The sequence below is a fragment of the Molossus molossus genome, unplaced genomic scaffold (genome assembly GCF_014108415.1).
Source record: "Molossus molossus isolate mMolMol1 unplaced genomic scaffold, mMolMol1.p scaffold_m16_p_11, whole genome shotgun sequence".
Lineage (NCBI taxonomy): Eukaryota > Metazoa > Chordata > Mammalia > Chiroptera > Molossidae > Molossus > Molossus molossus.
The window spans coordinates 46,082,497-46,226,675 of NW_023425346.1; the positions used below are offsets into that span (position 1 = coordinate 46,082,497).

General features: G+C 37.9%; 1 protein-coding gene and 2 non-coding genes across 3 annotated transcripts; 2 read left to right on the forward strand and 1 right to left on the reverse strand.

The window, feature by feature from the left end:
• Positions 1-15,703: 15,703 nt before the first annotated feature.
• COBLL1 (cordon-bleu WH2 repeat protein like 1) lies at positions 15,704-87,513 on the reverse strand. The gene is made up of 15 exons (XM_036253330.1): positions 87,437-87,513; positions 79,370-79,558; positions 65,194-65,395; positions 62,780-63,008; positions 61,924-61,962; positions 57,646-57,743; positions 57,296-57,532; positions 37,944-38,097; positions 37,445-37,519; positions 36,153-36,272; positions 31,998-32,229; positions 30,094-30,188; positions 24,650-26,184; positions 22,236-22,412; positions 15,704-15,946 (listed from the first exon to the last, which is right to left on the reverse strand). The coding sequence occupies exons 1-15, from the start codon at positions 87,511-87,513 to the stop codon at positions 15,860-15,862; spliced, it is 3,546 nt and encodes a 1,181-aa protein (XP_036109223.1). The 3' UTR covers positions 15,704-15,859.
• LOC118625890 lies at positions 75,527-75,633 on the forward strand. The gene has a single exon (XR_004958749.1). It is a non-coding gene; the product is annotated as a U6 spliceosomal RNA (small nuclear RNA).
• On the forward strand, positions 84,219-84,325 carry LOC118625979. Its single transcript, XR_004958812.1, has one exon. It is a non-coding gene; the product is annotated as a U6 spliceosomal RNA (small nuclear RNA).
• Positions 87,514-144,179: the final 56,666 nt, after the last annotated feature.

A 144,179-nucleotide genomic window follows, 5' to 3' on the forward strand; every position in this document is an offset into this window, starting at 1 on the left:
CTTTGATAATATGTTGCACGTTGAGATAGTGTTTGCTAAATCCATGGTCCTTGCTGTGAAGTGCAAAGCAGAGTTTCATTTAAACAGTAGGTCTTATTTATAAAACAAACAGTTGGACTCATGTTATTACCATCACTAGAACCACAATCCACAGACTTGCTAATTATTCTCTCCTCTGTGGTCTCTGGAAAGGGGATGGTAATCAATTCTGTGACCGATCTCTAAGGCTCTCATCATCTCTGACGTTTCTGTCAATTTATTATTCTATATATCTGTCAACATGGAGATTAAACAGAGAAGAGTGTGGACTTACACGGCTTTCAGAACTTTCTGAGGATGAGGAATTTAGACAATGGAATATGTTACTGAAGCACGTTATAAAGATTTTTTTCCCCCAAGAGGCTGAGCTGTCATTTGCCTGGAATGGTTTAGGACAGTTCTGCCTGGAGGCAGGACTATGGACTCATTAACCCCCTAGCCCTGTGACTCTGTCAATCTCAATTCTCTCCACGGTTTCAATCACATACAGCTGCCTCTAGCTTCATTCCGGTTGGTTTAGTGGGGTTGTGCGCTCTTGCAATTTTCCGTACTGAAGGAAGGAAAAACATCTTCAATATATGTCTGTGGCTGTGCACAGGGCAGTGTGCATAGTGGATCTTTCCTCCCCGAAAGGCTCAGCATAAAATGCATTGATAGATGAGCACACTGGTATAGAGAAAAGTGCCAATGTGCCAAATATAGACAATTCTTATTATTTCTGTTTGCATATAGATAAGTACACAGCTGTGGTGTTCCCAGGAGGCCTGGAAGTCGACGTGGTCCAAAGAAATGACGGTGCTATTTTTGCACTTTCCCTCACATTATTTCTCAAGGTTTGAGGGAATTTAAATGTGACTTACTTGGCAATGACAAGTCTCTGTCCCCTTGGTGCCTCCCAGATGAGATCATTTACACAAACCGCTTCACCACAGTTCATTCTGCTTCTCCACAGACAAACAGTATCACGTCGCTGGAATCTAGATTTCCAGAAAGGAAAGGATTTTGTTTTTTGGTTTATATTTTTGGCTCTTAAAAATGGCTACTTGAAACATGTTACTATTCAATTCACAGTATTGATGTGATGACCCATTAAAGTATGTGTTTTCTAGAGAGACGTGGGTCATTTAACAGGAGCTTAGTATTACTGATGAAGAAATTGAGGCTCTGAGAAATTAAGTGACAGCATCTCCGGGTAAATTGGTGGCATTATCAGCACTACGACCCAGCTCTCTGCAGGCCTCACTGCCTTCCTGCAGAGCCTGGCTACTCCCGAGCGAAGCTGATTCTAACAAAAGCAATAACATCTCTCCTCAGTTAGTTACTTCATTTTTATCATAGAACAGAATTTTGGAACAAGCAAATGTACGTATTAGTAATATATCTATGATTCTTAGAGAATTTTATTATTTATGAAACAGTGACATTTGTACCCTTATGGAAATCTATTAAAATAGAGAAAAGTGATAATCAACCAAAGCTCAAAATACATGATGAACACAAATTCAAAGGAAGTGGCCATTCAGAGTTACTTTCCTCTATAGAAGGAATAATAAAATGCCTTGAGGAGAAGGGAGTAATTGGTTACAAGCCATAGTACTTTCGCAAGTGGACATTTAATGAATGTTTTTTAAACTGATAAATGAATTTATAGAAATTTCTAAATTTATAAGCCAATTTTATAAGTACTATGAAAGAGTTCCTTGTTTTCTAATATGTTTATGTGTATTTATGGCAGAATATGTTTAAATAAAGGTAAAAATAACTTTGAGCAAATTTAATGTAGATGACCTTTGATATCTCTTTACAAAGTGAGGAAATTCTGCAATAGTTGTATCAAATTGAAGCTTGACCATTGTCACATTATTATGGTATCAATACTGTTGACTAACACTATTTTCTTACAATCCTAGAGAGGTGGATCAATATTTCTAATGAGGAAGTAGAAGAAAAATTTAAATAATGTATTTTTCACTTAGCCAGCCCCCCCCAAAAAAAGAAAAAGTAATTTGCTTAATTGCTTATTCTTTCTTTCAACAAATATTTATATTGCACACCTAATCTGACAGGCAATATTGAAGAATGAGGACTCTGAATTCAGAGTATCTGGGTTTCTATTCTGGTTTTCTATTTACTAGACATGAGATCTTAGGTAATTTGTTCCTTAGTTTCCTCATTTGTAAGAGTGAGGTAATAACAATACCTATTATTGTTATAGATTAAGTGATTAATATCAATAAAGCATGAAGAAGAGCATATGGTAAGGGCGAACGAGATGTTAGATGATATTATTGTTATGTATTATGGCCTATGGTTGGAGGATAATCAAGACAGATATGGTTCTGTTCTCATGAAGAATAACAGTTAGAAGGGAGAAATAGTCATTAAATAACTAACTGGCCAAATAACTTTTAAACTACAATTATGTAAAGTGCTAAGGGAAGTATAGTGTCAATAATATAACAGGGATGTAACATCTCTCTAAATGTTCACATGTCATTTTCTTCTGCTCTTGCAACCAAGTGAAACCATGCTTCACTTTGCTATTTCACACCCTGGTGACCGAGTCTCGAAATCTTTGGTATTTCTAGGGTAAATCTTACCGTTTAAAGTGAGTAGCAAGTGGAATTTCACAACAGGAACATTGTGTTGGGCCGATACCCTTGGGATAATTTATTTTCACATTTTTCTTCTCATGTATTTATGACCACTTCAAGTTTCAAGAAAGCAATCCTAACTTTGTTTTGTTACATTCCTTAAAACAAAAATCTCTGTGATGTTCCGGAGACGTTTGTCCTGATAAAACAAGTACTCTGGGAAGAAATGAAAAGACCAACAGCCAATGTTTGTTGAAGAGGAACTCAGTTGTTCCTCACATTATGCAACAGATGGCATTGACAGGCTGACGGCAAAGGAGGAGGAAACATACATTCCCATGCACCCAGCCACTGTTATCTTCCACTGTTATCTTCCTCCACAGCACATCGTAATTATGTAGTCATTTCTTTCTTCTTCTGATCCCATTTCTCAGCCTTCTAGAAATGAGTGGATTTGAATTATCTGCAAAAATATTAACTAGATATCCGTAAACACACTTGGCATTTTGGCCCCTACTTGAGTAGCAAAGATGTTTGAAGCAGATTTTAAATTCATATTTAAGTGAATGTCAGCTTGTTCCACAAACAGCTCATCTAGACAAGAATTTTAAAAAGAAAAGAAAGCTGTCAAAGTATCTTCAAGAAGTCAAGTTTATTTGTCTGTTTTTTGTTTTTTACTTAAAAAATAAAACAAAACAATTTTCACATTAGGATTCCCCAAATCAAGACTGGACAGAGTGTCAGGCCAGAGTCCCAGGTTACTACACTGATTTACTTTATCTTTAGCATTTGTATTAAATGTCTTATCCCATTTTTAGACAAGATTTTTGATGTCTCTTTTAAAATACAGGGATAATCAAAATATTTTAATGTTGACTTCCGGTCACGATGGTGGTGTAGGTAAACGCAGTATCAGGTCTTCCCACAACCACATCAAAGTTACAACTAAACCACAGAACAACCATCATTCAAAACTGCCTGACATCAAGCTGAATGGAAGTCCTACAACTATGGAATTAAAGAAGCAGCCACATTGGGACTGGTAGGAGGGGTGGAGGCAGATGGGCTGGTCCCACACCCATGTGTAGTAGATAAAAATTAGGAGGATACCTCAGCTAGGAAGGTCATCCCTGAGGACTGAGGGGTCCCCATCCCACACCAGGCACCCCACTCAGGGTTCCAGTGCCATGAAGAGAAGTCCCCATAACTTCTGGCTGTAAAACCAGTGGGAACTGAGGCTCAGGGAGGCTGAAGCAGCTGGAGCCCCAGGCAGCTCCTCTTAAAGGGCCTGCGCATGGACTTACTCGGACTCACACCCTCTAGGCTCTAGCGTGGTGGAGGCAGCTTGAAAGGCACCAGAGACATATGGGGAAGAACTGAGTTCTTGGCATTGGAACGAGGGCTGAAGAAGCAACTTTCTCCTGGACAGACATATTGTCAGAGGCCTTTGTTCCTTTGATGAGCCCTTCCCTGGGGTGGCAGACAGTCGCCATATCTGGGACTCCAGCAATCTGGCTCACACTGGTTGCCCCGCCCTGGTGATTCCCTGAGGCCCCGCCCCACCCAACTTTCAGGCCCACCCAAGCTGTTGCCAGTTGCTTAACCATAGATTTGGCCTGTCTTGGATCCTGCTTCAGGTTTTCCTAAATTCTTTCAAACAAGCAGCATCTGGTCTCAGATAGCCCCATACCTCTCGTTAAGTAATACACAGAAACAAACACAGGGAGGCAGCCAAAATGAGGAGACAAAGAAACAGGTCCCAAATGAAAGAACAGAACAAAACCCCAATAAAAGAACTAAGCGAAATGGAGATAAGCAACCTAACAAATGTTGAGCTCAAAACACTACTTATAAAGATGCTCAATGGACTTAGTGAGAACCTCAGTGAACTTAGTGAGGGCCTCAAGAGCATAAAAAAGGACCAGTCAGAAATGAAGGATGCACAGTCAGAAATGAAGGAGGCACTAACTGAAATAAAGAATAATTTACACAGATTCAATAGTAGAGTAGGTAAAGCCAAAAAGCAAACAATCGATTTGGAATATAAGGAAGAAAAAACACCCAATCAGAACAGCAAAAAGAAAAAAAAATTCAAAAAAATGAGGATAGTATAAGGAGCCTCTGGGACAACTTCAAGCACACCAACATTCACATCTTGGGGGTGCCAGAAGAAGAGAGAGAAAAAGAAATCGAAAACCTATTTGAAACAATAATGGCAGAAAACTTCCATAACTTGGTGAAGAAAACAGACATACTAGTCTAGGAAGCACAGAGTCCCACACAAGATGAACCCCAAGAGGCCCACACCAAGACACATCTTCTCAAAATGCAAAAGGTTCAAGACAAAGAGAGAAACTTAAAAGCAGCAAGAGAAAAGCAGTTAGTTACCTACAAGAGAGTCCCCATAAGACTGTCAGCTGATTTCTCAAAAGAAACTTTGCAGGCCAGAAGGGAGTGGCAAGAAATATTCAGAGTGATGAAAAGCAAGAACCTACAACCAAGATTACTCTATCCTGCAAGGCTGTCATTTAGACTCGATGGCATATAAAGAATTTCCCAGTCAAGGAAAAACTAAAGGAGTTCATCACCACCAAACCATTATTATATGAAATGTTGAAGGGTCTTCTTGCAGAAAAAGATAAAAAAATATGAACAAATAAAATGGCAATGAATATCCATCGACAATTGAATCTACAAACAAAATAAACAGGCAGAACAGAAACATTCTCATAGATACAGAGAAATTTTGTTGGTTGCCAGACGGGAGGGGGGTTGGTGGAATGGGTGAAAAGGTGAAGGGATTAAGAAGTACAAATTGGTTTTTAGACTGTCAAACCTCAAAGGGAAGGAGGTTTGGGGGGTGGGAAGAAATAAACCAAAGAACTTATATGTATATATGCATAACCAATGGACACAGACAACAGTGTGGGGAAAGGCAGGAGGGGGGCGGGAATGGGGAGGAGAGGGTCAATGGGGGAAAATGAGGAACATCTGTAATACATTCAACAATAATGTAAAAATATTTTGTCCATTTTTGTCTTCTTGTAATAACATGGGGATTCTTCATGATATGTGAATAGAAAATTTAAACTCACCCTTTAAATTGGAAGATACAGATAACATAAGCACATGCCACCTGCTCAAGGGGAGGTGCAGTCCAGGGCTGCCGTGGTTATACAGAGAGGTGTTACAGCATTTCCGATGTGTGGTACTTGAGTGCACTAAAAATAGGCAACCCTGAACTGTACTGCAGTTGAAGGACAAGATAAAAATAGGAAATAAACTTGAAAAATAATTGCATAGAGTACTAGGACTAACAACTCAACCCACAGGATTGAATTCACTAATAAGATTGGTTATTTTTATTGAATTCAGGAAGTAGGGTACCATTTTAAATATTTCAGAGAAATGTTTGGTTATAAAAGTATATTCTAAATTTAAGAATGATTAACATTCAAGCAGTGACAATTTACACTCTAATTTGAAATAGGGCTTCTCTCACCATTTCAGCTAGATGACCAGTTATATTTTTTAATGGTACTCTTCTCATTATAAAAACAAACAAAAAGTACATTAAAAAGGAACAAAATAATACCAAATTTGGACAGTTTTTATCAGCTAGATACAACTGATCTAGCAGGTGTAGCTAAAGCCCAACCATGACTTGGAGTGTCACAGTTTTGCTTTTGTATTCGATTCCCAGTAAAGAGTAAGGACTGGGAAGAGCCCAAGAAATGAAAATATTCAGTATCATTTAATATAAATTTAGTCACTATGGAGATAGTGGCAAATGGTTCAAAATTCTTCACATATCCTTAAACGACTGTGTTTAAAATTATAATTTTAAAAGTTCTGTTTTGGAAAATCTGTCACGGATTATTTAACTCTTGGCCTCATATGTCAGTTCGCTCATCTTTGCCTTTTGAGTTTCTGCATAGATGCTATCAATTCTTAGCCCTGCTTCCGGTTCCTTCCAGTCCTCTGCCAGCGTCGCTGCCACACTCTGGGCCAGGACTCCATCAGTTCACACTTGGACTTGGTAAAGGATTTTCTGCTTTTGCCTACTTTGGGTGGATTAATTTAAAAAATTCAGATGATTTAGAGTTTAAATTCATAACCTGGAATTCTAGACCTTCTAAACCTGTTTTATATTTTTATTTTTTAACATTAATCAATTATACATTTGTTTTTATTTAACTGATTTATTCACTTTAACCCCTGAATCCACCATATAATTTATAACATAGAATAATAAAATATTACCAATAATCTGTGAGCCTTGCCTACCTAATCCTATGCTTCTTCTTTGCTCTCAGAGGTATGTCCAAAATTTGGTGTTTATTATGCTTCACTTTTTACAAATTGTAGCAAATATATGTATATATAAATAATAGATATTTATTTTAATAAAAAGGTTATATTTTGCCTTCTGTGGCTTGCATCAAAATATTTTTTTTAACATCTGATTATTAAGATTCATCTATATTGTTGCATGTGGTTATACTTTCCACTTTTGTATAATATCATGTTGGACAAATATATCACAATTGGCTTTTGGGTTGTTTCTTTGCTGTTTTTCGTTTGTTTGTTTTGCTTACCAGGGTGTGCAAAGCATACTGCGAACATTCTTGAACGTGTCTCCTGGGAAGCCTTCCTGCTGTGGTTTCTCTTGGGTATGTGCCTAAGAGTAAAATTGTTGAGTTTTAGGTTGTACCATTAAGGGTCCCAGCAGGAACAAGGTCAAATTGTGTAATTGAGGAAAGCTTAATAAAGGAAAAGTGACAGGGTAACGAAGCACACTGAGATGGCAAGGGCGATCCCCACAGAGAAGGGAGCAGTTACTGGAGCCCGAAGGGGGCAGCTACACGTGGAGGAGAGGAGTAACCAACAGAACTCCAGCTTTCAGGGGGACTCAGTCAACAGCCTGCAGAGAGGGAGCTCTCTCACCAACACCCTGATTTCACTCTTAACCATTCTCTCCAGTGTTTTGCCAGGGTCATTCTCATTGGCTGAGACTAACCATAAGCCAGAATTCAAGGAAAACCACTGGTGGTCTATAAAAGTAGGCTTCCAAGAACACAGAGCAAGGTGAAGAAGGTTGAAGACTGGATCTAGAAAGAGAAAAGAATACATGCAAAAGTTAAAAGTTACATAATTCCATCCTGTTTTCCAAAGTATTTGTACTGATTTATACTCCCACCAGCAGTGTATGACATTCTGTTGGTACATATTCTCTCCAAAACGTAGCATTATTAAGCTTCTGAGTTTTCAAAAGGTATCTTCTTCTGGTCTTGATTTGCATTGCCTTGATTGCTGATGAAGCTGAGCTATTCTTCATGCTTCTTAGCCAGAAACATGATCTTGTCTGTAAAATTCTAATACATGTGTTGTGGAACTTAACACATTTATTTTACAATCTATATAGAAAAGTATAGAGCCCAGAATAGCCAAAACATCTCAAAAGGAGAAGGAAAAGGAATGATTTCAGTTCAATATATAAAGACTTATTATAAAGTTATATTAATGAAAACAGTGTGGTGTTGGTGTGGGAATATACATCTTAACTGATAGAACAGAAAAAAAGAGCCCTCAAATACTTATTAATTTAGGGGACTTCAAATATGGTGGAGATGAAGTAACGTGTTAGGTCACTGGGAAAAGGCATGGCTTATAACCTTTTTTTTTTTCTTTAAATATGTTTTTATTGTGTGTGTGTGTGTGTTTAAAAGAGAGAAGAAGGGACAAGGAGAGAGGGAGAGGTAGAAACATTGATGTGAGAGGAAAACATCAATTGGCTGCCTCCTGCACTCCCCTTACTGGGGATTAAGCCTGCAATCCAGGCATGTGCCCTGACCAGGAATCAAATTGGGACCTTTCAGTCCATGGGACAATATTCAGTCCACTGAGCCATACAGGCCAGACTATTATAATCTTTTTGAGGGCAGGGGCCCTCCTCTTCTAAAACACCTAACAGCTCTTTGAGGTGCCCAATTAATATTGACTGGGGATGTGTCATGACACCTAGTAGAAATTAACATCCTTTATGTTTCAAAATGGAAGAGTAACTGGTGTCAGAGAAGTATCAGTCACTTACTTTGATTTTTCCCAAGTTCAGGCCATTGAGATCAGGTTTACAAAGGCTAGGGATGCGCTCTCTAAAAGATCCTCATTGCAAAAAGTAAACAAAAACAAAAACACATGTTTTTCTGAAGACTGATTGATAAAGTACATATTTAAGACTGGGACGTGGAAGCAAAACACAGTGGAAAAAATGAGGGCCATGGTACAAAAATCTGTCTTTAACCTCAGCACCACTCTAGGTGAGTTCCTTAGCTTCTCTGAGCCTCATGTGTAAAATGGGATGATACAACTGACCTCAGATGCCACATAGTGGAGTAAATGGTGCATAGGTCATACTTTTCTTTTTCTTACTTCACTCCACTCTTACAAATAGTGCTGTGTTTAATCCACTTTTAGAGTGTATTATTTTTAGTTAAGGCTGAGACATAAAACCTTTCAATAAACTTTGCTATAGCAAGTTGCTTTTGCAAATTAATACTTGTATCACATCATCTCTCCTGATGCATAAAATTCTTAATTGGTGGAAGGGAAAAAAATGACCACAACTTAAATCTCTCTCCCCATGTGTATAATGCAGCTGGTTGCTATTATAGGGGTTTCTCAATAATTTATCCCCCACTTTATTATAAATAATTTCAAAAATCAGAAAAGTTAAAAAATGTACAGTTATAATCCAGATACTTGTCATCTAAATTTAAAAATTGTTACAATTATCATAATAAGGCAGAGGTTTATAAGGCCAGTTGCAGAATTTCTAAAGAGTGTTATTTCCCAGTGACATGTATGTATCTAAAACCCAAAAGCAGAAGTCATCCAAAGGGTTTCTTCACTGTGAACTCTCCAATGAACCTTTCTCCATTCATTACATGAGGGCTTTCCTGATGATGAACCACCAACAAAACCCAAGGTTGAACGACTCTTTTCCATATGCCACATGGTGTCTTGGTTTAGCTGGACCTGGACCTGCTTTATTTTTCCACACATGGTGGGTGCTTCTTCTTCCTTCAGTTTACTCCTTTCTAGATTTTCAGTGAAATAGTGGAATTTCCAGATTTAGCAAAGAAAAAAATATAGGACATGTAGTTAAATTTTAATTTCAGATACATGATTAATTTTTTAGTATACGTATGTCCAAATGTTACATGGGATATGCTTATACTAAAAAGTAATCCACTGTTTATTTGAAATTCAAATTTAAGTGGGAATCCTATATTTTATATGGCAACTATATAAAACAGAGTCCAAAGAGCTTCTGAGGGTCTGCGCACCTCTTTACTATCTGAGCTCTTATGCTCCCAAGTTTGAAAATAATACGCGAGAGAAGGCTAGAGTAAGGGAGAAATTATTTCTGCACCACAAGTAACAAAGGGATTATTGTTAGAATAGCTTTGAGCTAGTTGGGAGCTAGACAGAATGTCTGCGGTGTATTTGTGTTGGATTTAACAACTAGTCTGTGGGACTCGAGGGGGGGAAATAGGGTATGTGAATCTGAGCACATTGATTGCCTTTGTGATTGGGGCGGAGTCACATGTGTTCAAGTTTAACGGGGTGTACTGTATCTATTGCCACACTAAGGTTGTATAATAATAAGCATTTATTGCTCCCACATTGGAGTCATCTAGGGGGTGGCTTTGTGGGCCTGCTGATCTTGGCTGGTCTTGCCCCTGTCTGAGGGTCTGACTGTTGAATGCTCTAGGCGGGCCTCAGAGGGGAGCTCTGCTCCATGCATCTCTCATCCTCTTCTAAGAACTATTCATTCAGCTCACCCAAAGATGTCTTTCTCACAGCATTTCAGGCACAGGGAGAACAAGCAAACACACGCAGACCTTTGAGGCCTAGTCTAAGAACTGGCCTGATGTCACTTGCCCCTCATTCTATTAGTCACAAAACCTTCTATGGGCGAGGAAATTGTCTCTTTAGTGAAAGTGCAAAGTCACATGGCAAAAGGCATGCATGCAGGTGAGGCACACAATCTGGGCCAGCATTATAACCCAGCATAAGGAGTGGGGAGGAATAAAGGAATGCATTGTGAAGTAAAAAAGTTGCTTAAAAACTATAAATTCGTTTGCAATTGTAGCACTCTTTCTTCTCCAAGATGAATAATTTGCAAGACTTCCAAATGAATTTCTTCAGTTTGTGAAGCAGAAATGCCAACAGTTCTACACAAATTACCAGAATGTTTCACAATTCTTCTCGAAATACCTGTCAGAAAAGTTCTTTTGAGGGAGCACATGGTGGCATTTTTTCTTGCCATCAACAAAACATATCTATCCATATGAAGAGTCTGAGGTGTTAAGGATGAAAACTTGCAGGAAAGCAGTAACATTTAAAAGAGAAAGAAAACCAACTGAAGATCCAGACTAAGTAGGTTACTATTTTGGTGTCCCTTGAAATCCAGCACCATCTTCACCATTCGCAGAACTTGGCCACTGGGAAGAGCCGCCTAGAAGTCAGCTTTGGGCTTCTGCCGTTGATCTGGTTGTTTGACCTTTGTAAAGTAGCAATCTCTTTGCACACTTTGTTGTTCTATATGTGGATCAAATAAAGACTGTGTAAACTCTAAAGCACCCAATAAATGTGAGCGATATGTACATCAAAAATAATCTCAGGGGAAAAAAGAAACCTCTGTCTATGGAAATCTTCACCGTGACCTCTAATTGCAAGTCACCTTTTATTTCAGTCATTTATGAAGGGCAATGGAGTGTAAAAATGATGAGTCTGATTCTTCGCTCTTTTTGTATTTGTCCCTACTGGTAGTAGGCAGAAAATGAGCCAGCACTAGACAGATAATTGTATCAACCCGGACTTTGCTTCAAGTACAGTTAAGCCCTGAATGCATGGGTTTGAACTGTAAGAGACTTTTTTCAGTAAATACATACAGTACTAAAAATGTATTTTCTCATCCTTATGGTTTTTATAGCAATTTTATTTTCTCTAATTTACTTTTTTGTAAGAATATGGCACATAATACATGTAACATGCAAACTGTGTGTTAATCAACTATTTATGTTATCAGTAAGGTGTTTGGTCAACAGTAAGCTACTAGTAGTTAAGTTTTGGGGGAGTAAGAGATACAGGTGGATTTTTTACTGTGTGGGAATGGGGGTCATGTCTGATCGTGCATTGTTCAAGGGTGGACTGTACAAGCAACTTTAGGTCTCAGGGAAAAGACTGGTCTCATCTAGGGACTTGGATCTGGTGGCTAAGTGTGGATTTTGTTGTCATCTGTGGTGGCCAAGGCCAGATATGGCCTTAAAATGAAAGGGAAGGTCACTCTTCAGAAGGATGGGGAGTATATTAAATAATACCTCTTCATTAATAGTAGTATTAAAAATAGATTTTAAAAATTCTGTTTGCCAAACTCTTTTGAAATTAATGTAGTCCTACAACTGCCCTCAAGGCAGGTATACTATTAATTCAAACTTCTATTAATTCAACCTTTGAGAGGTGAAAATAAGGCACAGAAATTAAGTAATTTTCCCAAGATCCCTGACTTATATAAGTGGCAGACCTGTGATTTGAACCCAGCTATTTGGACTCTTGACCAGAACCGTGTATCACAACAAGAAACAAATAATAGAAGAACGGCAAACTGAAATATTATAGAGTAGATCTGTTTGTGCAAAAAGAGAGGTTTTTCTAGAACACTGCTGGTGGAAAGGCAACTTGCTAAATAGTATTAAAGTGTGACTTTCTAATATTAAAAACAAGTTATAATAATAACAAAACAAAAAGCATAGGCACCCAAAGCAAACTTATAGATAAGCATTGGATATAAATATGTCCATATAATAATATATATTAAAATATTAACAGTGGTTACTTCTGGAGAGGGGAGTGAGGTGCTGGAGACAAAAATAGGGTATTCCATTTCATATCCTATAATTTATATTGAACCTGGATACTTTTTAAATATTATAATAAATAACCTGATTGGGGGGAAAAAGGAAAAGTAAAATGCCTAGATACCAGACATTTAATATGAAAATTGAAAGTTGGTTCTTGATCATTCCTGTATCCACTTGAGGCTATGGTGCAAACTACTTGTCTCAAATTTCTTTCCTAACTAAGTAGAAAGGGCAGCATATTTTTCCTCTTGAAATAGTGTAGGTAAGGCAACCTTTTCAGAATGCACGTATATTGTCAGGTTGGCCGAGCGGTCTAAGGCACTGCGTTCAGAATGCATGTATATTAATGGTCATGTACATATCCCCCTTAGTCCTATGTAATCTTTTAAAAATATTTTAATTATGAACTATTTCAAATATGCTAAAATCTAGAGGAAAACAAGTATTTGTTTTCAAAAAGAAGTTTATAAAATATTACAAACACAACTGATGCTTCCTGTAAATCTCCCCAATCCAATATTCATTTTTTGGTTTGTACCAGCAAAACTTTGTATTTTATTTTTTGTAAGAACACAGACATAATATATAGTATCATTTACATATTTTATACTTATATAAACAGCTATAAGAAAACATGCATTGTTTCACAACTTGCTTTTCTTATTATTTTTGAGATGTATCTAGGTTGACAGGTCTAAGTCTAGTTTGGTCATTTTAACTGTTGTACAGAATTCCATTATATGAATATACTCCCAGTGCTGAGTGATGGTTAGGACTCCTTTCTGCTGCATGCACAAGGCTGCCATGACCATGTTTGCATATGCGTCCTTACGCACATGCGTGCATACTTCTTTAAGGTAACATGGTAAGAGACTTCTCATTTTACCAGATGCTGCAAATTTGATGGTTGTACCTGTGTATTTTCCCACCAACTTAAATAGTTCCCACTGCTTCATTGTCCTTAAAAACATTATTTTTTGCTAACTTGATGGGTGTAATATGGTATCATGTGTTTTAAATTTCTATTTCCTTGATTATTAGTGAAGAGTATATTGTCCATGTTTACAGGCCTTTCAGATGTTTTCTTGTAAGAAGTACTTTTGTTTTTTCAGTGTGTTTATATTTCTAGTGGGTAGTTTCTTGGTTTTTATGAGTTTTTGGAATTTCTACATTTTTTATGAATTATCCCTTATATGTTAAAAACACTTTGTAGCTTATTTTTTTCACTTTTATAGTACTTAATGTAAATATAACTTTTAACTTTTCATATATTTAAATTTATCAGCTTTTATGACTATGCTTCTTTTGATTGAAATAATTTTTTTCCGTGCCGAGGACTAAAAATGTTGAATTTATTCATCTAGGTTTAATATTACTTTTAAAAGTTGTCTTTAATCCAACTCAAATACATTTGCTTATGATTTGAGATAGGAATACAAATTCTTTTTTCCTCCAAGTGTAAAATCAAATATATAAATACAATTTTTTTTTTTATCCTCACCTGAGGACTTTTTTTTGTCTTTTTGCACTTATCTTCAGATAGAGTGGGAGAGAGAAGGGGGTAAGAGAGAGAGAAACACTGATGTGAGAGAGACAAATCGAGTGGTTGCCACCCACACGACCCCAACAGGGGCCGGGGACAAACTGCAACCGAGGTACATGTCTTCAGCGGAAACTGAACCCAGGACTCTCTGGTCCATGGGCTGACACTCTAACCGCTGGGCCAAACCAGCCAGGGCTATAAACACAATTTTTCACAAAGTCACTCCTGTCCCTACTGGTTTATAATGACGTAACTTAAGTTTTCATATATGATGGTCTCTCCAAGTGTGATGAAAAGAAATAGCAGCATTTAACACTTAATTGTACTTGCCAGGTGCCGGGAACTATGCTAAGCATTTTACATGCTTTGAGCTTGCGTTTTAGAGTTATAATGCCTGGGCTTACATGTAGACTAGGAAACCCTAATAAGTGGTAGGGGTTACTTTACTTGTTTGTTTTACTGGCTAACAGAGAGGTGTTCATCTGGTGAAGTACATAATAGGCTGGTTGACACAAACTACATTAAAAAATAAGCACCCCAAATATATAACTTGCTTTTATTAAACAGAGGGAAAAAAATCAACACATTTTCCAAAGAGGCAGGTATCTCAGTAGCTTTAGTGAAAACCAACTTAACATCAGCTTGACAAAACTTTTAGAATAAGTGAACAATTAAATTCTTAAAGTAAGAATCAAATATTAACAGGCTCTAGACTCCAGAACACTTGTAAGCCAACAAACTAGGCACTGTTTCGCTTAACAGTTTTAGCTTTAATGTAAATATATATTATTATTTAGAATATTAGCATCTGAACTACATAATGACTTTTTATTTAAATCATTTTACTTTAATTACAACCAAGATTTCTGGAATCTCCAAGTAGTCTTTAAAGTTTTCCAATATGGACATAAACTAACCCCTATTCCTCTCTACATATTAAATGTGAAAAAATTGTCACAATATATCAACATTTTCACAGGAAGATTTTTAAGGCTTCTGGTACATAAAATGTATAATATCTGTGGGACAATAGTATCATAATTATATACAGAAAATATTTAAAATTTACCTTGTGTAATTTAAGTCCTAAAGATTAAAAAACCAAGTGTTTCATATTGGTAAAATATTAAAATATAATGTGCTTCCCTTAAATTTGACACTGATTGTATAATTATAAAAAGAACACAAAAGAATTGCACAGTAAATGATTCATCACCGAAATTAACTGTTGAACTAAATATACTTATTTGATATCATTAGTTTTCTAGGTTATACTTTCTGCACAAAACAGGCTTTAGTATAACTTGCAAGCATTTGTAATTAAACCGTGACATTGAGGCAGCCAATGTCAGATCTAGTTTTCCCTAGTTATTCCTGAATCATTCAAATATGTCTATGACTCTTAATTTATTCCTTTGTCTAAGTCACATTGCAGAGAATGTGTCAATAAGTGAAATAAAAAAATGACTATTTCTCATTTGAAAAAAATGAAAGTCATTAACACCTTGTCTTAAAGTTCTAACGTAGCATATTCAGCTCTTAAGGCAAAAAAGAAAAGAAAAAGATAAAAATATTATTATAAATTATAAATTCTGGTAATTCTCTTTTGGCATGAAAAGCCACAGCACAAAGTCTTACACTTTAATAGATAATATATTAGTGTACATCTGAATATACATTTGCCAACATTCTCCACTAGCGTGAAGTTGTTCTGGGAAGTGGAGGAGGTGAGGCGCTGTATGTCAGGGCAACATTCAATGGCCGTCCTGGGCATCAAGGGACACAGAATGACGAAGTCGTGACTTTCCATTCATAGATATTGTATTTGATGGAACAGTAACCTAAGAGAAAGAAACACACTTTGCACCCGTCAATTTAAAATGGGACAGCTGTCTAATTTTTCAACAATTACTACATTTAACTTCTGTTTAATTGTAAATGCTAGCATTTAGTATTTATTATGCAATAAATTACAAATAATCAGGAATAAATGTTCCCTCTACCATGAAATTAAAAATGAAAGAGTTGTTATTTCCACAACAAACAAGTTAAATAATCCATTAACACATCTTAGTCTTTACAAAATTGCCAAATCAACTCAAAGGACAAGAGCACAAACAGACTGCAGACCAAGCTGTTAAATAGCATTTTTAGCTAGATTAATTCTGGCTCCTCAAAAGTGCCTTGGATCCCGGCTGGCGTGGCTCAGTAAATTGAGTGTCATCCATGGACTGAGAGGTCCTGGTTTGACTCCCAGACAGGGTACATGCCTGGGTTGCAGGCTCATCCCCAGTGTGGGGCATGCTGGAGGCAGCCAACTGATGTTTCTCTTTCACACTAATGTTTCTATCTCTCTTCCTTCCTCTCTCTCTAAAAAAATCAATAAAAACATGCATATTTTTTTAAAGTGTCTTGAAAAATGTAGAAAAATACAGTGAATTCCACAAAACAATACATTTTACAATATTTGTTTTGATGGTATATATTAATTTGATGTTTCCCTCACAAGTAGCCATTGCTTATAAGGGAAAAAAGGAGCTTTGATTTTCTTATAAAGGGCTAAGAATGTCAAATGTATGACTTATACCAAAACAACTGCAGAATATAAAGGTTTTTTGTTTTGTTTTGTTTTCCCAGTAAATAAACTCATAAATTCTAAAATTGTATGGCAAAGTTTTCTATTTATAAAGTGTAAATGAATGAAGAACATTATAACAAAAATTTACTAAATAGTTTGTAATTTCAACATTTAGAAAAATGGAAAAAAAATCATCTGGATTTTAAATAGTAAATAGGTATAATATTTTTCACATCAAACATGACAGTATTTTAAGAAGCACAGTTTATTGGCTACGCATATGCATGTATGCGTAACCAATGGACATAGATAACAATGCTTTCCTGGTGGGGTTGGGGGAGCAGAATAGGGAAGAGGGTGTCTGGGGGGAAAAGGAGAAACATCTGTAATAAAAATAAATATATTAAGAAAATAAATAATAAAAAATATTTTACACCAAACAAAGTAAACTCACAATCCAATCAAAGATGACCAAACATTCAAAGTGGCAGAAAAATATGATCCATAATGAAGATAAACATGTTATATTAAAAAAAAAAAACACACACAGTTTATCTCTAGATTATAATTTGACTGGTTTAGATTCATAACCAAACATTGTCGTCTTTTCATGAGAAGAGACTTGAAGTACAAAAGGCCACTGATTCTGCCTAGCAACAAAATAAGTAGTGAAAGGTAAAATGAAATTGGCAAATTTGGTTTGAATTTGGTTTCCTTGTACTTCATTTGTTGCCTTTTACTAAGTGAAGATTGGTCATCTAAACTAGTCAGTTTTCTGGACTCTCTTATGAATCCAGGGTGGGGTAGAAAGGTTGCCATAATCCACCTGAAATAAAATGGCTAAGAAGAGAAGTTGCCACTAGGGGAAGAGAAACTCATCTGCACCCTGTTTAGTCCTCACATAGGGTTTCTTTGCAAGTATAGCCAACAAACCACACACAGGTAAGCTGTCATTACGTAACCTTGTTCCAAAAAGTCTCTGTGTGTAAAAGCTATCCTTGTAATTTTTGCCAAAATTGCAGTTCACATAATTCTTTATAAAGTGAGAGAGAAAATTTGTTTTAAGCATTTATAAAACATACTGATGGCTCCAAATGTCTACAAGTAAAAGATGTTCATTGTCACACTATTTTTAGTGAAAAACTAACCAATAAGGAGCAAGTAAGTTTATATACATTGGCAAATAGTATCTATTCTTAAAAGAATAGCATACACACACACACACACACACACACACACACACACGTATGTAATAAGATGGAGAGCTTCAGAGATGTGTTTATGAATGTTTTATAGAAGATTCTATTTTTATTACAAAAATCAAATATGTTTACATACTACAAAAATGGTCTGGAAGATCACACTGTAATCTATCTAGAGCAGTTACTTTGGGGAAGGAAACTGTATTTTGTTTGTTATTTAAAAATGTGTTTACTGAGCTGTCAGACATGAGAAGACATCATTAAAATTCTGTTCTATGGATTCTGTGGGTCAGAGACCTTTTCTGCCACTTTGTACTCATATTCGTTTCAGTACCTGGCACAGGGGACACTAATAAATCTTTCTTGAATGGAATATGGTAACTTTTACAAGCATGTATAAAGTAAAAAAATATTGTTTAATTTTTGAGCAATGAACATTTGACATTTATAAATAAAGATATTTTTTAAAAGAAACATTTAAAAATTTAATGATACGAGCATGGTCTAGTTGACTGTTTACCCTTGGAGTTTAAAAGACTTTCAGGAATATTCACATAGCTTTATTTCCATAAAGAGCATTAACTATGAAACTATCATTTACTTTTACTTTGAAAAATGTATGGAAAGAACTGCCCACCAGAAACCCCTGATAGTTGAAATTCAAACTAAGAAAATATGAAAATATGAAAAAAAAACACAATTAAATAAACAAAACAGGCCAGCAGGATTCTGGGTGACTTTCCCAGTTTTTTCTTCCCTCCAGATTTCTATCTAGCCAAAGATAAGTTTTACTTACATTCCGAGGAAAGACTTAATAACAAGTACTAAGTATCATTCATCAGTTTATTTTCAGACTTCATTTTTACAAACCTATATTCTACTTGTAACATGTAACAGCCTTCAGTAATTCAAGCACCATTAGGAACTGCAAGCTGCCAAAGAAACTCTTACGTCAACTCAACAATAAGGAATTACTTAATGTCTTATTCTCTGAAAACAATTTGCTGACTCATATATCAATCTTAGTATCAGACACATTTTATAAAATGCCAAGCTAGAATTATGAATGCTTCATCTGAAGACAAATTTCTGTGACTACATGGGGGCCGAATGAGAGTAAGGTATGGGAAAAAACCTTAAGAAACAAGGAAAAAACACAGCATGACTACGTTTACACGAGAGCAATCAACTAGATCATTGTTCTAATGGGAACCGACTATTATAATGAAGGTTAACTGCTCTGTAGGAACCAGAGCCATGAGGCAGGTTGGTACCTGGAGTTAAACTGAACATTTAGGTGCCAGAATAAAGGCGAGCCCTGAGCCAACTTTCTGATGAACAACTTAAACCTACTGTCAAAATCACTAGAGATTTTGTTTGGCAGTGTAACTGTTGTTCTATTTAAAAAATGTTAGGATTTCAAACAAACCAGGAGAAATGTTTCATACAGGACAGAAATGTAGGACTTAAGCAAATATCACAAGAAATTAGAGCCTTCTAGTGCCCGATTTTACCACCTTGGGCAACTTTTCGAAATATAATACTTTCACAGAAAAGTGCACTGAATTTAAACAGCCTAATGAAAAGAAACACAAACATGTACATAACCCACCGCCTCCCCGCTGACCTTGTCTTTGTTTAACTTTTTGACATTTTATTCATCATGGATTTTGCATTAATTTGGACATTTAAAAAATATTGCTTTAAGGTAATATTTACCTTGACGATTTAGTGTTTTTGGTTCCCTCTTAAATTGTGTGCCTGTCCTGCTCCGATAAGCCCCTAACAACCACTTGGCTTCCCCTCTGAAAGAAAACCACTATCTGGATTTTTATAATTACTTCCTTGCTTTGGAAAATAATTGCCATCTACCATGTATCACTAAACAACATAATTTAGTTTTGCCGTGCTGTCAAACTTTACACATGTTTCTTTTATATGTATCTATATTGTTGCAATTAGCTCTATTTTGTTCAATTTATTGCTATATGATAGTTTTGAATATTGCTATATGATGTTTTGAATATACTATTTATTCTACTATTTTTGGATATTTTGGTTATATTTCTTGGAAGCTTTACAAACAATATTGAATAGTCTATACATGAGTCTGGTGCACATGTTTCTGGTGTATATAACTACAAGTGATCGTGAAGCAGAAGCTGACCACGAAGTGTGGATACTATGAACTTTATTAGGCCCTGTGTCCATCCTTAGTAGAACACAATGAATTTTTAAAAGAATTTTCATTAAACACAATTTAGGAGCTGGCACTATGCAGACTCAGAGCTGTCCATAACCTCCTACTGAGACAGATAAAATTCAGACTCAAAAGAACCTGAGGTAATGAGTTATAAACAGCACACAATTATAGGATCATCCTTTTTGGGGCCTGTCTTCTGTGTTGATTCACATCCAGCTCATTCTGGAAGCAATGCAAGTTTTATCTGTGAAGAGGCTGCCAAATCAGGGCCCGAAAAACACCAAGCATACAGCTGCTTGCCTGTACAATTCTGTCGGCCTAAGAGGCATTTCCAACTCAATGCACTGTTTTCTACAGTTAGTTCATTGAAATGGATTAATACATCCACGGGCTTAGTAGGAAGACACTGCAACTATTTCCTGTGTAGTTACTTGGTTCTTCTGTGGGCCTGATGCGTCACTGTTTCTCAGTCCCAGGCAGTGAACCCCTGAAGGCAGAGGCTTCATTTTACTCATTCTTGTCTCCTTAATATCTAGTACAATGTTTGATACTCATGTGCTTAAAAAATGCTTGTGAGATTTATTGAAGTGAGAAAGCTTTAGATTGGAAGTGATATATTTGACATACATCCTTAACTTACAAGATAAAAAAATTTTTTTTCATAAATGAGAATGTTTGATTTAACAGGAGCATATTTCTCCACAAAAATATAAATGTCACCCGGCTGGTGTGGTTAAGTGGACTGAGCATGTCACATGCACCAGGAGGTCACCGGTTCCATTCCCAGTCAGGGCACATGCCCAGGTTGTGGGCTCGATCCCCAGTAGGGGGCATGCAGGAGGCAGCCAATCGATGTTTCTCTCTCACATTGATGTTTCTCTCTCTCTCTATTTGTATACACACACACACACACACACACACACATATACATATATATAGAGAGAGTAAATATCATAGCCTGTGAAGTATCAATTTTAATATGCAAAGTTCTACCAAATTTTTTGCTGCCTGGCACCAAACTTCAGGCTACAAATACTCTATAAAAACTTTAATCTCAAGTCCCTAAAGTATCCCTTCACATATCCTCCACTCGTGACACACACACAGCATTTTGCCTTGTCTCCCTGTGCCCAGCCGGGAGCGCCAAGCCCGGGTCAGAGCGGCTGTCACTCCGCATGAGACTGCCGGAGGAGCAGGCCAGCCACGGACAGCGCCCGGGATCCTGCCCTTCTTCCCATGGTCGCAGCATTCCTGTCGCTTCACAGATTTCATTTCTGTTGAGCTCAGTGTTTTACTGAACAAGTCTCTTACTCTTCTCTAAATAGCTTCTAAAATGATTACAGAAGGAATTCACAAAATGAAATGCCTAGGGAGTCAGTGGGACAATGAGCATTTTACTTGTTTTGGGTGTTGAGGAACTTGCCACCAAGAGGACCGAGGGGAGAACCAGAAAGACATTTGGGGAGACAACGGGCCCTGGGACGTCCGCGTGATGCCAGGCTTCAGGCTCCTCCATGCCCCCTTTCAGCGGATGAGGGCGGCAGCGGGAGGACATCACCTACAATACTTCCCTGTGACAGCTGTTTGGTGTCTGCTCCTGAAGCTCCCCACACCTCGGGGCAGAGGCGCTAAAGGACTCTAGTTGGGCATTATTAGAACTTGGATTTCTACAACTGGTCTTATCTCAGTTCTCCAGGTTTTCTCTACATCTTTTGGTTTGCCCTCCCCCTCTCCACCCCCACCTAATCCCATATGTGGTAGTAACCTGATTACCTTAGTAACCATGACAGAAAACGTGCAGGTTACCATCATTAGTGCAGCTTCTCTGGAACAGGGAGGGATTTTCTTTCCAAAAGAATCTTTCTTGTTGGGCTTTCTATAGTCCAGGTACTTTCTATATATAGGTATTCAATGAGCATAAGACATGTTCTGCACCTGGCCCATGTGTGGAAACAGACCTGAGATGTTTTTAAATATGTGTAAGATTCTGGACTCTCTGATACTTAAAAAATGACCCCTGACATAAAGGAGTAACTTCTGAATCTTCCCTATTTAAGTTTAAATGCCACAAAACAATTTCCCCTAAGTATTAGTTTGACGATGTTGAAAATAAACCCACTGTCGCCCATCTGATACAGAAAACTTACCCTTTTCAATTTGGCAGCAGCCTCTCCGGAACGAATTGCAGTCAGTAAACTCTGCCGGATCTCTTCTGGGTCAGAGCTTTGGAATGTTAAAGAACTTTGCCTCTTTAGGGAGAATGCTGGGCATTCGGTTGGAGATGGTATTTGGGAATTCTGCTCATTATGTGCAGAGTTATTTTCCTAAAACAATAAATGCAAAATATTTATATGAATACCAACTGAAGAATGGGCTATTTTTCAATATTTTCCTTCATCAGTAGTTCTTTAAGAATCACCATTTGCCCAGCCAGTGTGGTTCAGTGGATTGAACGTCACCCCATGCACCAAGAGGTCACTGGTTCGATTTCTGGTCAGGGCACATGCCCATGTTGTGGGCTCAATCAACAGTGGGGGTCGTGCAGGAGGCAGCCAATCAATGTTCTCTTTCACATTGATGTTTCTATCTTTCTCTCCCTTCCTCTCTATCTAAATATGAATAAAAAATGTTTAAAAAAGAAAAAGAATCACCATTTGTGCATTAGTTTTCTAGACATAGCTTTATTTCCTCACCCACTGAACTATCTTGGTTGCCAGAGCTCAGTTGGAAAGAGGGTGTTAATTTCCCTTCTCTTGAATTGGAAGGATGCTAAAGAAGGAAAGTGGTACCTCTCTGTTTCATGAACACAAGGGTAATTTTACTGTCCTTGAGACAAATAAGTCTGATTTCTCCAATGGAGTTGGTTAAGAGAGCCAAATGAATTAAGAAAAAGATTCCGCAGACTAAAAAATAACCCATTTTTACAGTTCCAACATTATTATGTTGTGAAGTTGTTATTTTTGATGGTACAAAATAGACAAATATTGGTTGAACCTAACCACATATCATCTAATGAAACATTAATGATTATGCTACATGTAACCATTTGTGTTTCTGGAGGTCACAGGGACTAAGTGATGACAATGTTTTCTTTATTTTTCCCCATGAAAGCTAAAACAAAATATTAGGAATTTCCAATGTAACAATTAAACATTTAATTAAACTTCTTAGGAATGAATATTTAGTAACAAATTTAACTGGCAGCTTTCATCAAAATATTTTAAATATGTCTCTTTCAAACTGCCAGATAAATAGCTTTACAAATGATGAGCTAAACAGAGCTCAGACAGTGGCTCGAAGACTGTGTTATCTAAATCAAGCTTCTGTGGGTTAGGAAAGGTATCCCATTCTAAGGAAAAAACACAGGCTTTGTTCCCAAGTGAAGAATTAATCTCATATCATATATCTCTTCCTGACATTATGTCAAAGTAATAAACATGAATGTGAAACACATGAAGAAATATTCTTCAAGATAAATATTGCGTTTACATTATGGAAAAATCTTGACTTGGCAATATGGTTAATGTCTGTTAGCCTTGGAATGTTTGAAAAAGTTGTATAAATACATCTGGAGCTGTCGCACGGATATGGAAGTATTCTTTAAACACTATCAGAGTAAAAGTACACAAAGTATTTTTTAAAGATTGCTTGGGGATTAGCATAATTCATCCTGCAAGTTTCATCCTCGCCTTTGACTATCTGAACCTGGCAAATTGTAAATTGAGCCAATGCGAAGTCAACAAATACCTGCTTTTTTGTAAATTATTAAGGTTATAGAGAGATTGAATGATATTTTGGTCAACATATGGATAAGTGGGAAAGCTGACACAATTAACAAAGTGAGAAATTAAGAAAATTACATATTTAAACTCTGGTTTTAATTTATTTATATGTAAAAATGTTTGATAAGCTGAGGTTAAGTGTATATGACAGAAAATGCATAGCTGAGAGACACAGCCATTTTATCTAGGCTTTGATACTGTTTATATTTCTATATAATTAAAATTATTTTGCAATTATGTAGAATTGGAGAAAAACAAATAAACCAGAACATCCAGAAAGTCACAAATTGAGATAAGCAAAACAGGAAAATATAGTCAGAATTATATGCTACACAAACGTATGAGCAAAGAAACGAAATCATTTGCTGATGAGATAATTATACGGTGGCTTTATAGTAATGCCCAATCAGATTATATGGATTATAATAACTCTGAGAGTAAACTATCAGATTCTATGTATGATACAGTCGTTTTTCCAAAACCGCGATAGAGTGAAACCGCGCAAGTCCAAGCGCGAAGTGGGGCGGGATGAGTGTAAATAAAGAAAGAATCCAACTTTGCGGAAACTCATTTATCGCGGTAGAGTCTGGTACCGAGGAACCGCGATAAAGGAGGGCCGACTGTACTCTTTCTACAGTGGGCAGTTCGATGTTAGATCACTGGAGGGAATTCAGACAAATAATACACAAGCATAGGGACATGTCTGTTAATCTCCACTTAAACCATGCTGTGTAAGAACCCCTTATTTTTAAAAAGGTAACATTTACCTTATTACTCACCCCTAGGTGTGGGTTGCCCTCAAGTTTATTTGCAGAAGGAGCCCTCCCTTCCTCTGTGCCACCCGGAGATCGCGGAGATGCACCCTCAGGGCACGACTCGGTGCGCACTTTGCTGAACGACTGGGACCGCTTCACTACAGCCAGGGCAAAGGGCGAAGGCGCGGAGCTCGAGTAGGGTCGTGGGGCACCAAAGGTTTTCAGAGTCCTCAGGTTGAGTGCTGCTGACCGACTGGTGGGAAGAGAAACAGGTTTCGGAGCTACGGGAGGCGGAGAGGTTTCCGGAGGCCTCGGACTGCGGACATCCTCCCTGTCTTTAACTTGGGGCTGCGCTGGAGAGGGAGTCGTTTCACTTGGGGGAGGAAGTGCTTGCTCTGGAGGAGGTATCACGTCCCTTTCCACCTCTTTCTTGACCAGCTCCTTCGGAGTGGCATTAGGGGTAGTGTGGACACTCTTGGCGGCTGCGGACGTCACATAGTGACCTGAAACTCTTTTTTGCATTTGCAAGAAAAAAGAACTTGGTTTGGTCTGGGAATTTGAAACTCGAGATTTAAGTTTTGACTCCAAAATATTGTTTATATCTTCCAAATTTGGCACAAAAGGAGCTGTGCCAGTGTCCCTCATCACTCTGGGGGTGGGTTTCAGAGGATCTGCCGTGGTGCCGTGGGGCGCACTCTCCACACGGGGTGCCCGATGCTCCGGTGTCAGGGTAGGCTTGGGTTTAAGATTTATCTGGGGCTCCTTCTGACTTTCAGAAATAACAAAATCTTCTGTTTGGATTGCCGTCTCTTTCACATTCTCATGAATGTGCTTTTTCCCTAAAGTATGTATATCCTGATCATCTTCATACCCTAAGGTTTCTGATTCCCAATCTTTTAAAAGTTCCAGGGATTTGGGAGGCACTATTTTATAAGTAGTCATCCCAATTTTGGGTATATATTCTCTTGTAATTTCATTTGAAGGTTTGGGCTTGGGATTGTAGTCTTGTCTGTAAAGTGGATAATTCTTCATATAAGAAGCAGTTGAATTTTTACTAATCCCATCTACAGGAGGCAAAAGAGCATCATTACCATGTGTATAAATTGGATCTTTTATGGTGAGCTGACCTTCTGAATGTGCAGTTAGGGGGCCCTGGAATTCTCTGGAGGTATCTATGGAATTTTGTGGACTTAAAGATGAATGTTGAGTCAATATGTTGTTACTTGCAGTTTGCACACATTCATCAACTTTGGAGTCAGACAAATGACGTCGGTGATCCCCATCAAAACGATCACAGGAAGCAGTTGTCTGAATTGCCGCATCTTGCATTTTTGTCTTTTCTGCAATGGCTTGATTCGGTTTTTGGCCTGGCACTGGTAAAGCAGCTAGATGATTTTCCTTGTCACTTCCAGCAGTTTCAGTTTTATGTGCCTGAAGTCTGTCAACTTCCACGTCCGCATTATTTTTGGCAACACCTCCTACATTGATTTCTGTTCTCCCCACTCCATTTTTCATATTATCTTCCGTTTTCCTTGAAATGACAATTATTTCATTTTGATCTACTGAGAAAGAAAAAAAAATAGTCATCAAGTGAAGTATATGAATAAAAAAGTAGAAAAACCTTAGTTTGCAGTGCTTGCCTCCCCCACAGTGAAATAGGTTGGTTTGACTTCTACAGAAAATTTTTCAGCTCACTAATGATACGAAACCTGGTCATGGCATTTAGAGAAAACAGCATAGGCTTTGGTATTATGGAGACCTGAGTCTGGACTTTACTAATTATAATCTCTGTGACCACAACTTATTATTTAACCCTTTGAGCCTCAGTTTGCTCAGATGTAAAAAGGTGAAAATATGTATTACAGTTGACCCTTGAAGGATGTGGTGGGTAAGGGTACTGACCTCTACACAACTGAAAATCCAGATATAACTTTTGACTCCCCCAAAACTTTACTAATAGCCTACTGCTGACTAGAAGCCTAACCAGTAACATAAACAGCCTGTGGACCAAAGGGTTGCAGGTTTGATTCCCAGTCAAGGACATGTGCCTGGGTTGCAGGTTCAATCCCTGGCCCCAGTTGGGGTCATGCGGGAAGCAACAGATCAATGTGTGCTTTCTCAGCGATGTTTCTCTCTCTCTCCCCCTCCCTCCTTCCACTCTATCTAAAAAAGTGAATGGACAAATATCCTTGGGTGAGGATTAACAACAACAAAAAGAGTTAAAATAAAAACAGAATCTAAGTTGACTGTCTTGTTAATTAAGTGTCCTCACTAAAGAGGACTGTGTCCTTAGTCATAATACTGCTGATTTCAATTAAATAAAAACAATCAGTGGTGTTTTTTTTTTTTTTTTCTCTTTGGGAAAAGATATTCTATTCTTCTCATGTCAGAATTCAAGTAGAGAAAACAACCTCCCTCTCCCCAGTGCTACTTTTCCTCTTAATTCTAATTCAGACTTCCTGAAAACAAAAATCATTGTTTTAACCTGGTGTCCAGGTTAACAAAGACACAGTTGCCAGCCAAAACCATGATGGCAAAGAATTGGAAGGAGGCTTCTGAAAGGAAACATGGCTTATGAGTTTGCACCATGTGTCTAGTACTGAACAAGTGATTGATTTGTATTCTGTGCTTCTCTAGTCAAATGCCCAGAAGAATCGTTTCTCATGAATGACCAACTAGCCCTTATCTTCAAAATCCTCAGAGACCTCCTCTTTTTTTTTTTTTTAATCCTCATCTGAGGACATTTTTCCATTTTTTGTACAGACAGAGTGGGAGGGAGAGAGAGGAACAAAGAGAGAGAAACATCGATGTGAAAGGGACACATCGAGTGGCTGCCACCCGCATGACCAACCAGGGCCGGGGACAAACTGCAACCGAGGTACGTGCCCTTAGCGGGAACCGAACCCGGGTCTCTCTGGACCGCAGGTGGACGCTCTAACCGCTGAGCCAAACCGGCCAGGGCGAGAGACCTCCTCTTTCAACATGTACAAGTGAAATGTGGGCCTTGGGAGCCAAACTGTGAAAGGATGTCAAGTATTTCTCTATAGTTTTATCATCACTTTCATGTATAAGGTAAACATCAATTTCACTGCCTAAAATGTTGTGATATATTTAAAGTAGTTCCTCTGTTTAAAAAAAAAAAAAAGACAAGTAAAAAAGAAATATATGTATGCAAAAAGATCACACTGCCAGGTAAATATGTATGCAAACAATTTTTTAAAATATCTTCATATTTTTGAAGACTGCCTAATTGTAAAATTTATTGGTCATAGTAGTTTTATATTATGTTGTAAGGTTCCTATACTAAATATACAATTTCCATTTTTATTCTCCCCAAATAAAATGCAACTGATTATAAGAATATGTATTATCTATATGAGTGACTTTTCTCAGTGACAAATAACCATTAAATTTTATGATTTATAAAACCAAGGATACGTGATTAGAAACCATGGAAGAGACCTATATCTGCCTATGTTCTTGTTTACTTGGTTCATAAGTATTTTTAATATCAGTATGAAAAGTACTACTGTACCGTCAACACTGCCTTGAGCACAGAAGTATAGAAGAAATGGTCCCTGACTCTAGGAAATGCACCTAAATGTATTTCTTCTCTCTTCTTTCTCATTTTCCACTGAATATAAGTATCTTCCAGATACAAAATAGAAACATTTTCCAAAAGAAAGAACATCAATGCAAAAATATATTTTAAATTAAATACCCTATAACAAACTCTAATTTATTGGCTTAGAAATGCAAATTTCTATTTTTCACATTTTTGTGGTTGGTTATACCTACTTTATCATTGTCTAAATCTAAATATCTCATCAAAATTTCATAATTATTCCAAATGATTGTCAGGCCTGGACACCTAGAATCATTACTGAATGTCAAACACACCTGATAATGATGCTAACCAAGTGTCAATGATTGGTTAGACCATTTTTTTCAAGAAAAGTCAGTAGAGGGAGAAGGTATATATTTTGTATTATCCTATCCTTTCTCTACTCAAAACTGACACCAATGTCTATGACCTGATGAAAAGACGATTTAGATAAGCATAAGGGGTAGGTAGAAAAAAAGAGGAAAACAAAATAAAACTACTCTAAGGATAACAAATTATTTGAAAAAGCACCTAGAGTTGACAAAGGTCATTGAAAATCAAGTGCAAATGCAAATAAGAATTATCACAGAAGTGCACTTGTAATCCTACCACTACCTTGATGCCAAAATTTTAGCAAAAAATATTTATTCTGATTATGATTCTAAAAAAGAAGGAAGCAGCTTTAAAATCATGATGTCTCAATAGAAATGCTATTGCCATCATAGAACATGTTATGAAAAACTGAATCAAGAGTAAAAGAATGGGGAAATTATACACTTTTAGATTCTTTCAATGTTGTACCTCAGGATGGTATAGACCATGAGAAAAATGAATCAGAGACATATATATTTAAATTAACCATCCCTGATATGGATATATATATGTGTGTGTGTGTGTGTGTGTGTATGTGTGTGTGTGTGTGTGTATATACATATATATATCTCCATCCCTATGTTTGCTAAGAATCTTAACCTAGTTCTAAATGTTAACATAATAGATTGAACTATGAGAATTCATAAACTACTTCCTTATATCCCCTTTGCATTCCTTGCATGTTCTACACACTACTTTTCTAAAATTCAATCTGAGCTATATATTTTAACAGTATCTCAGTATTCTTGTGGGTGTTATGAGGAATTCAAACAAAGTATCATATGTAATTTCTCTGATCCAAGACTGTCCAATCTTGTTGAGGAGTCAAGACTTGAGAACTACAAGGAACAAAATAAGCGAAGTGGCAGGATTTGAATAGTAGTTCAATGGGTCAAGATAGGTTGAAAATTATTTTCCATGCAAAGACAAAAATGCACATAAGCCTAAAGATAGAATTGAGAGAAAAATATCATAAGGAAGAGAAGAACTGTCTTGATTTGGGGGTGGATAGTGGGAAATACTGGTAAGTAACATTATATAATTAGAAGTAAGCCAGACACACAAGTCCACCCAAGGTATAGCAACTTGAGTGTGAAGTAAAACAGGCTAGGACTAAAGAGTCAGTAGAAGGAAAAAAGAGAAATAGATCACAAGTAGATGCATAAACTATACATCTTTAAGGTCTAGGCCAGATAACCTCTGACATTTAACAGAGACAAAAGGGGTACACATGGTAGTTAAAAGCACACTCGGAAGTAATATTGCCTGAGTCCAAATGTGAGGCTCACCACTTAATAACTGTGGTACTTAGGTAAGTTACATAATATCTTTGTGGTTTAATCATCTATAAAATTGGACTAAAGATAATAATGCCTATAAATGAGTTAATATACACAATTAAATGGATTAATATATATAAAGTGTTAAGAATGGCCCTTGGCATATAGTAAGTGCTATGCAAGTGTTGGCTATTAGTGTTTATAGAACTCACCATTCTCTTGGTTTGGGCCCAATGACTTCAAGTTTCTTATATTGCCGACTATCCTCTCTTCATTGCTTGCATTACATACCATCAAGTGTGATCCCCTGCAAAATATAATACTGTGTGTTATATACTGAGATTATTCAAACACACACACACACACACACACACACACACACACACACAATGAGAAAACAGGCAATAATTTCCAAAGACAGATGGACAGAAGTAATAATTTTTTTCTGCCAAATACTGAAAATGTAATAGCAAAGAAAAAAAATGCAACGGAGGGGAAATGCTGCTATGAAACATTAGCTTTCATATGAGGGTCCTATTACAAAGAAAGATGTAAAAAGCTTCTCAAATGGACACTTTCCCGTAAACAATGTCTTTTTGTTATTACTATGTGTCTTTTAAAGAAAGGGGATATAAATGAAACATTTTAGTCTTATTTCTGGCATGGTCAACTGTTCTATTAAATTTTGTTTTTCAATTATGGCTTATATTCAATATTATTTGTACCACTTTAAGGTGTATGGCATACTGCTTAGACAATCATATACTTTACAAAGTGTTCCCCTCAATATTGTAATATATGTAGTTATTACAATATTATTGACTATGTTCCCTACACTGTACTTTTACATCCCCATGAACTATTTTGTAATTTCCCTTCTGTATTTCTCAATCCCTTCGCCTTTTTTTTTTTTTTTTATCCTCACCCGAGGACACTTTTTCATTCTTTGTTCAGATAGAGCAGGAGGGAGAGAGAGAGAGAGAAACATCGATGTGAAAGGGACACATTGAGTGGCTGCCACCCGCACGACCAACCAGGGCCCGGGACAAACTGCAACCGAGGTACGTGCCCTTAGCGGAAACCGAACCCGGGTCTCTCCGGACCGCAGGCTGACGCTCTAACCGCGGAGCCAAACCGGCCAGGGCCCCTTTGCCTTTTTCATTGTTCCCCATCCCCATTTCCTCTGGAAATCATCAGTCTGTTCTTTGTATCTATGAGTCTATTTCTGCTTTGCTTGTTCATTTATTTTGTTCTTTAGATTCCACATGAGAGGAATTATATGGCATCTGTCTTTCCCTGACTGGCTTACTTCATTGAGCTTAATGTGGCAATGGTTAACTTCTAGCAAGTCAGGATGTGACTGACCTCACTGGAGTTTATTGGTGATAGAAGATGTTAATTGGAGACAATCCTATGAAAATTATAGCAAAGCTTTGATGAAGATGGTTTCTTTTGCCTAATCGATTTCATCTTTGTTCATGGTGTGGCATTTTAAACATGATACAAGTGTCCTGTACTATGGTTTTCAATTCCTAGGGTCAAGTGGAAAGTATTCTCTGTATCATAAAGTTGACTGTAAAAATATTAGTAATTGAATATCATACTTCAATATGCAGAATTGTTTTATATATCAGTCAGGGAAAATCTTTGAGGAGCATTTGTTGAAACTGAAAATTAAATGTGTCATTTAGATCAAATAGGTAATAGGTAAAATATATACAATACAAATAAAACTTTTATATGAGTCATATAAATTAACTACATGTTACGGTTTATCTGACAGAGAGATACTGGAACTGCTGAACTTGATTTCATTTAAAAACAATTATATGTAAATAGATACTTTTATTAAACATTTTTATAATGATGGTAAAAGAGAGTCTAAACTAAAGGGACGACTATATTTGCATTTAAAATATTAGACCTAGCCCTGGCTGGTTTGGCCTAGCGGTTGGAGCATCGGCCTGTGGACCAGAGAGTCCTAGGTTCGGTTCCCGCTAGGGGCAAGTACCAAAATAAGTAAGTAAATAAAATAAAATAAAATATCAGATCTATATTTCAGAAGACTAGTATTAAACACACCGCCACCAACATTTCTGGCACACAGACTACTTACTGTGCATCTGTGTTTCTAGTTTCTTGTTTTTCTTTGGAGTTTTGTGAGGACTCTCCAGGATCATTGCCAAGGGCTGACTCAGGATCATTTTTCAGTGTATTTATTATATCAGTGGATCTGACCGCAATATCTTGTGACTTCCCAGAAATATTTCCAGCCTCTTCTTTAGGCACCTCACTCAGTTCTTCCTTTTCATCTATCTCTTCAAGACTATAATCAGAGCTTATTCCAGCTATAAAGAAATGAAGATATAATCCTAAATGTTAATTTGCCTCATTCATGCCATATGATCTTGGCATAGAATAATTAGCTGGACTCTTAAATTCTGGTTAAAAACTAATAGTAAAATACTTCTCTAATGGTGCATAATTTTGTTAACATACAATCAGACACATATAATTCTAAAAATAATATGCTATCACTCTAGGTTTTATTCATGGTAAAAAAGGCATTATTTAAACTCAAACTTCAAGTTATATAGTATTTCATTTAGGAATACAGCTTTCAATTTCAATGATTTTTACATTCATGTAATAATTTGAAATGAAAATGAAAAGAACAACTTTTTTATATTGTCTCTAAGTGCATTTGTAAAATAACTCAGTAGTTATCACACTAACCATAATTGAGAATTATCTGGGCCCCTTTAAAAATACTTATGCTGACACTCTACTCCACACCAGTTAACTCAGAATCTTGAAAGGGTGGGACCAAGAATTTTTAAGGCTTTGCAGGTGATTCTATATGCAACCAGGATTAATAGCCACTGTTTAGATGCTTAATATAATTTAAAAAAAATAGAATTAGTATTAAACAATGAAAATTTTTATTCCCACCCAGTTTAATTCTGAGGCAAACTTTCTTTAACAGGATTTTCCTATATATTATCTTTAACAGGATTTTCCTATATATTATCAGAAAGTATAATGAGCATATATAAGCAGATATGCATACTCACATGCTTCTGTTTTTGTTGTTGTTGGTTTAATATAATTGGAAGCATATTATACATGACGTTTTTCACCTAACATGTTTTTCTTCACTTACTGTATCTTAAAGGTTTCCCCAATATCAATGTTATGTGTGTACATGTATGTGTGCTGCTTTTCAGTAGCTGTGGTGAATATTTCATCGTATAAAAATGTGTTTATCACTATTCCTTAGTACCAACAAGAAATGGCCCACAGGCCATTTAGTTTAATTTAAACTAAAAAATGAGGCTCTGGATCTTTGCTTATTTAAATATAATTCAACACTTTTACTTGCACAATAGCAGCTAAACAGAGTTTAATTTTTTCTACAAATGAGGAGGAAAAGGTGGTGACGCACTGAACTATAGTGATCAGCACATACACAAAACTTAATTAAAACCTTTACATATTTGAAGAATATGTAAAGTACTTAAAATGTATTTCTTTAATTTTAGCTTTAGGCAAACAGAAAAATGTTCTATTTGCACTCTAATAAACAAATATCAAGAATTGTATTGATATTTTTACTGCATATTAAAAAATAGATTATTCAACAGAAAAAAATATTTTAAAAACTTAAGTAAATCTTTAAATATATATCTATATATATACAAATCTTGTTTTATTATATCATGTTAAATAATCATAATGATGCCATTCTGTCTACAAGATTATGTCTATGATAGCATGCTATATCTATGTAAAATATTTTATTCAATTTTCTTTTATTTTTATTGATTTTAGAGAGAGAGAAAGTCTTGGAGAGGGAGGGAGAGATAGAAACATCAATGAGAGAGAACATCGATTGGTTGCCTCCTGCATGCCCCCCACTGGGGATCAGGCCTACAACCTGGCCATGTGCCCTGACCAGGAATTGAACCGGCCACCTCCTGGTACATGGGTTGATGCTGAACCACTGAGCCACACCGGCCGGGCTGTATTAAGAGTATGTTAATATAACTTGAAAACTGTATATTGAGAAAATGATGGCCATTTTGGTATAGAGGCAAACATGTTTTATAAATGGGTTTTCAGTGTATATTAAGCTCTTTCTGAAATTGGATTAACTGAAGTAACATTGAACAAACTACTGATTGTTCATTCCTATTTCTTTCTTGCCCATCACACGTGTCAGAAATACACCACTTTTTATTAAGTATGGTGCCCTCACTGAGAAAAAGATCTCAACTCATTAAAGTATGAAGAATGAGTTATATGTTTCAAAAATATGCTAACATTATTTTTCTGGGATTTTATAACTTAGTAGTTACAAGATTTATTTATAGGCTTGTTTAAATACATACTACTAGCCTGGAAAATATTCCTGTTATTAAATGTCATAGAAAAGGCTATGATTCCTTTTAAAAATTCTAATCCAAGGGAGCTTTCACAGTTGGTTATCTGGCTAGTACAAATTTCTCCAAGCTTTGAAAAATATTAAATCAAGTTTGTTTTGTATGGGTTAATAGACTTATATGATGGCTAAATTTTAGGACTACAGTAGAAAAAATTGGAGTGAGGAGTGTGAAAAGTGAATACTTTTCATAAACGCTATACCACAACTATAGTATTTCAGCTTCAAAGGTATAAAGAAAGAATATTCACTTTGAAAGAACAGTGTTCAAATTCTTAGTGAAGTTTTAAGATTTAACAACTTCCAAAATATAAATGCTGAAAAATTACAAGGATACAAGTTACAAGTGTAATTATTGAAATGTCTTTTACATTTAGCTTTATATAATTTGAATACTTTTTAAGTTTTTCAATCCCTCTAAAGATAACAAAATTGAAACAGAAAATCAAATAAAAAATTATTTAAAATTCACAAAATGAACATGCAAATGAAATTTAAATATTAATTTTCAGAAGATATTTTTATAAGTTTGCAGCATTTTCTTTGTAAGTTATTAAAGCTTAAAATTTCACAGAGACTTTTAGGATACCTTGTATGTTTTTCCTGGACATAATCAAAATGGGAAAATTATTTGACAAATACCCCTTTTTGATAAAATAAAATTTATTACATTAAATCCAGTCTGGTGAATTATTTTTTTTAAATAACTCATTCAAAAAAAAATGTTGACTATGTCAGACATTATTATTGTAGTTGCTACATAGGCAGGGCTGTTTTTTGTTTGTTTGTTTTCATTTTTAAATTGAGGTACAATTTACAATTCGTAAAATTCATCATTTTTGGAATTCATGTTGGAATTTCTAGTTTTGACAAAGGTATATAGTTTCATGACCACCAGCACACTCAAGATATACAACAATTTCATCAACCTCCAAAATTCCCCATGCCCCTTAGAGCCCTTAGTAATCATTATCCCCAGTTTTGCCTTTACGAGACTGATCAATCAAATCAGATAGCATCTAGCCATTTAAGTTTGGCTTCCTTCATTTAACATAATATATCTGAGATTCAGCTACATTGTTGCATGAATTAGTTCTTCGTTCTTTTTTATAGGTAGGTGGTAGTATTCCAAAGTATGGATCAACTAGTTCTTTTTATTCATTCTTCAGTTTAGGGACACTGGATTGTTTCCCATGTTTGGCAATTATGAATAAAAATTCTGTAATATTTCACATGGAAGTTTGTGTTTGCACCTAGGTTTTCATTTTTATTGAGAAAATACCTAGGAGTGGGATTGCTAGATCACACAGAAAACAAATACTTAAATTTTATTATTTTTTAAACACTTGCCAAACTATTTCCTAAACTGGGCACACAGTTTTACATTCCAATAAGCAGTGTCTGATAATATACTAATTTTAAATAACCTGTTTGAGGTGATAAGGGCTTTTTCTGAGTCACTGAAAACTTGAGCAAAATATTCATGATAACATTCAAGTATTACCTAACTATAAAATTTGATATCTGGAAATAGAATAATTCCAACAATTTAAAAATAAAAATCTCCATCAAAAACAGTACTATAGAAAATAAGCCATGCCTCCTAGGTAACAACAGAGAACTTCAAGAAAGAAAAACAATGTGTGTGTATATGTGTACATATATATATATGATTGTATATAGTTACATATGGTTATATAGTTACACACTGAAAATAATAAAGTTCAAATAGTTTGCCAAAAAAGAAGAAAGCTGAATAGATGAGAAACTGGAATTCTTCCGAGCCACGGTTTTACGCATCTTACATCTCGAGAAAGACCAGTCACCTACATGTCAGGGATGCCACGGCTGCGTCGGGAGTTCCAGGGCACTCGGACAGACAGACTTCGTCTGCCAGTTTGGACACAGCGCACTGCTCGGGACTGGGGAGCCCGGGGCCAAGTGAGGCTTCTGCCAAAGAAGTAAAATCTGTGGAAATGGCACTCAAACAACAGAGTTAAGGCAGGCAGAGACCAAGAAGTATTTCAGAAGGAACCAGATTGTTAGCTCATAATTATCCATGCACTAAACAAAAAGAGGTAAAAGGTAAAAAAAAAAGGAAGAGAAAGAGAAACAAGTATCAAGCAAAGGAACAGGAGTGACAGTTTTTTCTAATACTTCAGAATCGTCTTATTTCACTTATATAATTGGATATAATTTAATAAATTTCCTTTTGAAACAAATGGTATTGTTAATATCATTTTGGGTAAAAGTAAAAAAAAAATCATTACTACTTATCTAATGATAACATTTTTAATTACAGAGAAAAGGAGAATTTTTTGTGTAAGATGTGTCCAAATCCCAAATTCCTAAATATCACTTAAATGTAAGAGATTTAGGAGCATTTGGGCGCTTCTGATTTCTTCCTGCATTTGTGAATATGAATTCTAAAAATTAGCTAAGGTTATATTAAGCAATTTTTATACCTATCAAATTATCCTACTGGTATAACAATATTCTATTTTTAATTAGACATCATTAGCCTGTCATAATCATTTATATCTAACTTTAAATTCAGTCTAAGAATTAAGAAACTTTATCATGCTCATTCTTACAATAGCTACTAATAACTATTATTTTAAAATATTAGGCAGTATTAGATTAAATTGTTGTAGTTTAGTGGAATTTCATTTATTAGGAGGGAATCCAAAATGAGAACATATAATAGAAAATATGTCATAATAACACATTTTTACCATTAGATTCGAACCCTTTGTAAGTTAAATTCATACCTAGGACAATTACGAGAAGGATAGTACTTTATACCTTCATGTAAGTTTTCTTTTAAACACCACCAAGATGTCTCATTACCCTTCAGAAGGAGATGAATATCTGATAATCTGACATTACACAGAAATAAACAGGAGACCTGGTAGGGAAAGGACTCAAGGTACCAGAACTAAAATGTTGAGTGTGCCCGCTTCATATTCTAAACCCTGGAGGACATGCTAAAATTTGGGAAATAGAGTCAAAGCATCTGTATCCCCTTCGTATACAGAACATTATAACTACAGTCATTCCTCAACTGTCAAGAAAGATCTTTCTCCGGGATTCCATGACGTGGACAGAGGTGTCATACATACCTGGGCTGGGCAGCCCCTCAGGAGAGCTGGCTTCTGAAACACTGTCTGTGGGAACTGCGTGTACCGACTGCAGGGCTAGAACAGAGAAGCAGCACAACTGAGACACACGCCACAACGCACAAAAGAAACAGCTCTTGGGTGCTTTCACTTATTTTTATATAATTCCCAAAGAGACAGCCATTTCGCTAACCTACCTAGATTTCCATTCCTACACGTAGTCAGTCCTGGAATGGCTGGGTCCTTCCGAACAGATTTACAAACCATGGTTTTCTCACATCCGGATAACGGAGCCAGTGATTTTTTCATTTTATTTTGTCATGTTGCTGATTTTTCAAAAGGTACTTAAGTGAGCATAATTAGCGACTAAGTGCTATTATTAAAATCAATCAATGGAAAGCCTCAGTTTAAGTATCATTGTTTTATAAGCTATATCATTTCTGCTGTCTTGATGAAACAAAACACAGCACAAATGTAGTGTTAATGGGAAGAGGACCATTACCAGTCACATGGCTACTCTCATCACTTTGATGCAGTGGCATTTTGGAGGGTGGAGAAGGTGCCTTTCGCTTTGTCCTTTTCAAAGACGAATTCCCAGTGGATGTGCTACTGAGCTTCAGAGAGCCTGTCCTCGTTACGTCCACGCCACAGGAACTCTATGGAAGACAAAATGACCAAACACAATCTCTATTTGGAAATGAATAGCAAACTTTAGGAAGACCAACTTGACCTCAAACACATCACATGGCACTACGGAACATAAAAGTCATGCATTCAAAAAACGTGTGTGGTGCGTCTGCCAAGTGCCAGGAGCTGGGCTGTGAGATGAATAGGTAAAGAAAAAATAAAATATGATTCTTTTCAAGAAACTTAGGCCAGGATGGGAGACTTACATGCAAAGAAATAATTATAATGTAGGAGTCCTAAATAATACAGTTAAAAACTAATTTTCAAAGAAAAATCTGGGGGAATCATTGGACATAAAATAAGAGGTAAAAAAGGGAAGAATATCTGTACATTAAGAAAGCTGAGCCCTGGCCGGTTTGGCTCAGTGGTTGGAGTGTTGGCCTGTGGTCCAGAGAGACCCCGGTTTGATTCCCTCTAGGGGCACGTATCTCAGTTGCAGTCTGTCCCCGGCCCTCATTGGTTGTGTGGGTGGCAACCACTCAATGTGTCCCTTTCCCATTGATGCTTCTCTCTCTCTCTCTACCTCCCACTCTATCTGAACAAAAATGGAAAGATGTCCTCAGGTGAGGATTAAAAAAGAAAGAAAGAAAGAAAGAAAGCTGAGTTGATTAATCTTTCTCTTTTCAGCACTAATGTTATCAATAGCAAACATTTCAAAAACCTGTATGTCTACCCTAGGCAAGGTCATCTGAGGTCACCGACCCTATGCACGACCCTATGAGTGACGCTCACACTCATAGGAGGTGGCTGTCAGCAGACACGACGACAGTCCTGCTCACCAGGCTGGCAGAGCCGTGCCATCCTGCTCCTTTACAACAGGCCTGCTTCAAAGGATTATTCATGGTTTTTGTCTCCAATTTCTCATTTCCCACTTACACCCTTCCAATCAGATTGCCCCAACCTTTGATCCATTAAAACGATTTCTATCAAGGTCATCAATGACCTCCACGACAATTAAATCAGTGGTTACTTCTTAGAACTAATTTATCTGACCTATTAGCAGCATTCAGCAGCGTTGACTACTCTCTTAGAATCCTCCTCTTTTACCTCCTGGTTACCACAGTCCTCACTCTCACAGATCCGATCTCTGTTTTCTGTTGGTTGCTTTCCATCTCAGGTCTTGGACATGCGTATTCTCTTTAGGAACTCCTGTGTTCACTCTCTTGGTAATCTCCTCTGTCCCCCTGGTTTTATGTATTATATATATAAATATGTTGATGAATTGCACTTAGGCCTCCACCCCGGGCCTCTGTCTGATCTCTACTTAATGAGTAAAACCATTTCAAACTTGGCAGGTCTAAACTGAGATCCTGATAACTCCTGCTCTCCCCTCTCCTGTCAAAACTAATCCTGTTCTCATAGTTTTCTGTTCCCATAAAGAGCAAGTCATTCTTCCATTTGTTCAGGCCAGTGACTCTGGGGGTCACTGTCGTGTCCTTTCTCACGCGTCACATTAAGAACATCCTCCTGGCTCATCCAGCTCCACGGCTACCATGGAGCCCAAATCATCGTCAAGGACTTGCTGACTGGACTCTGTGTTCTCATCGCTTCCTCACAGTTCCTTCTCAACATAAAAGGATCCTGTTAACATGGAAGTCAGATTAGGTCACTTTGCTCAAAACCTGCCAATGGTCTCCCAGCTGGCAGAGAACAGCCCAAGTCCTTGCAATGACTCCTAAGGCAATGGACAGCCTGGCCCCTGGCTTCCTCGCCACCTCGTCCCAGGATGAAGCCTTACCGCACCGGCCCCCACGCAGCGCCTCCGTGGTGCCAGGGGTCTCCTGCCCCGGGAGGGTTGCCCTGCTGCTCTCTGCACCTGCAATTCTCTCCAACAACTTAATGTCTCACTCCCTCCTCTTCCTCAGGCCATGTTTCAAATGCCACCTTTTCAATGAGTCCCTCATCGAACCCCAACACTTCCTGTCCCTCTTCTCAGCTGGATCTTTATGAACAGCATTTACTATTCTCTAACAGACCGTATACTTGGCTTCTTTTCCTTGTTTATTGTCTGCTTCCACTGGGGTTGACGAGGAGGGCCGGGGTTTCCCCCTCCTATTTCGCTCACTGCTCTATCTCCAGAACAATGTCTGGCTCATAGAAGTTTCTCAAAATATATTTGTTGAATGAATGCCACGATGAATGAATACTGCCTTCTTCATTTGTAAATAAAAGGACCTGATCAACTTAGACTAGCAGAGGACCCGAGGCTTGGGTCATTTCAATATTTATGAGACAAGGCAAGTATACCTCCAGGAACCAAACTAGTTCACAGGATTTTCTCAGTCTTTGCGCCTTGCTACACACCAAGAAAAATGTAGCCAACATCGCTATTTTGTAATTTTGTAATATTTCTGCTGGAGAGTAAAGGAAGCCTGACCCCCAAAGAGAAAAATGCGAGTTAGTTGTCATCATTGCCAACTGTGTTAGGTCATCTCACAGGAGAAGCAGCAGAGCAAACCACAACTCTCAGTAAAGGCAACTCCTCTTAACAAAGGAGGAAGACCAGGGGGGCTCCGGCTGACCTTATGTGAAGTCTAACCATTAAACTTCGTCCACACCAACAGGCAAAGAGCTGCAGCCACCAACCTCCTCTCCCCTCATTACTCCTGTCCCACCTCCAGAGCGCTTCAGACCTCTCCATAATAAAGCAAGAACAGAGTTCAAGCCTGCCACCCAAACCCAGATTTTGATTCAGAGTCACAACAGCTAATTCCAACTGAATCTGAGGGTCACCTCCACCCACAGTGGGCCTGGGGGGGGGACCTCAATTACTGCTTTGGCTTTTAAAATAATTAGGAGAAGGACCCTCGGCAATACATTAGCTGAGAAAGAAATGTAGTAATGAATGGACATTATTTAAATATCATTTTGAGTAGAATATAAAGTTTAAATAAAAACCTTCTTAATGATATGTCCCTGTGTTCTGAAACTTTCACCTGCTATTTATAAAAGTAACAAATTTAGCAATCATTAGAGAAAAGACCAAAAATACTCCTAAAACAATGTGGCACTTTACTTTTTAAAATCTAATCTAAACATCAAAAGCAATAGATGTCATTTTCTTTCTTGATGCATTTGCTTATGTAAAACCCTATTAAATCATGCCTCATTCCTATCACAGAAGTGTCTCAGTAAGAACAGAGTAGGTGACCAATAAATAATTGTATGAAGTAATGGCAGAATTTGATTTTCTTCCTAATTCTATGCTGAAAACCTGTTTCCCCCTTTAGGTCAGATTTCCAATCACTGCCATTTATTGTTCTTTTCTATTACCTGAGCAAAGCACTCACAACACGAATTTCCCAGATAATAGTATCTGTTCAGGAATTAGAGTTTCCAAATTTTGGTTATGATATAAAAAAAAGCAGACAGCATAGAAATAAAAAAGATACATTTTTGTATACAAAGACTCACAAGGTTATATAAATCTATCCACAACTCAAAGACAGAATAAAATAGGCTCATATATTTCATTTATCACCCTAGAGGTTTTCAAGTAAGCTAACTTGTTGTACAGGATATGTATATTTCTGTGGATTTTATAACTTGATTCCGTGAGATTGATTCCCTTTCCCGCGGTGCGTGTGTATCACGGAAGTCAATGGGCATGTGTTTCTAGAGCTGCAAATGGATCCAGGAGACTGAGAGCAAAGACACTGGGGGAAGAGAACATGCGTGTCTGAGTGATGCCAGGCAGACTCTCACTGTAGAGCCCATGCTGTAATTAATGCTCACAACTTCTAAGCTTATGACAAAAACGTAAATGTAACAATTGGGCCCAAGGCAGGGTTTTCAAGGAATCAGAGTGGCGAGTTTAGATAATCAGAGAAATAATTAGTGACAGGAATATTGCTTTTGTTCTCAGATAGGAGTGATATCAGTGTTAGCATTCAAGGAAATAGCTTAATATAGAGTATGTCTCATTGTCCCCTAAGACAGAGAGGCAACCATTGTGTTTGGTTAACGAGACTGTTAGAAAATAATTTCAATCCGCAAAGCCGCAGCCAAGGAAAGTTAAGGTAATCGAAATCAAAGGTGGAGTTATTTTGTGTTAACTCAAAAATGTCACTAAAAAGTGGACGAATCCCTGGGCCTTGAGAAGGGGATGTTCTATATCTGTGGCAAACATATCTTTCTTGGGAAAAAGCCTGAAGGAAAAGAAAGAAAATCTCAGAAGATCTAAAAGTTTCTAAATCCATTGTAGGCAAGAAAATGTCTGTGTACTGAGGGCTACGCGAATACACTTGTCTAGCATACAACATTGGAGAGGGTCCTAACCCAAGAACAACTACTGTTAGAAAGCAAACGTGCTAAACTACCACAGTTACTTCAATGAATACATCATGAGTTCTTATATAAAATGTTAAAAGCAGAAAGAGAAAAGGCAAGGAAGGCCACCAATGCCTAACCGGCAGCATTCTTTAAAAAAAAATTTTTTTTCCTTAATTGGTTTTAGAGAGGAAGGGAAAGGGAGAGAGAGACAGAAACATCGATGAGAAAGAACACTGACTACCTCCTTCATGTCTCCCACTGGGGATCAGGCCCACAACCTGGGCATGTGCCCTGCGTGGGTCGATGCTCAACCACTGATCCATACCAGCCAGGCACCAGCAGCATTCTTAAATCCCCTTTTTTTTCTGTATACTTTAGAAGTACACGCCTAATAGTCTCCAAACAGTTCCACCCTTGCAATACTGAGGGTTGACCTGCCCAGTAAATCCGAGCGTGCATCTGTCTAACTGGAGAGGCTTCCAGAGGGTTTGCAAGTTGGAAGGCAGCCCAGGGTAATCGTTACCAAACAAATGAGCTTTGGAGACAATGCCCGGGAGGGCGCGCGGCATTCGCTGTGGCTGAAACCTTCAGCCTCCTCACCTAAGGCAGAAAAGTAAGAGTGCCTACCTCCAAGGGGAGGGAAGTTTCAGTGAAATAGCACAGGGCCTAGTATACAGTAGCAATCCACAAATATTACCTAATATGTTGCACACGATTGGTCTATTTTAAAGTATGTGAAAGTGATCTGTAAGTAAAATAAGCAAATTATAGTTATAGAGTAAAAAATATGCATAAAGGAGGTGTTTATTCTATAATTGTGCTTTTTATTTTTTTATTTTTAGGGACTTCGAATATATATATATACACACACACACACACACACACACACACACACATGTATATATATATTTGCATTTATCTTCAGATAGAGCAGTAGGGAGAGAGAGAGGGAGAAAGAAACATCGATGTGAGAGAGAGACACATCAAGTGGCTGCCACCCACATGACCCCAACCTGGGCCATGGACAAACTGCAACCGAGGTACGTGCCCTTAGCGGGAACTGAACCTGGGACTCTGGTCCACGGGCCAGCGCTCTAACCGCTGAGCCAAACTGGCCAGGGCATTTGTGCTTTTTCTTTAGTGATGAGTCCTATTAGAGTTAGTCTCGGGTATAATAAACCTTAAAACCCGACAGCATCCAACATTCGGGAACTGGAGATTAAGTCACTGCATACACATTCTGTATAATTCACTTGAGTAAAAACTACCCTTTAAGTCACCTCAGGCAGCTTCCTCATACCTTAAAGAAACTGCCCCGCCGGTGTGGCTGAGTGGTTGAGCACTGAGCCATGCACAAAGAGGTCACGGTTTTGACTCCCGGTCAGGGCACATGCCCAGGTTATGGGCCAAATCCCTAGTGGGGGGCATGCAGGAGGCGGCCAATCAATGTTCTATCATTGAGGTTTCTCTCTCTCCTTCTCCCTCTCCCTTCCTTTCTCTCTAAAATCAATAAAGAAAAAAAAAAAGAAAAGAAAAAGAAATTAAATAAAACCTAATATTTAACATCAGTTGGTTAAATTTTAGTGAAGGGTACATGGTATACAAATTTGAAATGTTTCATTAACTTAATGTGAAAAACTGAAATGAAAGAATTGCTTAGAATGGTCTTTGGCTTTTCCCACCAAGCTACATTTCCTTTGGTCAGATTTTAAAATTTTGAAATTTTATAAAAGGAGTCGAGATTAAATTATTTTTAATTTATTTTTAAAAAGGAGTCGAGATTAAATTATTTTTAAGTCCAAAGGGTTTACAAACCAAGAAAACAGCAAGGCGTCTGCTTACTATGGGGAAAACTCTTTGGTTAATAATTTGAGATAGTCAATATTTACTCTAGTTAGAGTCACTAAATCTGCTTGCCACTAGCAAAAACTGCACCTCTAACAGGAATGCTTATCATGAAATTTTATGGTCTGTGAAAGGAAAATACTATGCAGATAAAAAAGAATACTCTAGTGTAAACGGCAAGGTCAAGTTGCAAACCATGCCAGAGAGTTAATCCCTGAGAATTCACAACCAGATCAGAATTCACTGGTTCAAAATGGAACAAAATTTAGCTGAAGAAAATAGAATTGAATGGCATTCAACAGATTTACTGAGTATGAGCTCTGTACTAGTTATTAGATCACTTATTAATCACAGTTGAATTGTAAGATGTGGGTCATTTAAACCAATATATTCCAGATAAAAGAGTTAAATGAAAGAATACAAATAGAAAAATAAAAAAATAATTTGAATGAAAGGATGAAAATACAATGGCCCAATTTCAATAATACTGTTAAATGTTTCTATTAGAAGCTTTTGGCTTTTTATTTCTGTTTATAATATGATTTCCATGTGTGGAAAGGGGGGGGGGTTAAAGGAAAGAACCTAAGCAATCCCTTAAAATTGTCTGAAAATTCATATATATCTTTTTCTTCTTAAGGGACAGACTCACATTACCATTCTCCAACCTTGACATTCTCAATAAATGCTACAAAATATTATTAAATATTTTATAATTGGCATTAGCTATATCTAATTTAGTAGGAATTATATCCCTATGACTGAAACTTTTGTATCACTGAAGGTCTTTGTATATAATTCTCTTAACTCTTGATGGAAGAATTCTAGCATATTTTTACAACTTAGACAAGTTGATTTTCTTCCACTTCAAAAATAAATTTATTATAATAAATGTGGTATAGAAGTATGAGGTATTATTTTAAAATTGCAAAATTGGTACAGCTGTGAAAGCAAGATTTTTGTCACAACAAAATCATTTTTATTATTAGTTTGACCATAAAATTAGGATGATATCACATGAGATACAAACAATGCACACGTTAATGAGGAAAAACAGAAAGAAAAAAAAATCACTGTAAATCCAACTCAGGTTGCCTCACAGGCATTTGAGTGTCCCACCTTTTACGTATCTTTTATACCTCTTTATACACACACATGCACGCATGTGTATTCTGGTTTGTGATAGATAAAAGCATACATGCCAGTTTCTTTGTTTGTTCATGATTATCTTTAAAATAAAATGCTATCTTTTGATGGGGCCAGGGCAATTTATTTTGCTGCTCTGATTCTCCTTGTTCTATACCCTTTCTCTTTTTAGTAGTACTTCCTTCTAGCTCCCCTCAAAACTAGAATTTATGTATTCTATTTTTTTGTTCTCTAATACTAACCTGTTTTAAGATTTTTCATGGATAGCACGGAAAGTCTTAGCCTCCTAAGGTCACCTTAGATTAAGAAAAATCATATCATATGAAAGTGAAGGGGTTTAAGAAGTAGGGGTGACAGTTCAGGTACCAGTTGACTGTAATTACAGAAAGGAAAATGGGCCCAGAGCTCCTAAACCCACACTATGTAAGCATTCACCTATGGTGCCATTTTTAAGGGTGTTCCCTTAATCTACCAAAATGAATGCTATGAAAGGCAGCAATGAGATCAGAGCTGGATTCATTTATTGATGTCTACACACCACCACCACTTGTACTTTGTGCCTTTTGGGGGTACCATCTAAAATCAAACTCCTTCATAAGAATCTGAAGTGATTGAGCTTGCCACCAGATTTCTCTCAAAATCATCTAATTTTGAACTCATCATTAGCCATTGATAACATCTGTATCCTCTGGTTAACAAACTCATTCACCTGTGCATATATCGTTCTCAAACGTTCTATCTTCTACCTCTCTTTCCAAATTACTTTGGTTGACTTTTGTGTTATAGCCAGGAGTTGAGGTAGAAGACTGTCAATGTTCATGGGTTTAAAAATTCTCAGAAGAGTAATACCAGGACTGTCTGATCAACACTGATCAAACCACAGGTCTATGCAACAAAGTACTTTCATTTCTTAAAGGGCAACTTTAAAAGACAACAAAAGAATAAAATAATTTTATATAATATTAGAGTTCAAAGAGACTTTTTGAAATTTAGTTACAAAGCCTTACTCCACAGAGGAGAAATCCAAGCCATAAAGAAGTTCAATGGCTCGTTCAGGTAGAAGATGAAAAAGACAACGAGAAAAATGACAACGACAAACAAGAATTTAATAGACCTATTAGGAGAATCCAAAACTCTCTCTCCAGCCAGGCTAGGGCTTCTTCTGCCACAATAGACAGCCTTCTCCATTCACATTTTAAAAAAGAGCCCCGAAACGTCACAACCTGCATTATACCCTTGCAAGATTTTTACATTTCTCTTCCTGAAGCAATTTGTGCTTTCATTTCACCAACCCCACACTACTTTGAGATAGCATATAACCAAGTCTTATTAGCAATAATCCCTTAAACCATGTTTTTAAATGCCCAAAGATGAAGGTCTAACTCAGTAGTACATCTTGATTAGAAAAAAAAAGACAAGATGAGTCAGGAGTAAGCAGAGCTCAGGATCAAGTTAAAAGGACAGAGGGTGGTGGTGACCGTGGTTTTCTGTGGTCACAGTGGTCAAGATAGAGGTGTCTAGGGGCAGGGTAGGAAAATGCTGAAGATCCACAGGTTAGCTGAGTTTAGAGCCTCAACCAGAGTCAAGTAGCAATCACAGAACAAGCTGGGACCAACTCAGTTCATCCCAGAAAGGAAGCCAAAGCTGTTTATGGCAGGTATTATCCTAATGATCCACAGTTTTATTATCGTGGCTCCAAAATCAGGCCTGCTTCTCTCTGCTTTGGCCTCTGCTAATATATGCGGCTGGTTACCAGTGAAAGGCAAGCCTTCCCCATGAGATCCCAAGTGTTACAGGGTAGAAAGACTAAATCCACTTCATACTATGAGAGCTTGTAAAGAAAGACTCCTAACATTGATTATTTTCAGTGATATTTTAACTCAGTATGCTCTTTGGAGAGGCACATCTTTTGTGTACCAATATAAGGAAGAGAAATCCATACCCATTTCAAAATCAGCCTATTGTTTCTTTAAAAGTACTGTTCTTTAATATTTAATGACTTTATAACGAACATAGTCCTTTACATTAAGGTCAAAGGTAAAGCTGGCAGAAACCTACAAAGTAAAGGCTCAGAGGATTGTTGTGAGCATTAAATAAGCATTGTGCTCAGAACCTTGTCAGAAACACTAGTAAGCGCTACTACGTAAGTACTAATCATTATTTTCACTACTGTGGTTATGAATCTTTGAAAATCTGATGAAAAATACAGTGACAAAGTTTACCTTATATTTGGGAAAGCTTAAAAGAGGAAGCAGATTGAATGTTGTACAGTGTTGATGCATTTCTCTACTGAATGAAACAAGTCATATTTCTGGAAGTATAGACAGCTGTATCCCATATATCAAACTGAAAATGCCATGACAACTACTGTTCCTAGGCAACTGTAGAATTATGTGTGTGGTCCACTTTCTATATAATAAATATAAGTGGAAAGCGGAAGGGAAATCAAATGTTATGTGGAGACAAAACTAAAAGGAGGTATATTACTTAAAGATTACAAATATATGCTCTATTACGACAACCTTAATGACTGTGTAAAACTAGGATTAAACTCATTAAGGGAAACTAAGATCAAATATATACTAGCACCTTTCATAAACATATGACAATCTATCACCAGCTTGTAAACCATGTGAAATATTAAAAGATAGAATTGGGTAAAAGATGAATGACGTCAAACATTTTTTAAAAACAATGAAATCAGTTGTCAAAAAAGTAACACAAGTATTAAATTTCACTTGCATAATACTAGATGGCAAAGTATTTCAATTTCTCAATATTTGAGTGTTTGTCTGCAAAACAAGACCAAATGAAAGCCCAAACAAGATAATCCCTTACTGTGTTTTTACCCAAAGAGAACATCCTGAAGAAAATGAGGTACAGCCCAGCTGGTGTGGCTCAGTGGTTGAGCATCGACGCTTGCACCAAGAGGTTGCTGGTTTGATTCCCTGTTAGGGCATATGGCCAGGTTGTGGGCCCAATCCCCAGTGAGGGGCATGCAGGAGAAGGGCAATCAATGTTCTCGCTCATCAATGTTTCTCTCTCTCTATCCTTTCCTCTCTCTCTAAAATCAATAAAGAAAAAAAAAATTTTTACTAAGAAAATTAGTTACCATGCTAGTCACCTGGGCAAAGCTGCTCCCTGTTACACAGACACATAATTCCAAGCGGTAAAGCCACACCAAATGTGCAAAAGGAAAGAATTCCCTCAAAGGTTCTGGGAATTCTATGGGTCAAGATTACGCACAACTTTTATTCAACTTTCTTCCCGTTCTTCAAATGTAAAATAGGGTTAAAAGGCTAATTTGTCACTAATACCAGGACATCCTTTGGACACTACTTTTATTAAAAGCGCTTTTCACACATACTTGGTTGCAGATACAATGCAGAAACTGGACTTCTGAACTAAATTTCAATCCCAGAATTCTAGGTCATTTTCAATACTAGTCAATGTCATTGTGTCTGTCTCTGTCATGTGTGAAATAAATAACAATCTTATGTAAATAACTATATGCATATAATCTTATTGTACATAATTATATACATTTCATGCAATACGCTTCATGCACATAACAGCAGAAGCCAACTAGGATGTAGGCTGTGACACAGGAGGCATTTCAAATCTTTAGGCAGAATTACAGTCACATAATGCTCAAGAAGTACCAAGAAAAACTGCCAGGAAATTTCAAACTGGCTAGTTTTCTTCTCCAAGTGAACATTTCTATAGAAGACAGTACAGACCCCTTTGTAAGGAAAAAGGCTATCATGTATAAGGAAATCATGTGAAAGAGAACGCAGAGAAATTTAGGGTGCCAAAAGGACACTGTGGCAAAAACAGAAAACTGGGTGGTCTTTGAAACATGCTTTAGGTGGAGAAATCGTGTTAGATGCAGTAATGTTTCAGAAAACAAGGTTCGGATATATTATTTTACTAACTTGGATCTTCAACGAAACCCTCTTTGGAAACCGCACAATTGGTTGCCAAATTTAGCTGAAAAAATCAACAGCCTTTCATGTGAATAGTTTCAGTTTCTTTATTTTCAGTTGAAGCTCCAAGATCACTTTCTGAGTACCTTAATTTGCCAGTACTGAGAAATGTCTCAGAAGAATGAGGTAAATTATTAAATACACACATCCAAAAGTAGAAAATAGATGTTGTTGACAGAATTTTTTCCAAGCTACAGATAGAATGACTTGTCCCTAAATCTGTCTAAGGCAAACATAATACCAATGACTACTTAAAAGAACACTGAAATGAAATAAAAGCTCAAAATGAATACAGTTGTGCTAATTATAAATCATTTTGTTATGCATTCCTGTTATTTATCTCTTTAACTCTATTTTTTTGGCATTTCACCCACAAGAGATAAACATTTTCTATTTCTAATATAATGTAACTATTCCAATATTTTCTTTCTGCTTTATTAAAGGATGCTTGCTGTGGGGGGTGGAGGGAGGATTAGAAAAATCAGAATGCTGTAGTTCTGTTAAACAGCGCACCCTTGTGGTTTACTTCCTAAACTAAAAATTACAGGATAATGTATCCAATATTCTCCATGGACTTGGAAATGATTTTTTCACTTTTTTCCAGTTGTTTTTCCTAGCTTGCCAAAATTTTCTATTATTAAAAATAATGTCTTTTAAAAGTTTTTAATTAAAAACTAAATTGTTAAAATAGATATAAAATGTCTACAGTGATAACGACTATCTTTGATTTTAAATTAAAAACAAACAAGCAGTAAAATTCACCCATAAACTTACAGTTCTAAATTTCCTGAATATTTGCATCTGGCTATATAAACAACTTCAGTTCAGAGGTCAAATTTATTTCTGTGCATTATGTCATATTCACTACATTTTAGTTATTTGTCCTTAATCTTTCAATGCATCCTTGCCAAAATTATATCTTTTTTGCAAAAGCTTAAGAAAAATATTGCTGTTGGCACGTCAATGGGAGGGATTTATACAGGCTGATCAGCTGCAAGGACTGGCTGTGCCCACTGCCCACTGGCCTCTGACTACCTTGCAGGATCGGCTGTGCAGGGCCCACCACACAGAGCAGGACTGACTTCATCAGGGCTCCGGTACCCACTGAGTCCACTCCCTGAGTGTGCTGCTTGTGGAGGTGGTCGGGTGGTGGTGCTTCGATGTAGACTGAAGCTGTCCCCTGGGAGTGCTGCTGTGGGGCAAGGGCGGCCACTGCCTGTGTTCTACCTGGGGCCACCAGGTATTAGCTACATAGTGATCTGCTGATGGCTGCTTCTTGTGCTGGGTTTAGAGGTGCCCAGGCAAAGCCAAGCTGTGAACCAACGCTGGCTATTTCTGGTGCGCAGCCTGGGGACACCTAGTGAGAGGTAGGGGGCTCGCTGAAGTCAGATGCTGCTTGTTTGAGAGAATTTAAGAAAGTGTGAAGCATGAGCCAAGACAAGCCATTCCTATGGTAAAGCCACTGGAAACAGCTTGGGTGGGCCGGAAAGTTGGGTGGGGCAGGGCCTCAGGGAATCACCAAGGTGGGGCAAACAGGATGAGCCAGGTTGCTGGAGTCCCAAATATGACACCCTTCTGCCTGCCCCGAGGGGGAAGGGCTCACCAAAGGAACAACCAACGGCCTCCACCATCATGTCTGTCCAGGAGAAAGCTGCCTCTCCAGCTCTCGCCCCAATGCCAAACAACTCAGTTCTTCCCTGTAGGTCTCTGGTGCCTTTCAAGCTGCCTTCCCCATGCTGGAACATAAAGGGAGTGAGTCTGAGTAAATATGTGTTTGGGCCCTTTAAGAGAAACTGCCTGGGACTCCAGAAACCTCAGCCTCCCTCAGCCTCAATCTCCACTGGTTTTCAAAGCCAGAATTTATGGGGATTCTCTTCCTGACAATGGAACCCTGAGCTGGGGTGCCTGATACGGGGTGGAGACTCCTTGCTACTCAGGGAGGACTTTCCTAGCCGAAGTATCCCTCCTGATTTTCTATCCATCACATGTGGATGTGGGACCAGCCATTCCACACCTCCACCCCTCCTACCAGTCTCAATGTGGCTTCTCCTTTAATTTCGTAGGTATAGGACTTCCAATCAGCTCCATTTCAGGCAGTTCTGAATGATGGTCCACATGAGGGGTACACCTCGAGGGCCCAGCTGGGGTGACCAGGAAGTCTGTGCCACTGGACCCCAAAGGAGGCCTTCTTACAATAGGCCACCCTATAAAGCCTAGAAGACACAGAAACTCTACCTAATACATAGAAACAAACACAGGGAGGCAGCTAAAATGAGGAGACCAAGAAACATGTCCCAAATGAAAGAACAGAACAAAATGCCAGCAAAGAACTAAATGAAACAGATAAGCAATCTAACAGATTCAGAATTCCAGACACTGGTTAAAAGGATGCTCAAGGAACCTAGTGAGAATTTCAAGGAACTTAGTGAGGACTTCAATGGCATTAAAAAGGACCAGTCAGAAAGGAAGGATGCACTAACTGAAATAAAGAATAATTTACAAAGAATCAATAGTAGAGTAAGTGAAGCCAAGAAGCAAATCATTGATTTGGAATATAAGGAAGGAAAAACACCCAATCAGAACAAAGAATCCAAAAAAATGAGGATAGTGTAAGGAGCCTCTGGGAAAATTTCAATTGTAGGAACATTCGCATCACGGGGGTGCCCGAAGGAGAAGAGAGAGAGCAAGAAACTGAAAACCTATTTGAAACAATAATGACAGAAAGCTTCCCTAACTTGATGAAGGAAACAGACATACAAGTCCAGGAAGCAAAGAGAGTCCCAAACAAGATGAACCCCAAGAGGTCCACACCAAGACATGTCATCATCAAAACGCAAAAGGTTAAAGACTAAGAGAGAATCTTAAAAGCAGCAAGAGAAAAGCAGTTACCTACAAAGGAGCTCCCATAAGACTGTCAGCCAATTTCTCAAAAGAAATTTGTAGGCCAGAAAGAGATATTCAAAGTGAGGGATAACAACGACCTACAACCAAGATTACTTCATCCTGCAAAGCTAAAATTTAGAATCGATGGACATATAAAGAGTTTCTGGAAAAGAAAAAGCTAAAGGAGTTCATCACCACCAAAACAGTATTATATGAAATGTTGAAGGGTCTTCTTGAAGAAGAAGAAGATAAAAAATATGAACAATAAAATGGCAGGAAATACACATCTATCAACAATTGAATCTACAAACAAAATGAATAAGCAGAACAGAAACAGACTCATAGATACAGAAAATTTTTTGTTGGATGACAGATAGGTTGGGAGGATGGGTGAAAAAGGTAAAGGAATTAGGAAGTACAAATTGGTTGTTAGACTGACAAACCTCAAAAGGAAGAGGGGAGGGAAGAGATAAACCAAAGAATTTCTAAGCAAACATGCATAACCAATGGACACAGATGAGAGTGTGAGGAAGGCAGGAGGGGTGGAGGAGTGGGGAAAGGGGGTAATGGTGAAAAAGGGGGGGGCACCTGTAATTCATTCAATAATAAAGATAAGTTTAAAAGGAAGAAAAAATTATTTTTAAAGAACATAAGAGATAAGTGTTGGCAAGGATGTGGGGAAAAAGGGAACCCTCGTGATTACTGGGAAATGTACACTGGTACCGTCATTATAGAAAACAGTATGGAGGTTCCTCAAATAATTAAAACTACGATATGATCCAGCAACCCCACTTCTGGGTATGTATCCAAAGGAAATGAAAACAGGATATTGACGAGATCCCTTCATTTACATGTTTAATGCAGCATTCTTCACAATAGAGAAGACAGGGGAAATAACCTAAGTGTCTATGTATGGATGAATGCATAAAGAAGATGTGATACATACATATATGTATGTATGTGTGTGTGTGTGTGTATGCATGAATACATACACAATAGAATATTATTCAGCCATGAGAAAGAAGGAAATTCTGCCATTTGTGACAACATGGATCATGGATGGAGCTTAAGGACAATGCAAAATTAAATAAGCCAGACAGAGACAGACAAATACTGCATGGTATCACTTATATGTGGAATCTAAAAAAGTCAAACTCATAGCAAAAGTCAAACAGAGAGCAGAAAAGGTTGCCGGGGGTGGGAGTGGCGAGGTGGGGGGAAGAAATAGGAAGAGTGTGGTAAAATAGGACTAACTTTAGCTGTAAGATGAATAAGGTCTGAGGACCTAATGTAAAACATGGTGACTTTAGTGGATAACAGTTACATAATTGAAATTTGCTAAAAGAGAACTTAAATACTCTTACAGAGAGAGAGATATGTGAGGTGATAGATATGTTAATTAACTAGATGGTGGGAATTCTTTCACAATGTACACGTATTTCAAATCACCACATTGTACGTTTATTTATGAAAAAAATTTTTTTTTCTGCCCTGGCCGGTTTGGCTCGGCAGTTAGAACGTCGGCCTGTGGTCCAGAGAGACCCGGGTTCAGTTCCTGCTAAGGGCGTGTACCTCGGTTGCAGTTTGTCCCTGGCCCTGGTTGGTTGTGCGGGTGGCAGCCAGTCAATGTGTCCCCTTTACGTCGATGTTTCTCTCTCTCTCTCTCTCTCTCTCTCTCTCTCTCTCTCTCTCTCTTCCTCTCTCTCCCTCCCACTGAATCTGAACAAAAAATGGAAGAATGTCCTCGGGTGAGGATTAAAAAAAAAAAAATTTTTTTCTTTATTGATTTTTAAAGAGAGAGAAAGGGAGAGAGATAGAAACATCAATGAGAGAGAACATCGATTGGCTGCCTCCCACATGCCCCACACTGGGGATCAAGCCCACAACCTGGGCATGTGCCCTGACCAGAAATTGAACTGGTGACCTCTTGGTGCATAGGTCAATGCTTAACCACTGAGCCACATTGGCTGGGCTCACAATGTACTTTTTAAATATCTTACAATTTTGTCAATTATTCCTCAATAGAGTTTAAAAGAAAGAAGAATGAGAGAGAAAGAAAAAATAAAGGAAAAAACAAAGACAGAAAGAGTAGAACCCCCACCCCCACCCCCGCAATACTGTGATCTCACCTCTAGATCCTTAACTTGATTACATCTACAAAAATCTATTCCTAAATAAAGTCACATTCACAGGGTGCTGGGAGTTAGGATTGGGATATAGCTTTTGGGGGGACACTATTCAAGCCATTAGTTAATAGCTCAACAAAGAACAGATGTCTCTAAAAGAGCACAGTAAATATAGGCTAACACCATGGATTCAAGTACTTCCAAATTTAGAAAATGGGTAAGGAAGTAATGTCAAGAAAAATAAATAAATAAATAAAGAGAGCTGGTTATCAGAAGAGAATGAGGATCAAAGAAGAGAGGGAAAAAGACAAAAACAAAAAAACAATCAAGGCCAGGGGCTCATCTATTACATGTAATATGGCCAAGAAGTCAAAGAAATAAGTGCTGAGATGCCTAAATAGGCATGAATTCACATGAACATACGTGTGCACACGGACACACACTCACAAAGAGAACCACAGCTTAATCGTTAAGAAGTTTTATAATGAATAAATAAAATACAGTTCTTCAGCTTCTCTAGGGAAAAACAAATAACCCTTGGTCCTGCTGAACAATGCATCAAAGAACTATCCAGATGGCCAGATCAAAAGAAAAACTTTAATTAGAAATTGTATAAAGATGTCTAGTTTGCCAAAGGCAATATACTAAAAAATAAAAGATTATTTAACATGGGCCCACCAACTGGTTATAGACTAGAGGATGTGAATGGAAAAAAAAAGCTTTTGATGAGGTCACTGGTAATACAGCCTAGAATATTTTTTTTATTGTTAATCCTCACCTGAGAATATTTTCCCATTGATTTTTAGAGCGAGTGGAAGAGAGGGAGGGAGAGAGAGACACTGATTGGTTGCCTCCTGCACAACTCCCACCGGCATCAAACCTGAAACCCAGGTACATGCCCTTGACTGGGAATCAACCTAAGACCCTTCAGTCCACGAGCTAACACTCAACCACTGAGCCAAACTGGTCAGGGCCAGCCTAGAAATTTTTTAAGAAGCAGACTATTAGAAAGACAACATAGACCTCTTTGAGATCCAATCACAGGAAGTTTATTGGAATAGATTGGATGAGGACAGCTGGAATAAAGATTTGTGAGTAATGGCTAAGATTTATTTCTCTATGAAGAAAAAGACAGACATTGATAGTTATTCAAGAGTATCAACAACTCCTATAATGTAGTTTTATGGTAAGTAAAAATAGAAAACAATCCTGAAAATGCTGCTATCTTTTAAATGATTTACTAGGAAGAAATTGTAAGGGGGTTACAACCAAAACACAAAGTCTTTGGGGACCCTCTCTTGGCCTCTGCTTCTTACTCGGTTTCCCTTTTTCTTGGTCCCGCCCAGGCTGGCCATAGGTTTCACATTTTGCATCTCTGAACAGGGTTTCTGTTGCCCGACGAGTGCACCCCACATACTTTAAGACTGACCCCAAGAATCACCTGTTCTGTGACACCATCCAACTACCAAGCAGCTGCCCTGGAAATCTTGTTAGTAAATGGTTGTATCATTTGAAAAATTGATTATCCTTCTGATTTGTAAGATGAAATTTTATACCATAATCATTAGACAACAGAATCTTAATAGAGATAATAAAAAGCTTAATAAAAATAATAGCTTATTAGATGATTTCCGAAGTAACTGAGTTTAAGCATTTTTTGTTCATTTCTATTTGAGTAGCTATTTACTCTCTAAAGATACATAAGATAAATTACAATTCAAATCTCCAGTTATCATTTTTTTAAGTTAAGAAAGCACAGAGATATTCATTAGTTTGTTGGGAAGTGTAAAATTACCTCAGCATTGAATTTAATAAGCTTCCAAGGGGGAATCATACCCTTCACCTAAATATAGAAAATGTCTCAGTATCTCAAATATTTCAAAATAAAATCTGCTCTTAAAGTTACTTAAATCATTTGTCTGATTAAAAGCAACAAAATATATGGCCTGATGTTCAATTACATTTACTTAGAACTTCATTTACAGTCCACATGAATAAAGCAAGAAAAGCAGAGGTTTGGTTTTATGGGCACAAAGAGTAGTTTTGCAAATAGATTTCTACAAAACAGCATCATTCAAGAAAAATTGGGATTAAAGAGAAGCAATAATAAGAAAGTATAGGGAAAAGGTACACCTAGAACCATGCTTTGAACATAAAAATGTACACAAGTATCTGCAATATATTTTTTTAAAAACCTGTAGAGTATCTACGTACCAGGCAGACACCGGTATATGTCCCCTGCAACTCTCTGAGTAAAGCCAAAAAAATATATCTAGTTAGAAACTCATGAAAGTTACACAAAGATTGTGTTGCTGTTAAAAAAAAACGTTACACAAAAATAGGTATTTCCATTCTTCATATATACAAGCAAGAGCCTCTGGTTGGGCTTTCACAGACCAGCGCTTTAAGGTTTATGGATGATTTATTTGCTTGAAGGTGAAAGCTACTTAAAATTGATCTATTTCTTCTTTTTTTCTTTATCCCCACCCGAGGACATTTTTTGCATTTATCTTCAGATAGAGCAGGAGGGAGAAAGGGAGGAAGAGAGAATCATCGATGTGAGAGAGACACATCAGTGGTCGACACCCACACGACCCCAACCAGGGCCGGGACGAACTGCAACTGAAGTACGTGCCCTAAGTGGGAACTGAACCCGGGACTCTCTGGTCCAGGGACCGACGCTCTAATCGCTGAGCCAAATCGGCCAGGGCGATCTATTTATTCTTCATTGCATCACAGAACTGTACATATATGGAGAACCTCTTCCCAGTATTAATCTTATTAGTAACTATTTATTCACCCTATTACATATTAGTAACTGTTTACTAACCTTGTGGAAAAAGACAAGCTAGGTAAGCGGAAAAATAGATGGTCCTGTGCCCTACCCTGACACAAAACAAAAACGTACACACCTTATCTGTTTCATCCACGCTCATGGATTTCATCATACAAGAAGCTGGCCTCTCATGGACGTGAGCAAGGTTCTGGGGGATGCTCTGAGATGCTGGCATTGGAGGCAAGGGAGCCCGCCTCTTCTTGGGTGCGTCCGACGGCAGGGTGTTTGAAGTGTATGTTTTGGAAATGGTATTGGACCTTGTAAAAGTTGGACGATTATTACTCACTAGAGGGGTTGCTGGGGCACTTGCAGTCTAATAAAAAATGAAAAGGCAAAATCTCTATGTAAACTCAAGATATAAAAAGCTCATGCGATGAAAAACAAATTAGAAGAATCTTATAAAATGATAAATAAGGCAATACTTACTTGATCCCGCCTTTTCTTACTGCGCTGAAAAAAGCTGAAAAACTTTTTATTTTCTTTCTCCTTCATAATGTCTAAGTTTTGTGCTATTTGGCAGGATTCTAAAATAGGAAAACAAACAAACAAACAAAAAACCGCCTTTTTGTATGCAGGGTTGTATGTCCACCTCCAAGATTGCTCTCAATTACTTTCCCTTGAAAAATATATCTAGTTATAAAAGCTACTATTTATGGACTACTATGAACCATGCAGTCTACTAGGCACCTTATATCTTATAAGTCTCAAAGTAGGAGGTAAATTTCGTATCATTGTTCCTATTTCACAGCAGAGGAAACTGAAGCCTAGAGAAACTAAAACACTCGTGGCCAATAATCAAGTAACTACAGAGCTATGACAAACTCAGTTCTTTGTGACTCGAAGTCTGTGTTCCATAAACAATTACCATTTCAAAGTAATAAACATTTCAAAGTAAAAAGTTTCAAGTTAAATGACATAAAATTGCTATATACAGCTTTTCCTTTTGTTGTGTTTTTTTTTAAACTATATTTTTGTGTCAGAGCTCAACTATCATGAAATATTTTATTCTCCAAAACATGAATCATTATAGTTACTTAGTACTTTGTTATATATCTAATAAATGCTATTTCTTTAATTCAATGGTTCTCAACTAGGGGCGATTCCCCCTTCCCACATCTCAGAGGGCAACTGACGATGCTGGGTACGATTTTAGTTGTCATAACTGGGGGTAGGGTGAGGAGAATCTGTTATTGGTATCTGCTGGATAGAGGCCAGTGATGCTCTAAACATACTACAATGTCCAAGACAGCCCCTCTATAACATAGAATTATCTGACCCCAAATGTCAATAGTGCCAAAATTGAGAAATCACACTTTAATGAGAACCGCAAATGTCGAGCCTCAAGGTCGCATATGTAATACTTCATTCTCCAAAAAGTATTTCCTAGAGTCAACTAAAAGAATCTACAAAAAATGACAAATCTAGGCCAGATTGTCTTACTACCATTTCTCACTAAAGGGAGCTATGCTTAAGAATGGTTGATTCTTTGTTGACATCAAGGGATGTACAAGATGAGCCAGGAATGTCTAGTCATACCAGAGAGAAAGCAATCAAAATCTCCTGGGGTGGTTTTGAAAGGACTCAAGAACCAACTCATTTGGTTTCTACTGGCAAAAGTCCACACAATTTGGGTATCTTAACAATAACTCAACAAACTGAAACATATCATATATGTTTAATTTCAAGCATTCACAGTGATACTGATGCTCACTGTTCATCTTTGTGTAACGCTAGGGAACCATCATCTTAAAAATCAGTGAAGGGAAAAAAAAAAAAAAAAAATCAGTGAAGGGAAAGAATCACACTTTCCTGCCTTTTGTGAATAAATTCTATCTAGATAGACAAATAGCTGACATGGGAAATCTGCATTTTTAGAAATATCTCACCTAATAATTAAAGGAATGTTTGTAATAGATTATGACCATTTTTCAACTCCTAATTAACTAAAATATAGGCAATAATTATGTATGTCTAATATCAAAAAACAACTTGTCATTACATGTCTGCTTATGGAAGTACACAATGCCTTCTATGAAGTATTCTTGCCAAAAGTATCTCACCAATTCTGATCACGATTCTAAATTTAACAATCAATTTATAGGAAATACTATAAGACACGTGTTAAATGGCAGCACAGGATGCAAGTAACAACATTCTGAATGTGGAAACTTTATTAAGACAAATGACCTGGTTTACTCAACAAATAAATTGAAAAAAAGAATTAAATAGAAAGATAAAGAGTGGGGGTCTGTAAAATTTTAAAACATCTCTAAGAAACATATGGGTTTTATGGTAAATCATAGTGTAACCTCAGTGACATAGGAAACAAAGTACTATAAACAGAAACTGGTGGGATATAGACAAAGCAGCAGTTAAGGCTAAATATATAGTCTTAAGTAAACTGAATTCTTAAATACATACCTTTTATTTAGGGTAAATGTCTAGTATTTTTACTTAAAAGGAAGGTTTAAAAATTAAATTATGACAAAGTAGGGGCAATCTCAAGAAAGCATTAATTAAATTAATGCAATATATCTTAATAACATATTAAAGGAGAACTATGTTTCACAAAATAAAACTTTATAAATCTGATGCTTCAAATCTTAAATAAGCAGTATGCATTTGGTACAATGAGTTTACTGACAATGCTAACAACTAACAGTAATCAACATGTGGACAGCACAGGATGGTTAAAGATTTTTTACATGCCCAATTTATTTCTTGGAACAACTCTGCGAGGTAGATATTATAAGTTATCTTTCTGTGCTTTTTTTTTTTTTTAAGTTTGAGGATGTAAAGAAAAGGAAGCAGATGGTATCCCCTATTACATAGCTAAGGATCTAGGTAACCAAAGAGTTTAAATAACTTACATCAAGACACACAGACAGTAAATGGTACAACTGAAACTGGTTTCCATTTAAAGATGACTTATACTATCTCTGACTTTTTTTTTTAAGAAATGCTACAGTTTCATTTTAAGATAGAATCTTCCACTAATAGAATATATAGACATGAAATTAAATTTAGTTGGAACAGTAGATGGAAAATTCATATGCTGGTGCAGGACAATAAATATAACCATATTATTTCATATAGTTATTTTTGGTAAAGTAATTTCCAGGAGCCCATTCATCTGCATACCAGTCACCTCCTAAGTCCCACTTAACGCTCTATGTCAGCGATCACTACAACTAGCAGTTAAACACTAAGACAAACAGGGCTTGGACTTACTTAGAAAGCAACTCAGATACTGTAGTTTCCTGCTTCCAGAAGAGAGGCTATAAGTAGTGGCATGCAAAATTTTAAGCCTCTTGATAATATCAGATAAAATTAGGAGATGGGGGTAATTACAGCAATTAGAGTGACTATGTAGATTCTGACACCGTGAAAGGAGCTTTCTTAACTCTCCTATTCCAATGTCTTATGCTTTTGTTCATAACATGTAATACTCTGAATAAACCACATACTTTTTTGGCTGGAAGGGGTATTAGAAATTAATGCATTCAGCACCTTCAAAATGAAGCCAATAAGATTATGGGATTCACTCTGGGTTATGTATGTAGAGAATGGCAAAGGTCGGACCAAAATCCAAGTACAAGTAACAGAATATTATTTCAGGAAAGAACCACAAAGACAACGTTTTTCAACCTCTTTATTGTCATAGAAAGGTTAGGTCCAGACAGAAAAAGCTGTTTGCCCTATCCACTTGTCAAATAAGCTGTCAGTTCAAATGCCTGCCCTCTGATTAACCAGTATACTCTACATAGAAAATTTCACCTCCTTTGATTAGGTTTATATCATGATAGGCACTAATAATACTTATACTATTACTAATGTAGGCTTCATTTTTGGAATTGAGAGGCTCACTTTGCTCTGGAAAAATTTAAAGTTGGAAAGAAAGATGATTCCAATAACACAAAACATACAGTTTATAGTTGTTGTTTTTTAGTAGGGTGGTAATTATTACAGTAATCAACTATCTGAGCCTACCCCTTTTTAATGGGAGAGAGAAGACTCCCAGACTTTATTATTATTGGCTATTTTTAATAAAGTTTTCACTATGAAAGGAATACATTCCCATTCTAAAATTCTATAATATGAAGAAACGACGGATGAAAAGTCACCCATAGTCCTACCACCAAAAGGTAACCACTATAAAATTTTTAATGTATTTTCTTTCAGAAATGTCATATAAAAGTTTTTTTCAACTGTATTAAACACATTTAAATGCTTTAAAAGCTCAGTTTAGTATAAGCCATTTTCCAAGTTATTACAAAATATTCACAAACAAATTAATGGATGCAAAAATTTCCTCCAATGAATATACCCTGATTATTATAAATAATAGTTCAATGGAAATACTCAAAGATTCTTCAAGATACCACCAAACTATCAGAATTTGTACCTAAAGATCCTAGCAAAATTATTATTGTTTTGTCTGAGAACCAAGAATATATTTCTCACATTCTTTGGTTAATAGTAATTTTGAAACGATTATTAAAGTGTAATTATTGTATTAAATTCAGAAATCAAGGAGAGCCTTATAAATTATTTTTTAGAAAATAAAAAACAAAATTATTGTCTAAGTTAAAATTTTGTACACATTAGCAATATTAAGAAAACAGGTAAAATTAGAAGCTTATTTACTCAATAGAAGTAGAGATTTCATGTTATAATTTGTTTCAACTGATTTATGTGTCTTACCTTGTAAAGATGGCTTATTGAAGGCAGTAACAGAAGTGGCTACAGAGGAGGGGGTAAAAGAGGGTAAATTGACTTAAAGATGATGTTTGTTTAAGTATATGACATCACTGAGTTGAAATAGCTGTCTATGGATTTACATAAAGCCATAATCTCAGAATAAAGTTTGAAGTTCTCTATGTACAGAAGATGTAAGTAACTATCTCCTTTACTAAACTTTTAATTTCTCCTAAAAAGATTCATGTTGACTAAAAAAAGCTTGCATTTCTATATTAGACATCGTGCAAACCAACATTATCTAAGATCTCCAAACTTTAATATACTAAATTTTTCTATAGATTAATATTGCAGACTATTTCTATTTAGAAAATTTTTGGAATTAAACAGAGTTGTGTTATAAGCCAGTTGATTTTGGGTTCTGACCTTAGAAAACTATTTAACAAGAAGCTTCCAAACTTGAAAGGTGGTTATGACCCTGATTGAATCATGGTGAGTCTACAGTAATTCATGCTTGGTTAAAACCACAATGAATTTACATGTAAATTTTATTTTCTGTTTAAATCTCATAGCCATAGAGAATTAAGTTAAATTCCACTAAAAAATATTCATAGGTAGATGAAAAAGTGTAAAATGTGATGACAGCTAAGAAAGACAAGTCTTTATTCCAATTTCAACTGAAATCCAATTAAATTATATTTTGTTTTTGCTTCATATTTCCAATGCCTTATATTGACTTCTATCTACAGGATCCATTAAAGGGTCATTATGAACTTGAGAAAAACCATACATAAACATAATAAATAAATAAACATATACGTATATACACATCCTGTCAAATGAATAAAGCAAAAAGTCTTACCTCTGCTGACATCCATGGCATATAATTCTCTTAGTCCCAGGTCATTGAGAGATTTTGTCAAGTCGAGGGGCTCCTGAGACTGATAATCCTTCAACAACAGTGTATGTAATGGATCAAACTCACATTTGCTGCATATAATGGGGGCAAGGTCTTGAAGTGATGCATGTGGACTAACTCTCACTATTGTCTTCTGCGTTTTCTTAAAATTGATCACTACTCTCACAGTTTTCTGAAACACAGATTAAAGCCATAGTTATATTGTAATTTACTGAAATAAACTTTCTACAATGATGTCTAGAATAATGAGAAATCTATGGGTTCATACAATACACAGAATTTTCTATTTTAGTGTAAAATTCTTTTTGTTAATGTTACTTCCTAAATTCAAATCAGATTCTTAGAAACAGTTTGCTTTGTAAATAATCTAGATTTGCCCTGGCCAGTTTGGCTCAGCGATTGGAGCATTGGTCCGTAGACCAGAGAATTGTGGGATTGATTCTGGGACAAAGGCAAGTGCCTGGGTTGCAGGTTCGATCCCCAGCCCCAGTCAGGGTCATGTGGGAGGTAACCAATTAACATGTCTACCTCACATCGATGTTTCTCTCTCTCTCTCTCTCTCTCTCTCTCTCTCTCTCTCCTTCCCTCCCTCCCTCCTTTCCACTCTAAAACAAAATCAGTGGAAAAAATAATCTAGATTAAATTCACAACCCTTATATAAAGTATTAAGTAGATTTAAATCCAAAAAGAAACATGGATATTTTTGCTTTGTTCCTCAAAATATTTACTTTAAAACTAACAAACAGATATAATAATATAGAATTATGCATGTTTTTTTCTATCCTTTATTTTTGGAGTATTTAACTTCTAATAGATTTTTCAGTAAAAAAGGGGTATTTTGGTTAAAACACTATAAAATTTTTTAACTTCTCTCTATTTGAAATAAGTTAAATGAAATAATCCATATAAAGAGTTTAGCACAGTATCTGGCACATAGTAAATTGCAATAAATAAATATTAGGTATTGTGACTACCGATTGTTCTCACTGTTATTATTACTTCTTTGGCTAATTTTAATATATTGGTAAAGAATATTAGTGTTCCTTATTTATATATTTAATGCTAATTCAAAATTATTGAGATTTTTAAGCATCTGATCATTTTAATATAACTGCATTAAATCCTGTATATAAACAGAATGTTTCAAACATGTGACCATGCTAAGTGGAATATACAGATTGCAGATCCTCAAAAGTTTAACAGGTATTTATAAAATTGAAACCCACATATGACCCCATGCTATAGCATAAATAATACTATCTCTATCTAGATAAACAGCACACATATCTAGATATATAGTCTAATACCCTAATTAACATTTAGCATCAATCAAATTTTATAGAAAGCAAATCTGTTTTAGAATTGTAAAAAAAAAAAAATTTTCTCTAAAAATATTTTTAATATGAAGAAAATGTGAGACTCTATATACTCAAGTAATTTGTAAGTGAACTATTAATATATAAACCTTTATATATTTCCTTGTTAAAAATGGTTGATTTTGTTCCTAATGAAAGAGTATTTCTTAAAACCTGTAAGCTCCCACATCTATTACTTATAGAAAAAGAACAATTATATAAATAATTAATGATATCAGAATATTGTGGTTAAAATTTTTTACTTAAAATTCATATATTACAGAACACTGAGCCATTGTATAGCTCAAATAAAAAATAATGTAGAAGTTATTAAGTTACAACCACCACTTACCAAGTAAATGAAGCCCCCAAAAATATTTTAATATATTCTTAAATAAATTTTCAACAAACTTCCTTTTTCTTTCAAGTTTATTTAGAAAAGCAGAGACAGAAGTAATGAACCATAGAAGAAGTGAGCCAGCTGGGCTGCATGGACTCAGGAAACAAGTTGCAGAGGCAGAAGAAGGGCCCTTGGAGCTAAGGAGAAAGAAAGCAAAGAAACACCCCTAAAGGAAGAAGGCACAGGTGGTGAGAAAGAGAGGGGTAGGGGGAAGAAGAGGGAGCAGGAGACAGAGAGAGAGAGAGAGAGAAATTAATTTTCATAATAAGGTTCTAAGACCTTCCTTTACATATAAAATATATTTTTAAAAGAGTAGCACAAAATATTGATCATTCATAATTGTCAGATTCTAATACTGTCATATAAATCACTTTGGAGTATCTAAAATCTAAAGTATTCCCCAAATTCTACTTAATCCCAGGATCAGTAACCAACTAAATCCTAAACAAAGTGGTCTAGGGAAACATGACAGTCATATTCATATCAAATTTGACCAGAAAAATAAATTTTATACTTTATTGATAATGAATTGCAGATAATAGCTGAAAAAGCAACTTAGTATTTTAGCCATAAGATATCAAAACCTACAGTAAAATTCTTACCTCTGGTATTACAGGTGTAGGTTTTTTCTTATCCAAAATTTTTGGCTTTAAAATTACTTTCTCCACCTCCAACATTCCTATTGGTGTGTTTGGCTTAAATTTAATGGGGTTCTTTTCAGCTGACAACAGGTCAATTGTGTAACTTGATGGGTTCAAGTGATACTGGGCACAGAGGAATATCAACAAGTCCATCATAGGTTTACTGTAAAACAAGAGTAAAGCTGATCATAAAACAATTTCATCAACTGTTAAAGTTGACTGAGGTACTACAATATGGTGTAAAGGTCCTATTTCCATGGACTGAGGTATAGGTTGATGATTTACACTTGAGGGATAAGTAGGTGGCCACCAGTGTTTCCACTAAGATATATAAATGCCAATAAAGCCCAGCCAGTGTAGCTCAGTGGTTGAGCATCAATTCATGCACCGAGAGGTTGCTGGTTTGATTCCTGATCAGGGCACATGCCCAGGTTGTGGGCCCAATCTCCATGCAGGAGGTGGCCAATCAATGTTCTCTCTCTTTGATGTTTCTGTCTCTCTCCCTCTCCCTTCCTCTCTCTCTAAAATCAATGAAGAACAACAACAATAAAAAAACATTTAAAAATAAAGGTCAGTAAAAAACTAAAAAACAATTCTTCAATCTAACTAGTGATATGAATCTGGCTACTGGCTTTCAGACAGAAGAACGAGGCTAGGAATCTCACCATTCAGTACGCCAATTTTAATTCAGTACATCTGTTTCCATATGCACCTAATCCTCATTCTCCTAAATGGAGTCCCCAGGTCTCGAGCTTCTCTGGTTCAGTTCTTACAGAGAGGCAGTCTCCTGCTGAGGAAGGGTGGTTGTCCTACATTGTTTGTGCTGAGGTCAAAACACATCGCGTAGATCCCCAAACCATTCCCTGTGTTCAGCTCCCTGCCCCAGCCTCACCTTCTGTGGTTGTTACCCAATCTTAGGCCATTCCCATCTCCATAGGGTACAGAGGTATGCTTCGCAATGGTATCCTCACCTCCCTGCTCCCCCACATACAAGTGATACCCTATTATACACACACACATATATATATATATATATCAGAAAAAATAAAAGATTTGAAGTCGCTCAGTAAAAAAATGTTCTCTGGAATAAGTTTCCAGTCTTCAAAATACTTTCCCTATGTCTTTATTTGATGCTTTCATAATAATATTTAGAATATTTGTGTCCTTCTCTTGACCTAGTATGCTCATACATAAACTTGTCTATAATTGCCCCAATTTTGGCTTTGAATAGTACATATGAAATTTCACCTAGAGGGAGACTTAGCATAATGGTTTTATTTTGATAGCATAGTACTCTATGTGAACAATTTGATGTTACCCACCAATTCTACACTTGGAAATAGTACCTTCTTTTTCTGGTAGTCAGTAACATTAAGAAGGATTAGGCGACAACATCTAGGTAAATACAATATAATTGTAAATACCTAAGCTGGAAGAAGAGAAAACTTTCACAGCGCTGTCCACTATTGTCTATGAGTAAGTGATAATATGCTCAGATTATAGCTGTCTCTCTCTCTATATATATATATACACACACACACACACACACACACACACACACACACACACACACATATATACACACACACATATATGCCAAGTAATACATATAAAATACGAAAATTTATACTTCAAAGATCTTTTTGTAAATGTATCGTTCTTTGAATTTAAAAAACTCAAATGTTCAGTTCTTTAGAAATACACAATAAAAGTGAAGGCAAAAGTAGTTACTGGTGTAAAGTTTGGTTTTGTTTCTGTTGTTAATCCCTATTTTTGTGGCACCATTTGATATCCCTTTATGTACAAACATATGAACATTTAAGGAAAAACATACTTTCCATTGTTAAAAGGTAAGAACAATTTAACACCCTTTATATACATTTCTTATTTAACCCTTCTGATATGCCTTAATGAATTACTGTATTTTAACCTGTGATACATTAATTTTCTAATTTAATAGATAGGGTGGATAATGAACCAAGAATATTACTGGATGTATTTTTGCCTTAAGTAAGCCCTGTCCATTGCTCTTATGCATGTCGGTTAATACACCTTTGAAATAAGCATAACTACCCTCAGGAGAGCACATAATCTTAATTTTCCTGTAATCCAATCCCTGCTTTACCTTCTATCACCTTCATAATCTTCTTTAAGATCCCTCCTTAGTTTCATATGCATGAAAGAAACTGCAAAACTGTCAATTCTCCAAAGCATTTGAGATCTTGCTTCCCAGCAATTATCACCAGTTTTAACTTAAACAAACTCTCATAAGAAGTTTCCACGGGTTTGGATATTTCTTATATTGACAAATCATTGCACACTATGCCAGATTTTACGGCAAAAAAAGGTTTCATGCTGACTAGAGCTATATCACGACCTTTGAACTCAACACTACCTAGATGCTTTCTAGTAAAAATGTCTCTTTGAAAGGCAACTAATAATTATGGAACTTCTTTATGACTATTCTCTCATTCTATAATTCTAGGTTCGGATTTTATTCAATAATTCCAGAAGTCCACTTGGTCTGAAAATACTTCCACTCCCAGAAAGATAAATGCAGCTGACCAGGAAGTTCTGTAACAGACACACACACAGATGGGAATTTAAAACCACATCTAATAACGGCATTTCAAATGTCTGGGAGAAGAATTACATTTTCAACAACTACTATTAGGCAAACTGACTGGCCATCTGATGAAAAAAAAAAGGTTATGTATTTGTCTTCCCTCTGCTCAGCTTCCTGTCACAGCCTCTGAGAGCACAGTCATCTCCCGCGTGGCCAGGACGTGGTGCTCACTGGTTCAGAGGCCCCTGGGCAGGCTGCACACTGTGACGGAAAGTGTGGAGTCTTGTTTGCACAGATTGAATTTGTCATAAACTTACCAAGTTGCGGATTCTAAATAAAGTGTTTCCGCCTTCATCTGCAGATCATGAAAAATCTGGTGGGGATCCATAGCACCCTCATAAATGGCACATTATGACCAGAATGCAAAGTACAAGAAGACGTTCATAGTGGGGAGAAAGCTGTCATAAAGATGCTTGGATTAGAAAAGTCCATACACCTCAAGTTCACAAGAGCATCCCTTCGGCGGACGCCAAACTGAAAGCAGTTAAACATTTGATAAGAATCAAGCCCCTGAGGTTGCTACAGGACTTCCGACACAGGAAGCTGTGGCTCACACCTGCCTCAAAAGCTCATCTAAGTCCCGTGGACCAGGAAGCAATTACGTCCTAATGCCAGGGCAGTGTCAGCTTAAAAAGTACAAATCATTTTCATTTAACGATGGTGAAATAGTGTTCCCACTGAAATATACTTAAATGCTAAAAGAAAAAGTTATGTACCTACCTTATTCCTTACACTAAAGCAAGCTCCAAGTGGACCAGATACGCAAATATGAGGATACAACTCTGGGGTGGGGGTGGGGGGCAAGAAAACAGAAACCCACCTTCGTGTGGTGTACGTTTCAGAAGCACTGCTGTCCCACAAAGCTTCCTGAGAGGATGGAAATGTTCTGTATCTGTGCTGTTCAAGACAGCGGCCTCTCGCCACATGTGGCTATTGTGGACAAGAAAGGAGCTATGAAGTAAGTCTGACAAGCTCAGTGACTGAACGTAACCTCACTGGGTGATCTGAACATAAGTTACTAACTGGGCAGGTCATGATGGGTAGTCACATCCCAGGCCTGGAACTTCCTCCATAAAAGGTTTATCTTTACCTAAGCAAGCCCTGTCTATTGTTCTTGTGCATCTAGATGAACAAATCTTTGAAATGCCAGAGTAATCCTCTTTCCAGACCCCTCTGAACATCCTCAAGAGAGCACATGATATTGTTCCCCATATACCATCCCTATTTCCTGGAAATCTTCTCTCCATTTTACTTTCTATCCACTCAAAGATCTTCCCCCTCCTTAATCTGCCACTAATGGATTTCATATAATCTTCCTTACTTTTCCTTTTGATCCCAAATGCGTAAGAAGAACGGCCAAACTGCCATTCTCCAGAGAAATTTTGAGATCTTTCTTCCAGGCATGTCCTCAGTTTTCAAATAAACTCTCAAAATTTTCTGTAGGTTTGGACATTCTTATGTCGATACTATGGAACAGTTGAAATACATTGAGCTAATGGACTAACAAACTGAATTTTAACTTTCATTTCATTCCCCTTAAGTTCAATTTAAACAGCTACATATGGTGAGTGGCCACTGTATTGGATCTGGGTAGTTCCAGTGCATTGGTTCTCAAAGTGAGATTCACGGACCGGTAGCATCAGTATCACTGGGCATTTGTTAGAAAAGCAAATTGTCAGGGCCCAGCCCAGACCATGGAATCAGGAACTCTGGGAGTGGAGCCCAGCAATATGTGCTTTCACAAGCACTCCTGCCAATGCTGTTGCATACTATAGTTTTTGTTTTTGTTATTGTTGTTAATCCTCACTGGAGGATATTTTTCCATGATTTTTTTTTTTTTTTTTTTTATAGAGTAGGAGGGAGGGAGGGAGGGAGGGAGAGAGAAACATCCATGTGAGAAAGACACACTGGTTGCCGCCCGTATGACCCCTGACCCCAACTGGGGCCGGGGATCAAACCTGCAACCTGGGTATGTGCCCTTGACTGGGAATTGAACTGTGTCCCTTGAGTCTGCAGGCTGACGCTCTAACCATTGAGCCAAACCGGCCAGACCCATACCCATACTATAGTTTTTAAAAGTGACCTAGAGAGAAAAGATAAAGGAACAAGTCAAATATAGCATACATCAAATAATGATAAATGCTATGATGAAAAACAATATAAGGAAGGTTAGGAAATGTCCTAAATAGAAAAATAACACTAGAGGGGGAGTGGATAAGATGAACCAAAGAACTTATATGCATGTATGCATAACCAATGGACATAGACAACAATGCTAGGGGGGTGGGGGTAGGATAGAGAGGAGGGGGTCTAGCGGGGGGAAAAAAGAGAAACATCTGTAACAAAAATAAACAAAAATTGAAAAAAAGAAAAAGAACACTAGAAATTAGACCTGAATGGAGTGAGATATCTGGGGAAAGCATTCCAGGCATAGATAACAAGTGCAAAGGCCCTGAGGTAAGAATGTGCTCTACATGTTTAAGGGAAAACAGAAGCCAGTCTGCTACAGTGAACACCAAGAACCTGGTGAAGATTTGGAATTTTAAAGAGATAAAAAACCACTGAAGAATTCTGAGGGGTGATCTACTTTACATTTTAAGAGGATTATATTGACTATTGTATTCAGAATAGCCTGAAAGAATGGTTACAAACTATTGTAAAAATATAGGTGGGAGATGGTGGTGTCTTAGACTAGGCAGATTCTAGATATATTCTGCAAGGAACTGACAGGAGAAAAGGGTAAGAAGATGCAGGAGACAGGAGGAGGAGCCAGCCAATGGAGAGGCCAGGATCACCCTACAAAGCGGCAGGGTTGCTGAAAGGGCACAGCAGAAGGCCTCTATGTTAATCTAAATGACTGGCAATGTGGCATGCTTACTAACCTCTCCTTGGTGACCCACGAACCATCACCAAAGTCCTGGTAGATTTGGGAGGGATTAAATCAAGAAGACAAAGAAAATTTCAAAAGTTACAAAGTAAAAACCAAAAATAATATATCAAGTTCAAGCCAGATGTGACTCCAATAACACAAACCCTGGGGAATTTACCATAATCTTATAAAAGGGATTGAACATTCCACAAAAAAGTAGAATAGGGGTTCAGGCAATTTTATCTAGACCTGAAGGAGCAGAGTGACCTCAAGATGTTACTTGGGTTCCATTTATACCTAGATGTGAACTTCTCTCTAGGAGGACCACCTTTTAGCAATCTTTATTCCTAGGACCTAATATACAGTGAGGTCGATGTCACTGAACGAGGAAATTATAGGAACCAGTGATTATTTATCTGTAGGGAATTCTGCTTAAGCATCCGTGAATTGAAACACGTAGCAGACAATGTATAACTGAGATTTCTGTACAGTTACTGACACACAAAAAGGCAAAGTTGTTGAAAGAAGGTTAACATGCTTTAAAAAACATGTAGTTGAGAAAGCTGTGACTCATTTTGTTTTTTAAGTTAACAAACTTGACTAGTAGCCTTGTTGTGTCAAAAGCCATGGCGTCTTTATAGAGGTGGGATAAAAGCATTAAGTCGGGCTAAGATCTTCTCCTAAACAGCCTCAGACCAGTTGGAGTGCTTGAACTATTTAATTGAATCCTCGACATTTGGTACTAAAAGCACAGAAGAGATGATCCTAATCTAGATGATTTTGAGGATGGGAATTACTAAGATTTAAACTGACCCTGCATTCAACAGGGCTTCTGTCAGGGTTAACTAGTCACAAAGTGCACCCACAGAAATGAAATCATCTCTTGAGTATAGCTGTTTAGAACTATCCACCCAGATGCTAAATTACTTCTACCAAAAACAACAATTTTGGTTTGTGGATAATTATCAGGAGCTGGTGCACCCAACAGAAGTTGGCCAGCAGTTTTGACCACGGGATCACCACAGGAAGGATGCTTATTTTCCTGTTTCCTAAGTCAGGAGGCACATGCCAGAAATCTACCAGAAACACCAGCCAAAATATTGAAAGTTGAAAAGGATTGGCTGAACTCAATCATCACTTCCTCACTGAGCTAAGAAACAGTCTTCCTTCTCTCTACTACCACATCATTTTGAATATTGGTTTATTATATTACTTAACAGAATCTTCTTTGCATTAATATTGACATATTTTTTATCTTGTAAAATAATAACGTACTGTAGGGCAGATTTTTTAAAGACTCTTTAAAAACTCTTCTTTGAAATGGAGAAATCTCTATGGGATTTCTCACTTCCTTTTCGAAATCAATAACAATCTCTGTATTAATTTTATATATATTATCTCCTTTGAGTCCACAATCACCACAGAAGCTACTCCCACTTTATGAATGAAAAAAATCGAGGTTAGAGAAATTGCATGAGCAGATGAAGAACACATTATAATTAGAAAGCAGTCGGGATTAGAAGGTCCTGACTCCTAGAACGGCACTCACTCCTTCAGCGATATTTTAGCCATACAGTACCACAGTCAGGATGCAGAACGAGACAGATGATTTACCACAAACTATAGGCTATCTGCCACACTTTTACTTCCTAGATTGATGACATCAATAAACCACCCCCTAAATCTGCTGGTAATGCTTTCTGCATATGTGACACATATTAGGGGTAATCTTGTCCTAGTTTTGGTGCCTGCTATATAAGACAAGACATCCACTTTTGTGTTGTAAAGATCCCACTAGGTATCGAAAATGCGACATGTTCACCAAAAAGCTTACAGATTAGCCAGATGTACCAACATCTGCCTCGGTGAACTTCCAAACTCTGGAGGTGTTCCAACGAAGCCCCTTACCCATAGGGTGGCTATTAACTTATCATTCAATCTGGGACACCTGAGAGTGGAAGGGGGCACTATTAGTAATTACTCTGGGATAGCAGGTACAAATAGGAACTGTCATAGGAAAATGAGGATGCATGACGGTAAGTACTTATCATCTTAACAGCTGGGTTTGAAGCATCTGATAAAGGGTTGAACTGTATGCATAAAAGTAGTTCTTATCATGAGTCTTTAAATCTGCTTGAGTATCTAATAAAATATTTTACACACTTTCGATAAATCCTCAAAACAACTGAATTGAATTAGTTCTGTCTCTTAAAAATGCATACCGACAACCCAATTAGACTTACCAGTCACGATACGAGGATTTTTAAAACATTCCTATTGTTACTGATGGTCTTCTGTCTTAAGCTAGCCCACCTAATGAGTAATGATTTCAAGGGTGTGTTAAACAAAAATGACCCACATTGTTCTAGTATTGTCTTGTCATCTTCCATAGTCTACATTTTTCCAATAGGTGGCACTGTACTCCATGTAAAATGCACTTGAGCTCATTATCTGGCCCATAAAAGCAAGTCAAAACCTTAGGATTATTAGCCTCAACTCTGCTATAAATTTGTGCTACTGGACAAGCTAATCAGGTCACACATGGTGTGCAACATGTCTCTGGGTCTTTCTACAGGCAAAGGCCAGTGAATTAAGGTGACTTGCTTAAGGTCATAGAGCAAGATATGGAGTCAAGCATAGTGCCTGGGATTTCAAACGTCAAGTTCTATGCTTTTTTTATTTGTGTTTTCATTCATGGCATTCCCAGATTCGCTCAAAGTCAAACAAACTCCTCTCCATAGTAGGAGCATAAGAGAGACCTCCTCCTGCTGTACATGGCATTACTTCTCTTGTAGGAGACAGTGTGCCAGTATGGTCTCTTGTGGGCTAATGTCAATCTTTTACCAAATTTCCCAAACTGAAACTTATTTAAAATTGTCCCAGAGAAAGAGAAAAGAGGAAAAAGGAATGAATATCTATTCAGTGAGGAATAACCGCATACTGGGAAGATTCCTGACTACAAGGTAAGGACCTAGAGTGATATAAAAATGTATCTACACATTTCCCTATTCTTTCTAATATCTATAACCATTTAGCTTATGAGCTCATTTTTATTAACAATTTAACTTTTCTCAACTACTGGTAGACACCAGCACCTAGGCTATTGCAGAGTGTAGCACTTTCTGAGAGGGTGGCGGGCAACCCCTCAGTGGCTTGTTTCTAACAACAGCGATACCCTTTCATGTTCATTGTCTGTAAGGCACAGAGCTGCCCCATCTGATGAAAAAGGTCCTTTACTTCACCAGAATCACATACACACACATATAGATATATGTATCTCATGTATGTATATCTACCTATATATATACATATGTACACACAAATATACATAAACACATATATACCTGTACTACAATATACCATGTGCATAAATAAAATATTTAATTCCTCCTTCCTTCAATTCAGTCATCCGTGATGTCAGGATATACAGAAATGCCCAACAGTTTTTAAGTTGTCACTGCAGCTACCCTCAATGTAACTAAAGGATGGCAAAAGCAAGGTGGCAGACACAGGGTGATTTCTGGTCATTGAAGAGGCAGTATCACTAAGCTCTAGTACCAAAAGATTGGTAAGACAGCAGAAGACTGCCAACCCAATTCAAGATAACAAGTTTTTAGTTTTTCCCTGATCATAAAGTCTATTACCACCTCCAACCTATTGAATTCCCTAATGTGAGTAATCTCTTTGGTGAAAAAAATCAATGTACAAATAAGTGCATTCTTCTGAAGCTAACGCTGGGCCCCCACATTCTCACAAATGGGACATCCTGAGCACACCTCTGCATGACTTACGTAAGGTGACATGGAAACTTTTTAAAAACTTTCCCCAAGAATACATTTTGAAAAAAATTCTAAAAAGTTAAATGAAACATGTTAGCTCTCTAAATATTTATTTTCGTCTAATATTGATATTCTTCTTCAAAAAAAATTCATAGATATACTATCAAAGTAAATATAATATACAAGAAATATTTAAACAAATTCAGAAAAGATTATCTCAAAAATTAGAGATCCTTCACAGTGACATAAGACTCTCTTGCCCATCCGTGTGGCTCAGTGGATTGAGCATCGTCCAATGGACTGAGAGGTCCCAGTTTAATTCTGGGTCAGGGCACGTGCCTGGGTTGCTGGCATGATCCCCAGTAGGGGGTGTGCAGGAAGCAGTTGATCTATGTTTCTTTCGCACATGGATGTTTCTATCTTTCTCCCCTTTTCTCTCTCTAAAAAATCAATAAAAATATATTTTAAAACAAAAAAGATGGTTGTTATTTGCTAAAAATTGAAACTCTTATCAAAGATAACCTTATGCACTTAAACTTATTTAGAATTACTCTTCCTAGTCCCCACCACCCAATTCCTATATCATACTGTTGAAAATTTTCCCATTCTGTTTACATTAACAAAACCAAGAAGAAATTTTAATTATAACCTATGTCATGGGGCTTCACGTTAGATAGCTAACATTCCTCAGAAATAGAATGTATTTATCTATTTGAACATTTTTATTGTTGTTGTCATCATTAAACATTGAGTTTTTTTCAAACAATGGGCCAGCAGTAGCTGCAACATTCAAGATACCCCAAGTCAAACTCTTAAGATATCCCAAATTGCATTCCGTATCCAGAATCACTAAGAAATCCAGACTCAAACCCCTAAAATATTTGAAATCACATAACCACTTCAAATCATAAATAATATTAAAAAACTAGTCATAGTGTCTATGGGTTGAGTCATTTCTGAATTATTAAACTACTAGTAACAAAGACCCTAAATCAAAGCCCCTCAAAAAACACCAATATGGCGCTCCATTTGGCAGCACACATACTACAATGGAAACAACACAAAGAAGATTAGTATGGCCCCTGTGCAAGGAGGACATGTAAATTCTTGAAGTGGTCCAAATTTTATATAAATGTCTAATCATAAGGTTTTATACCTGAAACTAATATAACAATGTACATCCGATGCAATTTTAAAAATTTAAATATACTCAAAAGCCCCACTGAAATGAAACAAATTATACTCGCAGAAAAAGTTTTCAACACTAAACAAAATTTAAAAAGCAGTCAAGCCCGGCTGCTGTGGCTCAGTGGTTGAGCATCAACCCATGCATGCACCAAGAGGTCGCCAATTCGATTCCAGCTTAGAGCGCATGCCCAGGTTGTGGGCCCGATCCCCAGTGGGGGTCATGCAGGAGGCGGCCAATCGATGTTCTCTCATGGATGTTTCTATCTTTCTCTCCCTCTCCCTTCCTCTCTCTCCAAAATCAATGAAGAAAAAAAAATAAAAAGCAGTAAAAATTTGGGGCATTCCCATTTAGGGTATTCTCGCCTTGCTCTCTACCTGGAGAAAATATCTTTATTTAGAAGATCCTGGGAAAGCAACTAGAGCTCATCTAAATATCTCTGCAAATTACACCATGTAATTGCTACCTCTGTCTACATGTAAATGAGTTTATTAAATAGCAATTACATTGCACAAATATGTTTCCAAGCACTATGAAGCAAAGTAATAATGTCCACATGGATCTCAAGGTTTATTCAAAAAGATATTACATACATATAAATTATAGCATAGGACAATATATGATAGCCATCAATAGAATAAAGTGTCAAAAAATTGGAAGTCATAGGTTAACAGTTCATTCTGGAGAGATCAGGGAGCCTTTATTTAAAGGCTGCATAAACTAACTGGAAAAAATGTGGATGGTAGGTACTCAACATGGAAAAACTTTCATAAAGATGTGGAGGTGGAAAAGTAGAGTATCTGTAGAACAAAGAGTCATGAGGCTCAAGTTCAAGATATTGAAAAGGGAGGAGCGAAGGAAAAGCCTATTTAATTTTGGAGGAGAAGAAAATCAGGTGTAGTTTGGACTTAAATTGGGATAGGATTACTGTCCCTGCAGTTTTTATATATATAGTTTTTAATATCAAAGATAATGCCATAAACAGAGGGGTGTTTAGATTAACCTGAGGGTGGAGGGTAAACAGAGCTCAGGGTTAAGAAAAGAAGTTCTCAACAGAGAAGGAAAGAAGCCAGCATGTGCCAGGCACAGATAGTATTTCATTTATTCCTAACAACAATTCAGTTATAAAACATTTTTATAGATAAGAAAATTGAGGCGATTCAACAGGAGTTGGCAGCCCAGAAACGAAAAGCTGATTGATGGAAATTACTCGGGTTTAGGGACCTGGGAGGCAAACATGCGGGAAGGTGAGACAGAAAAATCTAGGGCCCTTGTAAGTACACACGTAGTGGAAATGACTAATGCAGGATCCAAGTGAAATGTGAAGGAAAATGCAGCAACCTGAATAGCAGTCATAAATTAGAATTAATAAGAGGGATAAAGAACAAATCTAGCCCTGGCCAGTTTGGCTCAGCGGAAAGAGCGTCAGCCTGTGGTCCAGAGAGACCCGGGTTCGGTTCCCGCTAAGGGCACGTACCTCGGTTGCAGTTTGTCCCCGGCCCTGGTTGGTCGAGCGGGTGGCAGCCACTCGATGTGTCCCTTTCACGTTGATGTTTCTCTCTCTCTCTCTTCCTCTCTCTCCCTCCCACTCTATCTGAACAAAAAAATGGAAAAATGTCCTCGGGTGAGGATAAAAAAAAAAAAAATCTAAGAAAGAGAAAGTGGATAAGCTAGATGTCAAAAAGGCTGTGTTCAAAGGACCCTACGATCTCAGTAAAGGGACGGCTTTTAGTGAGGAGATACAGCATTGTGGTGGAGAAGGCACGTAGACTGAACGGAGGTTCCCAGAGTGAAGGAAACAGGAGAAAAATTAGCTTAGGGTGGCATGTGGAAAGGTCTACAACAATTATAATGGTAGACAGGACAGAAAGAGAAAATAAGATTCTAACACTAAAGTCCTTGAAGTTTTAAAAAATAAACTCGAAAGAATGCAGAAGGCCGACAGCAGAGAAGACGGCAAAATAAGCACCTGAGTGGTACATCCAGGAAGACATTCTGAAGTTCTGGGAATGAAACTATTGTGACCTGTCAGCATCAGTGAAGAACTAAGAAAAATGCTGACTTTTTTTTTTTAACTCACTTTGAATTGAGGAAAAATAAGAGATTGCCTTTATTACCCCCAGTCACATCCATTGTCATTGTTATTTTAAAACCAGGGTAGCCAGGGCTGGTTTGGCTCAGCAGTTAGAGCGTTGTCGGCCTGTGGTCCCTAGAGACCCGGGTTCGGTTCCCGCTAAGAGCACGTAGCTCGGTTGCAGTTTGTCCCCGTGTGGGTGGCAACCACTCGATGTGTCCCTTTGACGTCGATGTTTCTCTCTCTACCCCCCCACCCTATCTTAACAAAAAGTGGAAAAATGTCCTCGAATGAGGATAAAATAAATAAATAAATAAAATAAAACCAGGGTAAAGATATTACTTCAAGGATTGCAGATGATGGCCATTGTCTCTAACTTACAAGAAGCCTCCTCACCCAGCAGAGGCACAACCTAGCTGATTACCTGCACCTGAGGTAGAAGCCCACCTGAGGCAGTCACAGGTTCCTCAACCTTCTAAATAGGGTTCAATAAGTGATCTCCCAAACTGTTTGCAATACAAAATAAATGGCAAAAATGCAACTTACTTAATTTAATGAGAATTTAATACACAACACTAAGTATTGTTTGCTAATGCTGAACTTTTCTATTTTCATGTACTTTCAGCAATTTGTAAAAGGTACACATAACGTTGATGATACATTTTAAGATTAAGGTTATACTGAATGCATTTCTTTGAGATAAAACCACACTATAAGAATGTGATACCCAATATGTTGCTTACTTATTCCTTTGATCTACATACACACACACATACATACACATACACACACTATGCGAAGGTCAAAACAGCTTAAATTTCTAAACAGGATTCCTGATAACAAGAGGGTGTTGAAGGTGAAAGGTGGAATGAGACCAGGCATACAACTCCTGTAACTTTCCACTTGAAAATCAAATGGAAAATTACACTTGGTTTGATTCCATTTTTCCAATTTGTATATTATATGTATTAAAAAATATCAGTTTCCTAAATCACATCTTCACTTCTTGCTGGGTTCAAGTTTAACCTTATATGTCTAGTAAACTAATCCATATTTTTAATAAATAAACCAAATCATTCAATGGTGCAAAAAAAAAAAAAAAAATACCCGGCTTATTTCACAGATTTATCTGTTTTGATAAATAAGAGAGCATTCCATTTTAAGAGTAGTTAGTAACTTCTGCAAAATCAAATTCAGGAAATAGCTTAAAAGAAACAAAGTAACTCAGAGAGGAAGAGAAAGTGTTTTCTTATAGGTCACTGGCTTGCTTTTCTAAGTTTGATTTACAAAATCAATACAACTGATGACTGTTCCTCTGGGAAAGGCTATTTAAAAAAAAAAAAAAACGTATTAAATGACTAACATATAAAACAGTTCTAAATTTTAAGAGTCACCTAACTGGGATTGTGGAATTCATAGTATTGATATTAAAACACTGTTAGAAAAATTTTAATACCTTTTAGCATGTATTTTTTTAAACAGATAACCAAACTGACTGATGAAGTATTTTGTCAAAGAAAAAGAAAAACATCAAGAAATATACACCAGAAGGTTTCAGCGACGGCAGAAAGGAGGTCGTGGTGTTTCATCTGCTCCACCATACCTGCCATGAACAGTTGTAGATTTGATAATATCCCCAGGGAGAACCACTGAGAGTTCAATGTCCTTGTCTGTCATGTTCTCCTTCTGTGCCATGATGAAAGTGGAGGGTTCTACAGAATCATCAACTGAAGAGGCATCAAAGTTTTTGGTCTCAGCTGGAGGAAGTGGTGCCTTGGCTTTTGTTTTTTTCCTAAAACCAAAACAAAAGACAGAAAATGAAACATATGTATTTTCAAAATAACTTTCTAATACGATCTAATTTAACAAAAACAAAATGTGTGCGCATATATGTTTTTCACATCTAGAAAAAAGTGCACCAACATGTGAACTATTAGTTCGATAAGAATAATAAAAGTAACTAAGGATTTTTTTTTTTTGCCTTTTTTATCAGCACATTTTTGTTTGTTTGTTTGTTTATTCTCAACAATATGCCTACATCACTTGGTAACAGAGAAACATAACAAAGAGATTGAGATTTGCCTCCATTAAGTTCAATCAATGTGTGTTCACAATAGCAAAGCAAAAGTAGAATGTTTTCTTTGGTGAGATAAATTAGAAAAATTCTTCCTATCTCAGATTGGAGATCAGTATCTCATTCTCACACTGCATAACAGCTCTTAACTTTGTGTCTTTCATTCTATTTGTTTCTGATCCAGTGTCATCTACCTCTCTGACCAGATAAACCCTAATCCTATCCTTCAAAGTGTAGCTTTCGGAACCACCCTCTCCCCTACACCGTCTCCCCCTGTAGAGCAACATGCGACAGATTCTGTAAATGTAACATATTTTTCTGGGTACCAGTTTCATCTCTCTGCCTACATTTATAACTCCTTACAAGAAAGAAGCATGCTGTATTTCCCACTGTACTTAGCAATGAACAATAAACTGATTGGCTATTTGATAAGTTATAGTTCTGTTTCAATGAAAAATGTTACAAATAATTACTCGAGTAAACATATTTCAGTGTCACTTACTAGGGCAACCCCTTAACAGATTTATAATAGAAATAGGCAGTAGACACCCTGAAAAAATTCACAGGGGCCAATCCAGTGATTTGATGAGTTGAAAAAAGAAAAGAAATATAAAATGTTACCTTCATAAAAGTCTGTTTTTGGAAAAACAATAGTACTGCTTTCCATTCAGAAAATATAAACTTTAATTCCTCCCACTTGCTATTTTCTAGGCAATAATACAAATCAAACAAGAAAAAGGGCTTCTTTGTAAGTAACCATATAGCATCCATCTCCTCAGTATTTTCATATTTTAAGGTCTCACAAATCCAACCACCTTCATGTACTCAGCATTATGAAAAAAAAAGACGCAAGGTTCCTACATTTACATTCATTTTCTAAAATAACAGGCCTTGAATTTTTAGGAGTATAATTGCAAAGATACACAAAACTTTAGAAAATATTTCCTTTTCAACAGTGACAAAAATAAATATGTAAAAGTGTTACAATAAATAACAAGGTCGTAAAATCTATATGAAGAAAAACTTGAACCAATTTCAAAACATTTTTAATCTGCATAAATTGACCATTCACGTATTCAACAAACATTTATCCTGTGACAATCATGTGGCAGAGTTAGCCTAACACCCGGGATGCAAACCTGATATTGAAGCAAAATGGTAAGAAGCCAGAAAAATTCTAAATGGTTGGCACTTCTGCTCCCCAACCAGAGGACACATAGCTTAAATCACCCTACTTAGGGAGACAGATAGCAGAAATCCATTTAGTGCCATTTGCCAACCACACCCAAGGACAGAAAATAAATCTCATTTTGGTACATCAGCATCAACTGATGAATATTCCATTGAGATCCTCTCTAAACTCCCAGCTTTTAAAACCCCTCAAAACCAAGGTCCCAATGCCTGCTCTCCCTCCCAGAGCACAGCCCAGCCTTTCCCCTCCTCCTCTTCCCCCACAGGCATTGCCTAAACTATAAGGGACCCCAGGAGGCTTGCAACCAGGGAAGCAATGGGCAGCAGCAGTTCATCCTGGTCAAAACCCTTGAACCTGTCCCCAAGCGCCCCTTTACTCTGACTTCTTAGTGAGCCAAAGCAGCCCCCCCGAGGCTCGCTTCCCCACTTAGTCCCTCTCGGGTTCTCCTAAGCCACCCTTGTCTCACCGTGCCCAGCTTTACTAAATGCACTCTAAAATCCACCCGGACTCATGCCGGGAAGTTTTTCCTGAAACAAAGTCAAGAACTCACACACTGCCAGCTGGGCCCTAGGCAGACATGCTAAGGGCCAGGTCCCCTTTCTAGTAACAACATGACCCAGATCCTGCCCCTAAAAGGTTTGTACTCCAAAAGGACTGACAGATATATACAAAATTATAATAAAGGCTGATGACTGCTTTAACATAGGTATGCAAATGGTACAGCTAAAGCTCACAGGAAGAGGAACTTTCTTAGGAATCTAGAAATGTTTTGCAGATGGGAAATATGAGCTGGGTTTTGGGAAACTCGGGAAAAGAAAGATAAAAAATAACCGATATTTCAGGCAGAGGAAAGCAGATGGAGCCATGAAAAAAGTATACTTCTTCTTTTTTTTTTTTTTTTTTCATCCTCACCCAAGGACATTTTTCAATATTTTGTTCAGATAGAGTGGGAGGGAAAGAGAGAGAGAAAAACATCAACATGAAAGGGACACATTGAGTGGTTGCCACCCACACGACCCAACCAGGGCCGGGGAAAAACTGCAACCGAGGTACGCGCCCTTAGCGGGAACCGAACCCGGGTCTCTCCAGACTGCAGGCCGACGCTCCAACCGCTGAGCCAAACCGGCCAGGGCAAAGTATACTTCTTGAATTGAACAGTTTGGTAAAATTCTACAGACAAGTCAAAGGAAAGGAGAAATAAGTGAATCAATTAAAAAGCTTTTATAAATAAGAGAATTCAGTAAGAAGGCTCGGTACCAAGATAACATGCTAAAGTAAATAGTCTTATATAGACAAAAGCAAAAGCAAGTCAGAAAATATAATGAAAGAAAAAAAAGCTCCTTTACAGTAGCAACAAAATAAATGTTTTAATTGTTACAATAAATATAACAAGCATTTTATAAACTCTACATGAAGAAAATCTTAAACGCCAAATATTCAGCTTAGCTCTTCCTCTTCGACCCCAGATTTGTAAATCTAACACCTACCTGACATCTGAACTTGGATGACTAACTAGAGTTTCCAACTTAATTTAACTTCCAGTTCCTCTTCCCAGCTTCTCCAAACCAAATCTTCTCTACGCCAAGTCTTCACATCTCAGTAAATCACAATTCTTTAGTTGCTTGGGCCAAAAATAGCCTCTCTCATACACATTCAATTCAATCCATTGATAAATTTTGCCAGCTCTATACTGTATGATACATAGAACCAGAGTCCACCAACAGCCTTGTTCACCAAACACCTCTGTTCAAGCTAACTGGTCTCCCTGGTCCCAATGTTGTCGCATTACATTCTGTTCTTAGTGTCCCAGCCCAGCTGCTACAGTGATCCTTGGAAAATGTAAATCAGATCACTGTGCTTCTCACACCCTCCAAAGTCACACCCTCCGAAGTCTTCAGACCTCACCCAGAATAACATCTAGAGTCCTGCACTGTCTCCTCGCAAACCTCTGGCCTCTCCAGTCTTCTCTGCCCACTTTCTCCCTGGTGGGCAGGCTCCCTGGGCTCACTGCACTCCAATCTGATGACTCTTACCTTTTCCTTGAAAACACCTAGAACATTCCTGATTCAGGAAGGACCCTCTACGGGATTTCCTCCTGACCTTACCATAACACCTCTATTTATCTGCTTTACTTTTTGCCTTAGGGCTTATCAGCAACTAACATCCTTGTTTATCTCCTTCCATGAGAACACAGACTTATCTCCACTGCCCTGTGTCACATGCTTGCAAATGAATAGAATCTCTGGGACAACACCTGCCACTTAGTAGCCACTCATACTTAATGAACGAGTTAATTCAATGAATACTTTCCACAAAACATGAGCTATTTGGGCATACAATTGAGAAGGAAAACAGTTCTTATCACCAAGGAATAAAATGAATTTTTATATCAGGATTACTTGTGTTGGATTTTTAAAATTAATTGACTGTATTTATTTTTTTTAAAAAGATCAGTATTAAAAAAATACATACTGGAGTTATTAGCAAGGGATAACTGGGAACTTAAGGGTTTAAAAGAGATTCCTAGGGAAGGGCAGAAGAGAAGCCCGATGCCAAAGGCAAGGAGGTCAAGGATCAGGAACAACTTTGGCCACAGTGGACTTGGCTTTCAAAAGCATGCCAGTGAAGGAAGGTCTGAAAGGTACCTCCTCCTGCCACCATGACATTCCGATAGCCTGCTTTCATCATTCCGGGCACCTTCCCATCTCCAAGTGTTGCTCATCCTGGTCTCCATTTGAATGCCTTCTCCATCCCCTCTGTCTTTACATATGTTATCTATCCTTCAAGGTGCAGATTGAGCTTGGGCTGTCTTCCCTGTCTACTGCACACTGCAATGAACTCCTCTGACTCACAGTGTTAATGTTCTGTGGCTATCTTATTTCCTAAGGTTCTTTTTTTAAAAATATTTTTCTTTTTTTTTTTTTTTTTTTATCCTCGCCTGAGGATATTTTTCCATTTTTTGTACAGATAGAATGGGAGGGAGAGAGAGGAAGGGAGAGAGAGTGAGAAACATCGACGTGAAGGGACACATCGAGTGGCTGCCACCCACACGACCAACCAGGGCCGGGGACAAACTGCAACCGAAGTACGTGCCCTTAGCGGGAACCGAACCCGGGTCTCTCCAGACTGCAGGCCGACGCTCTAACCGCTGAGCCAAACTGGCCAGGGCATAAAAATATTTTTCTTGTGCTTGCTTCGGCAGCACATATACTAGAATTGGAACAATACAGAGATGATTAGCATGGCCCCTGAGCAAGGATGACATGCAAATTCATGAAGCATTCCATATTTTTTGTATGCATGAACAATGAACATGGACAACAAAGCTGAGGACAGGGCGGGGGGGGGGGGGAGGCCGGGGGGGAAGGAGAAACATCTGTAACAAAAATAAATTAATTAAAAAATATTTTTTTCTTTATTGATTTTAGAGACAGGAAGGGAGAGGGAGAGAGTTAGAAACATTGATGAGACAGGACATTAATTGGCTGCCTCCTGCATGCCCCCCACTGGGGATTGGACCCACCTCCTGGGCATATACCCTGACCGGGAATCAAACAGGTGACCTCTTGGTGCATGGGTCAATGCTCAACCACTGAGCCACACTGGCTGGGCTTTCCTAAGGTTCTTTGAGTCTGTGATGAAAACCCATCTCTAATTAATAAAGATAAATCTACTTTAAAAAGACAGGACAAAGCACTAGTTGAAATATTATTTACACAGAACTTCTATTGAGAACGTCTTAATGTTCCCTGGTATTGCTTCAAATGATAAAACATTTGGTACCTGTGGTCCTGAAAATCGGAAAGCATCTGTGAATCAGACCAAGATCCCTCCACAATGAACTAGAAACCCCATGGGGAAGGTGTAATGTGGAACTAAGTAAATAATGAACACAAGGCAGAGAAGGGTGACCTTGAAATTTCAGAGCAACGAGAGCAAGCTGAAACCAGCTCTGCGGGGGTGTGGAGGCGGGTCTCAAGGTATATTTCAAAGAGAAGAAATGTGTGACTCAGTTCTTGAAAGAAAAGTAGAATTTAGACAAGCAGAGCCCTGTAGGATCAATTATGCGCTGGTTACCAATTGTGACCCATTTCAATGAGAGTTTGGAAATGTGTCTGTCTAGTTCAAGTTTGCTGACTACGTAGTATAGACTAGTGAAAAGGATACCAGGTAGAGGCCTGGATTTAGCTTGAATCCTAAGTAGCTTTTCGACTGTTCACTTATTTTACATTTTATTCACCAGCAAAGATTTTTAACTGACCTCTGACCTATGCATATCTCCCCCAATGTTCTTAATTTTTTGGTTGAGATATTTGGCAGCAGTAACAAAATTAAATGTCACCCTAAAGTCAAAGATACAGTAAAAATAACTAAAGGTTATAACCTAATCAAAGTGTAAGAAATCCTAGTATGGTTTAAAAAAAAAAGGAACAAATCAACATGTAATAACAACTATAATTTACTGCTTCAGGATACTAGTCTTCATTCGTATTTTTAAATGCAGTACCTCCCACTGGAGTCCCTGCACTTTTTTAACAAGAATGTCTGAACCAGTTCTCTCACCCAAGGGATTTTTCACATAAACTCTTCTTCACCAGTGGCCTAGTTTGACTATTAGTTTCTACTCCTCAGAGGCTCCTACCTTTAACAGTAAACAATAGCAAATTTCACACGAGGGTGGGTGGAGAGGAGGTTATACTGGAGATATTTGAGACGCTAGGTCCGAGCAAAAATTCATGACAAGCCTTAAAAATAACCAGCCACAGTTACTTATTGCTTAAGTAAATCATGGCTTTATCGATTAAAATGATCTCAGTATTATCCTCAATTTCTCTGATAAAAATTAGGGTACAATTTCACATTACATGGTAATATACATCAAATGTCAAAACTTCATCTTCATGCAGCATTCAATTGGCCTCCTGCTATTACTACTGATTGGTATTTCTACTATTTGATTTACAAAGCTCCTCAAAAATCATTTGTTACCCTGGCCAGTTTGGCTCAGCAGTTAGAGTGTGCTGGCCCCCGGACCAGAGAGTCCTGGGTTCGGTTTCCGCTAAGGGCACGTACCTTGGTTGCAGTTTGTCCCTGACCCTGGTTGGGGTTGTGTGGGTGGCAACCAGTTGATGTGTCTCTCTCACGTCGACGTATCTCTCTCTCTCTCTCACCCCCCCCACCCCCACCCCCGCTCTATCTGAAGATAAATGCAAAAATGTCCTCGAGTGAGGATAAAAAAAATCATTTGTCCATGGTAATCATTACTACATCCCTGTCAACATTAACATCTTAAAATAAATGAAAAGAGGAAATAAAGTGACAGAAATCAACGCAAATACCTCTTCTTAGTTTGAAAACAAAGTTTTAAGTTGGATATGAGGTATACCCACATCCTTAATAAGCTACTGCAGTCCAACAGAATCCCATGTGTTTGCTGTATTTATGTAGTAGTATTCTTAGAGATTCACTAGAAGTGCTATACAAAAATACGGCTTTGATCTTAGACTGGAATTCTAATATAACAGAGTTCAAAATATAAGAATGGAACAATAAGTATTAAACCGTGGGCAATTTAAGTATTACGTTTGAGTGATCAAAAGGAAATTTAACAGCCACCTGCTCTCAGTACAGAAGACTACCAAACAGAAGATGCTATGTGATCATTGCTCATGAGGCAGTTCTTCACAATAACTGGCCATGTTTTGATGGCCCCTAACCTATGCACATTTCAACTGTAAAGGCCAGTTTCTCAAAACAATTTCTTAGTGTCTCTCTGAGTTAAGTAAAACAAGAAAAAATTTTATTAAACAAAAATGTGTTCCAATGGTGGGTATAACATTGTGCCAAGCGCTTGAGGGAATGCAGTTAAGGACAACAGAAAGTCTCTTTTTTGAGGAGTCTAAGATCAAACCAGGGTGAATATATCGAGTGACTTTTAAAAGATAAGCAATAATGAAAGGCAACAAGGACACAAGTCATTATATGACTCTTGACAGACATTTCTCTTGTCAAGGTCTCCAATCACCTGTGTGTCCCAATGTAATAGACAATTATCTGTCTGATCTTGGCCACATTTGAGTAAGATCCTAAGTTCCAATAAGGGCACATTTAACAGCTGCCCAAACCTTTCTGCTTGGGATTCTTGTCCCTTTACTTCTTTGTGTGACAATATGGTTTCTTCCTTCTTCATTGTCTTTCTTCAACTTCCAATGCCCTCATATCCTTGCCTAATTTCTAAATGCTGGAGCACCCCAGAGCTCCCTCTCTGCCCCTTTCTCTTCTCTTTCTATAACCATCACCTCCAGGTGATTTTATTCAACTCCGTGGCTTTAAATACTATCTACGAATTGATGACTCTGAAATTCACATCTCCAACCTTGACCTATTTATGAGGTTTGCCATACCCAATAACCTCATGATCATCTCCCTTTGGATGTCCCGTAGGTATCTTATAACCAAAACTCTTGATTCTCCTCTCCATTTCCAATGCCTATCCACATCCAAAACTCCCCCAGTAACCTTCCCCACCTCTGCAAGTGACCCGACACTAACCACCCTGTTAATTCAAGCAAAAGCTTTAGGCACAGTCTGATTCCCCTCTGTCCCTACCGCCTAGTTCCAATAACCCTGACTCAGTGCAGTTCCAGCAGCTCCTCTGCTACTGCCTGGCAATGAAGACGTCACCTCTAGCTCAGACAGCGCCAACAGCCTCCTGACTCGTCTTTCCTGTAGCAGCCAGAGTGCTCTTTTTTTAAAAATTTTTTTCAAGTCCAAATAAGAGATGTTTATTAGCTGGCCGGCGTCTGATTCCGGACACCCCTGTGACAGTCTTTGGAATCAGCCTGAGTGCTCTTTTAAATACGTAAATCAGATCACATCATACCTCGGATCCTTCACTGGCCTCCCAGTGCACTGAAAATAAAACCCAAATTCTGTCCTTGGCTTCCAGATAAGCTGGCCTGGTGTTCTCAGAGTGTGATTTTGGAGCAGTACCTTGGAACGTGTAAGAAATGCAACTTCTCAGGCCCTACCCCGGTCTACCTAATCAAACACTGGGGGCAGAGCCCTCAATCCACGTTCGACCACCGGCCAAGGGATCCTGATAGATGCTGAAGTCTAGGAAACCACTAGCATTTGCCAACCTCTGCGCCTCCCTGCTAGCACTATTTCCGCTCCCCGCGTGATTCACACCGCCTCTCCCCCTTCCCTCAGACCCAGTCCCCCCACAGCTGAGTGACTTGCGCTGCTGTCCCTTTTGCCCAAAATGCTTTTAACCACAGACCTTCCAACTATCTGCTCCTTGAGCTCATTCAGAGTTCAGATCAAATATTTCTCCCTCACAGAGATATTCTCAAAAGAGGTGCCAGCCCTCTCAGCACACCCTTCACATAACACTGCTCTATCTTCCTCACATGTGCCACTATCTGATACCATCCCTGGTCGCTTCTGTACCTGTTTATCCCTTGGTCTTGGCCTCTAGAATGAAAATTCTGTGAGTGTGGGGACCTGGCCCGTCTCGGTTTCTGCTGGCAGCTGGAACCGCAACAGCACAAGTTGTGGTGCTCTACGCGTGTGTGTTGGTTTAATTGAGGGAGGAAGAAAAGGAGGGTTATATCAGTTCCATGAATCCATACCACTGTAAGCTTGTTGGGTTGCTGGGTATCAAACACTTTTGTAACACAAACTGTTTTGTGACCAGTTAGAGGAATGAGAAATCCAAAGAGACCCACAAGAGTAAAAGTATTCAATCCTCAGGAAAACTTTAAATCCTCTGTCTATTGGGGGCGGGGATGACACTCGGGATTGAACCAGGACAGACTGACTCCATCTTGCCCAGATGTTCAGTAAGTTCCCTGAGGCAGGTAACAATCTGGGAGTCAGAGCTCGGACGCCCTGGCTGTAGCCTCCCTCGCCCAGTGAGGACCATGACGAATGCGAGGAAAGGACACCCTGATTCCGCGTGGCATTTCCACTTGTGAAAATGGAACTCACCTCTCAGGTGCACTGACGCAGTGCACCAAGTACAGAGGCAGCGGTGTTCTTCACATCACACTAAGAACTTGTTAAATGCTAGTGCCTTCATGTCCCCAAAGTGAGTTCCAAAGTCCCAATAAGGACACACCCACAAATAGCTTTGATCCCATTTTACTATCACATTAGCAGCAGCAGCAGCTAACCCCTTGAATGCTGACGAGGTGCTGAAAGCTGGCCTCAGTGTGCGATGTGTACAAGCTCATCCTCCCAGCGGGGTGCGAGGGAAGTGCTACCATCTCCACGTTCCCCGTGAGGACGCTGAGGCCAGGCAGGGGAAGGAATTTAGCTATACGTAGTGGAGTGGAGATTTAAACCTATACTGCCGGATGCTAAAGCCTCTTCACTACTACACTACCTCGTCCCTTTGGGAGCTGAAACATTCATACAAAATAAACTAACAACAGCAACAAAATGAATGTGCAAAGGCAAGTGGTAGAGGAGAAAGCAATGAGCAGTTACTGAACATCTCCTGCTAAGCACTGGGCAGGCGCTTTTTGTCCATTTAATCTCACGAGGCAGTCGCCACTGCCATTTAACTGGGGTTTACAAAGATTAAGATCATTTTCCCCAAGCACACAGTACCTGGCAGCAAACCCTCACCACAGCCTTCACAAGAGCCATCTGAATAATCCCTGAGAGTAAAATCCAGGTATGGGACTCGATGACCCCAGGCCCCTTCCACCTCGGACACACAGAAATTCTGCATAATCATTTTGTCCAGAGACTGAAAGTGGAGGCCTCAGTCAAGATCTTTTCGGACTGGGAGCAGGGCACAGGGGCTGAGCTAACTGACAATATTTGGTTGAAAGAATGACAAGGACAGGACTTCCATTCCTAGGGAGCGCCTCCTATGCCGAGAAGCCTTCTGGTCAGGGAAGCGTTTCCTCTGGGGCTCGTGGGAAATGGTTCCACTTCCAAGTGCCTTGCTCTCTCTTGGCATACACACTAGGAAAAAATGATGAATAGGGTGACAACCCGAAAAAAAAAAAAAAGGAAAACGCTGCTGGTTTCATTCTCCCACACTCAGTGTGTTTGCACTTGAACACCTGGAACAGAAGGTCTCTATCACCAGCTGTTCATCACATCCCTAGTTTGGCACCTCCACTCAAATCTGACCAATAACCCAAAGCCACATCGGTCATACCCTGTGTTTCTATCATCTTAGATGTCTTTCCTTCTCCCCAGGACACACACACAAAATGCACGGATTTCTATTATCTTAATATCCACGTCCCTGCTCCTCCCAAGTACTGTTTAGTTTCCCTCCTTCCTTCCGCAGCCAGATTTCTGGTACTCCGCTGTCCCGTATGGTAGCCACCTGGCTACTGAGCATCGGAAACATGACTAGTGTCACTGGGGAACAACTTTTTTAGTTTATTTTATTTTACTCTATTTATTTTTTCAAGAAAACAAGTCCATTTTATTTATTTACTTCTCATTCAGTTTAAGTCCTTGCAGGGTACAGCATTACACAGATTCTGTGTCCAGTGGCCTTGGAGGGAAGGTTGCTTCAGAAGTTACCACAGGCTGTGCCGGTTTCCAGGGCCACGCGGTTCCTTTCCCTAGACGCCCCTGGTTTTGTTCGATTTGCCACCAGGAGTCCCTGTGTTCCTTGATCTGTACATGTAAGCACATCTCTTGCCTAGAGATACTTCAGTTTCATTTTGAGCATAAACACCTTCAGTTTGAAGAAGAGCTCTGTGCTCCCTCTTTTTTTTTTTTATCCTCACCCGAGGACATTTTTCCATATTTTGTTCAGATAGAGTGGGAGGGAGGGAGAGAGAGAAAGATCGACATGAAAGGGACATATCGAGTGGTTGCCACCCGCACAACCCAACCAGGGCCGGGGACAAACTGCAACCGAGGTACATGCCCTTAGCGGGAACCGAACCCGGGTCTCTCTGGACCACAGGCTGAGTCTCTAACCACTGAGCCAAAAGGGCCAGGGCTGTGTGCTCCCTCTTGTTCATGCAACCCCACTCACAGTCGGCAAAGGTAGCCTCGGACCACAGCCGTCCAGACATACTTGTTACAGAAGTCCTGTTCCCGACACCTCCACAGGCTCCCATATGGCAGAAAGGTACATCATATTTTTAAACTGATACTTGACTACTTACTGAAATATATTTGAAACTTGGCTTCCATAAAAGAAGCCATACGTAAGAATGACAGGAGCTGAGCGTGGCTGTCGAGGTCAGGACAGTATCGACATGAGCATTCGCAGGGTCACCAGGGTCAGAGCTGACTCAAAGGCTATAAAACACACATATCTGGAACCACCTGGGCATGTGGATCTATTTGACACCTATGAATTTTATGGCATCTAAATACAGATCAAGTATTTCTAATGAAAATACAGCATCTGAATTGAGATGCACTATAAGTGTAAAATACAGCCTGTATTTTGTAGACGGAGTAAAAAATAGTAAATATCTATTAGTAATTTTTTTATATATTAATTACATGCTAAAGTATAATATTTTTATATAGTGGATTAAATGAAATATATTTCTGTGACAGGCTGCCTCTAGGATGGTCCCCAGGGACCCTCACTTCTCATGTAACCCTCTCCCTTTGAGCGTGGACTCGATGTGGTGACTCATGTCCAGTGAACAGAATGCGCAAAGGTGATGGGTGTCAGTTCTGAGATTAGGTGACCAAAAGCCCGTGCTATCAGTTTTGGACACTCTCTAGCTTACTCTAAGGGAAGCAAGCTGCCCTGTTATGAACTGCCCAATGTCCGGCCACAGCCGGTGAGGACCTGAGGGTGCCAACAGCCATAAGAGTGCGCTCAGAAGCACATCCCGCCCCAGTAGTGACATGAGCCCCAGCTGACACCTTGATTGCAGCCTCACCTTTTTGTTTTTTTGATCAATACTCCCCTTTTTCAGAGTATGCTCAACTATTTATTAGAGAATGAATCCTTTTAACTACAGTTGTCATTAAATTTATGTATTTTTTGTTATGTCCCTCTTAAATCATCCCTTTTTGCTTCTTTTAGGAACTTAGTAATTTTGTAGAGTGATACACTAGCTACCCCAGGATAGGATGGCGTGCATGCATCAGCTTTTGTCGTGCGTTAGCCGTCACACACCTGGAAAGACATGCGGTATCCCTTGTGTCTTTCAACCACATATCTATTCCAACAGAAGGAATAACTACACAACCTATCACATTTTATGAAATTTGATAGGCTAATAGTTTACCCCTAAGCCACTTATATGTAAACATTGCTAAGCCAAAATCTTATTTAAATACATACAAATACACACACATAATGCTTTAGATAATAAACGCATAGCTTGGCTTTTACCTTTTTCTTGTGGGTAGGTGAGGAGAGTAACAGGAGAAAACAAACATTTCTAGCTCATTAGATACAGACAGTATTATCTTCCAGGGACAGCGTTAAGACATTCCAGAGAGGAACAAGGTGATAAAAAAAAAAGGTATATATTCACAATTAAAAAGGAGCCCTGGCTGGTTTGGCTCAGCGGTTAGAGAGTCAGCCCGAGGACCAAAGAGTCACAGGTTCGATTACGGTCAAGGGCACATATCTCGGTTGCAGTTTGGTCCCTGGCCCGGGTTGGGGTCGTGTGGGAGGCCAATAGATGAGTCTCTCTCATATCTATGTTCCTCTCTCTCTCCCTCCCTCCCACTCTATCTGAAGATAAATGGGAAAATATCCTCTGGTGAGGATTTAAAAAGAAAAAAAAAGGAAGAAGAAGAAGAACAAATCTACATGCTAATCACCAAGGTTATTGATAAGAGTTTAAGATTAGAAAGGAGTCAAAGACCTTGGTTTCATCTGGGTCTTTACTTATTAGTTATTAATCTCTCTGGAAAAATTTCTTCAGTAGCAAAATTAGATAATATATCTTGCTTCACAGGGTCACTGAGGTGAAATGGGTCATGTCTATTCATTGTCCAGCCCAGTGGTTCTCAAACTTGGCTATACTGTGGACTCACCTGAGGAGTTTTAGGAAATGCAGAGGCCTAGGTCCCACTCCCAGAAATTCTGTTTAATTAGCTTGTGGGGATATTTTCAATCTTCCCAAGTGATTCTGCAGTGCAGACCAATCTGAAAACCACTGGTCTAGCATAATGCCCGACAAATGTTAGCTATTTAACTAGCGTTAATGATATACCTTCATAAGAACTTTGGGAACTGAAACACTGCCTCTGGAGGTTGCTACTCAGGTCAATCAAGCCATAGAAATTCAGGAAGGTCTGAGAACCACTAAATATCACAAATCTTAAAAGTAGACCTAAAGTTTAGTGATAACATTTCCAAATCCAAATCCCCACTATATTTTGGCTTCCTTTTATCAAAGAAGAAAATCCCTTATGAAAGAAAGAAAAACATAAATTTCCCCTGATATTTTTTTACTGAGGAATATTCTAAATACAGAAAAATATATAAATATAAATATACTTTACATATTTATACACTCAAGGAACCACCACACAGACTATGATGTAGAGCAGAAAAATGTACCTATAAATTAAAACTTAAATTCCTCACATCTGCCCCATAAATGTCACTTTAATTTCAGCTGGTCTCTGGGCTTTCCTAAATATCTTATAGGCAATGCACAGTTAAGAAAGTCCAACATCAGCAAAAGGAAAGATAAAGAAAGCCTCCAGTAAAATGGGTATATCAAAGGAGGAGATAAAAAAAAATAATAATCAAAACAAATGACAAAGTTGAAAAAAACAGACTTGAAAGCAAAATAAACAGTGAGTCACCAGACTGTCAACAACAGTGCTAGGGAAAGAAACTGGGTGGACTGAAGAACTATCTACTCTGTGAGATCCTCAGATACCAGTAACCTAAAAATGAGATGAGTCCAACCAATTTCAAAGATGCCCTAAATGGACCCTACAAAAAAATCTAAATTTAATGAATGCTTATCTAGTCATCCAGAACTGTGCAAGTGTTCTACGTAGGCAATCACTTAACAAACATTCTTATGGGAATACTTTAGTACCTTAATAAATTCATACATTTATAGAAATTACCAAATAATTTCTCTCAAAAACAAATTGAACTCCAAAATCATGCCCAGTGCTCACTTGCTCCCTAGCTCGGTGCACAGTCTTCCGCCCAGGAAGCAATAAATGTCAGCGGCAACTGGGCTCAGTATCATCTACTGAAAGCTGCCTTTTGCTTTGTATTTGTTGCCTTGCAGGGAAGGGATATCGGAGTGTCAGAGTAGTTTATGAAAATCAGTCTGAAAAGGTAATGAAAATTTGATTGACACTACCATTTAAAAATTTTAAAATGATTAACAAACACATGAGGAGAGAACTTTGCAAAACTTGTTGGGCCTCTTTGGCCTTTGAAACATAAAAATTAAGTATAAGCCTTAGTCTAAAGGTCTATTTCCATTTTTCCAAAAGGTTAAGTACTTATAAACCCTTGTTTATCCAGACAAGGGAATATTTTCCAGTGCTAAAAAGAAATACGCTATCAAGCCATAAAAATAAAACAAACAAAAAAACACACATGGTGGAAACTTAAATGCATATTACTAAGTGCAAGAAGCCAGTCGGGCACGTCTGGTGTGGCTCAGTGGTTGAGCGTCGACCCATGTAGAAGAGGTCGCCAGTTCGATGCCCAGCTGGGGCACATGCCTAGGTTGTGGGCCTGATCACCAGTGGGAGGCACGTGGGAGGCGTCCAATCGATGTTCTCTCTCATCGACGCTTCTCTCTCTCTCTCTTCTTCTCTCTCTAAAGTCAATTAAAAAAACAAAAAAAAACAAAAAGAAAAAAAAAAGAGGCCAATCTAAAAAGACTACATATTACACAGGGTGGGGCAAAAGTAGGCTTACAGTTGTGAATACAAGAAACACAGAGTATTTTCTTGTATTATTACTTATTAATTTTTGCATTATTTTCTGGAGTAACAACTGTAAACCTATTTTTGCCTAACCCTGTATTATTCCAATTATAAAACATTCTGGAAAATTTTAAAGACCATGAAAAGGTCAGTGGTTGCCAGGAGTTGCGGCGGTGAGCAGAGGACAAATAGGTGGAGCCAAAAGACTTTCAGAGCAGTGACAAGACTCTACACGGTGCTATAATGACTAATACTTGTCCTTAGATATTTGTCCCAACCCACAGAACGTACAACATCAAGAGTGATCCCTTCTACAAACTATACACTTGGTGGTGATGATGTAGAAATGCAGGTTCATCAGTTGTGACAAACGTACCGCTCTGGTGGAAGAGACTGACATGATGGAGGCTGTCCATGTGTGGGGCAGGGTATAAATGAAAAATCTCTACACCTTCTGCTTAGTTTTGCTGTGACTATAAAACTGCTCTATAAAAATTATCCTTAGCCCTGGCCAGTTTGACTCAGCGGTTAGAGCGTCGGGCTGCAGACCAGAGAGTCCCGGGTTCGGTTCCCGCTAAGGGCACGTACCTCGGTTGCAGTTTGTCCCCAGCCCTGGTTGGGGTGGTGCGAATGGAAGCCACTTGATGTGTCTCTCTCACGTTGATGTTTCTCTCTCTCTTCCTCCCTTTCTCCCTTCCTCCCTCCCACTCTATCTGAGGATAAATTCAAAAATATCCTCAGATGAGGATAAAAAAAATTGTCCTTAAAAAATGTTCATTGGCCCAGCTGGTGTGGCTCAGTGGATTGAGCGTCGTACACGAACTGAGATGAGAGGTCCTGGTTCGATTCCCCGTCCGGGCACATGACTGGGTTGCAGGTTTAATTCCCAGTGAGGGATATGCAGGAGGCAGCCCATTGATGTTTCTTGCTCACATCCATGCTTCTAACTCTCTCTCTCCCTTTCTTTCTCTCCAAAAAAATCAATAAAAGCATATTTTAAAAAATATTAATTGAAATGTTTTTCCGTGTTTTTAAAGCATACTTGGTTAAAAACTAAAAATCACTAAATGTGGGTATTACAGCCCTGACTGGTTTGGCTCAGCAGTTAGAGCATCAGCCTGCAGACCAAAGGTTCGAGGGTTCAATTCCCAGTCAAGGGACTGTACCTGGGTTGCAGGTTTGATCCCTGGCCCTAGTTGGGGTCATGGAGGAGGCAACCAATGGATGTGTCTCTCTCACACTGATGTTTCCCTCTCTCTCTTCTTTTCCTCCCTCTCTCTCTCTAAAAAGCAATGGAAAAATATCCTCAAGCTGAGGATTAAAAACAATAACAAAAAAATTGGGGTATTATAATTATTAAAATACATGCACACACACTCAGTAAGTAGTGAGTATGTATATGGCAGCCAAGAAAGCACACTAGTAAATTAAACAACCATAAAATGAAAGCAAAAGTTGCTTTTAAGTCAGGAGCTCAATCATCTACTCTCAAATATGTGCTTTGGTAAATATTAAACAGCACTGAGTCATTAGTCTCTGTTAAAGTTTTAAATCTATGTTGAGGAGTGATGTATGTTAGAGTAAATGATATTCAAGTATAATGTTCACGGCATACTGATAAAGAAAAGTCCTTGAAATTAATTTTCCAAATGAATTTCCCTAGTTATAGATTTTATCAAATATTGTTCTAATATAACTTCTTGGAAATAGTGTCTCTGAGTTTAGAAATATTAAAACCTAAAGTTGATCAATCACAATGTAAAACAAATTTATAAAAGAGGAGAAAATCTTTAGGACCAAGACTTATTAGGCAATAGATTCTTTTTTTTAATCCTCACCAGAGGACATTTTTTGCATTTATATTCAGATAGAGCAGTAGGGAGAGAGAAAGAGAAACATCGATATGAGAGAGACACATCGACTGGTTGCCACCCACACGACCCCAACCGGGGCGGGATGGGGAAGAACTGCAACCGAGGTACATGCCCTTAGCAGGAACCGACTCTCTAGTCTGCAGGCCGACGCTCTAACTGCTGAGCCAAACAGGCCAGGGTGGCAATAGATTCTTAGACATGACACCGCCCTGGCCGATTTGGCTCAGCGTTTGGAGCATTGGCCTGCGGACCAGAGAGTCCCGGGTTTGGTTCCCGCTAAGGGCACATACCAATAAATAAATAAATAAAATAAAAAATTATTAAAAAAAAAAAAAAAAGACATGACACCAAAGACACAATCTATAAGAGATTTTTTTTTTTTAATATTGAAAAAAGTGAACTTTATCAAAAATTTAAAACTTTGGCTCTGTGAAAAGACCCTGTTAAGAGGATGAAAAGACAAGCCATAGACTGGAAGAAAATATTTGTAAGTCACATATCCAACAAAGACATATCCAGAATACACAGAGAGCCTAGTAACCAGTTAAAAAAAAAACAAAACATAAAAACCCACAAAATTCCAAAATGGGCAATGATTTGAATAGTTACCAAAGAGGACATAAGAATGGCAAACAGGCACATGAAATGTTGTTCAACATCATCTTCCATTAGAGAAATGTAAATGAAAGCTATGGGAAACCACTACATACCTAAATTAAAAACTACTGATAATATCAAATGCTGATGAGAATGTGGAGAAAATGGATCTCTCATATGTGGTTTGTATAATGAGAAGGCAGAATGGTACAGACACTTCGGGAAACAGTTTGGCAGTGTAACATAAAGTTAAACATTCACATACATGACCCAGAAACCTACTCATGGGTAGTTACACGAGAGAAATTAAAACTTATGTTCATGCAAAGCCTGTACATGAACATGTTCTTCATAACCACCCCAAACGAAACAACCCAAATGTGCTCCAGTGGAAGAAAGAATAAACAAACTGTGATGCATCCACACAATGGAGTATTAGCAAGAAAAAGCAAAGAAGTCTTGTTACACTCAACATCTTGGATGAACTCAAGAACATTATGCTGATGAAGATAAAAGCTAGTCTCAAAGGGTTACATACTGTATGGTTCTATTTGTATATGAACCTCAAAGTGATAAACATACGGTCATAGAAAATAGATCACTGGCTGCCAGGGTTGAAGGCAGGATATGACTTTTAAGAAATAACACAATGGGGTCCCTTTGTGGTGATGCAACAGTTTTATATTCTGACTGGGGTGCTATAACACAAATCTGCACATGTAGGAAACTTCATAGAAATACAAATTCAAATAAATAAATAATAACAATAATAAAGAATGCATGTAAAACCTGGTGATATCTGAAAGGTCAGTGTTAACAATATTATATACCAATGTCACTTCCTGGATGTTAGCAAAGTACTGTGGTTATGGGAGACAGTATTATTGGGGGGTACTTAGGGGGAGGGCACAGGGAAATTCTGCATTATTTTTGCAACTTATTTCAAATAAAACTATTTTAAAATAAAACTATATCTAAGAGTGATTTTCAAAATTTGATAGGTTTTAGAATCACCTATGGAACTTGTTTTTAATAAACAAGGTGCCCCTACATTGTACCTATTTATTTTATTATCATCATTATTATTTGTTAAACCTCACTCAAGAACATTTTTCCAGTGATTTTTTTTTTTTTAGATAGAGTGGAAGGAAAGGAGGGAGAGAGAGAGAGAAACAGCAATGTGAGAGAGACACATCGAATGGTTGTCTCCCGCATGACCCCAATCGGGCCTAGGGATGGAACCTGCAATCCAGGTATATGCCCTTGACTGGGAATTGAACCCAAGACCCTTTGGTCCACGGGCTGATGCTCTAACCACTGAGAAACTGGTCAGGGCTACATTGTACCAATTTATTTTTTCTTTATTGATTTTAGAGAGAAAAGGAGGGAGAGAGAGATAAAAACATTGATGAGAGAGAATATCAACTGGCTGCCTTCTGCATGTCCCACACTGGGGATCTGGCCCACAACCTGGGCCTATGCCCTGACCAGGAAGCAAATTGGTGACCGCTTGGTGCATGGGTCAACACTCAACCACTGAGCCACACTGGTTGGCTGTACCTACTTAAATGGATCCAGATGATATATATTGGTGATCCAGCACATTACAATTTGAGAACCACTAGACTAAAATAAAGACAACGGTATTCAAAAGAAAAAAATAATCCCCACTAATACTTATTGTTCTATTTAATGATTAATTACTAAAGAAGTCCTACCTACAATTACAGACACTATAACTGAATAAAGAGGCTGTCATTTATAGACACAGTGAACGAAATGCAAATAAAATCAATCCTTGATCTATTTAAACATGCAAGAACTATTAATAAAAACATAAACTTGATATATATCAATACATAAGTAAAGATGCTGACATAAGAAAAAAACTTATACTGCTGAAACAAAGGCTTGTAGGGAAAACACATCCTTAATGAGAAACAAGGGTCACATTTTAAAATGTATATGAAAGGTTCTTACCTGTGCTTCTATGTAAAATAAGTATTGTTGGCAAATCACACACACACACACACACACACACACACACACACAAAGGCATTTGATTTAAAGATTCTTTTGTTAAAAAACAAACAAACATACATTTAAAAGATCAACCTAGACATTACTCCATATACAACATAGTAAGAGTTAAAAACCAAGAAGTCTACCAAGGCTTCCTTCAATTATTCCCCCACAAGAGGCTGTTCACAGGAACGAGTGAGCGGGGAGCGTTTTAAACTCCGCACCATGGCTTGCACATTTCCACTGGGGTCTCTGTGCCAACTGCCCACTGTGCCTTTTTCACCTTTCCTCAGAGAGGAATGAATCTGTTTCCCATGTCTCCCATCTCTCTTATTACTAGAAGAAATGTAGCAGTGTGACAGAGTAAATCAAGTCTTAGAATATCATTTCTGAAAGGTTTCTACTCTCTATTCTAAACAGTTGCTACAAGCTCTAAAGGCTGGCTCTCAGCTCTGTGGAAAAATACATTCTTTTAGGTGAAAAATTACAGTCATTTTCTGTTTATGCTCAAATAGTTCAGCTGTTTTAGATAGCTGCAAGGAAATCCTTGGTCATAGGCTTAACCCTGTCCTACAGGGCTATCTAACCTGACCATGCTCCTTGGCTACAGGTGACAATGCCAACCACCAGGCTGGCAAAAAATGAGAATCACTGGGCAAAATGAAAGCCCAGTGAGCATTTGTGTTTGAAGAAGGACACGTACTTTCAATGTAAGGTTAGCCAGTAGGACCATCTTCACTACTATGAATGAAACAACACCCAATATACAGTGTCCTGAGCAAACCAGAAGGGGCAGTGAACTAGAAAAGTGTACTACATTATGAGACAATAAACTTTTGTTCTAGTATCGATCCAATACATACTGAGTCTCAGCTGTCTCATTTAATTAATATGATACGTGCACAGTCTATTATATGAGAACAAACCAGCTAGCTTGGTACAAATATTTGTCTACATTTATGGAAATGGCATAAAGCAGGGGTCAGCACTCTATACTCTGCAGGCCAAATTCAGCCCATCATTCATTTTAAAAATAAAGTTTTATTGGGATGTCGGCACGCTCATTTGTTTACATATTAGCCATGGATGCTTTCATGCAGCAGCAGCAGTTAAGCAGTTGTAACAGAGACTGTAGGGCCCACAAAGTGTAAAATATTTATTATCTGACCCCTTATAGGTAAAGCTCCCTGATCACTGGCATAAAAGATCACAACTCCAATGATAAAGTAATTACACAATTCAAACATCCTCCATATTACAAAGAGATACACTTTCCAGCTATCAGATTTGGAAAATATCAAAGTTTGACAACTCACTCTGTTGGTGAGAAGGGAAAACAAGCACTCCCACACATTGCTGTGGAGGCCAAAGGGAGTTTTCCCGATGAATTTGCCAATATCTAACAAAAGGAAATTTGCTGTTACCCTGTGTTCCAGTAATACTACTGCTAAGCTATCCCAAAGACCACCTAAAACTATTAAATTATTTAAAGGTAAGGTTATTCTTTGCAGCAATATTTTTTAATAGCAAAAGACAATAAATAAACCACAGTATGGATCAGATCAAACATGTCAGAAATGATACTAATAATTTTCTCAGTAGAATGATAATTTAAATAGTATTAAGGTATACATACGTATGTATAGCTCTCCAAAATCCATCATTTTTATTTCCTGTAGAAAAAATCCCTTTCTCTGGGGAAGAAATAATCTGGCCCTGTCCCATTTCTTTTTTTTTTTTTTTCCTTTTTTTCCATTTCTATTAATTAAATGTTTTCATGACTATTATCAATCTCATCGCGTATAATTTATTGAAATGTCTTAAAATTTTATTTTAAAAATCTTTTTTGTGCCGTCAGAAATGAAACATGATAATGAAATATAAAACCAAATAATATTTATTGACAAAGAGATAAAGATCTCTGTGAAAGAGTTGGTCTTCCTGTTTCCTTAATTATTTACAGATATTTATTTATTGCAAGCACATGATGGCATACCAGCAAAGAAATCCGTTTATGCATAATATGCTTTTTATACAGCAACAATAACGTTCAAATGGCTTACAGCAAATGTTCACAATTCTAGTGACTAGTTCTGATTAGTGAATGGAAGCTCGCTGAGTCCAGGCACTTTAATGTGAGAGGGAAAAAAGGGAGAGAGGGAGAATGAGATGTACTCTCAGATGTTTTAAAAAAGTGATCCTTATTTCTTTTTGTAAAAATTTTTTTATTAATTTTTAGAGGGAGAGAGAAAGAAACATCAATGAGAGCTAAACATTGATAGGCTACTTCCTGCAGGCCCCCTACTGGGGATCATGCAAGCTGGGCATGTGCCCTGAATGTAAATCGAACCGGCAACCTTTTGGTGCATAGGACAACACCCTACCAAATGAGCCACACTGGCCAGGGTTCCTCTTTATTTCTTAAAAGGGGATTGGGAGAAATTGGATAAAAGAAGGTGAAGAGATTAGCCAAAGAACATACAGGCATGGCCTATGGACACAGACAACATTGAGGGGAGGGCCAGGGGTGGGGGTTGGCAGCTGGGTGGAGCTGAGCAAAAGGGGGAAATGGGGCTCATCTGTAGTAGTGGCGACAATAAATTTAAAACTGAAAAGAAAAAAAAAAAAAAAAAAGCACTCTGGGACAGCGCATTTGATATATTTGGTGTGAAATGACAGTTTCTTGTTATCATTTGACCCTGATTTTCAAAAAACAAGAACTAGCAAAAATAATAAATTATTTTCAGTCATAAAAAATATATATGGTTGTCTTTAAGCAATATATAAAAATAACCAACCAACCATTTCGTTTTCTAACATCTATATCCCATTAAAAGACCCTCCTCAATCTAACATAGTCATTTACCTTTCACTAATATTTTCCCACATTGACAACTCTCCCAAATCAATTAATTTATATGTATTCTCCCCCAATCACAGCAAATAAGAATGTATTTTATATTCCTGTTTGTGACAAGGGTTAAATTACAGATGAATTAAAATGAATTCATTTAATAGGGAAATTGTTGAGTTAAAGGTAATTATGTGGGAAAGAACACTGAACCAGAAAGTGAAGAAATATGAGTTTTCCCACACACACTCCCAAACAACTAGCATTTATTAACATTAATAGAGCAATTTATCAAAAGTTACAATGAGCCCTGGCCAGTTTGGCTCAGCGGTTAGAGCGTCGGCCTGTAGTCCCGAGAGACCCGGGTTCAGTTCCCGCTAAGGGCATGTACCTCGGTTGCAGTTTGTCCCCGGCCCTGGTTGGGTCGTGCAGGTGGCAGTCAGTCGATGTGTCCCTTTCACGTCGATGTTTCTCTCTCTCTCTCTCCCTCCCACTGTATCTGAACAAAATATCAAAAAATGTCCTCGGGTGAGAATAACAACAACAACAAAAAAAAGTTACAATGGGCCAGAATCTATATATGCCTTACAGTTATATCTTACAACGACCTGTGAGTTGCTGTTATCTGTATTTCACAGTTTAAAGAACAAGTTCCCGAGAGGATAATTCACTTATCCTCAGTCACAGTTAGTAAATTGCAGATCTAGGTTTTAAACGCGGGGTTTATTTCCATATTGAATTTCCAACAACAGAGATCTTAAAATTCTTTTTGGAGAGACAGATTGATACAATTTGCTATTATTTTCTTCAAAACAACAGCTAAAAGAAGTACTGAGTCACCAGAAAAAAAAAAAGAAAAAAAAAATCAGTAGATATGTGTATGCTAAAGACTAATTCAGAATCACGTCTTCATGATCTGTTAAGCTAGAATTCGTCTTTTCAAACATAGAAAATCACCCACATTCTAAAAAAGTAAATGATGTGTCATCTGCCTGGTTTAGGCTATCTAAAATATTATTCCCAGGCCTCCCAAGTACCATTTTTTTAAATCAGTTCCACAGAAAGTAGCTAATTTAGTGTACAATTACTGTAAAATCCATGGCAATTCTTCCTCCCCAGAAACAGCAGAAGGAAATGACAGAGAAATATACAGTAGTTTCATTTATGCAAACTTTCCCTGCGGAAATAGGTGGATCTAGAAACAAAAGCATATATACATGCCAAGTACCTGCGGCCAAGAATGCACAGTCTTTGCAAAGATTTCGTTTAAAAATAGCTCCTAGAATATCAAAGCCATTAGAACAACTTTTTTAGCACAAGAATTCTGGTATAATAGGTGTGGTGCTATTATTATAAATGCCAAGAAAGAGGAGCTAAAACAATAACTGACACATTTACTTTTTGATCCTAAAATAAAAACCAATCGGATATGTTTAATACAGTCATCTCACAAAAAGATCATTACATTTCTACTTCGGTTCCCACAATTTCATAAACACCACTCGTGTTATTTTTTACTTTCTTAATCTTCTTCCACCACTTTTCTTAAGGAAAACTAAGAAGGTAAAAAATAAACTCTAGAAAAGATAAATAATGTTATTTATATTTTATCTCAAAAGCAAAACTGGTCCTTTATTCTATCCATTTCTCTTTGATGGACTATTGCCTATTTTCATAAATTTGATGAGCTATATGTGCACTTCAAGAAATGACAGCTAACTCTGACCAACAACCTAACCTTTTTCCAATTCACTGAAAGTTAAAAAATCATCTTTATGTGATTTCATAAGAGCTATTCTCTAAAAAAAACAAAAAAAAACAAAACCAAATGTAATCAGTCATCAATTTGTTGTTTAAACAAGTTTTCTAGAATCTCTCTTTTGGGACAAAAAAAAAGAACTGAGATACATTTATACAATCAGTGCAAATCTTTAGCAAATGAGTTACCCCAATAATCACTGATTAGAATCATCAGTGGACTATCCATATGACTTAAGAGTTCTATGCCATAATTGACAATAGGCGGATGAAAAAAAAAAAAGGAGGGTGCGTTGGGGTCAGCAGTAGCCACAGCATTGTGGGCAGGCTGAAACAGGAAGGTTTAGAAAGAATGAGTATCTAGTTGTACATCTCCATATATATGGTTTATGAACTAACTACCGCACTTGTCTTTGTATGAATAGCTACCTGCTTTTCTTTGACAATGTTAAAGAGTGATATCATTCCAAGATTGTGCAGAAAACATTCACTCACATTTAATTTTAAAGATTAATGTATAATCATTTCAAACATGAAAATGGAGAATTATACTCTTAATGTTGAATGTATAATGAGTGTGTGTTAAATAATTCTATTACTCACTTTCATTTTTTCCTTATTCCATCTGGTTCAGTAATTTGCTTTCTAAGGAGCATATGCTTAGTGAGTAAACAAGACACCCCAGAGATACATTCTCCTCTTTCTTATTAATGACATCATTAAATCTGCCTATTTATAGTCTCAACTATCTGACCTCATGACCTACATGGATAAATGGATTTGTTTAGTTTTTAATCCTCTGTGTGTGCTTAGCAGCAACAACTAACCAGAGACAAATCATAATTTAATATATCTTCTTTATCATTAAAATAAATTGTGATGAAATTTCATTTTCCACTGCTATAATGTATGTGTACCTTAAATGTCAAGATTTCTTTGTGAGTGAAATTTGAAACACATCTCATGTATTTATTTCTATGGAAAAACTAAATTTGAATTATGTAAGCCAGGCTTCTACAAGGTATTTAGAAGCACTGCCCTTCTTTAAAAAAATGTAAACACTGTGATTTTTATCGAACTACTTTCCAAGTTTTGGATATCTTTTATAAATGGCAAGCTGATTTAAATTTGAACACTTAGACTCTTTCCTAGGTACAAATAACTTCTCCACTCCCCAAGGTTTTAATAATCGTATTGCTTCTAAAAAGACTTCTTTAAATATTAAAGTTATAAGAAATATTTTCATGCACTGTGGGTGGGAAGGTAAACTGATACATCAATTACAGAAAATAATATAGACGTTCCTCAAAAAATTTAAAGTAGAACTACCATATGATCTAGGAGTTCTTAATATATATCCAAAGGAAAAGAGGAAATCAGAGAGATACTTGCATTACATGTTCGTTGAGTATTATTCACAGTATCCAACATATAGAAACAACCTAGGTGTCAATAAATGAATGAATGAGTAACAAAGATGTATAATGTCTGAATAATAATTCCTATTAGTATTAAATTAGTGTTCAAACTATTATTAGTATGACTATGGAATATATATGGATCACACACACACACAAAATGAAATGTTATTCAGCCATGAGAAAGGGAAATTGAGCTATATGTGACAACACAGATGGAACTGAGGGCATTATACTGAGTGAAATAAGTCAGACAGAGAAATACAAATACTGTATGGTCTCACTTATATAAGAAATCTGAAAGAGCCAAACTCAGAAACAAGAGAATGGAATGGTGGTGACCAGGGGCTAAGGAGTGGGGGAAATGGGAGATGTTGATCAAAGAGAGTACAGACTTTCAGTTATAAGAGAAATAAGTTCTAGGGGGATCTAATGTACAGCAGGTGACTATAATTAATAATACTGTATATATACTTGACATGTATTAAGGGTATAGATCTTAAATATTCTCACCATAAAATAAGAAATGAAGTTGTAGCGCACACATTTTTACCAAAGTGCAGTACTATAAACAAAATGATGAGTCAGGTCATTTTCTTTGGTTAGTTAAGTAAGCAAAGTCATATATAATCAAGTACCAGCCAAGCCAGAATTTCCACTAGCAATCTTCTATTCATGACTCATGCTGACAGAGTTTATACTACACTCAGGGTCTTCTCTAAGAGTAAGTGTTAAAGGGCTGTTTTTTTGTTTGTTTGCTTGCTTTTTAATTCAGGTAAATTTGACTAAATGCTATTTTTACTCACAACCTAAAGATGTGCACTATGCCAGAACACTATAGAAGAAAGAGCACCAATCTAGGGATAAAAATGCTTAATTCTAGTTTCAATGACTCTGTTAAGTAATGTAATACCTCTGAATCTCCATTTACTTATTTCTGTTATTGAAGGAAGAAAATATACAGTTGATTTACAGGTTTCTTCTATTATAAAAAATAATGATTAGTACTTGGCAAAAGTGAAAGTCCTAGATAAGTGTAATTATCATACTGTCTATTAAAATGTTCCTGATAATCTGGAAGGAACTTCACCATATCTTAAAGCTTGAAAGTGTATCAAATAAGAATAAACAGCAGTAATTAATTTCATATCCACACAGAGTTTAGTAGATTAAGTATCGTTTAATTTTTTTTTTCTCTAAGAAGCATAAATTACATCCTTGCACGTACATATAACGTGTCTAGGGGAAAAAATATATAATTTTCACTTCAAACCATCAATTCACAAAATTGTAAGTTCTTCAGCTTCTTCTATAAAAATTCTGACTGAAAGAGTCCTCAAACATATTAAAATGTTTAAAAGTAATAATAGTTCATAAGAAAATATTAGACTATTCTAAAAAGCAGATGACTAGAAAATGTTAAAAATTTTAAGTTGACAAGCCATATATACTTACAGTTCTTTCAAAGAGTCTCTCTAAAATGGTACCGTTCCATTGGCTATTTACCCTTAAAGAATGTTAAACCAGCTGTCCTGTCCTGTGACTAACTCTACTGCTTATCATGTGTGTAAGTGCCAGGCACCGCCTACCTCTGCAAATATGTAAAAGAAGGAATTCACAGGTCTTACAAAATCATTCCAGGAATGATCATGTCTAAGGTCCTTTTTCTGAAGAGAATGTGTTTTATACAGTTGTGTTTTTTTTAAGTAGTGCCTTAGCAAGAAATTAAAATATTAGCGAGTTCAATGTTATCTCCTTACAAAGTTATAAATACTTGCAGATTCTCAACATATACAAAATTTTTTTAAAATGTTAAGCGGCATCTCACTAGATAATTTAATCATTAGATATTAGTGTTAAGAAAAACATCTGTATAATATCAAAGAAAAAACTTAAAAATATTTGTTGGATGATAGTTTGAAGAAAGCTAGGGATAGCCCTGCTGGTATGGCTCAGTGGTTGAGCATCGTCCCATGCACCAAGAGGTCACTGGTTTGATTCCTGGTCAGGGCACATGCTCAGGTTGTGGGTTTCTCTCTCTTCCTTCCTCTCTCTCTAAAAATCAATAAAAACATATTTGAAAGAAAGAAAAAAAATGTATATAAAAATAAAATTCAGAAAAAAAGATCAGACATTTGATTGTATAAAAACAAAAAGAAAACGGGTAAATTCCCTGCAGATACCCTAAGACTTCTCTTTAAAAGATGTCTATAGTTTGCATCTCTATTTCCTTACCTCGTATCTGCTCACAAGTCCATTCCCATCTGGCTGCTACCACTAACCCCACTGAGACTGTCCTGTATTTTTGTTATCACCAGTGACCCTCACGTGCCTCTGGATATTGAAAACCAGACTGCTTTGTTGTCTCACTTGATTTCTTAGCAGTACTCTAAACATCTGATACTGACAACCCTGAAACCTTTGTCTGGAAACAGACTCCTACATGTAATACATTCCAGTTTGCCAAGAGAGTCCCCATTTGCCTCTGCTGTCCCTGCTTTAGTATTTAAAATTCAAAACCCACCACACCCTCTTTTTACACTCAAAGGTGTCCCAGGTTGCATAAGTAATAACATGGTCACCCTGCGTGGGGTATTAGTACCCCTCCTTTTTTTTTTTAACATCTCCTCTTGGCTCTTTATTAAGCATCTCAAACTTGTCAATGCCAAAGTAAGATCTTTACCTCTCCTCCCTTAGTCTTACCCATCTCAAAAACAACCTGTGAAAAGCCAAAAATCTAAGAATTAACCTCGATTCCTCTTTCCCTCACTGCTCACATTCAGTACAAAATGGATGCTGAATGCATAAACTTAGTCTCCCCTACAATCATGCCAGGTCAACCCACCAGCCCTCCCACCTGCATCACCATTACCATCTCCCTACCTCCGCTCCCAGCTGCAATCCAATCTCTCCCAAAAACTTCAACTGTGACCCTTTCACAATATAAACTCTAGCAATTCACTCCCCCTTTCAAGTCCTCCAAAGGCTTCCTGTGGCTCTAAGAGTGAATCCCAAAAGCCTCATCCTAGTGAAGAAGACTCCCCCACCTTGGCCCTCTCTGTCTCTCACACCCCTGTTATCAGCCCAGGGTGCTCAGCTGCACTGACTTTCCTGTGGGCCTGGTATCCACAAGCCCTCGCAGGCTGAGGGCTTGGTCTCTGCTCATCCCTACGCCTGCGATTCTTCTATCTCAGTTTAAATGATACCTTTTCATAATGACTTTCGGGGATCCTGTCTCAAGTAGCAACTGAGGTGCCATGGTATCACCCTGTCTTAACTACCTTCAAAGCATTTAACACTATTATTATTATTATTTTTTTATCCTCACCCGAGGACATTTTTTCCATTTTTTGTTCAGATAGAGCGGGAGGGAGAGAGAGGAAGAGAGAGAGAGAGAAACATAGACGTGAAGGGACACATCGAGTGGCTGCCACCCGCACGACCAACCAGGGCCGGGGACAAACTGCAACCAAAGTACGTGCCCTTAGCGGGAACCGAACCCGGGTCTCTCTGTACTGCAGGCCGACGCTTCAACCGCTGAGCCAAACCAGCCAGGGCTATTATTATTATTTTTTTTTTTTCATTTATTTTATTTGTCTCGCTCCCAATACCCTGCCCCTCCTCAGAATCTAAATTCTGAGAAGAGCTACCTTGTTGGTCTTTTCAGGCGGGATGCTCCCAGCCTCCCACATACACTCCGGCCCAGGAGGGTCCACGGCGAGGCCCTCCACCCGCAGGCCCTTCAGCTCCTCCTGCAGAGCCCACAAAGGCCAGGGTCCTTCATGCCACTGTCCCAGGAAGTCCATGGAGGACAGAGAGCAGAGGTGGCAGAGCTCGCGTGCGGCCGAAACTGCAGGCGAGCAAGAGCGCGCAGGAAGCGTGGGCAGGCCCCTCGGTGGCACGGTCCCCATGCTGCACGCGGGCCTGACGTGGGGCCCCGTGGGCACAAGGCTTGCCTCATGCACTTGTTATACTTCAAAAGATAAAATATGATGTGATTACTTCTGCAGTTCAGATAAATAGTTACAGCATCAGTCCCCTATCCTACAAGTCGAGCACAGCACCACTTTGTGACGCAGTCTAGAGAGACACCTGACTACCTGGACTGACGCTCCTCGGCTTGGCCGTTGCCGGGCTGTGTAATCTAGGGCAAGGTCCTTGCCTCGCTCCGTCTCAGATCCTCATCTGCAAAATGAGGTAGTGACAACGTGTACTCAGGGGTTTGCTGTGAACATGTAACAAGTTAATAAAAGTCCTCGGCACAGCGCCTGCCGCAGAGACACAGCAGACACCAACTGAATGTCCTAATGCCCCGCAAGAGAACATAAGCAGGCCTTTGCAAGAAACATTTTTGAATGCGAAAGTAATTCTATGTACTCTCCCCTTCTAAAAAAAAAAAAAAAAAAAACAAACAAAAAAAAAAAAACGATAAATCAGTTAAAATATAAACTTATTGGTCAAATTAAAATAAAAAATACACACTTATTTTTAAGGCTTCTGAGTCACACGGAAAAGTTTAGAGATTTTTCATAAGGTCTTTTTTTAGTGTGGCTTCTTTTTTATTTAATTTTTATTTATTGATTTTAGAGAGAGAGAAAGGGACAGATGGAGAGGGAGAGAGAAAGAGACAGAGACCGACGGATTTGTTGTTCCACTTATTCATGTATACATTGGTTGATTCTTGTGTGTACCCTGACTGGGGATTGAACCCACAACCTTCGTGTATTGAGATGACGCTCTAACCAACTGAATTACCTGCCCAGGGCTAGTGTGGCTTCCTCTCAAAAAATAATGAATAATTAAACCTTAATTACAGAGCTAAATATTATTTTCCTTGGCTCCCTGATATAAAGACAGATATTATCACCACACAGTATGGGTCACAGTACTCTTTTATCTTTAGCAACCTTCCACTTTTGTGTATTTTCAGTTTGGTGCCTTATTTAGAAACCAAATGATGTTTGCCCTGGGTGGTGCTGCCAGTGTCTGCCGGGCCAGGTGGAAATCCAAAAGGCAAAGCAAGCAACAGACAGTGGAGATGCTGTGTTGTCATGAAGACATGCTGTCGCCTTGTGAGGTCTCTGGGCAAGGAGTAAATATCATTCTCAGCCAATAATTGGTTCTTCCACTTAGTTAAACCCTAACACACACACCCTGTAAGAATACGTTGCCTGTGAATGTGCATATTTTCCCTTGGGCGTTTCCTTCATCTTGGGAGAATTTTAAATACACACACACCCCTCCAGAACTTCACCAGCAGTGAGTAATGTTTCCCTCGGCAATACACCGAATTTCATAACACTGCATTTTAATTATTTAAGTGATTTTCACCCCTTTAAACTCAAAAGCCCAAAAATAAGATTCAACACCCTATATGTAGATCACAATAAATATCATGTAGAGAAAACAGATATTTATCTTCTTTGCTTTGATGTATTGAACAATTTTAATCAAAAAGACTTTTATTTTTAAGGTACCTAATATCCATATGACAAGAACAGCACAATAATGGCCAAGGCGATAAAAAAAAAAAAAAAGTACATGAATACTTGTGGAGAGAGAATGGAGTTTGTAAAGTGTCACTAAGAATACAATTGCTACTAACAAGTTGTAGAAGTGTTGGCCTATTTAACTTTCAGATAAAAGAGTGCTTTAGCATCATCAAGTCCTACGCAGCAGATAAAGTTTGTTCCCATTTCAGACCAGACTCTTTAAGTGCTTCTCAGGCGCTGTTTCATTCTTTCTCACAACAACCCACAAACAGGCAGGTACTTAAGATACAGGAGGATAAGGACGACTTGGAGGGTCAGTCAATGACACAGTGCACCTGTTGGGAGGATTGGACCCGGCGGTCTGACTCCAGACGTGCACTCCTATCCACTAAACTTCAAGTCAAATTTAATTCCAAATATGCTCCCAATCAAATCTTCCAACTGATTTTGTTTCAAAGGCCTTACTTGTGAAAGAAAGAGCTTATCTACATGCACTCAGCACTCAAAGCACAGAAACACAAAGCAAAGGCAACTACGTGCACAGAAACAAAATGAAAATAAACCTGTTTTCTACAGACAACAAGGCATTCAAACCTCACTGCTGCGTTTTAGAGAAAATGTAAAAATGCTTTCCTAAATAATTGATAACATTATTAATTATCAGTGTATATAATTTTTAAACTGAACAAAGCTATGCATTATTTATTAATGGTGTTTTTTCATTAGACTTAGAGAAGACTGTCCAATAAGAAAAAAGAGGATTTTTTAAAATCCTAATTTAGACATTTTAAATTTAGACAGTACTTTTGAGATTTCCATAGATTACAAAAGTGTGAATAATCTTGATGGCTAGTGTGATTACAGCAGTTAATTCTCAGTATTATGAAAGCTTAAGAAAATGTGACCTTTATTATACTATTACAACTTACTTTTAATTTTGAGTTTTGTTTACTCCATTAATAAAATTACTGTTTTAATATTAAATAAAATTTCTAAAGCAGAGCCACCTTCCCTAAACTAACTCTCTATATTAGTTCATGTATTTTTTTAAATAACTAACCAGAAAAAGTCTCACATACAATAGAAAAGTATTATTATACCACTATATAAATTTAGCAATAAAGATAAATCAGTGTCTTTCCATTATTTTGCAACTATGACTTCAAAGTATTTACATCAAAAGCCAAACAGAAAGCAGATTAGTGGTTGCCATGGGTTGGGGCGGGGGGAGATGTTGAATGACTGTTCAGTGGGTATGGGTTTCCTTTGGGGATGATGAAATGTGGAAGTGAATCGTGGTAATGGTTGCACAATACTACATGTATTAAATGCTACTGTATTATACACATTAAAATGGTTAGCCCTGGCCGGTTTGGCTCAGTGGTTAGAGCGTCGGCCTGCGGTCCTGAGAGACCCGGGTTCGGTTGCCGCTAAGGGCACGTACCTCAGTTGCAGTTTGTCCCCGGCCCTGGTTGGGTTGTGTGGGTGGCAAATACTTGATGTGTCCCTTTCACATCGATGTTTCTCTCTCTCTCTCCTTCCCACTCTATCTGAACAAAATATCCAAAAATGTCCTCGGGTGAGGATAAAAAAAAAAAAAATTAAAACTGACTCAAGGAATATTTTAATTTATCAATTCAAATTCCTCAAAGTCTGCAATTTTTTCCCTGGCCAGTTTGGTTCAGCGGTTAGAGCGTCGGCCTGCGGTCCGGAGAGACCAGGGTTCGGTTCCCGCTAAGGGCATGTACCTCGGTTGCAGTTTGTCCCCGGCCCTGGTTGGGTTGTGTGGGTGGCAGCCACTCGATGTGTCCCTTTCACGTCGATGTTTCTCTCTCTCTCTCTCTCTCTCCCTCCCACTCTATCTGAACAAAATATCAAAAACTGTCCTCGGGTGAGGACTAAAAAAAAATAAAAAAGGTTAAAATGGTAAATTTTACATTATGTTTATTTTACTACAATAAAAAGGATATTTTAAGACTGCTATTAATGTAACAAGCAAATTTCTGATGAAAGAATTATACTTCATAACAATTAAGATATAAAAGTAACATGTCTATTAATATATCAATTATTAAATAATGTTTAACAAAAGTTTAAAGTCTAAGCATGTTTAAAATATATTAAAAACCCATTGCAAGTACAGTTTTATCACCTAAAATTTTAAAAAATTATATCTTCCCCAAGGAAAGATACATTTATAACAAAATGATTATGTTTAAAATATCAGTAATAGTTCAAGAGACTGTCTTATATTATGTAAAGGGAAGATCAAGTTTTTAGTATATGATTACGATGACCATGTATTTTTGGACTTTTAAACACAGGTCCTGGCTGGGCTGGCCAGAACCAAACACTAAAAATCTCCTCCTTCGCCTCAGGCATTCCAAACACATCGGAGATTCAGAGATAATGGCAGGAGGCATCTTCATGTGGTAAGCACAAGGTAAGAATGAAGTTAAAACCATCACACAATACTGATGGGAGTGGATATTGTCACACTTGCTCTGCAGGTGCCAAGCCAGGCTATGAGGAGGAGGCAGCAGGACCAGGGTCCCACAGAAGCAGCAGGATCCCCAACAGACCACTACCTCCTCAAGCTTCCTCTCTCTTCAACTCATGGTGATTTCTCTCATTCCATAGTGTTCACAGTACTTGTCTCTAAATGTATTCATAGTAATTGTATGGACTGACTAAAATGCTAAGTTTTCATTTATGCATGTTTTATATTCTCAAATAGACTTTTAGATCCTGGACAAGGGGGTCTATTATCACAGGCACAGCATGCAGAAGTCACTCAATTAACACTTTCTGGGCTTATCCTACTAGATTGTCTTCTTGTTCTTTTTGTGCCTGTATTTTGTATCTCTAACTAAATTTTAAGTTCCTTCCTTTAAAGAATAATTCATAGATATTTCTTTAGCCCCAGGCCCTCACACCCTGCTAATGTATACAGAAAGTGTTCAACCCACACACATAATGACTTTGCACGGCTGCTTCCATGAACCGCTCAGTAAGGTGTGCATATTCATCATCCAAAGCCTGGGTTATCTCTAAGAGGCCAGTCCGAATGTTAATTCCTTTAAGAAGACATCCCTGATCTCTCCCCCTTCCTCCCACTGGAACTCTCGTACCCTATCCTGTGTTCCCTAAGCACGTGAAGGCCATTCACAGGTAATCAGACTGCAAAAGGGCTATATGATACTTGTTATGCATTTATCTGTTTCTAGTCCAACACGGTGGATTTCTTTAGGGCAAGAAATTTGTCATTTTCGTATTTCAATTCCTTTGGTGCTAGCAGAGTCAATAAATTATTTTTAAAGTGAGGACTATAAAGAGTAGCTATAAAAGTGTATTTGGGCACTCATAATACATCTAGAGAACCCCACAAATGAATTGAGGTATAAACAGTGGGGGTTTTTTGTTTTGTTTTGTTTTTTTAAGCAAAATAAAACAATAGGCAAAGCTCTTCACGATGAATCAGGGAGCGGGCCACAGCTCCCAGCGGGGGTTAACATGGAAAGTTACACCAAACACTTTCATCTGAGCTACAAACTGCCAAAGTGAGACATAATGTAACTGCTGGTAGTTGCTATGGTAGCAAAAATAAACCTTATACAGATATCACAGGCATCATTTAACTATGCTTTCTATTGTTGGGGGGTTTCAATGGTATTTGAGCCCAAGAAAGGAAAAATAACATCTAAAGCTTATTCCCCAGGGGAAAAAAAAATTGACATCTGATACATGGGCATAGCTGAGTACTTCTTTCATTAAAACAATAAAGGAAATCCTCACACCTTCCCCCAAAAAAGGAGGGGTAGGGTGATTTTTACACCAAACAGATATAAAACAGGCAGCTAAAGGTGATAAAGAGGCTGAAATGAAGCCGTGACATTAAAAAAGGTGATAAATGAATTAACTCCAATACATTTTCTACAAACATGGAGGAATTTGACATGTGGCAATCAGTAAACTTATCCTTCCTTATTGCTGTACATTTTGGGGCCCATATTGATGATCCATAGTCCCTAGTCCATGGCCTCCTAACCTGTCCTCCATCACCAGAGGACCTTGTCATTGCCTGAAACATCACCACATCAGAAAAATAAAACTTAGATACCTCATTCTCTGATTATAACTACTTGTACCTTTTCAACACTCCTGCATCCCCTGCTCTGTGCATTTGTCTTCTCAAATAAATATCCTAGCCTCATTTACTTGCCATCCACCATAGACTACTTGGTGAACCACCTGAGCTACAGTTTCACCTACAGTGTCAATTACTTTCCATCCTTGATCTTTCCAGCTTATATGGTTCATGAACCCATAAATTTGGAATTGCTATAATAATACCTTCTCTACTCCCATATGAGGCTCTGAAGAAAGTAAACCCTGAAAAAATGTTCCATTATTGATTTTGGACTGCCTTCTCTTATGATTTAGTTTTCTAAATGTCTATAACCAACCCTTAAATAAATTATTAGAAGTTAAAAATGTGAGACCTTTATATGGAATAAAATATCAGCCACTGTAACAGACTCTTGCCAGTTACTTCCCAGCATCAATTTTATACCTTCTTCTAATGACTTAACTCCAATTCAGTTTAGCAGTCCTGGTGACTAGTTGGGACTGATTCTCATAAACAAGATACATAAATGGACACTAACTGTCCTAAAACAAGTAGCAAAATCTCACAACCTTACTACTGTGATTGGCAATAACTCTAGCTCATCAGTTAGAGGCTGGCATTACTCTGGCCTTAGGGATTGCTATGGAGATGGCTTAAAGCTGCTCCAGAGTGAAGCCCAGGAGTCTCTTGGACAATGGGGGCGGGGGGGACATTTTCATCTCCAAGTAAGACTGATTTGCAGATGTGACATTTGGAACTCCTGCATCCATTGTGCTGTCATGCATCAGAACACTTGGGTTTAAACCCAACTTTCCATTTTCTTCTTTTAAATCTAGAAAAAGGTGATAGCAATAGCTCCCATGGAGGTTACAAAAATTACATGAGATGCATGCAATGAATCTGCCATGGGGTTATCCAGGCCCCCCTTTCTCCCTCCAGTACCACTCAACAACTGGAGAATTGAAAAGGGAGATAGTATAATTTAGGCTAATTTATTTTTATGGTTGGTGGCATGTTGAGCAAAATTTGTCTAGAGATATGAGAAAGTATAAAATAAAGCCAGCTATTAAAGGGAATTAAAATGATTGACCCTGAATTTAGATAGAGAAATAAGTACATGAGAAACCAGATGTCTAGAAAAATTAAAAATGTTCAAGAGATATAATGAGCAGAACAGGTTTAGTAGGAAAGAGAAGAGGATAAGAATCTGTGGGGTAAATGGCATTTCTGAATGCATCATTTCAGAGGTATGCTAGTTTCAGTTAGTAACAAGGGAGATGGTTTGCAGAAGTACAATAGAGGGTATTAAGATAGGAGACTGGATGAGTCAAATACCCACCTTTTTTTTTAGTCCTCACCGGAGGATAATTTCACATTTATCTTCAGACAGAGTGGGAGTGAGGGAGAGAGACAGAGAGGGAGAGAAAGAGGGAGAGAAAAACATCAATGTGAGAGAGACACATCGACTGGTTGCCACCCACACAACCCCAACCGGGGCCAGGGACTAGCCGCAACTGAGGTACATGCCCTTGGCTGGAATCGAACCCGGGTCTCTTTGGTCTGACGACTAACGCTCTAACTGCTGAGCCAAACCGGCCAGGGCTCAAATACCCATCTTAATGGTGATCATGATGACAGGTTGGAAAGGACTGGTGGAGGATGGGTAGCTATAAAGGTGGTATCAGTCTCCAAGGCAGTGAGAGCTCTTGATTGTATATGTCCTGTCTTGCAAGAATATAGAACAACAGGAAGCAAAAATGTGGTATAGGGAAAAGCCAATATTAATATTACTTCTGCGCTCAGGAGTACGAATATCTTCCAAAGGAAATTCAATGTTCTTGAACAAGAACAACAAGGAGAAGCAGAGGGAGGTATGAAGTGGAAACTGTGTTTGTCACAGAGGTTCAGAAGATACAGCTGAATGCAGGGCTAATCCATTCATTCTCAAAGCCTGTATTTTTAGCCTTGTGTTATTTCTATTCAGATTTCAGAATAGGTGAAAATATAAGATTAATTTAATTACTACTTAAATACCTACCTGAAAACCTATAATCAGCAAACCTATTTCTTATATCAAAATCTGGATTGTAATTGCAGATATTCTCTCTGCAATTACCCCTTTATAGAACATTTTCAAAAATAAGTAATCATTGTGTGCAACTGGATAATTTCTCTGGTAAGATTACTACTTGCTTTCCTGCCCTTAAACTGATGGATATTTTACACATATTGGGCAGATTATATAACTGTGAATACTTCCAAAACAGCAAGATGGGTTTTTTTTTTTTTTTCTTAGCTTATTAGTTTTTGGTTTTTTTCCTCCTTATATCCAAATATATTGAGAGGAAATGGATTAAGGAAATAAAAACATCAATATCAATATAAATATAGGAAATACAAATACTCTAATTAAACATGAATAAAGAGAACTCTCATTCAATTTTATCCCTTGACTTATAAGCTGGTATTTATATTTGCTCATTAAATATAAAAGCTTTTAAAGAAGATAAGTAAAGAAGGAAAATAGAAAGACTACACAAGGAACTCCAAAAAAGAAAACATGGTTACATAATACAGCATTGATCAATCAATGAGGAAAAGTATTTAGGAGAACATTCTACTTCTCTGGAAACTAATTAAACTTTAAACACTTTTACATACCTGACCTAAAAAAAATATATATGCCAAAAGACAAAACTCTAGCTCTTACATCCTTTTCACACTTCTGCATAACTTGAACTATTGCCTTATAATGTACTATCTAAAAGAAATTCCCATTGCCTGGCCAGTGTGACTCAGTGGTTGAACATTGACCTATGCACCAAGATGTCGCTGGATCGATTCCAGTCAGGGCATACGCCCAGGTTGTGGACCCAATCCCCAGTGGGGGGCATGCAGAGGAGGTGGCAAATTGATGTTCTCTCTCAATGATGTTTCTCTCTCTCTCTCTCCCTTCCTCTCTCTCTAAAAATCAATAAAGAAAAAATATTAAACTCCCATCAACAATCTCCAGGAAAACCCATACCTTAATTACTTTCCATTCAGAAAAAAAGTGAATATAAACATATATGTATAAATTCATATTGTATACACATACTTGATTCCCTACAGCTTACCTTTAAAAAAATTACTCCACAGAATATTTACTGTCCCAGAGATAGGATAGATTTTGGACACTCTCCTAGAGTTGTACCTACTAAGTACTTTTTTCTGGCATTCTGGGTTAAGAGCTAGAGTTTAGCTCTAGCATCCTTGGTCCACTTGTTATAATATCCAATTTTTCAAAATTAAAAAAAATATATAATTGTATGTATTGCTCAAGTATTTATTTTTTAAAGTATCTTTATTCACAGGAAAAAGCTTCTAATGGCATCGTTTTTAAAATATCTTGTCACCTATATTATCTACACCCTCAAAACACTGAAAAAGAGGGGAAAAAAAAAAATCTGCCACAGGACACGTGACCAGAAAGGCATTTTATTGAGGGCTGGGGGTGAGAAAGGTCAGGAAATGTGGCCATGGAAAAAAAGTCGGGCCTCATCCATTGCTATGATTTTTTTGTTTTGTTTTGGTTTTTTTTATCCTCACTCGAGGACATTTTTCCATTTTTTGTACAGATAGAGTGGGAGGGAGAGAGAGGAAGAGAGAGAGAGGGAAATATCGACGTGAAGGGACACATCGAGTGGCTGCCACCCGCACGACCAACCAGGGCCGGGGACAAACTGCAACCGAGGTACGTGCCCTTAGCGGGAACCGAACCTGGGTCTCTCCAGACCGCGGGCGGACGCTCCAACCGCTGAGCCAAACTGGCCAGGGCACTATGATGTTTTTAATAGTGTGGTGGATACAGTGGACGGCTGCTCCATGTCCATACCAACTTCCTTCTTGTGTGCCTTCTGAATGGCAGAGGCCAAAGCCCTAAATACTTTCTGCAGATCCCCTCTCAACCAGGGGGCAGCTAGCTGGATAAGCAGGCATTAGACTAGGAAGGAGAAGTGCGCTAAGCCTGTCATGGAGACACCGGGTTTCATCGCGGCAGCCCTCCATTGTCCAGCCACCAAGTGCGTGGGTTTTAACAAAGCAAAGGACAATCACTGTCCTCCCAGATGAACCCGGCGTTCACAGGGTGGCATCTGGGCCACCACCTAAGGTGATGTCCTGTGATTCCTGGGTCACAGCTATGCTCTAAGGGCCCCTCTGGCTTCCTGACGACTGCGGAGGCAGCAAGGCCTCAGGCAGGCCAGGGGAAGGGCAGCCCCACCTGAAGGCCTGGCCCGGGCCCCGCCACTCCACCTTTATAAACGTCGTTCCCTCTTTTCACTTCGTCTCTGTTTGAAACAGCAAATTCTTCTTTTATGTTCTGTAACTAAAATCTGATAACATACATTCATATTAAAATATCAGAAAGGATCAGGTAAGTGCCCAATTATTTTATTTTTTAAATCCAAATACTCCTTCGATAACACATCAGAGATGCTATTTTAGGTAAGGAGTAAATACATTTCTAGAACAGAGTTAGGATCTTGGTTATCTCACAGTTGGAAATGGTCAGCTTTTCATGACAGGATCATGATGAAAAAACAGATAACCCAAGTTCAAAAGACCTAGGGCGAGCCCTGGCTGGTTTGGCTCAGTGCTTAGAGTGTTGGCCCTCGGACTAATGAGTCCTGGGTTCGAATCCAGTCAAGGGCACCTACCTCCGTTGTGGTTTGTCCCTGGCCCTGGTCGGGGTCATGCAGGAAGTAGCTAGTCTCTCTCGCATTGATGTTTCTTTCTCCGTCTCTCTCTGCGCCCCCCACCCACCTCTATCTGCAGGTAAATGAAAAAATATCCTCAGGTGAGTATTAAAAAAAACAACCTAGGACAAAATTAAAATCCCATTACTCACTATATGACCTTAGGTAAATTATTTAACCTAGGTCAGCCTCAATTTCGTCAACTCTCAAATTGACCAATAACATAGTGATATCAAAATTACAGCCCTGGCCAGTTTGGCTCAGCGGTTGAGCATTGACCTGCGGACCAGAGAGTCCCGGGTTCAGTTCTTGCTAGGGGCACGTACCACACACACACACAAAAAAAAACAACAACAAAAAAAAAACAAAATTACATAAGTAAAGGGCCTTAATAAGCGTCACATGTCATGAAGGGGACACATTCCCTTTTCAAGTCACTTGAAAGTTTTTGGCTCAATAAGACTTCTAGACTTACATTTTGAAACATTATTTTTAACCAATGCTTTGTATAGGGAGAGAACACTTTTGAGCATATACACTTTCTCTGTGGAGAGTTTGTCCCTCAAAAACTACTGCCCTAAGTTCAAAATTTAGGCAGGTTAAGTGACCTCTGCAGCTCCACACCAGGTTGAATCCCCTCCTAGTCCTGCTGTATCCCGGAATCTCTGTGTTGGAGTAGACATTCCATTGGAGACACACCCTACAGTTTACACCCATCAACATTCTTACCATAAAACTCCATGAAATTTCTAATCAGGGGTCAAGCTCAACTTCTGCTTCTTACTTCCAAAATTCAATCCTGAGACAGTAAGTCCCTAGAGTCCCCCAATAACAGGCAAAAACTCTTAAATTTACCCTTATGGGCTAGAACCCCCGCCTCCCCCAGCAGAACATGATCCAGACCTTTGAAAAACCCAATTTATTCCTTCTAGGGTGGCACTATTTAAATTGTAGTAAAAAATGGAACTTTTTTTTTATCAGCTGGACAGACTGTAGCAATGCAACATTGGCAGATTCAGGCAAAAATCATCAATGGATGTGAGATATGATTTCTTTAAAAAATTTTTTTAAATACTAGAACTCTGCTGATAGTGATTTATAAAACCTTTTTATAGGAAGATTTCAGCCTTTTCTTTAAAAAATAAATTTAAAAAGAGGCATCATACCATCTTAGATTTCCAACAATACTACAACTGACTCCTTCACAAATGTGATATATTTTAGTTAAGAAAATATAATTTCAAGTATTTTCACATGTAACTTTTAAAATATATGTTTTATTGATTTCAGAGAAAGGAAGGTAGAGGGAGAGAAAGTAGAAACATCGAGGAGAGAGAAACATTGATTGGCTGCCTCCTGCATGCCCCCTACTGGGATCCAGACCAAAACAAATCCCAGCATGTGCCATGACGGAGAATCAAAACTTAGACCTCCTGTTGCATGGGACGATGCTCAACCAACTGAACCACACTGACCAGGCCACATGTAATTTTTTTTTTTTTTTTATCCTCACCCGAGGACATTTTTCCATTTTTTGCACAGATAGAGTGGGAGGGAGAGAGAGGAAGAGAGAGAGACAGAGAAACATCGACGTGAAAGGGACACATCGAGTGGCCGCACCCGCACGACCAACCAGGGCCGGGACAAACTGCAACCGAGGTACATGCCCTTAGCGGGAACCGAACCCGGGTCTCTCCGGACTGCAGGCCGATGCTCTAACCGCTGAGCCAAACCGGCCAGGGCCCACATGTAATTTTGACATACATTTTATTTTGATAGAAAATACTAGAGGAAAAGCAAATAAGATGTTAAGATAATGTTTTGCCTGAAGGTATCTATGTTCTTGCATAGATCCTTATAACTAAAATCACTAGTGATTTGGAAGCACACTTTGAGAGACTTTTGTTTATATAGTTTCCATATTAAGTTCTATGTGAAATCCCCTTCCAATATCAATTGGTCTTCATGCGACAAGAAATAAATGCAAACAAACAAAAAAATTATCCTAGTATGTCAAAGAATAAGAAAGACTTTTTTTTTTTTATCCTCACCCGAGGACATTTTTCCAATTTTTGTACATATAGAGTGGGAGGGAGAGAGAGGGAGACAGAGGGAGAGAGAGAGAGAGAAACATCGACGTGAAAGGGACACATCGAGTGGCTGCCACCCGCACGACCAACCAGGGCCAGGGACAAACCGCAATCGAAGTACCTTAGCGGGAACCGAACCCGGGTCTCTCCGGACCGCAGGCCGACTCTCTAACCGCTGAGCCAAACCGGCCAGGGCAAGAAAGACATTTATATGAGAAACCATTCAACAATTCAAAACCAAGCATGAAATATGAAAACTATTAGGGTCATTTATTAGAAAAGCAATTTTCAATTACCGATTTGAGATTTGTATGTGTGTATGTGCGTAAATGTGTGTCTGTCTTAAAATTTACATTGTGAAAAGTTTTGCCAGATGATTAAAACACTTTTAGATAAGTTATTTAATTATAATTAGGACACCCTCCCCCACCCCCCCAAGTGATATGGTTTCGTATTTACAAGCACAAGGTCATGCATACTTACAAGAGGGAGAACGAACTTGAGGGACGTAACAGCAGGGTTCTCTATGTTAAGCAAAAACAACAACAACAAAACTTCTGCCTTTGAGGTAGCAATCTCTTTGAAAGGAAAAATCCAAACCTCAACACTGAAAGGCTGGAAGCTGAGCCCGGCCTACTCCTCTGTACCCTGCTGACAGTAGTACTTGTTCTTCCAGGGTTATTGTAAGGCTTAAATTATGCATACCGTAAATTGTTCCCCAGCGGTGAGATCAAAGAACACTGAACCTGTCTAAATGCTGCCTATGAAGGGTAAAAAGAATGTCCTTGAGTGTGAGAGATAATGTATACCTGAGGCTGGTAAGAAGTTTCAGAAGTTTACAAATAATTCGTTTCAGGTGATCTGGGGGCGGGGCTGAGGCTAGGAGGGTAGGGAAGACAAAAAGCAGGTGAGGGAAAATGCCAACATATCACGAATAGTTACACCACACCATATTTAAAATTCTGACATTTCGGTGACTCTTTACTAAGCACAGTAATGGCCCAGCAAATTTCATATCATTTGGCAAATTCCACTGTTCGGTCAGGTGCACACATCTAACAAAAAAACATGCAGTGAGAGCGGAAGAGAGGGGACAAGAACAGGACTCACTGGGGCCCAGCACATGTATGGCCCAAGTCCTTGAACACCCCAGGAACCAAAGGCAATTCCAGCCCCTACACAAAGGCCAATGGTGCAAAGACAGACACACATCTCCACCCTGATTGCTCTAGTGTTTCCTTATTAAGTCAACACCAAGTCTATATAAGAGCAAAAGACATTGTTGAACTCACAAATCCTTTCCCCACCCAACAAATACTAGTGTTTAAGACCGAGTATTGTTAAGAAAAGCAAAGAATATGAATTTTTAAGCCTTCCAAATCAATGCCAACAGCAAGAGCCAACACAAACAAAAGTGAATTGTGAGAAATACTTATCACAGTCACCAGTCTTCAGTAACCTCACTTCCTTCTAGGACTCTTCTCATCTGCATCTCTAGGGAAAAGTTGCTTCCACATATCAAGTAATCAAATATGTTTATTTTGAAAGGGAAACTACCCTAGATGTTTCTTTCAAAGTTACTCCTTTATAACATTCTAAAAGGAGAGCCTTAAAAAAAATTTTAAAGCCATAAAAATTTTGAAGCACTCAAAGCTAAAAGATATAAACTGAAAATTCTTCAACAGAAGAGAAATGTTTTGATGTATGTGTGCATATACATAGAGACAGAGAAAAGACAACAGGAAAATAATACGTTTTACTTTTGATAAAAATATGCAATTTTCTCAAGGTTTGAAAAATTAATTAAATGCCTTTTTTTCTATGGAATTGCTATTAATCATTTTCATTTATTCAGTATGGTTGATTTATTTATATTTTTTGTTTAATCCTCACCTGAGGATATTTTTCCATTGATTTTTTTAGAGAGAGTGGTGGTGGTGGGGGGGGGGGAACATTGATCGGTTGCCTTCAGCACAACCCCGACTGGGGCCGGGGATCTAACATGTAACACAGGTACATGCCCTTGACTGGGAATCAAACCTGCAACCCTTCAGTCTGCAGGCTGATGCTCTCACCGCTGAGCCAGACCAGCCAGGGCATTTCAGTATGTTTTATTAAACTTATCATTGCAAATATCTTCTAAACCTTTCTTGCCCATGAAGTAGACTGAACAATAACCATCCCAGTTACATTAACTCTCTCCAGGACTGGATGCAATATCTTCAACACAGCCTCTTGAAGGGTTTAAGCTGCCATACTATGTCTTTTTTTTTTTTTTTTTTAATCCTCATCCGAGGACATTTTTCCATTTTTTTGTACAGACAGAGTGGGAGGGAGAGAGAGGAAGAGAGAGAGAGAAACATCGACATGAAGGGACACATCAAGTGGCTGCCACCCACACGACCAACCAGGGCCAGGGACAAACCGCAACCGAGGTACATGCCCTTAGCAGGAACCGAACCCGGGCCTCTCCGGACCGCAGGCGGATGCTCTAACCGCTGAGCCAAACCGGCCAGGGCCATACTATGTCTTTTTAAAAAATCATATAGAACATGCATCTAAAATATCTCAGATAGTTATTTTCTTGAGACTAAAAATCTCTACATTAAGTTTAAAATAATACATGCTTAATCTTTGAGGAAGCTCTGATAAGCAAATAGTATATCAACAACCTTAAAATGTACATTTTCTTTAAAAAGTTATTCTAAAGTTTCACTCAAGGGGCACTAAAAAAACTTCTAGTGTATAAGGTTTTTATCAGGCTGAAAAATGATGACTTAAGGCATACAAGCTTGGCAGACTTAGAAAGAATCACTGGCATTAGGGTCTGAAGAGTGTGCCACATGAACGGGGGTACCTCTGATATGGTGCTTCAGACATGACACGCTGGGAGACATACATGACCACCTACAATATATCCTAGTCAAAAACCATTTAACTCGAACCCATATTGCCTACCTCTAACTTTTCCATACACAGGGGTTTTAGAACTAGCTAAGAACACCAAAAGGAAGCAACAGAAAAATCCAAAAAGTCCAATATTTTATAGGGTAACTGGCTTTGTCTCTTCAAAATGTCATTGTCATTACTTGAGGAAGACTTTTACGGGTCATAACAAGATGCAAAGTCAAATCAGAGCTTAGATCCCAGTGAGGATCAAATACCTGTAAATGTTTTAAAGGCAACTGAGCCAATGTGAGAATGAACTGGGTATTACATAAAATAAAAATGTATTTACAGAGAAAGGTACTAGCAGTAGAAAGCAGGTAATAAACCAATATGACCAAAATGGCATTTCATTTTGGTAGAAACAAAAATATATGGAAAGAAAAGAATCTAGAATTCTACACATTGAGTGTAAATAGGATAATCTCTAGATAAGAGAATGTTGCTTTATTTTTGCTTATTAATACATACGTGCTAACATTTTATAGTGAGTATGTGCTGTTATAATAAAGTAATATTAATACACATTTATTGTAATTAGAAGAACTTTAAAAATCAGTTGGATTTCTGTCCCAGACAACCAACCTCTTATAAAATTTTACGATTCATGATGACAGATGGAAGGTGCTGGCTTTCCAAAAAGAAGGGGAAGGAATTTAGTAATAAAATTATGTAATGAAAAAAAATTAACTGACATTATTTCACATAAAGCTTCTAAAAGTCAATGCTATTCACAGGCGAGAAGTAAAATGAAGCATTATTTTTAGGGCTCTTGTTGATACCATCAGTTACAGGTAAAATGTCAATGTGTACCTGAAAGTCCTTCCGCGGCGGGCAGGCATTACTAAACTAGCCTATGCTGGGTCCCGCTGGCGGAAATCTGCCCAGGCAAGGAGGGAGATGGGGGTGGGCGGGGATTGGCAGGGGGTAAAAGGGAGGGAAAGAGGGGCCCGCAGCTTCTCTCCTTAAGCTACAACCCCAACACCCTCTGCCACCGAGATGGCCATTCATACCTTGAGACCATCTGCTGCAAACCTAAACAGGCTCAGTGGATTTAAAGCATGTCGCAATCAAAGTTCAGCAAATCTTTTCATGTACCACTGGTATGCTTTAAGTTCTCATTAGTTTCATAAAGCAATCATTCCTTCAGAAGATAGGAAGTTGTATGCAAGGCAAAATGAGTATCAAGTTTCCATTTTGCATAGTTTATACATTCAATAAATTGGCATAATACCTCCCTTTTTCAAAATGAAAGATGCTGCGTGAGTTCCAATGGTACCCTTCAAAGCAGGCCCTGCAATGAACAATGGAATTTCTTTGCAGCTCTCTGTCAAGTGGACATGACGTTAAGCTTTTCAAATATTTTTTTAATCCTCACCTGAGGATATTTTTCCATTTATCTTAAGACAGAGTGGGAGGGAGGAAGGGAGAGGGAGAAAGACACAGAGAGAAACATCAATGTGAGAGAGACACATCAATTGGTTGCCTTCCACACAGCCCGACCAGAGCAGGAGACGAACCGCAACTGAGGTAGGTGCCCTTGACTCGAATCGAGCCCACCACACTTTGGTCTACAGGCCCATGCTCCAACCACTGAACCAAACCAGCCAGGGCTGACGTTAAGCTTTTCTGTAGAGGTTGCTGGAGGGACACTACAGAGGGAGGGGCTTCCTGGAGGGTCAGGCCTGGGCTGGGGCACTGGGGGAATAAGGACAAAGACGTCTGGTAGAGCCAGCCCCAAACATGGGCACAGCACACCATCCCCTGTGACCTTGCAGCCTCCTCCTGGAAATAACCCTTCTGAAGCCCTCTTGACATAGAAGCCAGAGCTCCCACAGAATGAGTGCTCTGAAGGCCTCCTGCCATACTGGTGTCGTACTCTCTCAGCAGGGCCCCTGTCAACCTGTACAGTCATGGGTGACCCAGAACATCACACTCCAAGCAGCAGCTGCTTCTACGCCCCCCTTCCCACAACCCTTGATCACCCCATCCTCCTCATCTCTGCCATCACATTCATTGGGAGGAACTTCTGCCCCCTCCCGGAACTCAGACTCCCACCGGACATCTACACCTGCTCCCCACCTGCACCGCGGAGGGTGAGCTATTTGCCCAACTCCAGACCAGCTCCAGCCTGTCCAAACCAGCAAGCTTCTTTGCTCTGCGGCGCTGACCCACACCCCCTCTGCAGAGGTCTGAACCCTAGCCAGTTAGCCCTTCCTTGGCACTCTCCCCGGCCCTAGAGTACCATATATTGTTTCCTTATATATCATCATTACTCTTTTATCATAGTTAATCATTTATGTTAAATTTCCCATTTAACCTACAGTGTGGTTCCTAACCCCTTTCTGGACCCAATATACAGCTAGGGATAACAAATAAGACGGTCAGTTTCCTCAGGTGCATGCAAGTGAGAAATTCACGTAATCACCACCAGGCCTATTGGTCTGCATCAGTCTTATACCTTCACAAGCTCACCTTAAAGACCAAAATGTCTAAATTAATCCTCGGTGGGTCTCTAAGTGCACCATCATGTGATACAGACAAGACAGGAACATCTGTGTTTGTGTCATGACGTTCATGTATTCACAAGAGAGAAAAGTTAAAGGAAGACAAGTTTGAGCACTTTGTGAAGTATATGATTCTCCAGCCACTACACTGCACATGCGAAACTAATACAGAATAATACTGAATGTAAACTGTAATTTAAAATTTTGGAAAATTAAAAATAAATAAAGAGCCTGCTAACCCACAGATGCAAGGCTACTCTCCTGCCCAACCCTTACTGTAAACCCATTAGTATTCCATGTCTCAGCCTTGAGGAATGTAAGAAAACCAGGGTGCTCTGGCCAAAAACGAGGCCACCCTATTAAATAAGTTAATCAATGTCCTTGCTATTCCTCAAGGTTGAACATTAGCAAGTCATCTTTCAGAGAGCTCAAACTTCTGAAAGGCTGATCTTTTGCTGTAGCAATTGCACAGTACAGCACACTGCCCAACGAGTGCACCACTCAGGGCAGGCGTAGCTTTGGGTTCCTTGACGTGTGTTCTTGGAATTCAGCGAACAAGTCTACACATTAAGTAGGTAAATCAATTGTACCTAAGAGAAGAAACTCAGTTATTAAGCAACATATGCACCATTTTAGTGACAGAATTAGATTAGAACCCAGATCTCTCTGCTTCCAAAGTCTACGCTTTTTTGTTTCACCATGACCAAGCTCCCGTTCCTTCCTTCAGACTTCTATTCTTCATGAAAATGAGACATAACTTAAATATTTTGTCAGCTAGTCTGTTCAAGAAGTTCTGATTAGCCCAGCCAGTGTGGCTCAGTGGATTAAGTGCCATCCCATGGACTGAGAGGTCCTGGTTTGATTCCCAGTCAGGGCACGTGCCCGGGTTGCAGGCTCCATCCCCAGTGTGTGCGTGAGGGGAGGGAGCAGGGAGTGGGGAGGCAGCCAGTCAACGTTTCTACCTCTCTTTCCCTTCCCCTCTCTAAAAAATCAATAAACCATATTTTTTTAAAGTTCTGATTATAGTTTTCTGATCTATGATACATTTCTCTTCCAAGAAAAGCAAGAGAGCACTCTTTACCCACTTTAGAAATAGTAGGCAAGTACTTTATTCCCCTACCCCAGAGCTAACCTTTTCTTTGTTTTCTTTTTCCCTGTACAAGAACATGTTGCAGCAGATACAAATGATACAAAAAATATTCAGTTTCAGGGGGAAATCAGATTAAAAGTGACATTATTTAGCTCTAGCCCTAAATTATTATGCTGGACTACAGAATCATTAAAATTTACATTGAAAAGATCAGTTACTGGAGATGAGGTCAGACATCTATGGTTGTACTGGCTTGAGTTTGACATACCTAAAACAAACCTTGAACCCCAAGGTGGCCAACAAATTTAAAAGAAAATGTATTTGTCCTCATTTCAGCACAAAAAATTGTTAATGCTCTTACTGCAGAATTTCTGGCTAGGTAAATCAGCAGTTTTTAAAGTAGTGAATAAAAAATAAAATTGGAGACTTCTTTCTAAAATAAGAAAGTTTATTCCTTGTTTTAAATAAATGCATCCATATTTCATTTCTTATATAAAAATTTTTACATGTGTAACATCAAATTTCAAACAATTTATTTGACACACACACACACATTTGTTTTCAAGATATGAATTCTTAAATCATCTCTAAAGTTTGTCAAGGCTGTAGCAGAAGCAGTCTTAACTCAAACATAATTTCAGAACCAACCATAATTATTCTTTAAGGAAAAATGTCATAAATATGTTACTCAGACATCATTTTCAATTACAATTATTCAAGCCAAAATGTTACATTTTTCCCTAATAACTACTTTTAGACTATAAATAGGAGCTGGGCATTCAGAGTTGGGAGAAGAGTTACAACATAATTTTCCTGACAGGGAACAGACTAAGGTGAAATGCTACAGGATCTCAACACATAGGTGGATTGCCTGGTAATAGCAAATAGAATTTGAGATGTGATTTAAAAGACTTAATTTCAGGCACTGGAAATAGATTGGTCTTGGTCTAGTTTTAGGAAGACTGAGATAAGCACACTCTCCCATATCTCTCCAACAGAACACAGTTATAAAATTCAGAATGCATGAAGCAACACTTTGAGGACTCCGAAATTAAATTGGAGCAGGTGGATTAGAGGAGACCAGACTTCACAGTGCCATTGAATTAACAGTGACTTAACCACTTCCCCTCCACTATACAGCCAGGACTCAAGATGCAATGGATGGAAAGAGAGAGTACAAGGAGAAGGCTTGGAGCTCAGGGTCAAGGAGCAGGAAGAGATCTCTTACTCCACAGAAAGACAAAGAAAAATGCCTTTTATATTTATTTTTGCAAAAATCCCAAAAGTATTTCTATCTATAGTAATAAACAATTTTGAAATAACACACTTGGGTAAAATTAACTACTCGGGTAAAACTCCAACAAAATGTATATAAGATCTGTATTCAGAAGCCTACATAACACTGAGAAAATAAATCAAAGTAGATCTAACTAAATGGAGAGACATACATGTTCATGGATTAGCAGGAACAATACAGTAAAGACATTAATTTTTCCCAAATTGGTCTATACACTTAACAAAATCCCAGTCTAAACCCCAGCAGAATTTTATAGATACTGACAAGCTGATTCTCACACAAATAGTAAGGCAAAGGAATGAGAATAGAAAGCAATTTTGAACAAGAAGAACAAGCTGGAGAATCCACTACTTGATTTCAAGACTTACTATAAAACTACAATAATCAAGACAGTGTGGTATTGACAAATGGATAAACATATAGATCGATGGAACACAGAGAGTCCAGTAATAGAGCCGCATAGATATAAAAAACTTATTTTTAAACAAAGTTTCAAAATCAACAGAGAAAGGCTAGTATTTTCAACAAATGATGTGTAAGTGAGAATACAGAGCAAATGAAATTCTTGCGCATTGTTGGTGGCATGAAAAATGGTACAGCCATTCTGGAAAATCATTTGGAAAGTTCTTGTAACGTTAAACACATACTTAACATATAACTCAGCAATCACTTTGTTACACACAAGAGAAATGAAACTTTGTGCTCATACAAAAACCTGTATATGAACATTCTATTCATAGTGACTCAAAACTGGAAACAATCCAAACAGCATTCAATGAATGAATGGACAAACTGTAGTACATCCATACCACGGAATACTATACTAAGCAATAAAAAGGAACTACTGATACGCATAAAAGTTAGATGAATCTCAAAGGCATTAAGCTAAGTGAAAGAGTAGTTTTAAAAGGCTATGATTCCATTTTTAAAATACCATCCTGAAAAAGCCAAACTATAGTGACAGGGAGGGAATAAATAGATCAGTAGTCATAGGGTGTTAGTGATGGGGGAGGGTCTAACTACAAAGAAAATGCAATAGGGAAGTTTCTGGAGGGATGAAATTAACTGTTCTGTGTCCTGATCACGGTTGAGTTCTCATGAATCTGTGCAAGGGGCAAAATTCCTGGAACTGTACACTCAAAAAAGTCGATTTCACTTATGTTAATCAAAAATTTCAATAGAAAGCCCATATTGACATAGTTTTCTGTTTATCCCTGCCTCCCCTCTAAAATAAATATATCCAGCCAACTGCACCAATAAATAACACATTTATTTCAATTATCTGTGAACATGCTGTATATTTCTAGCAGAATGATGGACTCCAGAGGCTGAAGGAAGATTGGATTATAGTACAAACTCCTACAGACACAGCTAGTCATTTGAATATGTTTTATTTCTTGAGTATTCAAAAGGAAAAGAAAACTAATGTATTTTCCTGATTCTTTATAGTGACATTTGAAGTAAATGTGAAAGTTTATTTTAGCTCAGTACTCAGAAAAAGAGTTTAGTAACTAAATAGAAATTTTTGCTGAAAAAAGATACAAAATATTTACCATCATTTTTAGTTGTTATTTACAGTCAACTCTCAATCATCTAGACAGTGGAATAACATTCACAAATAAGTGCTGGTGATGAAACAAAAGTGACGAAACAAAAGGGGAAATTAAAGTTAAAAATCTTCAGAACAATGTCAAAGACTCGTATTTTTGTAGACTTAGCATTCAGTACCTGGCACATGCAAAGCACTCAGCAGAATTCCACAAGGTATGATATAATAGCGTTAGCCAGGAACACCCAACGTATGACCATACACCCAACATGTACCTCTCTATTAAAGGCTAAGTTTAACAATTTGTACATGCAAACGTGCATGCACCTACCAGCAATGAATTTTGTGGCAGTGAACGATCTAAATGTGGAAAAACTGAGTTCACTTGGCCCAGTGCAGCAGGAAAAAGCAAGGGATGGAGGTTCCTGAAGTCAGGAGCAGGTTGTGTGCCCAGCTTCCATTGCATCATTCACCAACAGTGCTGACTTACTTTCCCAGCAAGGTCCCCCAGATGATGAGAGGCAGGAAGTCAGAACATAAATTATGTTCAGGGATGTAGGCTATAGGAAATTTGCAACAAATTAAAGAAGAATTCGGAGATAAGTTTATTTTAATTCTAAGTAATTTTATTCTTTGAAATACCAGCAACTTGATGCATCCCTTTTAAAAAGTTGAACAATTCTCTGAGAAACATTAAATTAGGTTTACTACCAACAAGTTGGAAATAATAGTTTAAAAATCACACTCAAAGTTAAAATAGGGGAGAGAAAAAGGAAGGATGGGAGGAAAAGAAAGAGGGAGGAAAACAAAAATGAGTAATTAAGGGAAGACATGACTAGAAGTTGTCCAAAATCAAATAATCAGGTGATATATATTTAAGTTTTCCCCATATCTGTTCATAGCAGGATAACTCATTATTACTAAATATTTCATTGTATGGGTATACTGTGATGTGTTTATCCATTCACCTATTGAGGGACATTTGGGCAATTATGAATAAAGCTGACATGAGTAATCTTGTTCAAGGTTTTGTGTGAATATAAGGTTTCAGTTCATCTGGGTATATACAGAGTGTGATGGCTGTGTTGTACAGTGAAGAATGTGTTTGTTTAAACTGATGGCTGCCAGATGGAAAGGGGGCTGGGAGGCTAGTGAAAACAATGAAAGGATTAAGAAGTGCAAATTGGCCGTTACAAAATAGTCATGGGGATATAAAGTACTGCTTAGGGAATACAGGCAATGATATTGTAATAACTATGTATGGTGTCAGGTGGCTGTAACACTTATCTGGGGACCACTTTATAAGTTATATACATGTTTAATCATTATGCTGTCCACCTAAACCTAATATAATATTGAATGTTAACTGTAATTTAAAAATTAAAAAAAAAAAGAATGCTTTAGTTTCATAAGAAACTGCCCAACTGTACTGTAAGGTGAGTGTATTATTTTGCTTTCCTACCAGTAAAGAATGAGAGAGTTCCTGATGCTCTAGATCCTTGTCAGCCTTTGGTGTTGTCAGTGTTTTTGAATTTTAGCCATTCTAACAGATGTGTACACATTAACTTTTATATCCAGACAACTTCCTAAACCTTTCCATTGGTTCTCAGTGTTTTCCCTTGATTCTCATAGGTGTTAGTTATTTACCAAAGGGGAGAAAGGGTAAAGTGGGGGGGGGGGGGGTACATGTTTAAAATTTGTATAGCTCATATTGTTATTTATTATCTAATGGCACTATCTAAAGCTTTCAGAATAAAGGTTATATAATAATGGTGGATGGCAGGCATCTTAGATCATTTCTGATTTCAATGATAAAGCCACTTAGTAAACATTCACAGCATGAATGGACAACCATAGTCAGGGACCTAGACTGGCTCAGACTGTTGTGAACTTCTTCCCTTGGAATTATTTCATCATGACTGAGATGCACATCTGCTAAAACTCGAACCTAGGGTAGGGTAGATGACCTCAGAGAAGTCTAGAATTAAGTATTTTAATTTGTTAGGAGAAAATAAGAGTGACTTTCCAGGCATGGATAGTGACCGGCTAACTTGTGCATCACGACACTGAGTTTGATATCTAGTTCTGCTGCTGATAAACTATATGACCTTGAGCATGACTATCCTTTGATGTATTAAAGTGATATATGAATAGTTTTCTACTAATAAGCCATTTCTGAATTCCTGCAATCATTTTATTCAATGACAGAGCAATACATTGGTGAGTTTAATTCTGTTTTGAATTTTGTTTTGTTTTGTATTTTTACAGCTCTACTCATAAGAGAGAATGCTTTGTTTCATTTTGTGCAATTTCTAAAATATATATATGTATGTATGAGCGTGTGTGTGTGTGTGTGTGTGTGTGTGTATGTTTGAGAGAGAGAGAGAAACATCGATTGGCCGCCTCCTGCATGTCCCCTACTGGAGCTCAAGCCCACCACCTGGGCATGTGCCCAGTGCATGTGCACTGGTCATTGAACCAGTGACCTCTTGGTGCATGGGTCATTGCTCAACCACTGAGTCACACCAGCCGGGCTTGTGTAATTTCTTTGTAAAAAGTCAACAAAGATGTGCACACTATGTAAAATAAACTCAGAAGCTTCCTAGTTTTTCTGTGCTCTGTAAAATTATAAAGAATGTGTTCTCTATTCCTTAGGAGCTTGCCTCCATGACTAATTCCAGAGGCTTTTGAAGGAGAGCCCTCGGATAAACTTTTTCATATTTTTTTCTATGATTGATTGATTCAACAACTCTAATTCTTGATTCAAGTTTAATTTATATATTTTCTAGATAGTCACCTATTTTATCTGGAATTCCTGACCTATTACCAGAAGTTAGTATCTATGATTCTTGTAACATAAAAACTTTGGAATCATTTTAACATTTTTGTTCTCTTTTTCATTAAATTTGTAAGAGATCTGTTGTCCTCCCACTCAAAAATAAATAAATAAATAAATAAATAAATCATTTTTTAAATTCTATATTTGTTAAATCATCAATTCCTACTTATATATGAATTATTTACTTCCCTCCTTTCATTTGTTTTGGCATCATAAGTTAAATTTCTTAGTTCATGATCTCATTTTCCACTTCAATAATAAAAACACAGTATATGTACTAGTGTTTGCTTTTGAGTATAGATTGTTACCATATCAGCATTGTTTTTTTAAGTAGTAATTATTTTGATTTCTTCTTTATTACCCTAACATTTAGGAGAACTTTATTATTTCCAAGTAGTTGAGTGGTTTTTATTTTAACTTTATTTTAAATAACATCTTTGGGTCAAGAAATGTCTCTGTACAATTCATACTTATGGAAATAAACTAGGTTTTCATCTGGCCCAGTCTATAACTAGTTTTACAACCTTCTTAAATATACTAAGCACATTTTACCTCAGTTTGATGTGGATGGGCACTTACCTTGGTAAATATTATTTTTAAAGCTGTGTCCTCGCTGTATTATTAAGCACCCTGGGAGTTTACTGATATGTAAGGGCCCTTGTGTGAAGTTCTTGAGTCTCATTCTAACAGGTTTTCTGTCTCCCCTCTTGCAGCCATTTGCTGTTAGTGTGTCACATTTGTAGTAATGCATGTTCATTTTTCTTTTTCAAAAAAAGTATTTTGATTGCAAGAGAAGAAGAGGGGGGAGAGAGTAACATCGTCGTGAAACATAGATCAGCTGCCCCCTGCACGCCCCCTACGGGGGATCAAGCCTGAAATGCAGGCATATGCCCTGATGTGGGAAGGAATTGGAAACTTCTCAGGGTACAAGTCGACACACAACCAACTGAGCCACGCCTGCCAGGGCCATCTTTTTTTTTTTTTTTTTTTTATCCTCACCCAAGGACATTTTTGCATTTATCTTCAGATAGAGAAGGAGGGAGAGAGGGATGAAGAGAGAGAGAGAAACATCAACATGAGAGACACATCAAATGGTTGCCACCCACACAACCCCAACAGGGGCCGGGGACAAACTGCAACCAAGGTACGTGCCCTTAGCGGGAACTGAACCCTGGACTCTCTGGTCCGTGGGCCGATGCTCTAACCACTGAGCAAAATTGGCCAGGGCCATCTTTTTTTCTTAATCACTACTTCTAGCACCTGACTTAAGTTTTGAAATCAAGTAGTTATATCTAATATGGTTAAATGTTAAATAAAACCTGATAAGATGTGAGTAACGAATATTCCTGGCCCTTTGAGAAAAATGTTTGAACTTTATGACATCTGCTTTAGCTACTCTGATTTTACATTATTTACTCTCTTGTTCTCAGTTCAGTTCTCTAAGATACAGTGTAACTTTAGTAAAGATTAATAAAATACTTTTACTGAAGTACTTTATTTTTAAACATTTTAAAGTACTGAAATACATTAAAAATAAAAATACTACACTGTTGTGTGTGTTTTTTAAGTTTAAAGTTTTGTGTTAAGTATAGAGCACAAAAGTCCACAGTATTTTATTGTGCTTTTTATATCACTACATTTCAGAGACTACCACTAAGTAAAGTGAAATTGTTCAACCAGAAATAACTGGTTTATTGCCTCATTCATAGTCTTAAAAAGTAGGAACAATGTTTCTTTTTATAGCTAAACAATGTGGTACTTTCTACACTATTCACTAAATAGTTTCAATGTAAGTTAGAGAACAGCACTATACCACACTTGTAATTATTTAATCATCAGACTATATGCCATGCTCTACTAGTACAGTAAAGAGCTCAATTATTTCCACTCTTCTGTAAAACAATATTTTGTTGACTTAGAGAATAAATTCTATCATTTCAATTGGATATGAATAAAATTTATACTTATGAATTTTTAAAAATAAATAACCTTCAGCAATCTATTTCCACATTTTTGTAGAAGCCACAAAGTTGAAAGATATATTAAGTTTATATATTTTAATATTCTGGTAGGTATGTTTAATAACATTCATATAAACCATTTTGGGATAAAACTCAGGTATAAAGGAAATAAACATTCACTATTAAATAACGTATTTGATGGTGAATTATTTCTATATTACATAACAAACTTTTCTTAGACAGCAAAATCCTTGTTTCGGAGGAGGTCATGCTGGGGTCCCTACTGTTCATCTGTAAGATCAGAAGATTGATATAAAAAACATTTTGTAGTCTAAAGTTCTACAGGATTAGTTCCCTAAGCTAAATGTATAATAGCTCAAAATTAATGAGTTAGTTTTTCAAAAACTAATAGCCAAGTTTTAAAGTATGAAAGAAAACCCCAAAGGCGACAATGACAAGATAGCATTTATCTCTGAATAACTGACTTTATCATGTATTAAATTTCAGATTTGGGGCTCTAAAGAACATAATTAGTGACAAAATTAACCTTCTTTCATTTAGAGACCTATCATTTATTATCAATTTTAGACAGAAATGTATTGATGAACCTATACTAAAAGAGGACACAGCATATTCTTTTTTTTTCTTCTTATCCTCACCCAAGGATATGTTTATTGATTTCAGGAAGAGACAAAGGAGACTAGGAGAAAACAGAAAGAGAAATAAAGAGAGGGATGCCTACCTGGTGTGGCTCAGTGGTTGAGCATTGACCCATGCACCAAGAAGTGTCTGGTTTAATTCCGGGTCAGGGCACATGCCCAGGTTGTGGGAAGATTCCCAGTGGAGGTGTGCAGGAGGTATCTGATTGATGTTAGATGTTTCTCTCTCTCTCCCTCCTCTCTCTCTAAAATCAATAAAGAATTTTTTTTTTTTTTAAAGTAAAGAAATAAAGAGAGTGAGAGGGAGGGGGAGAGGGAAGAGGAGAGGGAGTGGGCAGAGAGAGAGAGAGAGAAACATTAATTGGTTGCCTCCCAAATGAGCCCTAATTGGGATACAACCTGGAACCTAGGTATGTGCCCTGACTGAGAACTGGACCCGCAACCTTTTGGTGTATGGGACGATGCTCCAACCAACTGAGACCCCTGGCCAAAGCAATACAGCATACTCTTGTGATGCTACATAATTGAACTTAACATTATATACAAATATCAGTTTTCAAGTATATGAATAAATCATCCAATTACAGACTATAATAATCATTTTCATTAAATATACCACAAATATATTACTTTTGAAACACCCAGAATAAGCATATTTCTGGTTTGAGTTGCTCTAATCATGATACATAATCATTTAAACATAAGTACATTTATACACACTTTAGCTCAAATTTCATGCAACAAATGTCTTTACATGACATACATAACTAGAATCTTGTATTTAAAGTTTCACCTAATACTAATATTCACTTAAACTCTGTAGTAAACAATTTTAACAAAGAAGTCATCTTTAAGAGATTCCAAAATGGCACCATAGTGAATGGAAGCTACACAGACCATCTCCCAGGACCAAACTAGAATTGTAACTAAAATAAAGACATATCATCAGGAAAAAACAACAGAAGAGCAGCTGGAGAGGACCCATATAATCAGGGACAGAAAAAGGACACTAAATTGAGCCTAGTAGGAACTGGGGAGGTGTGAGAGGGCTGGTTGGGAGTCCACAGACAGCAGCTGTTTTAGCTGTGAGCAGCTCCCTCAGGGTTAAAATCCCAAGCCAGCTCCACAGCACGAAGGGCCAGGACAGAACACTAAATGAGCTACAGCCACTCACCTTGGGCTCTGGCCAAGGGTGGGTGGACTGGCTTGAAACTGTGTGGAGAAACTCAAGAGCTTGGAAAGCTGGGAGGGCAATGGGAGTCTTTTTTTTTTTTTTAATCCTCATCTGAGGACATTTTTCCATCTTTTGTTCAGATAGAGTGGGAGGGAGAGAGAGGAAGAGAGAGAGAAACATTGACATGAAAGGTACACATTGAGTGGCTGCCACCTGCACGACCCAACCAGGGCCGGGGACAAACTGCAACTGAGATATGTGCCCTTACCGGGAACCGAATCCGGGTCTCTCTGGACTGCAGGCTGATGCTCTAACCCCTGAGCCAAACTGGCCAGGGCACAATGGGAGTTCTGTACTGAATCAGTCTCTCACAGGACAGTAGCCATATTACTCAAAAAGCCCCTTCCCAGAGCCCCAGGGAAAAGCAACAGCCTCTCCCTCAGGAATTTAACACTACCAGGCCAGGGAAATGCAAATTGAGGCTCATAAACTGCCAGGGAACATCAGCTTCACCCTCTGGAAATCCTCCTACCCTGAACACCTGAGGGGCTGTTCCATTCAGCTGAGGGCTACAACCCAAATATCATCAAGTAACTGAAACTAATAGCCTCAGGCAAAAAACTAGAATATAACTCAACCTCTCCTGGGCTTTCAAATCTACCCAGGAAAGTAAGACTTGACAGTGGTGTTTAACATGGGTCCTCCAACACTCATCCAAACCCAGTAGAGGGAGCCACAACCAGAGGAACACCAACACCCACAGGGAAACTTTGGCAGACTCCAAAACCCACTGAGAAAGCCAAAATGGTGAAACAAAGAAACAAATCCCAAATGAAAGAACAAGATAATTCAACAGAAGATGAAATAAATGAAAGGGATTTGATATCAGAGGGAGAGTTCAGAGTAATAATCATAAGAAGCTCAACAGGAGTAAAAATATAGAAGCATTGAAAACCAACCAATTGGAAATAAAGAATGACATAGCAGAAATAAAGAACACATTGGAAGGAATAACCAGCACAGTAGAGGAAATTGACAGCAATACAATCATAGCAGGGGGCTTCAACATGCCACTGAGGTCACTGGATAGATCCTCTAGATAAAAAATTAACAAGGAAACAGAGACTCAAAGTAATGCACTAGATCAAATGGATTTAAAAGATATCTAGAGAGTTACACCCCAAAATTGTAGAATTTACATTATTCTCAAGGGCACATGGGACATTCTCAAAGATAGATCACAAGTTATGACACAAACTAAGTCTTTACAAGTTCAAGAAGACTGAAATAATATCAAGCATCTTCTCAGATCACAATGGCATAAAACTAGAAATCAATTACCATAAAACATGCAAAACATTTAAACAGATGGAGGCTAAATAGCATGTTATTAAACAATGAATGGATTACCAAGGAGATCAAGGAAGAAATTAAAAACTTCCTGGAAACCAATGAAAATGAACACACAACAACACAAAATCTATGGGATGCAGCAAAAGCAGTCCTGAGTGGGAAGTTCATAGCACTACAGGCCTACCTCAGAAAACAAGAAAAATTTCTAATTGACTATCTAACCTCCCAACTTAAAGAACTAGAAAGCAAACAAAAAGAAAAACTAAGAGCAAGTAGAAAGAAAAAAAATAGTAAAGATCAGAGCAGAAATAAATGACATAGAGGTTAAAAAAAAATTTAAAAATCAATGAAACAAAGAACTGGTTCTTTGAAAAGATAAACAAGATTGATACACTCTTAGCCAGACTCTCTAAGAAACAAAGAGAGAGGACCCAAATAAACAAAATCAGAAATAAAGAAGAAAAGTCACAATTGACACCATAGAAATACAAAGGATCATTAACAAATACTATGAACAATTATACACTAACAAATTGGACAATCTAGGCAAAATGGACAAATTTCTAGAAAAAAATAGTCTCCCAAAACTGTACTGGGAAGAGATAGAAAACTTGAAGAGACCAATAACAACAAAGAAAATTAAAGACATAACCAGAATCTCCCAACAAACAAAAGCCCAGGCCCAGACAGCTTTACAGGGGAGTTTTACTGAACATTCAAAAAAGAACTAACACCCATTCTTCTCAAACTATTCCAAAAAATTCAAGAAGAAGAAAGACTTTTAAACTCGTTTATGAGGCCAGCATAATTCTAATTTCAAAACCGGATAAAGATACTACAAAGAAAGTAAACTACAGGCCAATATACCTGATGAACATAGATGCCAAAATCCTTAACAAAATATTAGAAAATCAGATCCAGCAATACATTAAAAAAATTATTCACCACGGCCAACTGGAATTAATCTCAGGGAGGCAAAGCTGGTACAGTATTTGCAAATCAATAAATGTGATACACCACATAAACAAAATGAAAGATAAAAACCATATGATCATATCAATAGATGCTGAAAAAGCATTTGACAAAATCCAGCACCCATTTCTGATAAAAACGCTTAGCAATGTGGAAATAGAGGGGTCACATCTCGACATAATCTAGGCCATATATGAAACACCCACAGCCAGCATCATACTCAATGGGCAAAAACTAAAAGCATTTTCCTTAAGAACAGGAACAAGACAGGGATGCCCACTTTCACCACTCTTATTTAACATAGTACTGGAAGTCTTAGCCACAGCAATCAGACATGAAGAAAAATAAAAGGGATCCAAATTGAAAAGGAGGAAGTGAAACTATCATTATTTGCAGATGACATAATATTGTACATAGAAAACACTAAAGTCTTCATCAAAAATCTGCTAGATTTAATAAACAAATTTGGCAAGGTAGCAGGATACAAAACTAACATCAAGAAATTGATGGCATTCTTATATACCAATGATGAACTCACAGAAAGAGAAACTAAAAAAACAATCCCAAGTACCATTGCGGCAAAAAATTTAAGATACTTAGGAATAAACTTAACCAAAAAAGTAAAGGACCTATTTGCAGAAAACTACAGCATGTTTAAAAAAGAAATAGAGGCCTGGCCAGTGTGGCTCAGTGGTTGAGCATCGTTCCATGCACCAAGGGGTCACCAGTTCAATTTCTGGTCAGGGCACATGCCCAGGTTGTGAGCCAGATCCCCAGTTGGGGGCATGCAGGAGGTGGCCAATTGATGTTCTCTCTCATCGATGGTTCTGTCTCTCTCTCCCTCTTCTTTCCTCTCTCTCTCATACCAATAAAGAAAAAAAAATTTTTTTTTAAATTAGGAAGATATAAAAAAGTGGAAGCATATACCTTGTTCATGGATTGGAAGATTAACATCATTAACATGTCCATACTACCCAAAGCAATCTATAAATTCAAGGCAATCCCCATTAAAATACCAACCACATATTTCACAGAGCTAGAACAAAAACTTCAACAGTTTAATGGAACCAAAAAAGACCCCAAATAGCCACAGCAATCTTAAAAAGGAAGAACAAAGTAGGAGGGATCACAATACCGGATATCAGGTTATACTACAAAGCCGCTGTAATCAAAACAGCCTAGTACTGGCACAAGAACAGGCAGATAGATCAATGGAACAAAACAGAGAACCCAGAAATTGACCCAAGACATTATGCTCAATTAATATTTGACAAAGGTGGCAAAAGCATACAAATGGAGTAAAGACAGCCTCTTTAATAAACGTTGCTGGGAAAATTGGACAGCTACATGCAAAAAAAAAAAAAAAATCTAGACCATCAACATACACCATATACAAAAATAAACTCAAAATGGATAAAAGACTTAAATGTGACTGATGAATCCATAAAAATCCTAGAAGAAAATGTAGACAATAAAATTTCAGACATCACACACAGCAGAATTTTCACTGATACAATGCCTAAGGCAAGAGAAACAAAGAAAAAAATTAATACATGGGACTACATCAAATTAAAAAGCTTCTGCACAGCGAAAGACACAAGCATCAAAATGAAAAGGGAACCCACTATATGGGAGAGCATAATTGCCAACAATACATCAGATAAGGGGTTAATTTCCTAAATATATAGAGTATTCATACAACTCAACTAAAGAAAGACAGAACCCAATTAAAAACTGGACAAAGGACTTAAGTAGACAACTCACCAAAAAGGACATACAAATGGCCAAGAGATAGATGAAAAAATGCTCAATGTCACTAATCATCAGAGAGATGCAAATTAAAACAACTATGAGGTATCACCTCACACCTGCCAGAATGGCTGCCATCAACAAATTATCAAACAAGTGCTGGTGAGGGTGTGGAGAAAACTGAACTCTAGTACTCTGCTGGTGGGAATGCAGACTGGTGCAGCCAGTGTGGAAAACAATATGGTGTTTACTCAAAAAAATGAAAAATTAAACTGCCATTTGACCCAGTGATCTCACTTCTAGGAATATAGCCTAAGAAGTCTGAAACACCAATCAGAAAGAATATATGCACCCTATGTTCATAGCAGCACTATTTACAATCACTAAGATCTACAAACAGCCCAAGTGTCCATCAACTGATGAGTGGATAAAAAAGCTGTGGAACATATACACAATGGAATATTATACAGCTGTAAGAAAGAAAGATCTCTTATCCTTTGAGATGACATAGAGGGACGTGGAGAGTATTATACTAAGCTGAATAAACCAATCAGAGAAAGACAAATATTACACGATCTCACTTATGTGTAGAATATAATGAGCAATACAAGCTGATGAACAAAATAGACCCAGAGACATGGAAGTGGGGTACAGACTGACAAACCTTAGAGGAGGGGGTAGGGGAGTGGATAAACCAAAGAACTTATATGCACATATGCATAACCAATGGACACAGACAATAATGATGGGGTTGTGGGGGGGGAGGGCTGGATCAGTAGGAATGTGTCTAGGGGAGAAAAGGAGAAACATCTATAACAAAAATAAATTAATAAAAAGTACAAAAAATTCAAAAGTCATCATTAAAATAAATGCTGGGTAGTTTTTTTTAGTTTTTTAATAATCATATATCGTATTTTACTTTGAGATATTTAAAAACTTATCTCAAAAGAAGTAAAATATTAAATTCACATCACTAGATACATTTTCATATGTATGAAAGAGGAAACTATATTGGATAAGAAAAAAAAATGAATCGTTCACTTTTAAAGGTCTCAACCTGAATCTATGTCATTTTATAATCTTAGAATTTTCATTACCTGTACTAATGAAAACAAACATATCTCCCGATGCTTGCCTGTGGAATAGTTTCCTCTAGTATTTGAGATATATTTGAAAATTAGATTGGGGTGGAGGGTATGTTCTAAAAATATAAGTATGCCCTGGCCAGTGTGGCCCAGTGGTTGGACCATCAGCCGGAGCACTAAAAGGTCTCAGGTTCCCAGTTAAGGGCAGGTACCTGGGTTGCAGGTTCAATCCCCAGCCCCAATCAGGGCACATACAGGAGGCAACCAATCAATGTCTCTCTCTCACATGGATGCTTCTCGCTTTCTCTTTCTCTTTCTCTCTCTGTTCCTTTCCCTTCCTCCTCCCCTCCCTCCCTTCCACTCTCTCCAAAAATAAATGGAAAAAATATCCTTGGGTGAGGATTTGAAAATAATAATTAATAAATAAATAAATAAATAAAAATATAAGTATGTCTTATATGTCATAGTTCCACAGCAAATATTTATCAGGAAATGCATTTTTTAAAAAGCTTAATTTCTAAAATTCCAATTATTAGAAAATAATCTAACAGTAATTATATAATGAAGCATATGCCATATAAAGTTAAAAGAGACAACATCGCTGATAACATATGGTGCAGTGACTCGGATCACCTTATCACTCTTGTCAATAAAAGAAAAACTTGTGCCGCCCCCCAGAGCAATTTGGTAAATAATACCCTCATAAGCAATACTGAAGCACTTATATTGTTCTCCCTACCTAATACATCCAGAATTTGGCAACTCTTAATGAGTTTCACTTTGGAAGACCATCTGCATCACCGCCTCTTGAAGTGAGACTCAACAATTTAACTGTACTGACTTATTTTTTAGAACTAAATAATTGAGTCAATGAAATATGGAGCAAACTACCAACTTCGCTTCTGGAATGATACAACAATTCACATCAAGATGATGATGCTGCGCGGATTCCAGCCTATCCCCATTTTGGAAGGATTGGCTAACAGCCTCTCTGTTCCAGTCTTGGTTCCCATGGCCTAGTCTCCCAAGATCAAGCAGGGAGAGACTTCCACACCGTACACTTGCAGAAACAATGATCCTTGTCAGCAGGAAGCAGTTACTGAAGACTGTCCTCCGCATCACCC

What these genes read in the sequence shown, in the direction of transcription:
- COBLL1 (XM_036253330.1), bottom strand. Translation starts at nt 87,513, where the DNA reads ATGGAGAGGAGAATCAAGAGTTTTGGTTATAAGATACCTACGGGACAT. An exon ending in GATGATCATGAGGTTATTGG is followed by an intron (nt 79,559 to 87,436) that starts GTATGGCAAACC and finishes TTTTGGTTTTAG; the next exon opens with GAAAAAAACAAAAGCCAAGG. An exon ending in CAATAAGCCATCTTTACAAG is followed by an intron (nt 57,744 to 61,923) that starts GTAAGACACATA and finishes TTCCTATTTTAG; the next exon opens with AATCCTGCCAAATAGCACAA.